Genomic DNA, 136,887 nt, shown 5'->3' on the forward strand with positions numbered 1-136,887 from the left:
TTGATAGAAATAAATGTCTCTTTCATTATTTAAGGTGTAATCCACTGAGTTGCTGTGTAGCTTATTTATTACTATGCTAAATTTGTATATTTGTTCATTTTTGCTAAGTTTTCTTAATATCAAAAATAATTCATTTTTTAGCAATTAATATCTCAGCATCTCCAATACATTAAAAGGAAATGCCATTTAATATGGAGTAGCAAAATAATCTCATCTTTCTTCTCTTTGCATCAATGTTTAATACTCTGATATAGTTTAGAATAATCAAAGGCAGAGGATACAAAAGCATGATATGCCTCAGATGAGATCTAACTGTTGATTTTTAATGTATATCTAATAGTTGCTGAGAAAATAAAAATACACATTATTCAATACACTGGATAATAAGCATATTACATAAATACAAAATAGTTGATATTTCCATTTGCCTTTCTAAAATTTTTTCCACTTTCTGGAGAATTTGAAAAACTAAGAGAGGCCTGATAATGACACTGAAGGCTTAGATGGTAGAGCAACCCGACTGCAAATATAGTACTGTATGCTCCATATTACACTACTCTGACTTTGAGAGTTGTATTGGAAGCCTGAGACTATGGTGGTATAAATAACAGAAAGAAATATTAGTGCGATAAAACTTCGATTATGCAAAGCCATATTTGTTAAGGGGCTAGATGAAGGAATAATGGAATACTTAAAGCCCAACCTAAGGCAAACTTACTCTGTTTCACTTAGCATATACCATTGAGGAAACTAAACTCCTACAGAATTCTGTTCCAAAGGCACTGTAGAGTAGTTCCTTCATTGCTAATTTCACAGATATTTTGGGCCTGAGAGTGGGAAAGCTACTGATGGTTGTTGCTGCCGGGGTGGGGTGGGGTGCGGGGGGTGGTAGACATGAGTGGGTAAGTAATATTTGTAAAGATAAAAGACAGCATTTTCAAACCAACAGACTCAGGATTTGCTACTAAATAGAAATTGGGGGGCACCTGGGTGGCTCAGTTGGTTAAGCGTCCAACTCTTGATTTTGGCTCTGGTCATGATCTCATGGTCATGGGATTGAGCCCGGCATTGGGCTCTGTGCTGGGCATTGAGCCTGCTTAAGATTCTCTCTCTCCCTCTGCCCCTCCCCACTCCCTAAGTAAATAAGTAAATAGAAATTGGATCCAGAGTTGGTGTACAGACTAAGTGAGACGTAGATGCTGAATTTTTAGTTGCTAAAGTAAAATTCTTTGCATTTTTCCAAGTTGAGTTGAGATTCACGGATATAAATAATTATTCACCAGTGTGTTCTTGGACTTGAGAATGCTACCGAAAGTCCAGTAGAGCATTCCTGAGGCAATCAAAGCCCATAAAGATGGCGGGACTTGGATATAAACAGTGGTATTCGGGGCACCTGGGTGGCTCAGTCGTTAAGCGTCTGCTTTTGGCTCAGGTCATGATCCCAGGGTCCTGGGATCGAGCCCTGCATCAGGCTCCCTGCTCCACGGGAAGCCTGCTTCTCCCTCTCCCACTCCCCCTGCTTGTGTTCCCTCTCTCGCTGTCTCTCTCTCTCTAATAAATAAAATCTTAAAAAAACAACAACAACAGTAGTATTCATAAGTATACCTTGAATCCCAATTTCCATGTTAATTTAACAATAACAATATTGGATGATCACTACTATTGGCCAGATCCAGGTCTGCACTGGTCTTCACCAGAAAAGTTGTTGGTTGTCAGTTATTTTCTCAGGTTTCTTTCCCCCTAACATATTCTTTGCCCTCCCTACATCTGTAGATTTCTTCATTATTTGTTTTCTGTATTGTTTTTAGTACTTAAAAAACAGGCACATTTTCTTTTTAAAAAGAAATTTCAGGGTGAGGGGATAAGTGAAACAGATGAAGGGAATTAAGAAGTACAAACTTCCAGTTATAAAATAAATAAGTCATGGGGATGTAAAGTACAGCATAGGGAACATATAGTCAGTAATACTATAATAACTTTGTATGGTGACAGATGGTAAGTACACTTATCGTGGTGACTATTTTGTAATGTGTATAAATGTTGAGTCACTATGTTGTATCCCTGAAACTAATATAATATCATATGTCAAATATACTTCAATTAAAAAATAAAGTAACTTTAAAAAGAGAGAAAGAGGCAAACCAAGAAAGAGACTCTTAACTATAGAGAACAAAATGATGGTTACCAGAGGGGAAGCATGGGTGAAATAGGTGATGGAGAATAAGGACAGCATTTGTCCTGATGAGCACTGGGTGGTATATGGAGGTGTTGAATCACTATATTGTACACCTGAAACTAATATAACACTGTATGTTAACTATACTGGAATTAAAATAAAATGAAATTTAAAAAAACAAATAAAATGAAATTTTAATTATGCTCTTAGTACAAATGCAATTATCTACAAGACTACCAAAACCTGATACAAGTTGTAGCCTATTTTAATAATGGGAGAGAAGATGTCTGAGATTCTTGGGAAAAATCATACACAATATATAAAAACATATAAAACATATACATATATATGTATGTATGTATATGTATTTGTAGGAGAGAGAGAGAGTCCAATATATACTCAAGGCAGGCTAGAACCCATGACAATGCGTGGGCAAGATTTTTTTCAAGGGAACAGTTTGTACTAATAGACTATGATGATTCTCATGAAACAAAAAATGCCAAGATTCTTACGCAAGTGTCTCTTTCCAAACCATTAGTTGCATATTTGTTCTGGGGAAAGCAAATAGCATCTTCATTTCCCCTGCTCAAGTCACCTTTATTTTGAAATCCCACTTGCTGGAGCTTTGTGAAATACATATCTTGATAGATTATGGAAAAACTTAGTTGTTTGTATCCTTAATAGAGTCAAAAGCAAATTGTTTGAGTGTTACCACAGGCCCACACTTTCCAACTTAAGATAAGTGCCAGAACATTCCCTGTGAAATGAATTTAAAATTTTTGGATTATTATAATAGTAATATAAACATAATCATGAAAAGAGAAAAATAATATCAAAATACAAATAGGCATTTATTTTCTAAATGTTAAGAAAAGGAATCTGTGATTGCCCAGTGTTTTTTTACCCAATTACAGAAAATAAATGAGAGCTTAAAAAAAGTGTTATGCCATTATTATATTTAATAAATCATCCATTCCAGTTTTCTGGAAATACAGGGGTTAGAGGAACAGGTTAAATGACACCACAAGGAAACAGAAAAATTCAGAATGTATAACATCCTACAAGACAACAGGTCTGGATACTTTAAAGAATTCAATATCATAAAAGGGGACTGTTCTAGACTAAATAGATTCAACACTTAATACAATCATGAAACTTGGTTAAAAAACAAATTTTTAAGACATTATAACAAGTGGTTAAAAAGTGCATTTGTAAAAGGAACTCAGGAGTGCATATGAATTCTTACCAAAATTTAAGAAAATTGAGGAATAATAATGGAAAAATAATGAGATTTAATAGGGACTGGATTTTGGATAATATTATGGAATCATTGTTAATTTTGTTAAGTGTGCTAGTAGGATCATGATTATATAGGACAATGTCCTTATACTTAGGAGATGCCTGCTGAAATATTTAGAGGTGAAGTGTTCTTATGTCTTCAAGTCACTTTCAAATGGGTCAGCAAAAAAAGGGGGTATTTGTATGTAGAATTAAAAAATAGAACAAATATTGTAAAAAATAAGCTTTAATTTTGGGTGGAGGGTAGAATTATGTTTGTATAATTCTTTTAACTTTTCTATATATTTGAAATATTTCTCAATACAAATATTTAATTTTTTTTTCAGAGTAAGAGAGCATGAAAGTAGGGGAGAGGGGCAAAGGGAATGGGAGAGAGAGAGAAACTTAAGCAGGCTCCACATCCAGCATGGAGCCTGATATGTGTTTCAGTCTCACAACCCTGAGATCATGACCTGAACCTAAATCAAGAGTCAGACACTTAACCAACTGAGCCACCCAGGTGCCCCCAAATATTAATTAATAGACTTAATTTTTTAGAGCAGTTCTAGGTTTTATAGAAAATTGAGCAGATAGATTTCCCATATACCCACTTTCTCTCATAGTGTTCCCTAGTATTAACATCTTGCATTAATGTGGTACATTTATTATAATTAGTGAACCAATATTGATCCATTATTAACTAGAGTCTGTAGTTTATATTAGGGTTCATTCTTTGTGTTGTTTTATGGTTTTGACAAGCGCATTGTGTCATGTATCCACCATTACAGTATCATAAAGAAGAGTTTCAATACCCCCAGATCTCCTGTGTTTTACCTCTTAATTCACCTCCTCCTTCCCTCTGGCAACTACTAATCTTCTTAATGTATCTTAATCACTTTTGCCTTTTCCAGAATGTCATGTACTTGGAAGTAATAGAGTGTGTGCCTTTTCAGACTGGTCTCTTTCACTAAGCAATATGCATTTAAATTTCCTCCATGTCTTTTTTGGGTTGATAACTCACTTCTTTTTATCAAGTATGTAATTTATTTTTAAAAATATTTTATTTATTTATTTGACAGAGAGAGAGCATGCACAAGCAGGAGGAACAGCAGGGAGAGGGAGAAGCAGGCTCCCTGGCTGAGCAGGGAGCCCGTTCCTGGACTTGATCCTAGGACCCTGGGATCATGATCTGAGCCAAAGGCAGATGCTTAACCGACTGAGCCACCCAGGAGCCCCTTATCAAATATTTTAAATACAAAAAGATACTTTAAACACCTAACAACAAATTGCAACATGTATATCTTGTTCGGCACCCGATTTAACAAATTATCTCTAAAAAGACATTTAAAAGAGATAATTGGAGAAAATTCAATACTTACTGAGTATTTGATATTATAAAATTATTAGCGTTGCTAGATGTGATAACTTATTTGAGGTTGTTTAAAAAATGCTCTTATCTGTTAGAAAAGAAAATAAAAACATTGATAACATTCATATGAAGAAATTTTCCAGCTACTTTTGGAGATTTTCATGTGGCCCAAATATGTCAAATTTCAGGGAAATGTGAAGTGAGAGTGGTGCAGGAGAGATATATGAGTAAGAACAATATTTCATAATTCATGAGAATGTTATTTGAATACCGTGCTTTCCCTGAGTTTGTATAGTTTTTGGTTTCTCTTGAGTGTGAGGATGGTAACCTAACCACCCCCCAGACGCACACATGCCCATCCTCTAAATAAAAACTGGGAACTGCCTACTCAAAGCCTTCTTTCATCCTGGGACTGAAGTTACCTTCCAGTTTCTGAAGTTGATGTTTTCCAATTTAAAAAGAACCCCTTTGATCTGTGAGAAAACTGGAATGGAAATTTGTCAATGCTTGCCATGGTCATTATGGATGCAATGAAAAAGTCTTTGGAAATGCAGATAAGACGTTGAGACACTACATGAAAATGTTCCATTTAGATTGTCTCTGTCTGAAAGAAAGGAGTAGGGTGTTAATGTTTTAGATAAAATAAACACTCGGAAAGGACGCGGGGTGGCGCTGCAGCATTAAAAGTAGAACGAAGAAAGCTACCAGCCGACGCTCCTTAAGCCAGATGCTCTGCTAAAGAAACAAGCAGGAAGGGGAGGGTTTCTAAGGTGTTTGCCCCAGGAAATCGGGGCCCTAGGCGTCTCCACTTATCCCAGTACCTTCGAGATACTAGGTGAAGAGTCCGCCACAACGCGAGCCGAAACTGGGTTACGTTTGCTGGTAGACCGGAAGGCGATGGAGGCTGGAGAGGGAAAAGAACGCTTTCTGAAACAAAGGCAAGTCTTGATATTCTTTGTTTTGCTGGGCATAGCTCAGGCTGCTTCCGAGCCTAGGCGCTACTCAGTGGCTGAGGAAATGGAGAGTGGCTCCTTTGTGGCCAATTTGTTAAAAGACCTGGGGCTGGAGGTAAATGAGCTAGCTGCACGGGGGGCTCGCGTCATTTCCAAAGGGAAAAAAACTCGTTTGCATTTTGATAGACAGACAGGGGACTTGTTGTTAAATGAGAAACTGGATCGGGAGGAGCTGTGCGGCCTTGCCGAGCCATGCGTGCTACCTTTCCAGGTGTTATTGGAAAATCCCCTGCAGTTTTTTCAGGCTGAGCTACGGATTAGAGATATAAATGATCATTCCCCGGTGTTCCTAGACAAAGAAATAATTTTGAAAATTTCAGAAAGTCTCACTCCCGGAGCTACTTTCCTAATAGAACGTGCCCAGGACTTAGATGTAGGAAGCAACAGTCTCCAAAGTTACACAGTCAGCCCCAATTCCTATTTCCATCTTAAATTACAAGACAGTCCCGACGGCGTATTACCACAGCTGGTGCTGGACAAAGCACTGGATCGAGAGCAACAGGCTGAGATCAGGTTAACTCTCACAGCGCTGGATGGCGGGACTCCACCCAGGACTGGCACTGCTCTGGTTCACATTGAAGTCTTAGACATCAATGATAACGCCCCCGAGTTTGCAAAGCGGTTTTATGAGGTGCAAGTTCCGGAAAACAGCCCCATTGGATTTCTGGTTGCCATAGTCTCTGCTAGCGATTTGGACATTGGAACCTATGGAGAAGTATCGTATGTATTTTCCCAAGCCTCTGAAGAGATTCGCAAAACTTTTCAAATAAATGCAAAGTCAGGAGAACTCTTTTTAACAAAGAAACTGGATTTTGAATCCACTCAGACTTACACATTAAATATTCAGGCGACAGACGGTGGAGGCCTTTCTGGAAGTTGCGTGGTGTTTGTCCAAGTGATGGATTTGAATGACAACCCTCCGGAACTGACTATGTCAACATTTATCGATCACATCCCAGAAAACTTGCAGGAGACCATAATTGCTGTATTCAGGGTTTCAGATCCTGACTCGGGAGACAACGGAAGAACGGTTTGTTCCATTCAAGATGATCTTCCTTTCTTCCTTAAACCTTCCGTCGAGAATTTTTACACCCTCGTGACAAACACAGCTCTGGACCGAGAGACAAGAGCCGAGTACAACATCACCATCACCGCCACCGACCTGGGGACCCCCAGGCTGAAAACCCAGCACAACATAACGGTGACGGTCTCCGACGTCAACGACAACGCCCCGGCCTTCAGCCAAGCCGCCTACACCCTGCGGGTGCGCGAGAACAACAGCCCCGCCCTGCACATCGGCAGCGTGAGCGCCACGGACAGAGACTCGGGCGCCAACGCGCAGGTCACCTACTCGCTGCTGCCGCCCCAGGACCCGCAGCTGCCGCTGGCCTCGCTGGTGTCCATCAACGCGGACAACGGGCAGCTGTTCGCGCTCAGGTCCCTGGATTTCGAGGCGCTGCGGGCGTTCGAGTTCCGCGTGGGCGCGGCCGACCGCGGCTCGCCGGCGCTCAGCAGCCAGGCGCTGGTGCGCGTGCTGGTGGTGGACGACAACGACAACTCGCCCTTCGTGCTGTACCCGCTGCAGAACGGCTCCGCGCCCTGCACCGAGCTGGTGCCCAGGGCGGCCGAGGCGGGCTACCTGGTGACCAAGGTGGTGGCGGTGGACGGCGACTCGGGCCAGAACGCCTGGCTGTCGTACCAGCTGCTCAAGGCCACGGAGCCCGGGCTGTTCGGCGTGTGGGCGCACAGCGGCGAGGTGCGCACGGCCAGGCTGCTGAGCGAGCGCGACGCCGTCAAGCACAGGCTGGTGGTGCTGGTCAAGGACAATGGCGAGCCGCCGCTGTCGGCCAGCGTCACGCTGCACGTGCTGCTGGTGGACGGCTTCTCGCAGCCCTACCTGCCGCTCCCGGACGCGGCGGCGGCCGAGGCCCGCGCCGACCCGCTCACCGTCTACCTGGTGGTCGCCTTGGCGTCGGTGTCGTCGCTCTTCCTGTTCTCGGTGCTGGTGTTCGTGGCGGTGCGGCTGTGCAGGAGGAGCCGGGCGGCGTCGGGGGGCGGCTGCTCGGTGCCCGAGGGCCCCTTTCCGGGCCACCTGGTGGACGTCAGCGGCGCGGGGACCCTGTCCCACAGCTACCAGTACGAGGTGTGTCTGACGGAAGGATCTGGGACCAATGAGTTCAAGTTCCTCAAGCCAATTCTCCCGAGTTTCCTTGGTCTGGGTGAAGAGAGGATTAGTGAAGCAAACCCCAGTTTCAGGGATAACTTTGAATTCAGTTAAGAATTAATAAGTGTCTACTGAGCCTAGTCTCAGTTAATTTGTGGAAAGTCCTTTTTTACTGCCTTGCTTATTGGGGTTCTTTTTATTTGATAAGTAGCTATCCTATTCTAATTTAGTGCATGTTACTGGTGTTTCTAAATGTGTTCATTTGTGGCATAAGGAATGCAAATTTCCTTTGTTTTCTTTTTGTTGATTAGTCTCACTGTAACTTAATTCAACTTACAGTGTGAAAGTAAATTTTGTATTTTCAGAAGTCTTTAATTTTTAAGTTAGAGCACCTTTTTCCAAACTCACCTTCCACGGTTCGTAGGTAATTTTGCAGAACTTAAAATTTAAAACATTTTTAAAAGTTTTACGCTACATAAGCTTATTCTTTTTCCAACCCAGAATATTTATGTTTGTATATTCTCTTAGACTAGTATAACTTTTATTCTGTTAACTCATATTGACTAAAACCATTAATATATGCATATTCATTAATAACAAAGCAACCTCTCACATTTTTCTAAATATGTACTTCCTTAAAGTGTCCATAATGAAGATTATGATTCCTTAGAAATTGTGACAACCTTGACTGCTGGATTCTACAAACCATTCACATCAAAAGTGCTCAGTCAACCACTAATATTCTCAAATGTAGTTAAATAAATAGCATGTGTCCAGTTGTTTTCAAAGCCATGTAATTCTTCATGCTTTCTATTAAAATTTTTTTTCTTTAAACCTCTGCTCATTTCGGGCACCTGGGTGGCTCAGTTGGTTAAGCAACTGCCTTCAGCTCAGGTCATGATCCTGGAGTCCCTGGATCGAGTCCCGCATCGGGCTCCCTGCTCAGCGGGGAGTCTGCTTCTCCCTCCGACCTTCCCCCCTCTCATGCTCTCTCTATCTCATTCTCTCTCTCAAGTAAATAAATAAAATCTTTCAAAAAAATCCTATAAACCTCTGCTCATTTCAAAAGTTACCCATTTTGGAAATTACAAGCCATCTATTAACTTTGAGCACATCCTTAAACTCCAGAAGATATGAGGAAATAAATCTAAGTCTTTGTCCTTGACCAAATTTTAGAAACTTCAAATGTAGTTTGGCATTGCATTTTTCAAAAAATTTGGAGCATTGGGGCACCTGGGTGGCTCAGTCGTTAAGCGTCTGCCTTCCACTCAGGTCATGATCCCAGGCTCCTGGGATCGAGCCCCACATCGGCTCCCTGCTCAGCGGGAAGGCTGCTTCTCCCTCTCCCACTCCCCCTGCTTGTGTTCCTGCTGTTGCTATCTCTCTCTGTCAAATAAATAAATAAAATCTTAAAAAAATTTTTTTGGAGCATTTATGATTCCATTTTGGAAATAAGCCTATGGGGAAAAGATTTATCTTATTGTGGCCATATTTTTTTTTTTGCACTACTTCTATTTTTCCCTTTTCAGTTTCCTAGGCTTTCATAACTTTTTTTCTTTTTAGGTTCTGGAATGTGTTTCCCAATAGCTCCCCATTTATTGTATGATTAGCACAGTAATTGGAGGATTATAGGTTAATAAAAGTTTTGGCTAAATTATTGAAAGAAAGAAGTGTCTTTATTTCACCCTGTGATATTTTGATATTTAAAGACACTAAAATACTCATAGAACAAAATTTTGCTGGAATTAAATGCTCTCTAATGTAAAGGAATTACATATATAATTTTTGGTTATTAATTCAACTGATCACTATTATTGAAAGATTATGCAGTTATCAGTCCCTGGTGTTTCTTTCCTTCAATATATTTTTCCTTTCTCTCTTCCTGATTAATTTGAGTCTCCTGTGTTCTAGCTTAAGGAATATATATGGGGAAATTGTGTTTTTTATAATTTAAATTTCCTTGTATAATTCCCTAAATGATTCATCCAACTTTATTTCTTGCAGTTCAATTTCAGATCCATACATTAACACACATTTTTAGTTCTTATTGTTCTTCAGCCTATATTTAAGTTCTTCTGTCATTTTATGTTTATTTGCATGAGCTTTACTATTAAAATTATAATATGAATTTTAAAGGTGTCCTTTTGAGATTCACAGTGTAGAGCAGTGCTAATACTTAGTAGGATCTTGGATAAGTCACATCATTTCTTTTCCCCCAAAATGCTAATAACAGCTATTTCTCTAGCTTGAAATTATGATCAAATGAGACAATATAAAGATATAGAAGTATAATTGCTGTTATTTTTAGTTTACTAATATTAAAAGTAATCCTAATAGATGATCCTTCATGTTACATTCCTGGTAATTGTGAAGATGCTAGATTGAACACTTGATAGTTGAATTGTTTCATTTCTCTGCCTAAAATCTTGCAATATCTTCCTTTTATTCTCAGAATAAAATCCAAGCATCTGTTATTTGCCCACAGTTTATCTCTCCATCCTTCTCTTCCCACTTACTCTTGAGACACGAAGTTTTGGGTACACTGTCCTTTTATTATCTAGAATAGCTGTACTTTACTGTTGCAGGCCTTTACTTATCAGTTTCTCATATGTATTCTTCCCATTTTACAGTCTTAGTCTGTAAGACTTAGCCTGTAAGACAAACATCTTATCCTTCATCATCCAGATTAAGTGGCACAACTTTGATGAAACTTTTTCACCCGCCACCCATTGAGTCAGGTCCTCCTATAGCATACTTTCAGTGTACTCAGTACATTTCCTATATAGCACTTTTCACAGTTTGTTTGAACATATATTTAAAGTCTGTTCATCCCATTAGATGGAAAACTGTATGATATATAGACACCATTTGTCTTGTTACCACTATATACCTAACTTCTACAAACTCAACAAATACGTGTTTCCACAGATAAAATAGTTATACAGATGAAACAGTTAATACAGTTTATATAGATGAAACCAGTAATTCTAAAATTACTATGAAATAAGGAGTAATCTCTGTGTTCCTTGAATGACTGTGAAGATTTGAAAAGAATTGGGCATTTGTGGCGTCTGAATATCCCCCCTGACATGACCTATTATAATTTTTCATCACCTTGTATGAGGTCACCTTCTCATAGCATTTTTTCCTGATTATAAAAGCAATTCATGCACATTTTGCAAAATCTGGAAAATAAGAGATAAAATGCAAGTAGGCTATGAAGCATATCATCATTTAGAGCAAAATCCTTTAAAGTTTATGTGTAATAATTGCAGATGGGCAGGAAGAGTAGCTCTACCAGTGAAATCCTATAAATCAGCAAAAACATGTAAATGAGGACTCTTACCAAAGACAGTGGTTGTTTTTTTAAGAGCACATTTCATTTCCTTACGTTGTGTTTGTTTAACTCATTTAACACAAGAACCTCCAGTAGCGTCAAATGGGTTTGATAAGGGGAATAAGCGATTAAAAAATCAAAACACCCACCCGGCCCCAACCTTCCCTAAGATTTTTAAGCTACCAGCGAACGCATGGTGGCGCTGTTGACTAAGAAGGCGAATTAAACCACCGGCATTGTGCGCACTCTAAGGCACAGATCCAGTTCGGTAAACTAGGGATTGTGAGCCTGGGCAGATTTTTTTTAGGCAAACAAATCTGAGCCCTGGGAAAGATTATTCGCTAGACCTTCCTCAAAGGTTGGAAGGCAAAAGACTGCGTTTGCTACCACTGCTGGAAGCTTAGTTTGGCAATATTTCCGGGAGGAACGTGGCCGAAAGCACAATGGAGGCCAGAGGGGAGAGCTTTCTTAGACAAAGGCAAGTCCTATTTCTCTTTGTTTTTCTGGGTGGGTCTCTGGCTGGGTCTGAGTCAAGACGCTACTCTGTGGTTGAGGAAACAGAGAGGGGCTATTTAATAGCCAACCTAGCAAAGGATCTAGGGCTAGGGGTAGGGGAACTGGCTGTGAGGGGAGCCCAAGTTGTGTCTAAAGGGAACAAACAGCATTTTCAGCTCAACCATCAGACCGGCGATTTGCTCCTGCATGAGAAATTGGACCGGGAAGAGCTATGCGGCCCCACAGAGCCTTGTATACTGCATTTTCAGATATTACTGCAAACCCCTTTGCAGTTTATTACAAATGAGCTTCAGGTCATAGATGTAAACGACCATTCTCCGGTATTCTTTGAAAATGAAATACAGCTGAAACTCTTAGAAAACACGCCACCAGGAACCATAATTCCTTTGGAAAATGCTGAGGACTCGGATGTGGGAAGAAACAGTCTCCAAAACTACACGATCGCCCCTAATTCCCATTTCCACGTTCTCACACGCAGTCGTAGGGACGGAAGAAAGTACCCACAACTAGTGCTGGACAAAGCACTGGACCGTGAGGAGCAGCCAGAGCTCATTTTGACCCTGACCGCGCTGGATGGCGGCTCTCCGCCCCGGTCGGGGATCGCCCAGATCCACATCCTGGTCTTAGACATAAACGACAACGCCCCAGAATTTACACAGTCACTCTATGAGGTTCAAATTTTAGAGAACAGCCCCATTAACTCTGTTATTGTCACGGTCTCAGCTTCTGACTTAGATACAGGAAATTTTGGGACAGTATCATATGCATTTTTTCACGCTTCTGAAGAAATTCGCAAAACTTTTCAGCTAAATCCAATTACTGGTGATATCCTGCTAGTCAAATACTTGAATTATGAAGTTATGAATACTTATGAAGTGGACATAGAAGCCAAGGATGGCGGAGGCCTTTCAGGAGAAACCACAGTGATAGTTCAGGTGGTTGATGTGAACGACAACCCACCAGAACTGACCTTGTCTTCAATTACCAGCCCTATCCCTGAGAACTCACCGGAGACTGTGGTGGCTGTTTTCAGTGTTTCTGATCTAGACTCTGGAGACAATGGGAGAATTATGTGTTCCATCGAGAGCAATCTCCCCTTCATCCTCAAACCATCAATAGAGAATTTTTACACCCTCGTGACAAACACAGCTCTGGACCGAGAGACAAGAGCCGAGTACAACATCACCATCACCGCCACCGACCTGGGGACCCCCAGGCTGAAAACCCAGCACAACATAACGGTGACGGTCTCCGACGTCAACGACAACGCCCCGGCCTTCAGCCAAGCCGCCTACACCCTGCGGGTGCGCGAGAACAACAGCCCCGCCCTGCACATCGGCAGCGTGAGCGCCACGGACAGAGACTCGGGCGCCAACGCGCAGGTCACCTACTCGCTGCTGCCGCCCCAGGACCCGCAGCTGCCGCTGGCCTCGCTGGTGTCCATCAACGCGGACAACGGGCAGCTGTTCGCGCTCAGGTCCCTGGATTTCGAGGCGCTGCGGGCGTTCGAGTTCCGCGTGGGCGCGGGCGACCGCGGCTCGCCGGCGCTCAGCAGCCAGGCGCTGGTGCGCGTGCTCGTGGTGGACGACAACGACAACTCGCCCTTCGTGCTGTACCCGCTGCAGAACGGCTCCGCGCCCTGCACCGAGCTGGTGCCCAGGGCGGCCGAGGCGGGCTACCTGGTGACCAAGGTGGTGGCGGTGGACGGCGACTCGGGCCAGAACGCCTGGCTGTCGTACCAGCTGCTCAAGGCCACGGAGCCCGGGCTGTTCGGCGTGTGGGCGCACAGCGGCGAGGTGCGCACGGCCAGGCTGCTGAGCGAGCGCGACGCCGTCAAGCACAGGCTGGTGGTGCTGGTCAAGGACAATGGCGAGCCGCCGCTGTCGGCCAGCGTCACGCTGCACGTGCTGCTGGTGGACGGCTTCTCGCAGCCCTACCTGCCGCTCCCGGACGCGGCGGCGGCCGAGGCCCGCGCCGACCCGCTCACCGTCTACCTGGTGGTCGCCTTGGCGTCGGTGTCGTCGCTCTTCCTGTTCTCGGTGCTGGTGTTCGTGGCGGTGCGGCTGTGCAGGAGGAGCCGGGCGGCGTCGGGGGGCGGCTGCTCGGTGCCCGAGGGCCCCTTTCCGGGCCACCTGGTGGACGTCAGCGGCGCGGGGACCCTGTCCCACAGCTACCAGTACGAGGTGTGTCTGACGGAAGGATCTGGGACCAATGAGTTCAAGTTCCTCAAGCCAGTTTTTCCCAATGGCCTGGTTCAAGACACTGAGACTAAAGCAAAGCTCCAATTTTAAGGATAGTTTAGGTTTCATTTACAGAATAGTGAAAAAATAGGTGTTTGGCTATGGTTGTTTTCTTTTGAAATCAAGAATCTTTAGTTGATATAACATTTTGTTTATATATTGATTTTACTTTGTGTTGTTAATCCTTGCATATTCTTTTTTCATCTACTTCCTTTCTTACTAATGCAGTCTTAATGCCTCTCTTTCTTTTTCTAATAGGTGAGCAAAAATACATTCATTTTGTTTTAATGATGATTTCTAACCGGTTTACTTTAAGGAGCTCATCTCAAATTCTATATCCAGAGCAATGTAGATAGAGTTCCACGCCAGTAATCTTGTAATTTACCCTGTATAATACAGTCAGATATTGTTCTTTACAATATATTTAAAGCAGCTTTGTAGTTAATGAGGTTTGTGGATAGATAAAAATGTGCTTTCTTTAAGATGTACCTTCTTTAAGGTACAACATGTTTTTAAGGACATAGTAGTCAGAAGAAGTAATACATTTAATTCACTTTCTGTTTTGATATTTGCAGTTAATATTTCAATATTATATGCATTTACATTGACAAAAATGCACACAAAATATAGGCTATAAGGCAAATTACTCCGGATTTGCCTAGAGTATTGATTACTGAAGAATCAGTCATGATGACTGAAGAATAAAAATTAAGCCTAGAGCATTTTGAACAACAGATTGTGCCTTTCCATTTTGCATGAAAACTGTTTAGCGAGGCATCTGATGTGATGATAATTCAGTTTGTAAATTCTGAGATACAAATGTTATCAACCCAAGAGTCATTTTTAAAATATTTTATTTATTTATTTATTTGAGAGGGAGAGAGTGGGGAGAGGGGCAGAAGGAGAGAGAGAGAGAATCTCAAGCAGACTCTGCACTTAGCTGGGAGCAGGAGGCAGGGCTCCATCTCAGGACCCTGAGATCATAACCTGAGCGGAAACCAAGAGTCCTGTGCTCAACCAGCTAAGCTACCCAGGGGTCCCAACCTAAGCATCATTTTTAAAGGTTTTCAAGGAAGCATATACATATATGATCTCTGAATGCATTATAGTAAAAGTGGTGTCCCATCCAATCTTTTAAAATTAATATCTAGGGCTGCCTAGGTGGCCCAGTCAGTTAAGCCACTGACTGTTGGTTTCGGCTCAGGTCCTGATCTCAGAGTCATGAGATCAAGCCCTGCCTCCATGCTGGGACTGGAGTCTGCTTGAATTCTCTCTTCCTCTCCCTCTGCCCCTCCCTGCCCCCATTCTCTCTCTAAAATAAATAAATAAATAAATAAATCTTTTGAGAAGAACCATTTAAATTAATACCCACTTGGCATTTAGATGGTGATATATGAGGGAAATACATATGTATTTTGTGCTTCCTGTCTTGGTTCCCTCCTCTTGATTTCAATCTGACATGGCTCAGGATTATATATGGTCCTTCTGGGATAAACACTGTCCATCCACATCAGTATTCTACCCCCTATAATGTAATTAAAAGATATCCAAGAATAGGTAGTCCTAAGAAGAGGGGGGAGTATCATTGTGAAAGTCTAAATTAGCTACACCTATGGATAAAATCTGGAAGCAACCAAAACATCATATTTTATGGCTATTTTGGGTGAAACAGAAAAACTTACATTTAAGTGACAAATTGTTTAGTTCCTAATTAGAGAAGTTGATTAGGAAAAAATCAGTTTTCTCCTCAGAGATATTTTCTCATCCAGATGGTTAGAACCTTCCAAGAACTGAAAACTGGTGACTAGAAGAAAATAAAGTTTCTCAATGATTTTGAAAGTTCCCGAAAGAGAAAACGAATTTAAGATTGATTTGCCTTGAATCTTACATTAAAGTGTAGTTATAAATGCTGTCATTTTATATAACTGAGAATCAAATGCATGAATCCTTAATAATTGGGGGAAAGAGAATATTTCCTTTCACTGATGAAGCACTTTATAGAGATGTTTGAATCTGGCTCTTTTCGTCAGATTTTTTCTCTTCCTTTCATACAGTAGCTGAATTTTCATTAAGAGAAGAAAAAGGCAAAGAACTGTGATCACAATTTCTCTTTATTTACCCAAGCTCAGTCCTGGGCAGTGTCAGAGCTAGGAAAATATTCTGTGTAAGATATAGAAGGCAGTTCTCTCTCTCTCTCTCTCTCTCTCTTTTTGGCCAATATGGTATATGATCTAGGACTAAAGTTGGAGGGGCTATATGCTGAGCATTCATTTAGACCCAGAAGATAAAAGAACAGATACTATTAATAACTTAGTTGGTAGAGCCATTGGATTCACATATTGTTGAGAAAGTGAACAGAATTTAGTAAAGCCAGAAAAGATCCTCTGAACTAAATTTGAAGATCAGAAATAATTACACCTTAGTCTTGTTTCAAAGTTGCTTTTATTTCTGGGCTATTGGAAACCTTTTACTCTTTTATTTGAAGACAGTGTTCAAAAACCTCTTTATCTGGATATTAAGTACAGGACAAAGAGGGCACCAAATGTATAGTACTATCTACTGTGGCCACTTTTTGGAATTCCCATACTGAAAGTCTGGTACAAGGTGAAAGGGATGATTTCCTATGTTAATGATAATTCTTAGTAGTCTTCTATGAGGACTAAATAAGTTCATTATTGGGAATTATTTCCAAATTGATCTCTAATATCCTAATTTTCAAAAAGTAAGAGAAATTAAATGGCCCCTCCCCCCAAATACACTAAATAACCTGACTAGACTCTAAGGAACTTGTCGGTAGAGTCTGTTTCTGTTTTATTCAGAGTTGCATCTCCAGCACATAGCACAATGCCTCACACATAGTAGATGCTTAAATAACATTTGTTGCATGAGTAATTTTTTAAAAGATATTTGGGAAGTCAGTGAATTTTTCAAGGACTTGTTTACTTGGAACTTATCTGTACACTGAAATTCAAAAGAACTAGCTACATTCAGAAAGGGCCAGGGCTTTAGAATTCTGATCTCCATACAGCCAATATATTTTATTTACTGGTCTTCCTTCATTTGTTGAGATTTTTGGAAACTCAGAATTGTAAAATAATATATGAATCTCTCTTTGGGTTCCAGTTGTGCATGCTCACATCTTTGATTTCAGGGATAAAGAAGAAATGAGGGGCGCCTGGGTGGCTCAGATGGTTAAGCGTCTGCCTTCAGCTCAGGTCATGATCCCAGGGTCCTGAGATCGAGTCCCGCATCGGGCTCCCTGCTCCTTGGGAGCCTGCTTCTCCCTCTGCCTCTCTCTCTCTCTCTCTCTCTCTCTCATGAATAAATAAATAAAATCTTAAAAAAAAAGAAGTGAAATACAAGTAATTTATAAAAGCAGTGTCAACTTTCCAGACCTTCTGTTCATGAAATTATCTTCCTGAAATTGGTATTTGAAGTCCCTTTTAAAAGAAAACTTTTAAAGAAAGGCCCAGAACTAGAATTCTACTGAATGTTTAAAAAATTAACACCAGTCCTTCACAAATCCAATTATAAAAAGAGGAGCAAGGACCATTTCCCAATTCATTCTATGGGACCCATATTATTGTGATGCTAAAACCAGACAAAGATAATACAAGAAAACTATATACCATATTCTTTATGAATATAGATACAAAAATTCTCAACAAAATATTAACAAACTAACTCCAGCAACATATAAAAAGGATTATATACCATGACCAAGTAGAATTCATCCCATAAATTAAAGGTTGGTTTAACATATGAAAACCAATCACTGCAATACACCATACCATCTCAGTTTACACAGAAAAAGCACTTTACAAAATCCAATTCCTTTTCATGATAAGAACACTCAATAAGCTAGGAAGAATAGGGAATATCCTCAACCTGATAAAAACCCACAGCTAACTTCATGTTGAATGGTGAAAGACTTTCTCCCTAAGATGAGGAATGAACAAGGATGTCTCCTCTCACTGCTTTATTTAATATTGTACTGGAAATGTAGCCAGGGCAATTAGGCGAGAAAAAGAAAATAATTGAGATTGGAAACGAAGAAGTTAAAGTATATTTGTGGATGACATCATCTTGCATAAAGAAAATCCTAAGGAGGTGTGCCTGGGTGGCTCAGTTGGTTGAACATCCAACTCTTGATTTCAGCTCAGGTTGCCATCTCAGGGCCCTGGGATAGAGCCCCACATAGGGCTCCTGGCTCAGTGGAGAGTCTGCTTCCTCTCTCTCTCCCTCTGCCCCTCTCCCACTCCCTACCCCTGCTTATGCACATTCTAAGTAAATAAATAAATAGATAATCTTAAAAAATCAATTGTATTTCTATACATTAGCATTGGAAAATCCAAAACTGAAATGAAAACAATTCCATTTATGATAGCATCAAAAAGAATAAAATGCTTACGAACAAGTTTAACAAAATAAGTGCAAGTCTTTACACCGAGCACAACAAAACATCATTGAAAGAAATTAAAGAAAACCTAAGTAAATGGAAAATGTTCATGGATTGGAAGACTCAATATTGTTAAGATGGTGATACCTCCCAAATTCGTCTACAGAGTCAATGCAATCCTTATCAGAATCCCAGCAGGCTTTTTTTTTTTTTTTGCAGAAATTGGCAAATTGACCTTAAAATTCATATGGAAATGCAAGGGACCCAGGAGAGCAAAAACAACCCTGAAAAAGAACAACAGAGTTGGAGGACTCATACTTTCTAGTTCAAAGATGTATTATAAGTTAGACATTAGATTTTGAACATTTTGATACATTAAACATACAAATACTATCTTTTTATTATGTACTACAAGGAATTATTAGAAATTATCTCAGATTCCATCATAAATTTCTCAAAAATTCTCATTATTTAGATATTTCCTTTCAAAATTTACATTTCAATAAATGCGATTTTATTCGCTTATTTATTTGAGACAGTGAGCACGTGACTGTGAGTGGGGAGGGGCAGAGGGATAGAGGGAGAGGAGAGAGAGAGTCTTAAGCAGGCTGCACACTCAGCATAGAGCCCAGTGCTGGGCTCAATCTCAGGACCCTGAGATCATGACCTGAGCCAAAATCAAGAGTTGGATGCTTACCAACTGAGCCACCCAGGTGTCCCAATAAATGTGATTTTTAAAACTATCTTAAAGGTTTAGTTTGGAATTTTAACTGATATTAAATTTTAGTTTGCTTTCACCAGTGAGCAGTATCATTTGCTTTATAGTTATTTCACTCAAATGGCCAGCCCGATGTATCTAATTTATCTATCTAGTCGATCTCAAAAATTTGTAAGAATTTCTAACAAAATTCATAAACCATCAATATTGACCAATTATTAATGTTAGCTTAATATTTTGAGATAATACTATTGAAGTTTGATTTAAGGAACTAAAAATACTAGTTAAAATCTAATTCCTATTTCACCAATTAATCTTTCTCTCAACAACTAATGTTTAATTTCCCTCTACTCTCCCCCTTCACATTAAGAACAAAACAGCCCTCAAGTCATCATGAAGTTTAAAAAAAGATTCTCTCACTTTTTTCTAAACAAGTGAGAGTATTCAAAACTTCAGGGTATGGATTTTGCATTTTGAACTTTTGGCCTACTTGTATTCAAATTCCTTTAAAATGATTTTTATCTTTCCTTCAAGGAAATTTAAAGTTCTTGCCTATACTATACCAAGGAGGAACCAAAACTATTCTCTCTCTCTCTCTGTATAATCAACATGGAAAAAATACTTTAAAAGTCATGTTTCAGGTCTGGTGAAAATTGTGTAAATTGTTGTAGTATGAATCCTTCTGGATGGATAATGCAACTTTCCTGACTGGAATAGAATGGTTTTTCAGGAGGTCACCCTTGATGTCATTAACTCCTCCTCCATGCAGGTAAAACATAATAGATTTTCTTTCTAAGTTTAGCAATTTTGGGGGGGAATAATCCATGATGTAAGACCGCCCTCTTAAGTCGTCTTTCTTGGTTTTAACTTTACACCCTAATAACATTTCAAAAGATCCATACATAGATATCTTTTTCTCCAATAATCAAGGCTACAAGGAATTCATAATATGTGTCACTTATTTTTTTTTTACCTAATTAATGATCTCAACAAAGCACCACTGATTTCCCTTCCAATTTCTAAGTTTTGTAAGCACCTCTTTTTCCTGGTGTCTATCTCTAAAGGAAGACAGACCGTTTTAAAGACTCTTATATTAAGTGCAGACTTGAATGCAAATATTTCACCTATGATATCTCTGTAACCAAGTCAAGGCTGAAGTTTGGATCTGAATTATCTAAAGAGTTGTTCACTGCTCCAATTCCACTTATGTGGATAGGAGAATAGATTCTGGAGCCACACTAACAGTTTGAATCCTAGCTTTGCCATTTCATATGGTGTGTGATTATGGGCAGGTTATTTAAACTCTCTATACCTCAATTTCTTCATCTATAAAATGTGGCTAATAAGAGTGTCCACCTCGTAGGATTGCTGGGGGATAAAATGAACTAATATGTGTAAATGCTTAGAATAATATCTAGCATATAGTTGCACATATGTGTTAATATTATCTAAATTTCACTTGCTTTGGATTGACAAAAGGAACGGAAAAGAGCTGATTTGCAACACTATTTTAATGTCAACATATAGCAATAAGTGAACAAAATATAGTTTGGTTTGAGTTTTGTTCTGAACACTTTAACTTGAATCTAACTAGAGCTTGGTTATTATAAGCAGTTTGCTCTTTGTTTTGCCCAGGGTATTTGTTTTCCATTTATATATAAAATAATATTTTTGCTTTTTGCTCTTTTCAGTGTTTCATCATTTTTTATTTCACTTAATGATCATATATATTGTATTCTCCTCTGATTTGCTTTAAATGTGAAAGAATTCTAAAGTGTATTAATGTTATTATTACCATTGCTATGTCTCTTATAGGAATTAATTACTAGAACTAGAATCAAAGTAAATTTAATTGAATAGTACTTAGCATGTATTATACTCTCTGAGAATTCTATGTTTATTTTTAGGCATGTTCATGGCTGAATATATGATCTGGCAATAATCTTCTTATATAAAGAGAAACATGATCATTAGAATGGATTAATTTATTTATTCATTTGACATTTTTGAATGACTACCATAATCCAAGCTCCTTTCAAGAATATTTTTTCTAATACTTTCTGTCACTCAGAATTTAAATATTAACATGCTTTTAAAATAATTCATTCAACATGAATTATAATTTATTAAGTCAGTTAAGTAAATAAATAAAATGCCAAGATATTTAAGAAGGGAAAATCCTGTATGTGCCAAAATAAGTGGTACTCCACTCAATATACTAATTGTAACCAATAAACTGCTTAACTGTATCTCAGTTAACTTACTATATCAGGGCAATCACAATAGCTGCACACTGTGCTGGAGTTCATTTTATAAATAAGTCTCTCCTCTTTATGATATATGAATAGACAAGGCCTGAGGCACCCTTTGCTCACAGATTAAAATGCTTTAAATCAGGGCTTCTTATTTGGCCAAAATCAGCTGGTTGAAGAATATTGTATCTGGGATATAAAGGATGAATATAGTACGAAGTAAACTTATTATAAAATAGAGATATCTATCTAAGTAAGTTTAAGCTTAAAGCCTTTACCTTAACAAAATTTAATGATTTTTACTCACTTGATTTTGTCTTTATATTATTCTGATAATAGTCAAGTAATCAAGTCCTATCACCCTCTGAGCTTCAGTTTCCTTATCTGTAAAACCCCTTTCATTTCTTATCCAGGTCTGAGGATCTCACTCTAGTACTGTTTGATTTCCTTTTAAAATTAATGTGAGTTCACACTGTAAAAGGACTTATAACAAAGCAAAATGCCTCTTCATTTATACTACTTTTTGTACAGCAGTGTAGGGACACAGAAACTTCCCTTTGAAAAATAGTCTCCCTGAGACCACGTGACACCAAACACCTTAACAAACTTTTGCATAATCATAAATTCCTCACATACTTGGAAATAAACAAATATTAACTATTATGAATTATAATTTTATAAGAGTTTATCTCCCCTGGTTAGATTACGTAAAGGGGAAATGGAGTTCTTTGAAGTTCCAATGATTAGAGTGTGGGGAGACCAGGGTATCCTCTCGCATTGTGCTCACAATTACTCTAGCTCATGCAATATAATGTGTAACCTTATAAATAATGCAATTTAATGGAATAAAAAAGTTTGTGAAAGTTCTAAACACTTTAAAAAATAGCTTACATTTTGGACACTACCAAAATATGCTTTGACTTGAGAATATTAATTTCTCAATCGAGACGCAGGGTGGCGCTGCAGGCTAAGATTGTGAATAAAGAGCCCTAAAAAGCTCGCGCACTCCTTTGTTGCAAAAAGGAATCAAAAATACACGCGAGGAGCTTTGCCAGCCGTGCTGGGTTACCAGCGAGTTTGGACTGAGCTATACTAAACGAATTTAAGATTAAAGGCAACTTTGTGAGGACTCTAACAAACAAGAAATCAGAATTTTGTATCTCTGTGAGTGCTAGAAGGGATTGGATGTAAGCACCGGGTCTCCAACATGGAGACGCTAGAGAGAATTCAACCAAACAGGCAAGTGATGGTCTTTATTTTGATGGTGTTCTTTTCTCAGGCTCTTGCTGAGCCTATTCGTTATTCTGTGATGGAAGAAACAGAGAGTGGCTTCTTTATAGCCCATCTGACCAAGGATCTGGGCCTGGAAATTGGGGAACTGGCCGCCCGGTCGGCCCGGGTGGTGTCTGACGATGACAAACAGCGCTTGCAGCTGGATCGTCAGACTGGAGATTTGCTTTTGAGGGAGAAACTAGACCGGGAAGAGCTATGTGGCCCTATTGAACCGTGTGTACTGCATTTCCAAGTGTTCCTAGAAACGCCGGTTCAATTTTTTGAAGGAGAATTATCAATTCAGGACGTAAATGACCACTCCCCAGTATTCCCGACTGGGGAAATGCTCTTGAAAATACCGGAAAACAGCCAGCCAGGGACTCTGTTTCCGTTGAAATTAGCTCAGGATTTGGATGTGGGCAGCAACGGTCTTCAAAAATACACTATCAGCCCCAATTCTCATTTTCATGTTCTAACTCGAAATCATAGTGAAGGCAAGAAATACCCAGATTTGGTGCAGGACAAACCGCTGGATCGAGAAGAGCAGCCTGAGTTCAGCTTAACCCTCACGGCACTGGATGGTGGGTCTCCACCTAAGTCTGGCACCATCACAGTGCGAATCCTGATCATGGACGTCAATGACAATGCTCCAGAGTTTGTGCACACCCCATATGAAGTGCAGGTCTTGGAAAACAACCCCCTAGACTCCCCAGTACTTAGTGTCTCAGCTAGAGATGTAGATGCTGGAAACTTCGGGAGTGTTTCCTATGGCTTGTTCCAAGCATCAGATGAAATTAAACAAACTTTCTCAATAAATGAAGTCACAGGAGAAATCCGACTGACAAAGAAACTGGATTTTGAACAAATTAAATCTTACCACGTGGAAATTGAGGCTATAGACGGAGGAGGCCTTTCTGGAAAAGGCACTGTATTCATAGATGTGGTGGATGTGAACGACAACGCCCCTGAACTTACCATATCTTCACTCATCAGCTCCGTCCCAGAAAATGCTCCTGAGACTGTAGTCTCTATCTTCAGAATTCGAGATCGAGACTCTGGAGACAATGGAAAGATGATTTGCTCTATACCAGATAATCTGCCCTTCCTTCTGAAACCGACTTTCAAGAACTTTTACACCCTAGTTACGGAGAGACCACTGGACAGAGAGAGCCAGGCCGAGTACAACATCACCATCACCGTCACCGACCTGGGGACCCCCAGGCTGAAAACCCAGCACAACATAACGGTGACGGTCTCCGACGTCAACGACAACGCCCCGGCCTTCAGCCAAGCCGCCTACACCCTGCGGGTGCGCGAGAACAACAGCCCCGCCCTGCACATCGGCAGCGTGAGCGCCACCGACAGAGACTCGGGCGCCAACGCGCAGGTCACCTACTCGCTGCTGCCGCCCCAGGACCCGCAGCTGCCGCTGGCCTCGCTGGTGTCCATCAACGCGGACAACGGGCAGCTGTTCGCGCTCAGGTCCCTGGATTTCGAGGCGCTGCGGGCGTTCGAGTTCCGCGTGGGCGCGGCCGACCGCGGCTCGCCGGCGCTCAGCAGCCAGGCGCTGGTGCGCGTGCTCGTGGTGGACGACAACGACAACTCGCCCTTCGTGCTGTACCCGCTGCAGAACGGCTCCGCGCCCTGCACCGAGCTGGTGCCCAGGGCGGCCGAGGCGGGCTACCTGGTGACCAAGGTGGTGGCGGTGGACGGCGACTCGGGCCAGAACGCCTGGCTGTCGTACCAGCTGCTCAAGGCCACGGAGCCCGGGCTGTTCGGCGTGTGGGCGCACAGCGGCGAGGTGCGCACGGCCAGGCTGCTGAGCGAGCGCGACGCCGTCAAGCACAGGCTGGTGGTGCTGGTCAAGGACAATGGCGAGCCGCCGCTGTCGGCCAGCGTCACGCTGCACGTGCTGCTGGTGGACGGCTTCTCGCAGCCCTACCTGCCGCTCCCGGACGCGGCGGCGGCCGAGGCCCGCGCCGACCCGCTCACCGTCTACCTGGTGGTCGCCTTGGCGTCGGTGTCGTCGCTCTTCCTGTTCTCGGTGCTGGTGTTCGTGGCGGTGCGGCTGTGCAGGAGGAGCCGGGCGGCGTCGGGGGGCGGCTGCTCGGTGCCCGAGGGCCCCTTTCCGGGCCACCTGGTGGACGTCAGCGGCGCGGGGACCCTGTCCCACAGCTACCAGTATGACGTGTGTCTGACGGGAGTTCCTAGGACTGGTGAGTTCAAATTCCTCAAGCCGGTATTTCCCAGCCTCTTGATTGAGGACACTGAGAGAGAAATTCAAGAAAACCCCAACTGCAGGAATAGCTTTGTATTCAGTTGAAGAGTGTATTTGGTCAAGTAAGCCTCTCCTTAATTTTGGCAAACCGAACTCCCATTGCAATTCCTTTCTTTTAAGAAATTTTGTTGTCTATATATGTATATCTCTATTCCAAACTTATGCATGTCCCTGATTGGGCTAAATTTCCCTCCTTCTATTAATATTCACTGGACTTAGCATTTTCAGTTACACTGGTTATGGAGTATGTATATTCTCTATATTTGACCTTCTCTTGGTGATTAATCTTTCCATAACCATAAATTACTCAAGTAGTTTAAGACATTTTTATTTAAATCAACTCCTTACTGTCTTAAAGCTTTTGTGTAATTGTGCATTTCTATATGTTTGTGGTGTTTGTTTCTACCATTAGCTTTACCTTTGGGGTGTTTGAAATTCCTTTAGCTACCTAGGCCTTTTTGACTATTCTCCAGGCTATCCCCCTGAAAAGCCATCAGCATATAACTTAACCTACTTGTTTCTCTGAAATTGTACATAAACATGCACTTTGATTAAAATATTAAGACACTAAAATTGTGACTTCCTATTGTGAACACCATACTTGCTAGAATTTAAAAAATGTACATGATTGCTACTTATCTAGCATACTGTATGTGTTCCATAATTATTAATATTAAATTTAAAAAATTATTCTCATTTATAAGTAATAATGAAAATTTCTATAATTTGGCACACTCACTAACCAAAACTAAGTCACTGCTTGGTAAAATCCTTTAAGACAATTTCAGAACCTTAAATAAACCTTAAATCCTTTCAAAGAATTCAAGATATGAAGGATATCATATCTTCCTTGTCCTTCCTTTTGCCCTATAAATAGAAGTTCAAGTGTAATTTAATGTATATGTTTCTTTTGGTTTTCTTGCAGCTTCTCCCCACCTTTCAAAAGAGTCAGAGAATTTCTTCTGAGTTTCAATTATTCTATTCAGGCCTATTCAAGGTTATTGGTGATAGGAGATTTTCACTTTAAATTACTTTGCAGACGTGAACATCCTTTATCAACAAGATGTTTTATTTTTGATGTCCAAGTTATCTTCTGTTCAATGTAGCTCTGAGGTATTTTATGTAAATTTACTTTATCAATTATGCTAAACTTTCATTTATAAGAAATGAGCATTATTTTGTCATTTTGGACAATAGAATAGAAATAGGAATTAAATAAGAAATCTGAAGTATAATTGTTTTATGTTGTGTTCAATAAGCAAAGTAAGCTGATCATGTGGTTTCCAACTAAATACATATGGATATAAGTGTAAAACCTCTTAGTTGAACTTTTGGCACAATGTGAGCAATTGAAGAGCTTGCTTTATAATCTAAATATTTATTTTTAAATCTCAAGGGTCATCCTACTGGAATTTAATTGTTTGTACTTACCCCTGAATTACTTTTTTTTGTGCTAAGGATATAATAATGACATAAATAAGGAAAATTACTGGTTAAGTTATTCTTGAAACATAACTTTTAGCCTTCGTCCAGCCTAAAAATTGAAATGAGAAAGTAATAAAAATGAGAACAAAATTAAACACTTAATATATACTATATATATATATACTTAAATAAACCTTAAATCCTTTCAAAGGATTCAAGATATGAAAGACATCATATCTTCCTTGTCCTTCCTTTTGCCCTATAAATAGAAGTTCAAGTGTAATTTAATGTACATGTTTCTTTTGGTTTTATATATTTATAGACATAAATAGTATATATATAGACAAAAATATGGTAGTCAACTTTAATGACTACTCCATTTCCTAGCTATTTAAATGAATAACTTTTATATATGATGATGAGAAATCTTATTGAAGTTTTCACCAGTATATTTCAACATTATGAAAATCCAAGTCCCCCTTTTTTTATGTCAGAAAAGTTGTTTGTATAATTGCCCAAATGAGACTGGCCAAATAAACACCCAAACCCACCTTTATGAATTTCTGTGTAAATTTGTGAATTACTTTGTGTATTATTTTATTGATTACTGTGTGTAATTCATAAAGCACAGGTCATTCCTTACACCAGGCTTTGGTGTAGAATGGATCAATATTTTGAAATTCAATAAGTAGAATTTAATAGTAAGTGTGATCCAAAAAACTTCCACAAAATGCATACTTTATGAAAAATCGGCCAGTTCTATTGTTGCAAAACAAAAATAAAGAATGGAGGCCAAATATTTTGATAATAACGCTCATTTCAATCCTATGTTTTCTCACATGCTTCTTTTAGAAGTACATCTTCCCAGTTTTAGTGAAAAATAATTGAAATACATCACTGTGTAAATTTAAGGTGTACAGCATTATGCTTTGAATTACATATATTGTGAAATAACTTCCACACACAGTAGGTTTAGCTAACATCCATCTTTTATATACATCTTTTACAATTCCTTTATTATTTTAGGCACAGCATATAGTGAGTTGAACATATGCTGTTTGGGGGGCAGAACTTTTACTAAAGGCACTGTAAGGCCCACATCACTTCAAAACCCACCTCTTCCTTTACTACTGAAAGTTGCAAAATACAGATTTTAAGCAGGCTGAGGTTAAAACTTATGTAGTTGTTTGGTGGAAGTCTGCTTCCAGGTAGAATGGATGGATTACCTAATAGCAGAAACAACCATAAAAACTTGTTAAAATTCAGAAATTATCTGTTTGAAGCAACAGACAGCGGATGATATAATAAGAACTCAAAGGGATGGGGTGCCTGGGTGGCTCAGTCGTTAAGCATCTGCCTTCAGCTGGGGTCATGGTCCCAGGGTCCTGGGATAGAGCCCTGCATCGGGTTCCCTGCTCCAAAGGAGGCCTGCTTCTCCCTCTCCCACTCCCCCTGCTTGTGTTCCTTTTCTCGCTGTGTCTCTCTGTCAAATAAATAAATAAAATCTTAAAAAAAGAAAAAGAACTCAAATGGCTAAGATTTCTTGGAGTTGTGAACTGACTTTTACAGTCAGTTTGCCCTGAGGAACTCTGCTAAGTCTTAGAACAGACAAAAGGCTCCTGCTGCAGGCTAGAGCAACTTCAGTAGCCTTTGGCAGACTGGAAGATTCAAGCCCATGGCCAATTTTTCCCCTCAAGATACTTGTCAAACTCAGGGACATTCCAGGGAAGAAGACTAAAAGCCTAAGTAAAAAAAAAATCTCTGAACAGCAGAGTCAGTTTTGATAGTCTTGATACATAAAAATTAGGGTTTAGAACCTGTCATGGGAAGGGACTGTGGAAAATAAACTAAGTTCTCAACTGATCATTCTGGAGCATTAGGTGCTTATCAGGACTGCAAAGCACCTTGACTAAGCACAGTGCCTGTTTGGATTAATGAAATTTGATGAGACATGTCTCTATCAAGTTAACAGAGGAAAAGGTGAACTCTTTTTGGAAAAAAATAATATCATCTGGATCCTGGAGAGCTTTTTACATAAATATTCCATATTCAATAAAAAAACTACTAGTCACACATACAAAAAAAAAAAAAACTGGTTAACATGAATAAAACCTAGAGAAAAAAAACCAGACAATACAAATGACCCAAAGAAGAAACAAATACTAAAATTTACTGACAGTGATGTTAAAATAAGTGTGACTAATAGGTTACAAATAAAGAATAGAGAAAAGAAATAAAAGAGAATTTCACTAGAGAATTGAAATTTAAAATGGAAATTCATTATAGAACTGAAAAAAATAAAATCTGGAATTAAAAACGATTTAGGTCGTTTATGACTTAGTAGACATAAAGGAATACAGGATTAGTGAATGCAAGACAAACCAATATAAAATATCCAAATAGAAGCATAGGAGAAAATAATGAAAAATACAGAAAAGAACATTAGTGACATGTGGGATATAACGAAAAACTCTAACATACATATGACTGTAATCCTAAAAGGAGAGGAGATACTAGGAATAGAGAATAAGCAATGTTTGAAGAGAGAATGACCAAGAATTTTCCAAAATTTGTGAAAATCCTTCACCACTCAAGATGCTTGGGGAAACCAAATCAAGAGAAATAAAATACAAAGTACACCTAGACATATCATAGGAAAGATGCTGAAGACCAGAGTCAAAGAGAAACCTTAAAAGCAACTACCAAAAAATGACACATTACTCTTAAAGGAGCAACAATAAAATGGAGAGCTGACTTTTCCACAGAAATCATGAAACCAAAGGGCCAAGAAATGATGCCTTTAAGGTCATGGGGAAAAAAACAGACTAGCAATCTTATATTACCAGAAAATATATATTTCAAAAATACAGTTTTCAAACAAAAACCAAGAGAATTAATCACAGTCACATCTGCACTAAAAGAAATCCTTTTAGTGGAATTCACTGGGCAGAGGGAAAACAGTCCTAAAGGAATCAGACTTGCAGGAAGAAATGAACAGCAACAGGAAGGGTAAATATAAATTAATATTGACTATAGAAGGCAAAAATAGTAGTTTCTTAAAAGATTTAAAATATATATAAAGTTTAAATTCATGACAATAATAATGTAAAAGGAAGATGGTATAGATACAGTTAATGAGTTTTAAGCATTATCATGGAAATAGTAAAATTAAAAAAATTGTTATACTCTTGTAGATCAAAGATGCATGCTTTAATCTGTAGAATAATTACTACAAGATTAACTAAAACACTAATTGAAGGAAAATGAAAAATAACATATATCTGAATAATCCAAAAAAGAATGATACTTTAGAGACAAATAAAAAAAGATGGTAAATATTAATGAAGAATTATCAAATATTACATTGTGATTAGGTTAAATGATCCCATTAAACAACCAAAAATTTTCAGGCTAAGTATAAGAAAAGTTCAACTATTGTATATGCCATCATAAATATGTGTTTTTGTGTGAGATACACAAAAAGGTTGAAAGTTAAAAAAATAGGAAAAGATATAATACAGACACTAACCAAAATAAACCTAGTGTAGCTGTATTCATGTAAGACAAAGGAGACTTTGAGGAAAGATGCATTACATGTATAGAGATAAAAGAGATGTTTCATAATGATAAAGAAGTAAATCCACCAGTATTATATCAGTTCTGAGCCTGAATATATGCTCATAAGAATTACAAAATATATAAAGTTAAACTGAGAGAATAGAAATGAAAAATAGACAAATCCACCGTCGTAGCGGACTTAATACAACTCTCTTGATTCCTGAGAGAATAAGAAGACATATACACACAAACACTAAGAATATTAAAAATCTGAGCAACACAATAATCATTGGAATAAACTGACATACACAGCACACTGGAGAATACATGATATTTAACATGCATATGAAATATATAAAAATTATCCATATTCTGGTCAAAAACAAACCTCAAAAATTTTTAAAAAAATTGAAATGACTCAGAGTATGCTTTTTGACATTGGAATTAAGACAATTAATTCTGGCTCAGTCAGTTAAGTGTCTGACTCTTGATCTCAGCTCAGGTCTTCATCTCACAGTTGTGAGTTCAAGCCCCATGTTGGGCTCCATGCTGGATGTGGAGCCTACTTAAAATGAAATGAGATGAGGGGCACCTGGGTGGCTCAGTCGTTAAGCATCTGCCTTTGGCCCAGGTCATGATCTGAGTCCTGGGATCGAGCCTCCTGCTGGAGGCCTGCTTCTCCCTCTCCCACTCCCCCTGCTTGTGTTCCCTCTCTCACTGTCTCTCTCTCTGTGTCAAAAAATCAAATAAAATCTTTTAAAAAAGAAATGAAATGAAATTTAAAATAAAAATATAACAAGAAATCCCCAAATGCTTCAAAAGTAAATAATATAAGCCATGGGTCAAAGAAGATGTAATAGCAGAAATTTCCATATATTTTGAACTGGATAAAAATTAGGATTTGCTACATCCAAACAGGACCTAGAAGGAAATTTTAAAACTTTAAATGCACATGTTAGAAAAGAAAGATTAAAAATCACTAATCCAAGATTTCCTCTGAAGAAGCTAGAAAAAGAACAAATCAAATAAAGAAGGAAGAAAACATATAAACATAAATAGATGACAAATAAAACAGGAAATCAATAAAACTGAAAGTTAGCTCTTTGTAATGATTGATACAATTAAAAATTCTTATGGGGCACCTGGGTGGCTCCGTTGGTTAAGGGTTGGACTCTTTTTTTTTTAATTTTATTATGTTAATCACCATACATTACATCATTAGTTTTTGATGTCATGTTCCATGATTCATTGTTTGCGTATAACACCCAGTGCTCCATTCAATACGTGCCCTCTTTAATACCCGTCACCAGGCTAACCCATCCCCCCACCCCCTCCCCTCTAGAACCCTCATTTTGTTTCTCAGAGTCCATAGTCTCTCATGGTTCGTCACCCCCTCCTATTCCCCCCCTTCATTTTTCCCTTCCTGCTATCTTCTTTTTTTTTTTTAACATTAAATGTATTATTTGTTTCAGAGGTACAGGTCTGTTATTCATCAGTCTTACACAATTCACAGAGCTCACCATAGCACATACCCTCCCCAATGTCTATCACCCAGCCACCCCATCCCTCCCACCCCTCACCACTCCAGCAACCCTCAGTTTGTTTCCTGAGATTAAGAATTCCTCATGTCAGTGAGGTCATATGACACGTCTTTCTCTGATTGACTTATTTCGCTTAGAATAATACCCTCTAGTTCCATCCACGTCGTTGCAAACGGCAAGATTTTGTTTTTATGGTGGCTGCATAATATATATATGTATACACACACACACACACACACACACACACACACACACACATCACATCTTCTTTATCCATTCATCTGTTGATGGACATCTTGGCTCTTACCATAGTTTGGCTATTGTGGACATTGCTGCTATAAACATTGGGGTGCACGTGCCCCTTCGGATTACTACATTTGTATCTTTGGGGTAAATACCCAGTAGTGCAATTGCTGGGCCGTAGGGTAGCTCTATTTTCAACTTTTTGAGGAACCTCCATACTGTTTTTCAGAGTGGCTGCACCAGCTTGCATTCCCACCAACAATGTAGGAGAGTTCCCCTTTTTCCGTATCCCCGCCAACATCTATCCTTTCCTGACTTGTTAATTTTAGCCATTCTGACTGGTGTGAGGTGGTATCTCATTGAGGTTTTGATTTGGATTTCCCTGATGCAGAGCGATGTGGAGCACTTTTTCATGTGTCTGTTGGCCATTTGGATGTCTTTGTTGGAAAAATGTCTGTTCATGTCTTCTGCCCATTTCTTGATTGGATTATTTGTTCTTTGGGTGTTGAGTTTGCTAAGTTCTTTATAGATTTTGGATACTAGAAGAGTTGGACTTTTGGTTTTGGCTCAGGTCATGATCTTGGGGTCGTTGTGCTCAGCCGCTAGTCTGCTTCAGATTCTTTCTATTTCTCCCTCCCTCTCTGCCCCTCCCCCGAAAAATAAATAAATAAATAAAATCTTAAAAAAAACTCTAGATAAGACTAATCAAAAAGGAAAAAAAACCACCAACTACCAATATCAGGAATGAAAAATGAACATCACTACCAATCCCATAGATATTAAAAAATAAGGGATATTATGAGTCACTTTATGCCCAATAAATTTGACACTTTATGTAAAATGGAAAACATCTTTGAAAAACACAATATACTAAAACTGAAACAAGAAGAAATATAACATCTGATTAGGCATATCTATTAAGTAAATTAAACTTGTTACTAAAGAAACCTGGCCGCTCCAATTCACACTAGTGAATTCTTCCACAATACTTATGGAAGAACTAATACCAGTTTTTGCAGCCTTTTTCAGAGAATAGAAAAATAGGAAATGTTTCTCAAATCATTTGGGTGCTAGTGTAACTTCAATGGGTTATGACATCCAAACCTGAATAAGACATTATAAGAGAGGAAAAACAGAGGCCAATCTTATTTATAAATATAGATGGGAAAATTCTAAACAAAAGATCAGGAAATAAAATTCAGAAATATATAAAAAGGAAATAATAAATTATGAGAAAAATGTTATTTTAAGGATGCAAATTCAATTTAATATTTGAAAATTAATATTAGTCACAGGAACAGATGAAGAAAAATAGGATTATCTCAATAAATACAGAAAAAGTCATTTGATACAATTCAGCACACATTCATGGTAAAGTATTTAGCAAACTGAAAATAGAAGGGAACATTCAGACTGTATTTTAAAACCTACAGGAAAAATTATCTTTAATGGTAAATTATTGACATTTCCCTTAATTATCAAGAACGAGACAAGGATGCCTGCCTTTACTATTTCACTTAAGTATTATACTATAGGTCCTAACCAGTGGAATAAGGCAAAGAAAAAATAAAAGTCACAATGATTGAAAGGGGAGAAATAAGAATGTCTTTTTTTTAAAAAAAATGACATGATTGTATATATAAAAAGTCATAAAGAATCTATTGATGATTAGGATTAATAAATTAGGTTAGCTATTCCACTGGATATATGGTAGTATACAAATAGAAATTGTATTTCTGATAAAAACAAAAATCATAAAATTTAAGATTTTGAGTATTATTTACAATAGTTTAAAAAATATCAAATATCTAGAAACAAATCTAACAACATGTGTAAGACTTATGTACTGAAAAACTATAAAATATTGAGAAAAGTTAAAGTTCTAAAATAGAGGGATATATAATTTTCAATATTTGGAGGACTCAATGTTGGGAATATGTCAGTTCTCCCCAAGCACTCTATAGTTGGAATAAAATCCTAAACAAAATTTCAGCAGATTTCTTTGTGAAAATCGACAAGTCAAATCTGAAGTTTATATAGAAATAGAAAGGGACAATAAGAACCAAAACCATCTTGAAGAAAAAGAATAAAAGTGGAGGACTTTCTGTGCTTACGCCCCTGGCCGTGGCAGCTGGCGCGCTCTCAACGTGCAGAACGACGCCGGCGAGTTCGTGGACCTGCATGTACCGCGGAAATGCTCCGCCAGCAACCGCATCATCGGCGCCAAGGACCACGCGTCCATCCAGATGAACGAGGCCGAGGTTGAGAAGATGACAGGCAGTTTCAATGGACAGTTTAAAACCTACGCTGTGGGGCCATTCGCAGGACAGGTGAGCCAGATGACTCCATCCTCAAACTGGCCAACTCCAACATCGTTTCAAAGAACTTCTGAATGGAGAGGATCACGGATGTGGGGTATTTGTAAAGTGGAGGACTTACCTATCAGATAGTCAAGCCTATTAAAAAGATATAGTTATTAAGACAATACGGTATTGCAGGATAAATGAAGAGAAAAATGGAAAGAAGAGTCTTGAACAGACCAATGGTCACCTGATTTATAATAAATTGACACTTCAGAAACAATAGGGAATGGATCTTTTTTTCAATAGATAGTGCATTTGGATTTATGAAAAAATAATGTAACCCTAACCTCATTCATATGAAAAAAATCAAATTCAGGAAGATCATTGCTCTAAATATGAAAAGTAAAGCAACTGATTTAAAAATATATACAAGAATATTTTCATGATCTTGGGATATATGCAAAGATTTCCTAACCATAAATGAAAAGTATTGATAAATTAGACTAATGGTAAGAAGTTTTGTTCATCAAAGATAGCACAAGAGAGTGGAAATGCAAGCCATAGAGTGGGAGAAGATATTTGCAATACATACTTCTGAAAAAGTATACTCAGAATATATAAGGAACTTCTAATGATTGATAAGGAAAAAGGCAAATGTCCTTAAGAGACAAAAGACAAGCACTTCACAAGAATGTACCCTAATGGCCATTCATCATGTGAAAAAAGTGCTCAATTTAATCAGGGAGATGCTAATTAAAGTTACAATATGTTATCACTACACATTGATCAGAGTGGTTAAAATTAAAAGACAGTATCAAATGTTGACAAGGACATGGAGCAACTGGAACTGTCGTTTTTTGCTGGTTTCAGTAAAACCACATTTGTAAACTTTCTGCAATATCTGTTAAGGCTAAATATATGTGTTCATCTTTGCACACAGAAGTCTGACTTCTAGGAATATATTCAACATAAATGCTCACAGACACCAAAAGATATGTACAAGAATGTTGGTAGCAGTGCTATTCAAAATATCACCAAACTGGAACACCCCAATGTGCATCAACCGGGGAATAGATAAATAGTAGCACAGTCATACAATAGAATAATATAAAGCACTGAGAATAAAATAAATTAGGACAATATATAACAGATGGATTTTAAAAACATAATGTTGAGTAAAAGAAGCCAAACATAAAAGAGAAATACTACATAAGTCCATTTGCATAAAAGTTCAAAAAAAAGAAAAGAAAAAATCTATGATAATAGATGTCAGAAGTATGCTTACCTTTAGGGGAGAGAGTAATGACCAAACAAAAACAGAAGGGAGCTTCTAGGGTTTTGGTAACATTTTAGTTTTAGTTTAGTTTCTACTTATAGGACTGTGTTCACTTCCTGTAAAATGTATTGAGTTGTACACTTATCACTTGTACACCTTCTGATATGTTATATTTCAAAATAAAAATAACTTTTGTAAAATTGCAAACTTTTGTAAACATCGGTTAACACTTATTTCTTGAATGTAATCAAATAAGAAACCCAACAAGAGGTTTCTTCTCAAAATGTATTTTATGAAGAACACTAATATATCATTTAGTTTGTTCTGAAAAGTATTACTGCACTGAAAGTTAACAAATGTTTCTTTAGAATTTCCAATACCTAAGAACTGGAGATACGATCCGGCGCACTTCTGTGACTTAAAAGGACTTTGATAGTGTATACAAGTTATAATTTGGAATGAAATGGCAAATACTACATGCCATAGTAAGTAAGGACACCTGGTGGCGCTGCAGGCTAGAGTATGAATGAAAGGCTCTATGGCTATCCTGGACGCCATTGAGCTGGAATCAGAACAATGAGTGCTTCCTAAAAGAAGGAAGCATTTTAGTAAGATCTAGGGGCAGTTATCTTCAGAGAGGACATCATTCTAGGGCGAGTCAGTCAGAAATATCTAAATCGAGGTTATTTAACCAAATCATCTGGGTTGATTGTATACAGAGTTAAAGAAACTGCACCTTCTTGAATTGGGTCTGAACAATGGAGACTGCGCTAGCAAAAACGCCACAGAAAAGGCAAGTTATCTTTCTTGCTATATTGTTGCTTTTGTGGGAGGCTGGCTCTGACGCAATTAGGTATTCCATGCCGGAAGAAACAGAAAGTGGCTCCTTTGTGGCCAACCTGGCTAAAGACCTGGGGCTCAGTGTGGGGGAGTTAGCTACTCGGGGCGCGCGAATCCATTACAAAGGAAACAAACAGGTCTTGCAGCTGGATATAGAAACCGGGAATTTGCTGCTATATGGAAAACTAGACCGGGAGGTGCTTTGCGGGGCTACAGATCCCTGTATATTATATTTCCAGTTATTACTGGAAAACCCGGTGCAGTTTTTTCAGGCTGATCTGCAACTTACGGATATAAATGACCATTCCCCACAGTTCCTAGAAAAGGAAATGCTCCTAAAAATCCCAGAGAATGTTCAGCCAGGGACCGTATTTCCTTTGAAAATAGCTCAGGACTTGGACATAGGTATCAACACTGTGCAGAACTACACAATCAGCCCCAACTCCCATTTTCACGTTGTCACTCGTAATCGCGGAGATGGCAGAAAATACCCAGAGCTCATGCTGGACAAAGCGCTGGATCGGGAGGAGCAGTCTGAGCTCAGTTTAACCCTCACGGCGCTGGATGGTGGGACTCCGCCCAGGTCCGGGACCACTGCAGTCCACATTGAAGTCGTGGACATCAATGATAATGCTCCTCAGTTTTTACAGTCGCTCTATGAGGTACCGGTTCCAGAGAACAGCCCCCTAAACTCCTTAGTTGTTGTTGTCTCTGCCCAAGATTTAGATGCAGGAACAAATGGGAATATAGTCTACACTCTATTCCAAGGCAATGAAGTTACTCAACCATTTGTAATAGATGAAATTACAGGAGAAATTCGTCTGAAAAAGGCATTGGATTTCGAGGCAACTCGATACTATAATGTGGAAATTGCAGGCACAGACGGCGGGGGCCTTTCAGGAAAATGCACTGTAGCTATAGAGGTTGTGGATGTGAATGACAACGCCCCTGAACTTACCATGTCGACGCTCACAAGCTCTACCCCAGAAAACTCACCAGAGACTGTAGTGGCTGTTTTCAGTGTTTCTGATCCAGACTCCGGGGACAACGGTAGGATGGTTTGCTCCATCCAGAAGGATCTCCCCTTTCTCCTGAAACCCACATTCAAGAACTTTTACACCCTAGTTACGGAGAGACCACTGGACAGAGAGAGCCAGGCCGAGTACAACATCACCATCACCGTCACCGACCTGGGGACCCCCAGGCTGAAAACCCAGCACAACATAACGGTGACGGTCTCCGACGTCAACGACAACGCCCCGGCCTTCAGCCAAGCCGCCTACACCCTGCGGGTGCGCGAGAACAACAGCCCCGCCCTGCACATCGGCAGCGTGAGCGCCACCGACAGAGACTCGGGCGCCAACGCGCAGGTCACCTACTCGCTGCTGCCGCCCCAGGACCCGCAGCTGCCGCTGGCCTCGCTGGTGTCCATCAACGCGGACAACGGGCAGCTGTTCGCGCTCAGGTCCCTGGATTTCGAGGCGCTGCGGGCGTTCGAGTTCCGCGTGGGCGCGGCCGACCGCGGCTCGCCGGCGCTCAGCAGCCAGGCGCTGGTGCGCGTGCTCGTGGTGGACGACAACGACAACTCGCCCTTCGTGCTGTACCCGCTGCAGAACGGCTCCGCGCCCTGCACCGAGCTGGTGCCCAGGGCGGCCGAGGCGGGCTACCTGGTGACCAAGGTGGTGGCGGTGGACGGCGACTCGGGCCAGAACGCCTGGCTGTCGTACCAGCTGCTCAAGGCCACGGAGCCCGGGCTGTTCGGCGTGTGGGCGCACAGCGGCGAGGTGCGCACGGCCAGGCTGCTGAGCGAGCGCGACGCCGTCAAGCACAGGCTGGTGGTGCTGGTCAAGGACAATGGCGAGCCGCCGCTGTCGGCCAGCGTCACGCTGCACGTGCTGCTGGTGGACGGCTTCTCGCAGCCCTACCTGCCGCTCCCGGACGCGGCGGCGGCCGAGGCCCGCGCCGACCCGCTCACCGTCTACCTGGTGGTCGCCTTGGCGTCGGTGTCGTCGCTCTTCCTGTTCTCGGTGCTGGTGTTCGTGGCGGTGCGGCTGTGCAGGAGGAGCCGGGCGGCGTCGGGGGGCGGCTGCTCGGTGCCCGAGGGCCCCTTTCCGGGCCACCTGGTGGACGTCAGCGGCGCGGGGACCCTGTCCCACAGCTACCAGTACGAGGTGCGTCTGACAGAAGGCCCCGGGTCAAATGAGTTCAAGTTCTTGAAGCCTATTATCCCCAAATTTCCGCCCCATGGAGCTGTCGAAGAAATTGAGGAAAACGCCACCTTCCGGAATAGCTTTGGATTCAATTAGGGATCTGATCACAATGCCATGTGTTTTGCCATTTATCTCTAATTTCCCCAAATACCGAGTTTGAGAACGTCATGGAGAAAAACCCCACCTTCAGGTATGATTTCCCTTTTGTAGTAAATTAATCCTTTGAACTTTATCTTGTCCAGTTTTGAAAAACTGAATTCTATGTCATTGCATCTATTTATACAGTGCCACCCCAAATCTAAGCATGCTCTTGATTTTTCTGAGATGTTTGCTCCTGATGGTATTTGTCAGGGTGAGCTATTTTAATGAAATCAAATATTGTTTTTCTCTGTATTCTATTCATTGTTTCATCATACTCTCAGTGTTTTTGATGCTAAATAGCAAAACAAAATGTTTTTACATAATTTTGTTTTCAAAGGAATACATGCACATGATAACAAATGTAATGTGTGAGAAAACCTGACAAAAAGCAACAATAATCTGGGCACCTGGGTAGCCCCAATGGTTAAGACTGGGCTCTTGGTTTTGGCTCAGGTCTTGATTTCAGGGTCAGGATCTGCCTGTGTGGGGCTCTGGCTCAGAGCGGAGTCAGCTTGAAATTCTCTCTTTCTCTCTTCCTCTGCCCCTTCCCACCCTCCCCCGCCCCCGCTCTCTCTCAAATAAGTAAATTGTTTTTTTTTTAAAAAGCAACAATCTTCTAGCTCTGATCTACACTGGGAAACATTTTGTTAAACAAACATTTTTTATTGAATTATACATACAGAAAAGGGAACAAATCCTGACATCAGCTCAATGTGTTTTAAGAAAGTGAACATACTTGGTACCGGTATCTTGATGAAGAAATGAAACATTGCTAGCATTTCAGGTGCCACACAAATTACCCCTTAAAGTCACTAGCAGCCCAAGTATAACAAATATCCTGACTGCCAATACTATGTTTTAGTTTTTGCCTGTTTTGAATTTGTATCAGTGGAATAGTAGAGTATGAACTATTTTGTGTCTGGCTTCTTTCACTGAACATTATGTTTCTGAAATTTGTCCATGATATTGCTTTTAATTTTAGTTTTTTTATTATCATTGCTGTGTAGTATTCCATTGTATGAATCTTTCACAATTTATTGCCCATCCTATTTGGGTTGGTACAAGGTTTGACTGTTGGAATAATACTGCTTTGAACATTCTCATACATGTCCTTTGGCAAACATTTATATGCCTTTCTTTGGTGTATACCTAGGAGTGAAATTGCTGCTCATTTACAAAGTACATGGTCACTTTTAGTAGATACTTCCAAATAGTTTTCCAAACTGGTTGTACCAATTTACACTGCTGTCAGTACAGTCTGGATGTACCAGTTCCTCCACATTTTTGCCAAAACTTGGTATTTGTTTTTCATTTTATCCATTGGAAAGTACTTTTAAATCTTTTATTTCTAGTTCTTTTTGTATTCATTTATTCATTACTAAAGAATGTGTTTGTAACTTTTTCATAAACTTAAAACAATTTCCTCAATTTCCTGCTGTTGTTTAGTACCTAGCACACTTAAAACTCTCATTCATCCTTAACATATGGCTGTGTCACTGTTTTCCAGTACTTCCCTGCACAAACTGAAATCTTTTATTTATTATTCCACTAGCAACATTTATTGTTCCACTAACAACAGTTCCTTTGCATTTACTTCTATGACAGAATAGAATACAGTTCTTATTTTTTTCCTCTTACCTCTTTCTCCCTTACACTTTCAGACCTCTATCAAATTAACTTTTACTTTTGTCAATGTTGATGACATTTTTTACTCTACAACCATAGCTAAGAATTCCCCCTTTTGTCTGTAGATCTGTTTTCTGAAAATCAATATTAAAAATTCACCATTAATGACATATAAATTATGAATGCCCTGCAGCCAAAGATCACCAGGAACACACTGTATCAGAACAAAGTTGGGTTTATTGACTTGTTGTAAGGAGGGAGACTGCACATCCTGGGAAAGCATGGGTTACCTTAGTAATAGCGCCTTAAAAAGGAGCATAGGTTTTGGGCTTGTGTTCAGTGATTTTGCATAGAGTTCAAGGAAGTAGCCATGGATTAGATGCTTTCAGTGAATGGCAGTAATTCTATTATAGGACTCTTACTGAATTTTATTTAGGAGATGAGAAGAACAAAATGAGGTTAAAGCTGTAACTGGTTTTTTTTTATTATTTTTGTTTTGTTTTAAAGATTTTATTTATTTATTTGACAGAGAGAAACACTCAGAGAGAGAGGGAACACAAGCAAGGGGAGTGGATGAGGGCAGGGAGCCCAATGCAGGGCTCAATCCCAGGACCCTGGGATCATGACCCGAGCCTAAGGCAGATGCTTAACGACAGCCACCCAGGTGCCCCTGTAACTGTTTTTTTAAAACCTGCATTCACTCATAATAAGCTAGGACAGAGGGCTTGGTCATTTTTTTTTTTTTTTTGGTTTTTACATGTTCTTGTTTTTGTCTCTGCTCAAGCATGATCATGATGTCATATTATTGTGGTTTTGTTCCATTTTATCACAATGATCTTTAATGATGTTCTGTGAAGTTGTTTATATTCAACAGGAGAAGATCATGGCCCATTTGTGGGTGCTAAGCCAGTTCCTATTTATAAGAGGCTGATTTTCTCTTTCTCAAAATATTCATTGCACTATAAAATCCCTAGAAGAAAGCACAGGAGAAAAGCTTCATGACACTGAATTTGGCAATGATTTCTTGGGCATGACACCAAAAGCAATGAAGGCAAAAATAGACAAATGACACTACATCAAACTTAAAAACTTTTATGCATCAAAGAACACAGTCAACAGTGAAAAGGCCACCTATCAAATGGGAGAAAATATCTGCAAATCTTTTATCTGATAAGGGGTTAATGTCCATAATATTTAAGAACTCCTACAACCCAACAGAAACAACAAAATATCAAGTAACCTCATTAAAAAATGAACAAAGTAATTGAATAGACATTTCTCCAAAGATGATGTGCAGATGACCAACAAAAATATGAAAAAATGCTCAACATCACTAATCATCAGAGAAATGGAGATCCAAACCACAATGAGGTATTACCTTACACACACATGAGGATGACTGCTATCAAAAACCAGAAAATAGCAAGTGTTTGTAAGGATGTAGAGAAACTGGTACCTTTGTGCACTGTTGGTGAGATTGTAAAATCATGCAACTGCTATAAAAACAGTATGGAGGCTCCTCAAAAAATTTAAAAGAGAACTTGTATATGATCCAGCAGTCTCATTCCTGGGTGTATATCTACAGGAATTGAAAGCAAGATCTCAAAAAGGTCTTTGTGCACCCATATTCATAGCAGCAGTATTCACAACTGGCAAGAGATGGATGCAACCCGAATACCCACATGTGGATGAATGAATAAACAAAATGTGGTGTGTGTGTAAAGAATGGGAATATTATTCAGCCTTAAAAAAGGAAGGCAAGCCTATCACATGCTACAGCATGGATGAACTTTGAACACATTATTCTAAGTAAAATAAGATAGTCACAAAAAGGCAAATACTGTATGATTCCACTTAAATCATGTATCTAAAGTTGTTAAATTCATACAAACAGAAAGTAGAATGGTGATTACCAGGGATGGGGGGAGGAGGAGAAGGGGAGTTTTGTTTAAAGGGTATGGAGTTTCAAATTTGCAAAATGAAAATGTTCTGAAGATCGGTTTCACAACAATGTGAATATACTTAACACTGCTGAACTGTACACTGAAAAATTGTTATGATGGTAAATTTTGTTATATTTTTAACTACAATAAAATATGTTGTTCATTGCAGAACCATATTGCTTAGTGGTAAAGACTGCGTTTTCTGCTCCTTTGATCTATTCTTGTGTTTCCTGTGCCATTGAAAATAGAGTGTTCCTAGAATCAAAATCAAATATTCACCGTTTTAGACTCCATCAGTTGGCTTTACCATATCTTCAAATATCTTTAAATCAATAATTTAGGTTCCCAAGGGGGCAGAGCAAGATGGCGGAGGAGTAGGAGACCTGGATTTCATCTGGTCTCAGGAATTCAGCTGAATAGGGATCAAACCATTCTGAACACCTACGAACTCAACAGGAGATCAAAGAGAAGAATAGCAACAACTCTCTGAACAGAAAAGCGACCAATTTCTGGAAGGTAGGACGTGCGGAGAAGTGAATCCGAGGCGATATTCGGGAAGATAGACGGCAGGGGAGGGGGACTCCCTCGGCCACTTCTGGCAAGTGATAGAGCCACGGAGCACAAAGTCGGAACTTTTAGAAGTCGGCTCCGCTGAGGGATGTCGCTCCAGTGGCTAAGCGGGGGGTGGGACCCTCACGGGACAGTGTGGTCTCAGGACCCTCAGGGTCACAGAAAGACCGGGGGTGCCTGAGTGCGGCAGAGCTCCCAGGTATCGGAGCGGGGAAGCCGGCTGCAGAGACGGAGCCGAGGCGCGGGCTCTCAGCTCGGTGTTGCCATAAACTATGATCCGCGGCCCAGTCGGGCCACTGCTCCTCCAGCAGGGACCCAACAAGCGGCAGATCTGGGGAGACTCCCCTTCCTCCCTGGAGAGGAACGGCACGGGAGCACACCGCAGGGATCTCCTGGGTTTGGAGACTCCACAGGGGGTCGGGTGCCAGAGATAGAAATGCTCGATACAGGCCGGGTGAGCACAGAGTGCGGCCGGAGACCAGGGAGACGGGAGTGACTGCTTTTCTCTGGGGGCGCACTGAGGAGCGGGGCCCCGAGTTCTCAGCTCCTCTGGGTGGAGATTGGGAGGCCACCATTTTCACCCTGGTCCTCCAAAGCTGTACCGAGAGCTTGCAGGGAACAAAAGCTCCTGAGAGCAAACCCGAGCAGCTTGCTTAGGCCGGACCAATAAGGGCGGGGCAATTCCACCTCCGGCAAAGACATTTGGGAACCACTGCAACAGGCCCCTCCCCCAGAAGATCAGCACGAACAGCCAGCAAGCCAAGAACAAGTTTACCAATCAAGGAGAATGGGAGAACTCCAGCGCTAGGGGAACACTGCACATAGAATTCATGGCTTTTTTTTTTTACCATGATTCATTAGTTTTTCAAAGTTAATTTTTTAACTGTTTTTTTTTTAATTTTTCTTTTTCCCTTTTTCAACCAACATCTTATTGATCCTTTTTTAAAAAAACATTTTTTATTTTTCATTTTTAGAGTCATATTTTATCCCTTCATAGTAGTTACCCTTATTTTTGGCATATATATATAAGTTGTTCTCTTTTTAAAATTTTGAGATACAGTTTCTTCTAACAGATCAAAATATACCTTAAATAACTGGTGTATGGATTTGTTCTAGTCTCCTGCCTGATCACATTCTCTCCCTTTTTTTTCTTTTTTTTTTAAATCTTCTTTCTTTTTTCAAACAACCTCTTATCTTATCAATTCCTTTAATACAATCTTTTATAATTTTCATCTTTACAGTCATCTTCCATTCCTTCATTGTATCAACCCTTATTTTGTACATATATAAGTCTTTCTTCCTTTAAAATTTTAGGAGGCACTTTTGTCTAACAGACCAAAATACACCCAAAATCTAGTGTGTGGCACTGATCTATGCACTAGCCTGATCATATTTGATATATTCTGGGTTTTTTTGTATTGTTCTGTTTTTGATTTTATCTTTTGCTTTTTGTTATTTTTTCCCCCTTTCTTTTTTCTTTCTTTCCCTTTCTTTTCCCCTGGTTTCAGGTCTTTTCTGATTTGTATAGAGTATATTTGCTGGGGATGTTGTTAACCTGTTAGCATTTTGTTCTCTCATTCATCTATTCTCCTCTGGACAAAATGACAAGACGAAAAAAATCACCTCAGCAAAAAGAACAAGAGGTAGTACCGTCAGCCAGGGACCTACTCAATACGGACATTAGTACAATGTCGGACCTAGAGTTCAGAATCATGACTTTAAAGATAGTAGCTGGGCTTGAAAAAAGCGTGGAAGGTATTAGAGAAACCCTTTCTGGAGAAATAAAAGAACTAAAATCTAACCAAGTCAAAATCAAAAAGGCTATTAATGAGGTGCAATCAAAAATGGGGTCACTAACTGCTAGGGTAAATGAGGCCGAAGAGAGAATCAGCGATATAGAAGACCAAATGATGGAAAATAAAGAGGCTGAGAAAAAGAGAGAGAAACAACTACAGGATCACGAGGGCAGAATTTGGGAGATAAGCGATATGGTAAGATGAAACAATATTAGAATAATTGGGATCCCAGAAAAAGAAGAAAGAGAGAGAGGGGCAGAAGGTATATGGAGCAAATAATAGAGAACTTCCCTAATGTGAGAAAGGAAACAAGCATCAAAATCGAGGAGGCACAGAGAACCCCTCTCAAAATCAATAAAAATAGGTCAACACCCCGACATCTAATAGTAAAACTTACGAGTCTCAGAGAAAAAGAGAAAATCCTGAAAGCAGCTCGGGAGAAGAGATATGTAACCTACAATGGTAGAAATATTAGATTGGCAACAGACCTATCCACAGAGACCTGGCAGGCCAGAAAGGACTGGCATGATATCTTCAGAGCACTAAACGAGAAAAATATGCAGCCAAGAATACTATATCCAGCTAGGCTGTCATTGAAAATAGAAGGAGAGATAAAAAGCTTCCAGGACAAACAAAAACTAAAGGAATTTGCAAACACGAAACCAGCCCTCCGAGAAATATTGAAAGGGGTCCTCTAAGCAAAGAGAGAGCCTAAAAGCAGCAGAGATCAGAAAGGAACACAGACAATATACAGTAACAGTCACCCTACAGGCAATACAATGGCACTAAATTCATACCTTTCAATAGTTACCCTGAATGTAAATGGGCTAAATGCCCCAATCAAAAGACACAGGCTATCACTGGATTAAAAAACAAGACCCATCAATATGCTGTCTACAAGAGACTCATTTTAGACCCAAAGACACCCCCAGATTGAAAGTGAGGGGGTGGAAAACCATTTACCATGCTAATGGACACCAAAAGAAAGCTGGGGTGGCAATCCTTATATCAGACAAATTAGATTTTAAAACAAACACTGTAATAAGAGATGAAGAAGGACACTATATCCTACTTAAAGGGTCTATCCAACAAGAAGATCTAACAATTGTAAATATCTATGCCCCTAACATGGGAGCAGCCAATTATATAAGGCAATTAATAACAAAAGCAAAGGAACACATTGACAACAATACAATAATAGTGGGGGACTTTAACACCCCCCTGACTGAGATGGACAGATCATCTAAGCAAAAGATCAACAAGGAAATAAAGACTTTAAATGACACACTGGACCAAATGGACTTCACAGACATATTCAGAACATTCCATCCCAAAGCAACGGAATACACATTCTTCTCTAGTGCCCATGGAACATTCTCCAGAATTGATCACATCGTAGGTCACAAATCAGGTCTCAACCGGTACCAAAAGATTGGGATTATTCCCTGCATATTTTCAGACCACAATGCTTTGAAACTAGAACTCAGTCACAAGAGGAAAGTTGGAAAGAACTCAAATACATGGGGGCTAACGAGCATCCTACTAAAGAATGAATGGGTCAACCAGGAAATTAAAGAGGAATTTAAAAAATTCATGGAAACCAATGAAAATGAAAACACAACGGTTCAAAATCTTTGGGATACAGCAAAAGCAGTCCTGAGAGGAAAGTATATAGCAATACAAGCCTTTCTCAAGAAACAAGAAAGGTCTCAAATACACAACCTAACCCTACACCCAAAGGAGCTGGAGAAAGAACAGCAAATAAAGCCTAAACCCAGCAGGAGAAGAGAAATAATAAAGATCAGAGCAGAAATCAATGAAATAGAAACCAAAAGAACAGGAGAACAGTTCAACGAAACCAGGAGCTTGTTCTTTGAAAGAATTAACAAGATTGATAAACCCCTGGCCAGACTGATCAAAAAGAAAAGAGAAATGACCCAAATCAACAAAATCATGAATGAAAGGGGAGAGATCACAACCAACACCAAAGAAATACAAACAATTATAAGAACATATTATGAGCAACTCTATGCCAGCAAATTAGATAACCTGGAAGAAATGGGTGCATTCCTAGAGATGTATCAACTACCAAAATTGAACCAGGAAGAAATAGAAATCCTGAACAGACCTATAACCACTAAGGAAATTGAAGCAGTTTTCAAAAATCTCCCAACAAACAAAAATCCAGGGCCAGATGGCTTCCCAGGGGAATTCTATCAGACATTTAAAGAAGAATTAATACCTATTCTCCTGAAACTGTTCCAAAAAATAGAAATGGAAGGAAAACTTCCAAACTCATTTTATGAGGCCACCATTACCTTGATCCCAAAACCAGACAAAGACCCCATCAAAAAGGAGAATTACAGACCAATATCCTTGATGAACATGGATGCAAAAATTCTCACCAAAATACTAGCCAATAGGATCCAACAGTACATTAAAAGGGTTATTCACCATGACCAAGTGGGATTTATCCCTGGGCTGCAAGGTTGGTTCAACATCCACAAATCAATCAACATGATACAATACATTAACAAAAGAAAGAACAAGAATCATACGATCCTCTCAATAGTTGCAGAAAAAGCATTTGACAAAGTACAGCATCCTTTCTTGATCAAAACTCTTCAGAGTATAGGGATAGAGGGTACACACCTTAATATCATAAAAGCCATCTATGAAAAACCTACAGCGAGTATCATTCTCAATGGGGAAAAGCTGAGAGCTTTTCCCCTAAGGTCAGGAATGCGGCAGGGATGTCCACTCTCACCACTGCTATTCAACATAGTATTAGAAGTCCTAGCCACAGCAATCAGACAACAAAACGAAATCAAAGGCATCCAAATCGGCAAAGAGGAAGTCAAACTCTCACTCTTTGCAGATGATATGATACTGTATGTGGAAAACCCAAAAGACTCCACCCCAAAACTGCTAGAACTCATACAGGAATTCAGTAAAGTAGCAGGATATAAAATCAATGCACAGAAATCAGTGGCGTTCCTATACATCAACAACAAGACAGAAGAGAGACAAATCAAGGAGTCGATCCCATTTACAATTGCACCCAAAACCATAAGACACCTAGGAATAAACTTAACCAAAGAGTCAAAGGATCTGTACTCAGAAAACGATAAAATACTCATGAAAGAAATTGAAGAAGACACAAAGAAATGGAAAAACGTTCCATGCTCATGGATTGGAAGAACAAACATTGTGAAGGTGTCAATGCTACCTAGAGCAATCTACACATTCAATGCAATCCCCATCAAAATCCCATCCACGTTTTTCAAAGAAATGGAACAAATAATCCTAAAATTTGTATGGAACCAGAAGAGACCCCGAATAGCCAGAGGAATCTTGAAAAAGAAAAGCAAAGCTGGTGGCAACACAATTCCGGACTTCCAGCTCTATTACAAAGCTGTCATCATCAAGACAATATGGTACTGGCACAAAAACAGACACATAGGTCAATGGAACAGAATAGAGAGCCCAGAAATGGACCCTCAACTCTATGGTCAACTGATCTTTGACAAAGCAGGAAAGAATGTCCAATGGAATAAAGACAGTCTCTTCAACAAATGGTGTTGGGAAAATTGGACAGCCACATGCAGAAGAATGAAACTGGACCATTTCCTTACACCACACACAAAAATAGACTCCAAATGGTTGAAAGACCTAAATGTGAGACAGGAGTCCATCAAAATCCTAAAGGAGAACACAGGTAGCAACCTCTTCGACCTCAGCCACAGCAACTTCTTCCTAGAAACATCGCCAAAGGCAAGGGAAGCCAGGGCAAAAATGAACTCTTGGGATTTCATCAAGATAAAAAGCTTTTGCACAGCAAAAGAAACAGTCAACAAAACCAAAAGACAACCGACAGAATGGGAGAAAATATTTGCAAATGACATATCAGATAAAGGGCTAGTATCCAAAATCTATAAAGAACTTATCAAACTCAACACCTAAAGAACAAATAATCCAATCAAGAAATGGGCAGAATACATGAACAGACATTTTTCCAAAGAAGACATCCAAATGGCCAACAGACACATGAAAAAGTCTCCACATCGCTCGGCATCAGGGAAATCCAAATCAAAACCTGAATGAGATACCACCTCACACCAGTCAGATGGCTAAAATTAACAAGTCAGGAAACGACAGATGTTGGCAGGGATGCGGAGAAAGGGAAATCCTCCTATACTGTTGGTGGGAATGCAAGCTGGTGCAACCACTCTGGAAAACAGTATGGAGGTTCCTCAAACAGTTGAAAATAGAGGTACCATACGATCCAGCAATTGCACTACTGTGTATTTACCCCACAGATACAAATGTAGGGATCCGAAGGGGTCCGTGCACCCCAATGTTTATAGCAGCAATGTCCACAATAGCCAAACTGTGGAAAGAGCCAAGATGTCCATCGACAGATGAATGGATAAAGAAGAGGTGGTATATATACACAATGGAATATTATGCAGCCATCAAAAGGAATGAGATCTTGCCATTTGCAACGACATGGGTGGAACTGGAGGGTGTTATGTTGAGTGAAATAAGTCAATCAGAGAAAGACATGTATCATATGACCTCACTGATATGAGGAATTCTTAATCTCAGGAAACAAACTGAGTGTTGCTGGAGTGGTGGGGGGTGGGAGGGATGGGGTGGCTGGGTGATAGACATTGGGGAGGGTATGTGCTATGGTGAGCACTGTGAATTGTGCAAGACTGTTGAATCACAGATCTGTACTTCTGAAACAAATAATGCAACATATGTTAAGAAAAAAGAAAAAGAAGAAGATAGCAGGAGGGGAAGAATGAACGGGAGTAAGTCGGAGGGGGAGACAAACCATGAGAGACCATGGACTCTGAAAAACAAACTGAGGGTTCTAGAGGGGAGGAGGGTGGGGAGATGGGTTAGCCTGGTGATAGGTATTAAAGAGGGCACATTCTGCGTGGAGAACTGGGTGTTATGCACAAAGAATGAATCATGGAACACTACATCAAAAACTAACGATGTAATGTATTGTGATTAACATAACAATAAAAAATTAAAAAAAATAATTCAGGTTCCCATATTTCTTGCCCAAAGCCCTCTATCTCTCTGCTTCTTTCTGGACTAAATGATCTCTAAATGTGAACAAAACTATCATCTTGTCTTCATACCTCTCCTATTTAAGTCCATTGGTAGATTACTTATCTCCTTTTTAAAAAAAAAAAAAATTCCCTCTCTTTGCTACAGTATATCCTCAAGTGGATTCCTGAGAGGGTATTCGAAAAATGAACTCTTGTCTCTGCATGTCTGAAAATGCATTTAGTTTCCTTACACTTCATTGATATGTTATATATGTCATTTAATGTCATATATTTTTACAATTCATGCTTTTTCATATCTGGGATTATTTCTTCTCTACTATTTTTCCTTAATAACTGTATTCCTAATTTTGTTTTTTTCTCTGAGACTTGTGTTTGTCAGATATTGAACATTCTCAATTATTCCTCTATGTTTCTCATATTTCTCTTGTATTTTACATCTTTGGTTTTTCTTCTCCATCCTTTTTTAAAGTAAGTCCCTCACCTTATTTTGAGTATTTCTATTTCTTCTCCTAGGAGAAGTGTTGATATTTGTTGCTACAGGAAGCAGGGAGATCCTGGCAACTTCACAACAGAGGAGCAACATGCTGAAAACATAGGGGAAAAGCCTCATGACATCATATTTGTTAATCCACACCAAAAGACATCATAGTCAAATTTCTGAAAACTAAAGGCAAGAAAAATATCTTGAAAGCAGTGAAAGAGAAATGACACATTATTCATAGAGCAATAACAATTTGAATGACAGTAGACTTCTCACCAAAAACCACAGAAGTCAGAAGAAGGACACATAGTTTTCAAGTGCTGAGAGAAAAGAAATGTTAACCCAGAATCCTATATCCAGTGAAAATATCCTTCAGGAAGAGAATTTGTTGCCAGTACACCTACCCTAAAAGAATGGCTGATGAAAGGTCTCCAAACGGAAAGGAATCAATTAAAAAGAAAGGAATTTTGGGACTCTGAGCATGCGACTCTTGATCTCAGGGTTGTAAGTTCGAGCTCCATGTTGGACGTGGAGGCTACTTAAAAAAAAAAAAAAAAAGGAATCTTGGGACATCAGTAAAGAAGAAAAACACAGTAAACAAAAACATGGGTAAATGTTATAGACTTTCCTTCTCTTGAGTTTCATAAATTATGTTTGATGGTTGAATCCCCAATTATATCTGATTATGTCTGATATAATTCTAAGTATATAGAGAGGAAATTTTTAAGACAATTATAAATGGGGATGTAAAGGGATATAAAGGGAGGTAAGTTTTCCACCCTGCTCTTGAACTGGTAAAATGACAATACCAGTAAACTATGATAAGTTATGTATGGAGCAACCACTGTAAAAGCTATACAGTGTGATACACTAAAAAACACTACAGATAAATCTAATTGGAATTCTAAAAAATGTTCTAATAACCCACAGGAAAGCAGGAAAAAGAAAACAGAAACAAAAAACCCTCCAGGGAACAAATAGAAAACAAAAAAATGTTAGGCTTATGCTCTAATATCAGTTATTACATTACATGTAAATGGTCTAAACACACCAATTAAAGCAAAGAGATTGATATAATGGGTTAAAAAATGTCCAACTGTATGCTGTCTACAAGACCCTTCACTTCAAATATAATGATATAGGCAGATTGAATGTAAAAAGATGGGAAATATATTATGCAAATGTTAATAAAAATATATCAGGAGCGACCATACTAATGTCAGATAAAGTAGACATCAAAGGGAAGAAAATGACAAGAAAGTGGGGAAGAAAGTGACAGATTACTTCAGGACATTATATAACAATAAAAGAAGACAAAGCATTCCTATGTATTCCATACATATTTAGTATGTATACACCAAGTTAACAAAGTTGCACATTATGTGAAGCAAAAACGGACAGAAGTGAAAGGAAAAATAGATCTACAATCAAAGTTGGATACTTCAACACCCTCTCTTAACAAGTGATAGAACAACTAGACAGAAAATCAGCAAGAACTCAGACCTAAACAACATCATCAACCAACAGAATCTAATCCATATTTATGAAATTCCTAGCCAAAAACAGTAGAATACACATTTTTTCCAAATGCTTTCAGAAAATATACAAGATAAACTACATAAACAAGGCCATAACACAAACTTCAACTGATTTAAAAGGACTGAAATCATACAATGTGGGTTCTCCAATCACAATGGAATCAAACTAAAAAATCAATAACATAAAAACAACACTTCAAACACTTGAAAACTAAACAACACACTTCTCATTAATCCCTGCATCAAAGACAAAGTCTCAAGGGATATAAAAAAATATATCAAGCTTAATTGAAAATGAAAAGACAACAAATTAAAATTTGTAAGACACAGCTAAAGCAGTGCAGAGAGGGATATCTATAACATTAAAAGCATACATTAGAGAAGAGGAAAAGTCTCAAATCAATGATCTAATCTCCCACCTCAAGAATCTAGGAAAAGAACAGTAAAATAAACCCAAAGCAAGCGGGAGAAGCAGGAGGAAGGAAATAATAAAAATAATAGAAGAAACCAATGAAATCCAAAATAAAAATAATAGAGAAAATCAGTGAAATAAAAAGCTGGTTCTTTGTGGTTGTTTTTTTAGTGGGGGAGGGGCAGAGAGAGAGAGAGGGAGAGAAAAAGAATCTTAAGCAGGCTCCATGCCCAGCGCAGAGCCATGGGGCTCGATGATCTCACACCCCTGAGATCATGAGCTGAGATGAAATCAAGAGTTGGAAGCTTAACTGCCTGAGCCACCCAGGAGCCCCTCAAATCCTTTATATTTTCAAACTCTTCTGCATCATTTCTCCCATCAATTCAGAGGGTTAAGTGATTGCTTACATATTTCCATCTTTGCCCTGAAGTATTGTTTTTCCTTGGATATAGCTAAATTAAATAAGATTTTTTAAGAGATTCATAACAAAATTAAAGAAGATTTGGAAGACTAACCTTAAAGGTTATATTTGTCTTTCATTTTTCATAAACTTGAAGAATTTTTATTTTTTTTAATTTTATTTGAATTAAATTAATTAACATATAGTGTATTATTAGTTTCAGAGGTTGGGTTCAGTGACTCATCAATTGCATATAACACCCAGTGCTCATTACATCATGTGCCCTCCTTAATGCCCATCACCCAGTTACACCATTCCCCCCACCCTCCTCCCTAACTGCAACCCTCACTTTGTTTTCTATAGTTAAGTCTTGTATGGTTTGTCTCCCTCTCTGATTTTGCCTTATATTATTTCCCCCCTCCCTTCCCTTATGATCCTCTGTTTTATTTCTTAAGTTCCACATATGATTGAAATCATATGAAAATTTACTTTCTCTGATTTGACTTATTTCACTTAGCATAATACCCTCTAGTTCCATTCACGCCATTGCAAATGGTAAGATTTCATTTTTTGATGGCTGAGTAATATTCCATTATATATATATTCTACATCTTCTTTATCCATTCATCTATCTATTGGACATCTGGGCTCTTTCCATAGTTTGGCTATTGTGGACATTGCTGCTATAAACATTGGGGCGCAGGTGCCCCTTCGGATCACTATGTTTATATCCTTTGGATAAATATCTAGTAGTGCAATTGCTGGGTTGTAGGGTAGCTCTGTTTTCAACTTTTTGAGGAACCTCCATATCGTTTTCCAGAGTGGCTGTACCAGCTTGCATTCCCACCAACAGTGTAAGAGTGTTCCCCTTTCTTCACATCCTTGCCAACATCTGTCATTTCCTGACTTGTTAATTTTAGCCATTCTGACTGGTGTGATGTATCTCATTGAGGTTTTGATCTGTATTTCCCTGATGCTGAGGGATGTTGAGCATTTTTTCATGTGTCTGGTGGACATTTGTATGTCTTCTTTGAAGAAATGTCTGTTCATGTCTTCTGCCCATTTCTTTTTTTTTTTTTTTTGTGAGATTTTATTTACTTATTTGACAGAGAGAGTGAGAGAGCACAAGCACCGGGGGGCAGTAGAAGGAGAGGGAGAAGCAGGTTTCCCGCTGAGCAAGGAGCCCGATGCGGGGCTCAATCCCAGGACCCTGGGATCATGACCTGAGCCGAAGGCAGCTGCTTAACCTTCCCTACCTACCCTACCCAGGCGCCCCTCTTCTGCCCATTTATTGACTGGATTATTTATTTTTGGTGTGTTGAGTTTGATAAATTCCTTATCGATCTTGGATACTAACCCTTTATCTGAAAAGATTTTGCAAATATCCTCTCCCATTCTGTTGGTTGTCTTTTGGTTTTGTTGACTGTTTCCTTTGCTGTGCAAAAGCTTTTTATCTTGAAGTCCCAATAGTTCATTTTTTGCTTTTGTTTCCCTTACCTTTGGAGACATGTCTAGCAAGAAGTTGCAGCCAAGGCCAAAGAGGTTCTCCTGTGTTCTTCTCTAGGATTTTGATGGATTCTCACATTTAGAAACTTGAAGAATTTTTAAAATTTATAATGGAATGAAAGGAAAACAAACATTTGTAGCATAAAAATGGAAACCAGATTGATCAGCTATGCAATAATTATAAGCTTACTAAATAAAATTAAGTTTAATATACTTTACAATATTTCATCAAAGTATTATTTCAGCTCACTGGTAATAATCAGTTAAATTAATCTTAACGATCTGTCACTTCACATAAGCGTACATGAGCATAATGACATAGGGCTTGGTGGTTTTTTACATTGGTTTACCTTTCCATGTTGTGTCCAGAGGAGACCAAGTTTTTGCCACCTAATTATTAAAAGTAAGCTGGAAAATATGATTAAGAAGATTCCCAAGGAATGATGGAAATATTCTGTATCTGGAAAGAGGTGTGGGTTACATGGATGGATCCTTTATATAGTTAAGATTGGTGCATTTCAATTTGTGTAAACATTACCTTAAGAAAAGACCTATACAAAAACATTGAGTGGGAAGTGGAGGGTGGAGGGGAAGGTATAGATGAAATGAGACAAGATCTTGTGAAGCTGGATGACGTGTAAATGGAAGTTATGCTGTTTGCTTTGTATGCGTTGAACTTTTTCCACAAATGTTAGTGAGTTATTAGTTGTGAGACAAGTTTATAAATTCAGTTCAGTTCTACTCTAGCAAAGGAAAGCGAAAGAGAATAAAACAGAGAAGCACTCTCCTGAAAGAATCTAAAGTAATCAATTTCCATAAAAAGGCAGTGTCTTCACATACCAACTGATAGCCTTGGATGATACATTAAGATACTATCTTCTTCCTCTCTGTCATAACAAACAACATTCTCAAAGACATTTCAATGTCTCAATTGAGTATCACAGATACTGTACTGCTAGTAAAATTTGCTTTAAAGTGAAAAAGAATTCAGTAAGCTATATGTGAAGATGTCTGGTGGCCCTGCAGGCAAAGAGAGAGCACAAAGGACCGCGGAGATGCCAGGGATGCCATCAGGCTGGAATTAGAATGCCCATCGAAGAAAGGAAGCACTTAGGATTGAGTTGGAAATAACTTTGTTTCAAAGAAGAAATTAAGACCATCTAATATATTTGTGATTGCTGGTTTTACTTCATCAGTTTATCTTGTTATTCATACTCTCAAGGAAGTCTATTCTCAGTAACATTTATCAAGTGAACCATGGAGGCTGGTCACAGTGATTTTATTTTTTATCCTTCTGGGTAGGTAGAGATGCTTTTTAATTACAAAATTATTTCATCTGTTCAGAGTTTAGACTTTATTTAGCTTTATTTATTTTACCTAGAGTTGAAACATCTTGAAAAATATCCTCAGGGCGCCTGGGTGGCTCAGTCGTTAAGCGTTTGCCTTCGGCTCATGTCATGATCCCAGGGTCCTGGGATCGAGCCCCACATCGGGCTCCCTGCTCCGCGAGAAGCCTGCTTCTCCCTCTCCCACACCCCCTGCTTGTGTTCCTGCTCTCTCTGTGTCTCTCTCTGTCAAATAAACAAATAAAATATTTTTTTAAAAAGAAAAATATCCTCATTTTTAATCTTCCATCATTTTGGCTCTTACCTGAAGTGAACTTTGGTTGAGCTCAATTGATTTCACCTCTCAAGAAATATGAAATCAATCTGAAATTATGTTTGGCACATTTTGTGTTCTTATATGCGCACTGACCCATTTCATATATTTTGAGGATATTTAAAGACATATTTCCCTATTTATCTGAGTAGAAACTGGTGAGATAGAAATGGATATAGCCATGATGAACCATCATTGAATTCTGTGGAATCCACTCAAATGTAATTCACTACCTTACTTGGTGTTTATTTATAATAGCAACTAGCGTCATCCTTGTTGTAGAGGATGATAGAGGTGATTCTTGAATGTTTGTATTCTGCATTGCATTATGTCTTTACAACATGGTAATATATTTGGGCCTTGATTAATTAATTAATATAGGAGGGAAATTTGATTTAAAAGTTATAATAAAATGAACGAACCTAATAAAATCATGACCAATTCCACCCATACAAAATGAAGTAAAATCCTAAAATGCCTACTTATGACAGACTGATTGTTGCTAGTTCCTCATTTAAAGATTTATTTATTTATTTGAGAAGGAGAGTGCAGCAGGGAGGGGCAGTGGGAGAGGGAAAGAATCTTAAGCAGACTCACAGGGAGCTCAGGAGCTCAGAGCCATCTAGGGGCTCTATTTCACAACTCTGAAATCATGACATGAGCTGAAACCAAGAATCTGAGGCTTAGCTGACTGCACCACCAAGGTGCCCCGCTAGTTACTCTTTTAAATAATTTAATTAATCAGATACTCTATCATAAGTATGTGTTGGCCTCAATTTTCCTTCTAATAGCCTAATTGTTCCCCTTACTGTGCAGGTGTAACCACAAAATAAGTTAAGTCTGTTGTTCATGCCATTTTATGAGCCATATAACTTAGAGAAATAATTGTTTATTTTATAATTGGTGTTGCTAACCAACTTTTACATTTTGTATAGTTTATTGACTTGTTTGTTGGGACAATTAAATAGTGTACTTTTTGGATTCACAAATCACACTACTCATCAGAGATAAATTTCACTGCCAAAGAATAAAAATTGATTATAGGAAGTTTACATTACCTGAGGGTGTGATTCTTAAACATTAGTATGCATGAGAATCACTTAGAGAGATTGAAGTGCAGATTTTCAGCCCTTAGCACCACCAGAGAATTTCATTCAAGGTCTGGAGGGAAACCCAGGAGTCAACCTTGAAAAAAACAACTCAGACTCCTAAGTAATTATTTATGCATATGGTTCACACACTACAATTTGAAAAACACTGACTCCACCTGAAAGTCTTTATAAGGCTCAGATTTTGGAAATGGTATTGCCTGTATGCACCTCCTGAAGTTAATAATTTGAACGCCTGGTGGCAGTGCAGGCTAAGAGAGTGAATAAGAGCTCTGCAGATTCGGTGGACTCCCATTTTATTCAGAAGCCCCTCAAAATACGAACACATTTACAGCCGAAGCTAAGATAGTAGTACTCAGGAAGGCACTCGTCACCAGACAAGTTACAAGACGAATTCGAAATTCAACAGTAAAGACATTTCGGAGGGTCGGTAGTGGACGTGATGATGGGGACTGGAAAAAGATTTTTTCCTCTGGGATCAGACATAATGGAGATGGCGAGAACAAAAGTACATCGCAAGAAAAGGCAAGTGGCAATTCTCATTATATGGGTGCTTTTGTGGGAAGCCGGTTCAGAATCGATTCAATATTCTGTACTGGAGGAGTCAGAAACTGGCACGTTTGTGGCCAATTTGACAAAGGACCTGGGACTCAGGAGAGGAGAACTGGCTGCGCGGGGTGCCCAGGTTGTTTTCAAGGGGAACAGACAGCATTTGCAGCTTGACCCAAAGACCTATGATTTACTGCTAAATGAGAAACTGGACCGGGAAGAGCTGTGCGGCTCCACTGAGCCATGCGTGCTACCTTTTCAAGTGTTACTGGAAAATCCCTTGCAGTTTTTTCAGGCTGCTTTACGAGTCAGAGATATAAATGACCACGCCCCAGAGTTCCCAGCCAGAGAAATGCTACTAAAAATATCAGAAATTACTACACCAGGAAAGCTATTTCCTTTGAAAATGGCACAGGATTTAGATGCTGGTAACAACAGTCTTCAGAGCTACATAATCAGCTCCAATCCTCATTTTCACGTTCTCACTCGCAATCGCAGCGATGGCAGGAAGTTCCCGGAGCTGGTGCTGGACAAAGCCTTGGACCGCGAGGAGCAGCGGGAGCTAAGGCTTACCCTCACAGCGGTGGATGGTGGGTCTCCGCCCAGGTCTGGGACCACGGAGATTCAGATCCTGGTCTTGGACATCAATGACAATGCTCCCGAATTTGCTCAGGAACTCTATGAGGCACAAATTCCTGAAAACAATTCCCTGGGCTCCCTGATTATCACCGTCTCAGCGACAGATTTAGATGCAGGATCCTTTGGGGAGGTATCTTATGCCCTATTTCAGGGAGATGACATTAACCAACCCTTCGAAATAAACGTAATTACAGGAGAAATTCGACTGAGAAAGACTTTGGATTTTGAGGAATTTCAATCATATCACGTGGATATTGAGGCTACAGATGGCGGGGGACTATCAGGAAAATGCTCTTTAATCATCAAGGTTCTGGACGTAAATGACAACACTCCTCAACTGACCATGTCCTCACTCATCAGTCCCTTCCCTGAAAACCTGCCAGAGGTCATAGTAGCAATTTTCAGTGTGTCAGATGCAGATTCTGGACAAAATCAACAGGTTATTTGTTCTATAGATGAAAATCTCCCCTTTCTTCTAAGACCATCAGTCGAGAATTTCTACACCTTGGTAACCGAAGGAGCGCTGGATAGAGAGATCCAGGCCGAGTACAACATCACCATCACCGTCACCGACCTGGGGACCCCAAGGCTGAAAACCCAGCACAACATAACGGTGACGGTCTCCGACGTCAACGACAACGCCCCGGCCTTCAGCCAAGCCGCCTACACCCTGCGGGTGCGCGAGAACAACAGCCCCGCCCTGCACATCGGCAGCGTGAGCGCCACCGACAGAGACTCGGGCGCCAACGCGCAGGTCACCTACTCGCTGCTGCCGCCCCAGGACCCGCAGCTGCCGCTGGCCTCGCTGGTGTCCATCAACGCGGACAACGGGCAGCTGTTCGCGCTCAGGTCCCTGGATTTCGAGGCGCTGCGGGCGTTCGAGTTCCGCGTGGGCGCGGCCGACCGCGGCTCGCCGGCGCTCAGCAGCCAGGCGCTGGTGCGCGTGCTGGTGGTGGACGACAACGACAACTCGCCCTTCGTGCTGTACCCGCTGCAGAACGGCTCCGCGCCCTGCACCGAGCTGGTGCCCAGGGCGGCCGAGGCGGGCTACCTGGTGACCAAGGTGGTGGCGGTGGACGGCGACTCGGGCCAGAACGCCTGGCTGTCGTACCAGCTGCTCAAGGCCACGGAGCCCGGGCTGTTCGGCGTGTGGGCGCACAGCGGCGAGGTGCGCACGGCCAGGCTGCTGAGCGAGCGCGACGCCGTCAAGCACAGGCTGGTGGTGCTGGTCAAGGACAATGGCGAGCCGCCGCTGTCGGCCAGCGTCACGCTGCACGTGCTGCTGGTGGACGGCTTCTCGCAGCCCTACCTGCCGCTCCCGGACGCGGCGGCGGCCGAGGCCCGCGCCGACCCGCTCACCGTCTACCTGGTGGTCGCCTTGGCGTCGGTGTCGTCGCTCTTCCTGTTCTCGGTGCTGGTGTTCGTGGCGGTGCGGCTGTGCAGGAGGAGCCGGGCGGCGTCGGGGGGCGGCTGCTCGGTGCCCGAGGGCCCCTTTCCGGGCCACCTGGTGGACGTCAGCGGCGCGGGGACCCTGTCCCATAGCTACCAGTACGAGGTGTGTCTGAGGCGAGGATCTGGGACCAGCGAGTTCAAGTTCCTCAAGCCCATTATTCCCAACTTCCCTCCTCAGGGCACTGGAAAGGAAATGGAGGAAAACCCCACGGTTCGTGATAGTTTCCTATTCAGTTAAGTATTGGATTATCCTATTAAGTCCTACTTAGTTTGAAAATCTTTTAACTTAGTTAAATGTTATTGATAGTTTGTTTTTTAATTATTTTACTACACTTCCTTAGGTTGAAAAAAATCAGATATGGGTATATACGGTGTTTTCCCTATATTATGCTTAGTAGATTGTATTACTCTCAACTATATTTGACAATCTGAATAAAAAGTAAAATTTTACTTGCATAATTTAAAATTCTTGAAATTCAATCATCTATTCGTCTTAGAAAAATTGTAATACAAAGCCCTTAAGTAAGATTGTATATCTAACTATTGGTGATAACTGTCATCACCATTACCATGTAGGGAAATTTTTAAAGTGTGAGTGTTTGGGGGTGCCTGGCTGGCTCAGTTGGTAGAGAATGTAACTCTTGATCTTGGTGGTGAGTTCCAGCCCCATACTGGGCATAGAGCCTACTTTAAAAACATAAAATGTGAGTGTTTGATATTATTAATCTGCCAGTGTAAGTCTCATTTTGGGGTAATGGCTATAATGTGAATAATTAAAGATATACACTAAAGATGGCTAAATGCTAAGACAGCCATTCATATTTATGTGTATTTCAATATACCATAATAGTCAAAACATTTTTCTATGCATATAAACTTTGCACAAAAGTGTCAATAAATTAAACCCCAGTTTGTGAGCTTCATGTAAGCTTATGATAGTATTTTTTAATAATATCAAGTCAATTATAAATGCATAATAAATATTTGATGAATATTATTAACATTCCAACAGTGAATTTCAAAGGTTAATTTTCAAGGAATATAGAAAAATGTTAATATTCTCTCTACAATGCAGTACCTTTGTCAATAAGTGAAATTAAATATCATTCTTTTACTTTCTTTCTAAACAGAAACCACCCTCCACACACCCTAAACTCTATTACAGAATATAAAATGTTGAGAGTACATTTTATCTCCTTGTCTTTGTCTATCAATTTGAAAGTTCAAATGTATACTTTTAAAGTTTTTACTTATTTATTTGATACGGAGAGAGCACAAGCAGGGAGAGCAGCAGGCAGAGGGAGAGGGAGAAGAAACCAGAGAGAGAGGGAGAAGCAGGCTATAGGTTCGATCCCAGGACCCTGGGATTAGGACCTGAGCTGAAGGCAGACGCTTAACCGACTGAGCCACTCAGGTGCTCCTTAAAATGTATTATTTAATAAAACCCAAAGTATATTTTTCAAACTCTTCCTCCTAGTTTCTCAAGCTTCTACATGTGTGATACCTGCCAAGAACTAAGTAATTAATGGCAGGTTATTAGGTAATGTCATAAATAAAGTTTTGTGTAAGTATCATTAATCTTTATTAATCATAAAATCATTTACTTTCACAGTTTAGGTCATATTTGTCTTGTGTTGGTTTTATTTGTAGTATCTTAAGAAAAATTTCTCTTTTCAACTCTCCATCAAAGTCAGGTAATTTATACTAAACTGATAGCTGAGTGAATATTTTATTCTTATCCTTAATTAAAATGGAACTAGGCTTAACTAAATTATATTTGGCTGAGGTTTGTGTCCAAATAAGTGAACTGTCATAGATGATTACCAGTTGGAACAATGACTGTAGGGAACACTTACTGTTTTGTATTCTTAGATACTTATCCCTCCTCCTTGGAAAAGCATTCTTCTCTGGGGGTAACTACTTTTCCTGCTAGTGTCACTGCAGCCACTTGACTTTAGTTGGTGCCATGGTGTTTTTCAATATACCCATTTCCATAGTCCCAGGGGATGTACACTGGGATGGGCCACTGTCCACTGTTGACAGATCAAAACCCTTCCCAAAAAAGTATATCTTTGATTCCATTGAATTTTTTTGCCTTCTACATGTTTGTAGAAAAGACATTGTCTGAATTCTGAACTTACATTGATTTCTAACAAAACAAATGGCCATTTCCTCTTAGTCTTACTGGGCATTGCACAAAGTGAATTTACCAAGGAAAAAATTGCCCAGAGACTGACAAGAAATCACATTTTAAAATTTTTTCAGGGGGCGCCTGGGTGGCTCAGTCGTTGAGCGTCTGCCTTCTGCTCGCGTCATGATCCCAGAGTCCTGGGATCGAGCCCCGCATCAGGCTCCCTGCTTCTCCCTCTCCCACTGCCCCCGCTTGTGTTCCCTCTCTCGCTGTGTCTCTCTGTGTCAAATAAATAAAACCTTGGGGTGCCTGGGTGGCTCAGTTGGTTAAGCCACTGCCTTCAGCTCAGGTCGTGATCCTGGAGTGCCAGGATCGAGTCCCGTGTCGGACTCCCTGTTCGGCAGGGAGTCAGCTTCTCCCTCTGACCCTCCCCCCTCTCATGCTCTCTCTCTCTCTCAAATAAATAAATAAAATCTTAAAAATTTTTTTCCAGGAGTTACAGGCACATGCAATTTGGGAGTAGAAAGTGGATTTTAAAATTCATAACTTCTTCTAACACAATACAGCAATTTTTTTGTAATTGAATGTAAGCACCCAAGAGCAAGAGTTTTGTGTTTAATTTACCATTTTATCTCCAGAAGCTAGAAAACTGCCTGCATAGAGAAATACTGGTTAAATGAATAAATGAATTTGTCTTGAGCAGTTTTGTATACTGAACTTGTACCTTTAAAGAAGATGAATATAAACATAGATATGTAAGTATTACTTTTGCTCTCACAAATATTGTTAGCACCTGAAGAATACTGCACAATGGGGTGGAGGGGAGTTTATAACCCAAAAGGCTTTCTTTTTGTTTTAACTGTTGCATGATGCTTTGAAATGAAAACAAAAAAACCTACCAAAAAACCCACAAAAACTGAAGTTGTAAGGCAGGACGCTTGGTGGCGCTGCAGGTTAAGAAAGTGGAAAAACTCTGCACCCTCTGTAACAGCTGAGCAGTTTCCGGCTACTTGAAAAGGAAACGTTTTACACTCTTGGGGGATAGTAGGTTTCAGAGAGGCCGCTATCCCCATGTCAGTCAATGTTAGGAACTAACTCAAGATTATTGAATCAAGATAGTAGAGTTGGCTGCACAGCAATTACTTTGTGATTAAATACTGCATCTTTTGGACGCCAAAGAACGATGGAGACAACGCTACCCAAAGCGCAGCAGAAAAGGCAAGTGACCGCCATTATTATCCTAATAATGTTAATACGGTGGGAAGTGGGCAGTACGACCATTAAGTATTCGGTTCTAGAAGAGAGGGAAAGCGGCTCCTTTGTGGCCAACCTCGCGAAAGATCTGGGGCTTGGCTTGGGGGAGCTGGCCGCGCGGGGTGCTCGAATTCTTTCCAAAGGGAATCAACAGTATTTGCAGCTCGAGCAGAAGAGTGGGAATTTGCTCCTAAAAGAAAAATTGGACCGGGAAGAGTTGTGCGGTGACACAGATCCATGTATACTGCATTTCCAGGTCTTATTAAAAAGCCCAGTGCAGTTTATTAAAGGTGAACTACAGCTACGAGACATAAATGACCATGCCCCAAAATTCTTGGAAAATGAAATCCTCCTGAAAATCTCAGAAAGCAGCCGTCCAGGGACTGCATTTCCTTTGAAAATAGCTCAAGATTTAGACGTGGGCAGTAATACAGTTCAGAACTACACTATTGGCAACAACTCCCATTTCCACCTTTTCACTCGAAATCACAGCGATGGCAGGAGATACCCTGAGCTGGTGCTGGACAAAGCGCTGGACCGGGAGGAGGAGTCAGAGCTCAGGTTAACGCTCATGGCCATGGATGGTGGGTCACCGCCTAGGACTGGGACTTCTCAGGTTCTCATTGTAGTCTTGGACATAAATGATAATGCTCCTGAATTTGCTCAGCTCCTCTATGAGGTGCAAATCCCAGAGAACAGCCCTATAGGGTCCCTTGTCATCACTGTGACTGCTAGAGATTTAGATGCTGGGACCCTTGGAGAGCTCTCCTACTCATTTTTCCAATCCTCAAATCAAGTGATTCAGGCCTTTGAAATAAACTCAGTCACAGGGGAAATTCGATTAAAAAAAATGTTGGATTTTGAGGAAATTCAATCTTATCGTATGGAAATTGAGGCTTCAGATGGCGGGGGACTATCAGGAAAATGCTCTATAGCCATAGAAGTGATGGATGTAAACGACAACACGCCCGAACTGACTATGTCAGTATTCACCAGTGATATCCCAGAAAATACCCCTGATACCGTGGTCGCTATTTTTGGAATTTCAGATCCAGACTCCGGGGAAAATGGCAAAATGATGTGTTCCATCCAAGACCATCTCCCCTTCCTTTTGAAACTTACTGTAGAAAATTTCTACACCTTAGTAACTGAAGGAGCGCTGGACAGAGAGAGCCAGGCCGAGTACAACATCACCATCACCGTCACCGACCTGGGGACCCCCAGGCTGAAAACCCAGCACAACATAACGGTGACGGTCTCCGACGTCAACGACAACGCCCCGGCCTTCAGCCAAGCCGCCTACACCCTGCGGGTGCGCGAGAACAACAGCCCCGCCCTGCACATCGGCAGCGTGAGCGCCACGGACAGAGACTCGGGCGCCAACGCGCAGGTCACCTACTCGCTGCTGCCGCCCCAGGACCCGCAGCTGCCGCTGGCCTCGCTGGTGTCCATCAACGCGGACAACGGGCAGCTGTTCGCGCTCAGGTCCCTGGATTTCGAGGCGCTGCGGGCGTTCGAGTTCCGCGTGGGCGCGGCCGACCGCGGCTCGCCGGCGCTCAGCAGCCAGGCGCTGGTGCGCGTGCTGGTGGTGGACGACAACGACAACTCGCCCTTCGTGCTGTACCCGCTGCAGAACGGCTCCGCGCCCTGCACCGAGCTGGTGCCCAGGGCGGCCGAGGCGGGCTACCTGGTGACCAAGGTGGTGGCGGTGGACGGCGACTCGGGCCAGAACGCCTGGCTGTCGTACCAGCTGCTCAAGGCCACGGAGCCCGGGCTGTTCGGCGTGTGGGCGCACAGCGGCGAGGTGCGCACGGCCAGGCTGCTGAGCGAGCGCGACGCCGTCAAGCACAGGCTGGTGGTGCTGGTCAAGGACAATGGCGAGCCGCCGCTGTCGGCCAGCGTCACGCTGCACGTGCTGCTGGTGGACGGCTTCTCGCAGCCCTACCTGCCGCTCCCGGACGCGGCGGCGGCCGAGGCCCGCGCCGACCCGCTCACCGTCTACCTGGTGGTCGCCTTGGCGTCGGTGTCGTCGCTCTTCCTGTTCTCGGTGCTGGTGTTCGTGGCGGTGCGGCTGTGCAGGAGGAGCCGGGCGGCGTCGGGGGGCGGCTGCTCGGTGCCCGAGGGCCCCTTTCCGGGCCACCTGGTGGACGTCAGCGGCGCGGGGACCCTGTCCCACAGCTACCAGTACGAGGTGTGTCTGAGGGGAGACTCGGGGACCAATGAATTCAAATTCCTCAAGCCAATTCTCCCCAGTTTCGTGGGTGAGGGGGCTGGTAGGGGCACCGAGGAAAACTCTCACTTTAAAAGAAATCATTTTGGGTTCAGTTAGGCATATCACCTTAAAAGGAGATAAATGATAATTATAACCAATGTCTTATTAGTTCGCAACCCGGTCGTTCACATAAAGAGCTACATATTCATACATTAAAAATTATTGTCATATTTATAGTTATTTCAACTTGTTGATGTATTTTACATTCTGAATCTCTGGGTGTTTGTTGTTTTTGCTGTTGTTGTTTTTAGCCAGGTCACATTTTGCATGTTCATACAATAGTGGAGAAATATTGTTTTTCAGTTTTGGGGGGTTCAGATTTTTGGAGGTCGTAAATGTTTTCAGATTCCTGATGTTTGAGCTTGTTCACTGATACCTACTTATGACTAAGAGAATTGTGTTTTCTGATTATCAGCATATTATGTTGTAAATGATGGCTTTCAATTTTAAAAATACTTTTCATTCATACAAAATTTTTTGTTACCTTGGAAATGGTTGGGTTTCTGTAGTGTTGTTTTAAAAACACTATTGGGGGCGCCTGGGTGGCTCAGTCGTTAAGCATCTGCGTTCGATTCAGGTCATGATCTCAGGGTCCTAGGATCGAGCCCTGCATGGGGCTCCTGCTCCGCAGGAAGCCTGCTTCTCCCTCTCCCAGTCCCCTTGCTTGTGTTCCCTCTCTCTCTGTGTCTCTCTCTGTCAAATAAATAAATAAAATCTTTAAAAAAGATAAAAATAAAAACACTATTGTCTTTCCTCAAAGGAACTAGTATTTTATCTGGATGTTTTCTAAGTTGAGTATTTTCTTTCAAAATTGATATTGAACAAGACTATCTGATACTATTTTAAATAATTCAATCCCTGTTAAATAGAAAAAATGTTAGTAGACTGATGATTACTTATAATAAATGGTTTGGGTGTGTAAATAATGATTCTCATTCTTTTAAAATAATATATAGTCACATGATTCAAACATTCAATATGAACAAAAAACAAAGGAATTTTTTTCATTTTCAAATTTTTATTAAATTCTAGTTAGTTAACATACAGTATAATATTGGTTTCAGGAGAAGAATAATAGCCACAGAAGATTTAACCAATAAAACATAAATCTATTTCTCTGAAAAATTCAAGGGTATTTATTTTTAGTTAAATTGGTGGATTGGATATGTACCTTTAATTTAACTTCCTCTAAATGTGCATTAACATAAAAATGAAGAGCTATTTTCAAAAACATAAACTTAAAAGAATGGAAAGAATAAGGTAGAAGACAACAGAGAAAAATCTTAGTAGCTAGAAAGTAGATGAATGACTTAGTAGACTGACAAACCAACTACCAATCCTGAAGTGGGAAAAGCTGAGAACCAATCCTATTTAGACAGCAGGATTTTCAGAAGCATCGGAGCTGTCAGCCCTAGGTACTCTGGAAATGATAATAGGGTGCCAAATATGGAGGATCATATTAAAATTGCCTGAAAAATGGTTAAATCTGTAGCAGATCACTTTTCCCCATTGCAGTCAGTGAGCAACCTATTTCTCTGATCCTGGAATTTTGATTTCTCATGACAGCAAAAAGGGGAGTCATTATATTAGAAGTTCCACTGGCAAAAAATTGAGGGCAGGGTAATATGGGTGGTGGAAATAAGTGACCATCTAAACATTGAGTGCTGACTGATTGTTAAAACACTATGATAATCACTGGGACCAATCACTGATGTTTCAGTTCTCTCAGACACATGGCAGAATTAACTTTCTTCCTTCTTTCCTTCTTTCTTCCTTCCTTCCTTCCTTTGAGAAAGCATGGGCGCACCAAGGTTGGGGGAGGAGCAGAAAGAGAATCTTAAGCAGGCACCATGCTCAGTGTGGAGTCTGACTCAGGGCTCAATTTCATGATCCTGAGATCATGACCTGAGCTGAAATCAAGAGTTGGATGGTTAACTAACTAAGCCATGCAGGCGCCCCTGGCAGAATATCAATATTTCCTCTTTAAATTATGTATGACCATGTAATTTCCTTTAGCCAATAAAATGTGAGAAGAAATGAATAACTTCTGTGCTAAAGCTTTCAAAGACTGTACATGGTTTAACACATTTACTTTCTCCAACATAGTGATCCTGAAAGCATAGGTGGAGATGGAGTCTCCAGAAACCTGGATCCTTGACTGACCACTGTAAGGGCTCCATGCTGAACTGTATAGGATATGTAGTATAAGAAAGGAATCAACCTTAATTGTCTTAGGCCATTGAGATTTGGGGTTGTTTGATACTGAAGCATTATCTAACATATCCTGAGTGATGTAGATCTCCACCTCTCTTCTCCCATCAATCCTTTACCTTTTCAATCTATGCCTTTTCCTTTTCGGTAGAAGATTTTATAGAGTTGAGTAATCTGACCAGTCCAAGTAGAAAGACCTAATCAGACTAACACTGGGGTTTCCCCAACTACAAGTGCTCTCAGTTCACCTTAGAGTACATATTAAAATGGACAAACCCTGCCAACATGCTCAGACCTATCACTTAGCTCCTTAGTCTACCAAATTAAATTAAGAACAGACACCTGAAGAAAGTTTCTAAAAAGAAAAACAGAAACAAAAACCAAGCAAAGAGGAAAGAAGGTAAACTGGAGAAAAAGTTTGCAGAGAAGAAAACCTGAAAAAAAACCCAACTATAATTAGGGGTGCCTGGGTGGCTCAGTCATTAAGCATCTGCCTTCAGCTCAGGTCATGATCCCGGGGTCCTGGGATTGAGCCCCGCCTCGGGCTCCCTGCTCGGCGGGCAGCCTGCTTCTCCCTCTCCCACTCCCCCTACTTGTGTTCCCTCTCTGGCTGTGTTTCTCTCTGTCAAATAAATAAATAAAATCTTTTAAAAAACCAACTATAATTAATATCATCAGATGAGAAAAGAAGTTATTACATCTGAGAAATAAGTACAGAGGGCTCTCTTGAAAACATCCTTTTAACAAAGAGGGCTCTTATAAAATATTAACATAATGAAATGAAAATCTCAAGAAGAGCTTGAAGGTAGAGTTAAGAAAATATTACAGGAAATATTGCAAAAGGTATTTTAAGATGACAAACAGAAAAAAAATAAGGAAATTAGAGATTGTAAAGAGGCCCAACATCTGATTTGTAGTAACTGAAAGAGAAACAAAAGAATTATCCATGAATTAATTCAAGAAAATTTCTAAGAGCTGAGGGAAATTAATTTCCTAGTAGAAAGGGCTTACTAATTGTCAATGGATAAAGATAAACTCAAACCATGACACGTCAGTGTTTAATTTGAAAATGCTTGGTGCAATGACAAAATACTACAAGAAGTAAAAATATAGGTCACATACAGGAAGATATAAAATAAGATTCGCCTTAGAGTTCTTAACAAATACATTGGTTTGGGAACTCACTGACAAAATATTTTAAAATTCTGAAGAAAAACATTCTGTGTGGAGCACTGGGTGTTATGCACAAACAATGAATCATGGAACGCTACATCAAAAACTAATGATGTAATGTATGTGATTAACATAACAATAAAATTTTTAAAAAATTCTGAAGAAAAAATATTTTCAACCTAGAACTCTATAATCAAATTTTCAATCAAGTTCAAGGGTAGACTAAAGATATTTTAATATACTCAAGGTCACAACAAAATTTAACTCTCATACACTCTTCTCTGGAAACTACTAGAAGATATCTATCAAAATGCTAGAGTAGTCCAAGAGAGAGGAAATCAGAAGAAACAGAAAAGAGAATACTGAAAAAAGAAGTGAAATGAATCTCTAGATGATGTTCAGGGATGATCCCACGATGACAACCGTGTCTCAAGGGAAAACTAGTCCAATTTGGAGCTGTATAACTCAAGAGACAGGCATTTTGGAGGATATCATCAGCAAGTCTCCTGACATCTCTTCAATCAAACGAAACTATTATAGGATGTGATCTATTAAAATCATAGAGTAAACCAAAAAGGAGGAAGAAATAAAACCCTCAAAATAGGAAATCCAACCAGAATAAAAGGCAAAGAGAATTCCAAGCACAACAGCAAAGAAATGTTCCAGGATGATAGCAATGCAGCACATTTTGGGAACAACCACCCAATTTAAAGAAAATTGCTATCTCAGGAGATATGGGCATGGTCATGTGGAAAATCCTACTGGGAAGCAATTGGAGGTATAGGAAGAACAAGTGATAAATATAAAGAAAATCAAATAGGGGCACCTGGGTGACTCAGTCAGTTAAGCGTCTGACTTTGGCTCAGGTCATGATCTCAGCATCCTGGGATCAAGCCCAGCTTCCCACTCAGCACTCAGCGGAGAGTCTGCTTCTTCCTTTCCCTCTCCCTCTTGCTCTCCCCCTGCTTGTGCTCTCTCTCTCTCAAATAAATAAAATCTTAAAAAAAGAAAATCAAGTAAATGAAAAAGCAAGGCAATTATTAACTTCAAGAAAAAAAGTGAGAAAGAAAATATAATTTGTACGCAATAATATTCCCAATGATACTGCAACTAAAGGAAGGCATGAACCGACCTTGAAAGTGTACAAGAGCTAAAACCTAATCCAACATAAGGAGTCAACTGATAATGTCTAAAATTAATCAAAATACAGCAGAATACAGAATAAAGCAGAAGAGATAACAGAGATTAAAGTGGCTGGCTATTGGGAAGGGAGCTAGGAAAGTAAGGAAAGGGCAGAAAGCAATTGTATTTTATTCTAAGCCACTTAGTAATATTTGATTTTGAACCAAGTTCATATACCTTTTTGGAAAAAATGCATATTAAAATATCAGCAAAATATAGACCTTGCAAATCTCCCCAAGAATAAAAAGGAGACAAGACATTAAACATTACTAACAAATAGGGATATACCTAAAGATAAAAAAATAGAATTTTGCAAACCTAGAGAAAATGAATGGCTTATAAAATTAAATACAAATTACTTTAAAAGTAAACAAAACCTGGACAGATCGAAAACCAAAAGTAAAATGGGAAAGAGAGTCATAGATATACCACCAGAAAAGCCACCAAACCGAACTCATTTAAAAACCGGAGAAAGTTTTCTTAAGATTTACTCCTGGTGGGAAGCCAGAGTTTAATTCCATGTTCCCAGATTAAGGAAAACCACAAATTTATTTTTCTGCAAATTCAGACTATCACAGGGAAAAGCAATGTAAACTACTAACATTACCGTGACCATTTGAGGAAAAAGATATAATAAAACCGCAAAGACACTTGGGGGTAAAAAAAATCACTCCTGTTGCAGTTCCTCTAATCCGCCATCTTTTTGTTCTATTCTTGAAAAAGGGAATAACATCCACGAAACGCAAGGTGGCGCTGCTGGCTAAAAAGAGGGGGAAATAACCGCACAAAGGATGTTAAGAATTTCCAGTGTTGAGAGGAAAGCTGGCCAGACAAGAAAAGTAGAGGGAAGGAAACCATGGTGATGGAATTGGGGAAAAGTGGGACTCCTCCCCACGAGCACTGCTATTATCCAGCTCATTTCTAAGGATTCGGTTTCTGCCATTTCTGAGAGCTGCTTGAGGCCGAGTGAACGTGGTTTTGAAAGATTGCTAAAACAAATAATGGAGGCCAGAGTGGTGCGCGCAGTGCAGAAAAGGCAAGTGTTATTTCTTTGTGTGTTTCTGGGAGTGTCTTGGGCTGGCGCAGAACCGCTTCGGTATTTTGTGGCAGAGGAAACGGAGAGAGGGACCTTTCTGGCCAACCTAGCAATTGATCTGGAGTTGGGGGCGGGGGAACTGTCAGCTCGGGGATCTAGAATCATTTCAGATGAGAACATAGGATTTTTACTCTTCAATCCGCTTACTGGTGATTTGCTTCTAAATGAGAAATTAGACCGAGAGGAACTGTGCGGACCCACAGAGCCGTGTGTGCTGCCTTTCCAGTTGTTACTTGAAAAGCCTTTTCAGATTTTCCGTGCTGAACTATGGGTCAGAGACATCAATGATCATTCTCCAGTATTTCTAGATCGAGAGATTACATTGAACATATTAGAAAGTACCACTCCAGGGGCAACATTTCTCCTAGAAAGTGCACAGGATTCAGATGTTGGAATCAACAACCTGAGAAACTACACCATCAGCTCTAATGTCTATTTCCATATTAATATCCGTGATAGTGGGGAGGGGAATGTTTATCCCGAATTGGTACTGGATAGAGTGCTGGATCGTGAAGAGGTTCCTGAGCTCAGGTTAACCCTCACCGCCTTGGATGGCGGCTCTCCGCCCAGATCGGGAACCACCCTCATACACATCCTGGTTTTGGACATAAATGACAACGTCCCTGAATTTGTAGAGTCCCTTTACAAGGTGCAGGTGCCTGAGAACAGCCCTGTTGGCTCGCTGGTTGTCGCTGTGTCAGCTAGAGATCTAGATACAGGAAGTAATGGAGAAATAGTCTATGCATTTTTTTATGCTACTGAAAGAATTCTCAAAACGTTTCAAATCAATTCAACATCTGGCAATCTTCATCTTAAAGCTGAATTGAACTACGAGGCAATACAAACTTATACATTAACTATTCAGGCCAAAGATGGTGGAGGGCTTTCTGGAAAATGTACTGTGGTGGTCCATGTAACAGATGTAAATGATAATCCACCGGAACTGCTCATGTCATCACTTACTAGTCCAATTGCAGAAAACTCACCAGAGACAGTAGTAGGTGTCTTTAGGATTAGAGACAGAGATTCAGGGAACAATGCAAAGATGGTGTGTTCCGTCCAAGACCATCTCCCCTTCGTCCTGAAGCCATCGGTAGAGAATTTCTACACCCTGGTAACAAAGAGACCCCTAGACAGAGAGAGCCAGGCCGAGTACAACATCACCATCACCGTCACCGACCTGGGGACCCCCAGGCTGAAAACCCAGCACAACATAACGGTGACGGTCTCCGACGTCAACGACAACGCCCCGGCCTTCAGCCAAGCCGCCTACACCCTGCGGGTGCGCGAGAACAACAGCCCCGCCCTGCACATCGGCAGCGTGAGCGCCACCGACAGAGACTCGGGCGCCAACGCGCAGGTCACCTACTCGCTGCTGCCGCCCCAGGACCCGCAGCTGCCGCTGGCCTCGCTGGTGTCCATCAACGCGGACAACGGGCAGCTGTTCGCGCTCAGGTCCCTGGATTTCGAGGCGCTGCGGGCGTTCGAGTTCCGCGTGGGCGCGGCCGACCGCGGCTCGCCGGCGCTCAGCAGCCAGGCGCTGGTGCGCGTGCTCGTGGTGGACGACAACGACAACTCGCCCTTCGTGCTGTACCCGCTGCAGAACGGCTCCGCGCCCTGCACCGAGCTGGTGCCCAGGGCGGCCGAGGCGGGCTACCTGGTGACCAAGGTGGTGGCGGTGGACGGCGACTCGGGCCAGAACGCCTGGCTGTCGTACCAGCTGCTCAAGGCCACGGAGCCCGGGCTGTTCGGCGTGTGGGCGCACAGCGGCGAGGTGCGCACGGCCAGGCTGCTGAGCGAGCGCGACGCCGTCAAGCACAGGCTGGTGGTGCTGGTCAAGGACAATGGCGAGCCGCCGCTGTCGGCCAGCGTCACGCTGCACGTGCTGCTGGTGGACGGCTTCTCGCAGCCCTACCTGCCGCTCCCGGACGCGGCGGCGGCCGAGGCCCGCGCCGACCCGCTCACCGTCTACCTGGTGGTCGCCTTGGCGTCGGTGTCGTCGCTCTTCCTGTTCTCGGTGCTGGTGTTCGTGGCGGTGCGGCTGTGCAGGAGGAGCCGGGCGGCGTCGGGGGGCGGCTGCTCGGTGCCCGAGGGCCCCTTTCCGGGCCACCTGGTGGACGTCAGCGGCGCGGGGACCCTGTCCCACAGCTACCAGTACGAGGTGTGTCTGAGGGGAGACTCGGGGACCAATGAATTCAAGTTCCTCAAGCCCATTATCCCTAATCTGAAGTTTCAGATCACAGGGAGGGAAGTGGAAGAATATCCCTCCTGTCAGAATGATTTGGGTTTCTGATAAAGGATGAAAAATAAACGCTCATATTGTAAAAGTATATTTTTATTATGAAATTCATCCTGAGTTACTTGTAGAAAATTGCTTTCATAGTATTTCAAATATTGTTAAAGTCCTAGAACAAATTTCTTCAGAGAAATGGATCCAGCTTTAGCTCTAGGAAACTTCCACAAAGCATGGAATGTATATGTCTTGTGGTTTATCTCAAACAATTGTACATTGTTTGCAATCTATTACATGAAAATCTTGTTTGAGATGTTTTAAGTTTGTTTTGTCTTTAAAGTTTATTGCTACTCTTATTTTTTGAGTTGGAGTGTTGTACTATAACTACACTTAGTTTTAGAACTGTTGGTTGTAGAGTATCTTTTAAAGCTTTTTAAAAAGCACTTACTATGCATCATACATTATGTTAACACTTTTAATCTTAGAAGTACACCTATGAGGTATCTTTAGAAATGAGCAAATCAACATCTATGGAGAGGTTCAGTGAATTCACTAGGGTCATCAACTAATAAATGGTAGAGGTGAGCATCTCTCCTAGATCTGTCTGACTCTGAGAACTTGCTATGATGCTATAGTGTTTTCTGTCATTAAATATCACCTGGCAAGTTTCTCCCTGATTAAGGAGAAGAAGTCTTCTCATGTTAATATTCCTGTTCAGTCTTTTTACATTTGGAAATAATAATGTATGTAGTGGTCTCTGGTTATATGTTCTCATTTACCAATAATCCAGCTTTTCTGGATCAATTATTCAACTATTATTATTAAAGCTATGATCTGACCAAAGCTTAAGTAAAAAAATATTGGAAGTGCTTTCTCCTTGTTATCTGAACACAAAACCTTTATTTCACAGAAAAGTTAATGGCCCTGAATAGAAATAATACATAATTTTGATTGTTTCATTAGTTTATTTTTTGCTCACATTGCAGTAATACTTCTCGAGTGGTCCCTACCTACTTTTAAAACACATTTCCTTCCTTAATTTTAAAGTTTTTTTAAAAAATAACTTTCCTATTCAATATGTTGCAGTTGCTGAATCAGGATAGTATAAGAAAAGAATGGTTTAAATATATCATATTAAAGAAACAAATTATCATCCAATTGCTTAGAGATTCTGAAGAGTTGAGAAGCTTTGTTTGTCATAATAATCTGTCATTGCTTTTTCTTTAACAATTATCCAGATAATTCTTACACAACTATTCTAAATGTATTGTAAGTGAAGTACCGGTAACTCTTAAAATAGTGCTATTAACTGTGAATTACTAATGGGATATAGCCTAAGGGCAAAAGAAAAAAACCTCACAGCAGTAAAATCTTAAGTTGTTTTCATAATGTCAGGATAAAATTATCCAATTTTTCCAACAAATCAATGAAAGGGGAAAAGGGAGGAGGGAATTTTACACAATGAAAGAAATTAAGACACATACCAAGGAAATATAATGCTTGGTGGATCTTGTTTGGGTCTTGATTCAAACAACCATAACAACTTTGAAAGAACTGGAGAAATTTGAACCTAGATGGATATTAAATAATGTTAACCTAATTTCTTAGGTATGGGAATAGCATTGTAGTTGGGTTTTTTTTAAGTCATTAAAAGTTGGAGATGCATAATGAAGTATTTATGGGTGAAAACTTAGTTTGAGATAGGAAAATGATGGGCAGATAAAGTGGGCAAATATGGAAAAATATTGATAATTGTTGAAGCTAGTTATGAGTACCTGGAGATTCATCATACTATTCTTCTTTATAGGGTTTGGATTTCTCATAATAAGTTTTTTAACAAATGACACTGTAAGAAGAGGAGTTAACAAAATTAGGACATCCTTCTGAGATACAGAATCACCACTGCAGTTACAGATGATATCTCTATTAGATAAACTCTCCAGCCTTTCCTTGTTTCATCATTTGACACGATAAGTTCTATCTGAATAATCCTGCTCATGCATCCTACCACATGAATCTTGGGTGTTTTTCTAGTCATGGCAATGGACGCATGTAACCTGCTACCTGAGGGCATCAAATTACATGCCCAGTGTGTGTGTGTGTGTGTGTGTGTGTGTGTGTGTGTGTGTGTGTGTGTGCAGGTTAATATCTTTCTGCCTCAGTTCCTCATCTGTAAGATGGGGAAACTCACTGTAGCCCTATGTGGTAGATATCTCCACCTTACAGATAAGGAAACTGAGACAAGTTTAAATAATTTGTCCAAGGTTCATAGCTACTAATTATTCCAATAGTTCATGGCAACAAAAGTATATAACTCTGAAAGTTTTCTATATGACTCCACCTGTATATTTTAAAGAATTTCTGCATATATTTTCTTCTTAGCTAGGTTGTTACATAAATATTTTCTTTTTGCTGAAAGTAGAAAAGCAGAAAGTCCCTACTAGTGTTTTTTCTCTTGTCTGGCCCTCAGACAATTGTCTACACCATAAAGTCTAGGGATAGTAAAGGTAAGGCTCCATATAGTTTATACAGGCAAGAGTTAGGAATACTGCATCCATTTGCATCCCAGAAAATGTAAGATCCTATGACGACGCCTGGTGGCGCTGCAGGATAAGAAGGTACAAACCAGCCCTGCAACTGCGACTCCATAAACAGGCAAAACTAAGCGGCAGAAACTGGAAGCCCACGGGAAGCTTGGATGCCACGGGAGGGAGGACTGGAAGGGCTGGGTCCTCTAATAGGACCACTTACTGGAATATTTCTGAGGTATCTTGGGAAAGAGCCACAAGTCTTGGATTCTGAAGTCTTTACAGTTCAGCAGAACCACCCTCCAGGGAGGCTTTACCAGACAAGAACAATGGAGACCAGCGGGAAGCTCATTTGCAGACAAAGGCAAGTCCTTTTATTCATTCTCCTCTTGGGTTTATCTCAGGCAGGCTTGGACCCTAGGCGCTATTCTGTGGTGGAGGAAACTGAGGGTCATGCATTTGTAACCAATTTAGTAAAGGACCTGGGTCTGGGTCAGAGGGAACTCTCCAAGCGGGGAGCTAGGGTCATTTCCAAAGGGAACAAACTACATTTGCAGCTTGATCGGGAAACTGGAGATCTGTTGCTAAATGAAAAACTGGACCGGGAGGAATTGTGCGGTCACACGGACCCCTGTGTGCTGCATTTCCAGGTGTTGCTAGAAAATCCCTTAAAGTTTTTTCAAGCTGAGTTACAGGTAATAGACATAAATGACCATTCCCCAGTATTCATAGACAGAGATATGTTGTTAAAAATATCAGAGAGCAGTCCACCTGGAACTACATTTCCACTGAAGAACGCTCAGGATATGGACGTGGGCCGAAATAATATTGAGAACTATGTAATTAGCCCCAATTCCTACTTTGGGGTCCTTACCCGCAAACGCAGCGATGGCAGTAAATATCCTGAATTGGTGCTGGACAAAGCCCTAGATCGGGAGCAGGAACCTGAGCTCAGGTTAACCCTTACAGCTCAGGATGGCGGCTCTCCACCCAGGTCTGGCATTGCTCAGATCTACATCGAAGTCGTGGACATCAACGATAACGCCCCCGAATTTGAGCAGCCTCTATATAGGGTACAGATTCCTGAGGACAGTCCCATTGGCTTCCTGATTGTCACAGTCTCTGCTACCGATGTAGACACAGGAATCAACGGAGAGATTTCCTATTCACTTTTCCAGGCTTCTGAAGAGATTTGCAAAACCTTTGAGATCCACCACAAGACAGGAAAAATTCGACTGAAAAAACAACTTGATTTCGAAAGAATACAGTTCTATGAGGTCAATATTGAGGCCAGAGATGCTGGCAGCCTTTCCGGAAAATGCACCGTTCTGACTCAAGTCATGGATGTGAACGACAATGCCCCGGAAGTCACCGTGTCTGCATTTACTAGACATATACCTGAGAACTCGCCTGAGGCTGTGGTTGCAGTTCTCAGTGTTTCAGACCTTGATTCAGAAGAAAACGGGAAAATAAATTGCTCCATTCAAGATGATCTACCCTTTCTTCTGAAATCTTCCTTGGAAAATTTTTACACCCTAGTAACAGAGAGACCACTGGATAGAGAGAGCCAGGCCGAGTACAACATCACCATCACCGTCACCGACCTGGGGACCCCCAGGCTGAAAACCCAGCACAACATAACGGTGACGGTCTCCGACGTCAACGACAACGCCCCGGCCTTCAGCCAAGCCGCCTACACCCTGCGGGTGCGCGAGAACAACAGCCCCGCCCTGCACATCGGCAGCGTGAGCGCCACGGACAGAGACTCGGGCGCCAACGCGCAGGTCACCTACTCGCTGCTGCCGCCCCAGGACCCGCAGCTGCCGCTGGCCTCGCTGGTGTCCATCAACGCGGACAACGGGCAGCTGTTCGCGCTCAGGTCCCTGGATTTCGAGGCGCTGCGGGCGTTCGAGTTCCGCGTGGGCGCGGCCGACCGCGGCTCGCCGGCGCTCAGCAGCCAGGCGCTGGTGCGCGTGCTCGTGGTGGACGACAACGACAACTCGCCCTTCGTGCTGTACCCGCTGCAGAACGGCTCCGCGCCCTGCACCGAGCTGGTGCCCAGGGCGGCCGAGGCGGGCTACCTGGTGACCAAGGTGGTGGCGGTGGACGGCGACTCGGGCCAGAACGCCTGGCTGTCGTACCAGCTGCTCAAGGCCACGGAGCCCGGGCTGTTCGGCGTGTGGGCGCACAGCGGCGAGGTGCGCACGGCCAGGCTGCTGAGCGAGCGCGACGCCGTCAAGCACAGGCTGGTGGTGCTGGTCAAGGACAATGGCGAGCCGCCGCTGTCGGCCAGCGTCACGCTGCACGTGCTGCTGGTGGACGGCTTCTCGCAGCCCTACCTGCCGCTCCCGGACGCGGCGGCGGCCGAGGCCCGCGCCGACCCGCTCACCGTCTACCTGGTGGTCGCCTTGGCGTCGGTGTCGTCGCTCTTCCTGTTCTCGGTGCTGGTGTTCGTGGCGGTGCGGCTGTGCAGGAGGAGCCGGGCGGCGTCGGGGGGCGGCTGCTCGGTGCCCGAGGGCCCCTTTCCGGGCCACCTGGTGGACGTCAGCGGCGCGGGGACCCTGTCCCACAGCTACCAGTACGAGGTGTGTCTGAGGGGAGACTCGGGGACCAATGAATTCAAGTTCCTCAAGCCCATTATCCCTAATCCTCAGCTTCAGAGCACAGGGAGGGAAGTGGAAAAAAATTCCTCCTTCCGAAATAGTTTGGGGATATAATTATTGCTAGGAACCTGTTTAATAAACACATTAACTTCTAGTTTTTTTTTTTATTAACTAAATCGTTTATGCCCATCACCACCAATAAGGTGTTGTTTAATTTTCTCTATTTGGTTCATCTTCAATTTCCAATTTTATGCCTATCTTCACAAATTTCTTTTCCCTCATATTTTAGCCCAATGAAGTATTTTTCAGTGGAATCCCAATAAGTGAAATAGGCTCTACCTTCAAAGATGGTATTATTAACATTTTCCCACTTTATAAATGTCTTTATTGACTTTGTACTTATGTTTTTTAGTTCATAGAACTTGTTCAGTTAATAAAATAATCTGCCTGTGATCTATGCATTTATTATTTGATATTCTCTTTTCCTTTTAAAACTGGTTTTTTTTTGTTTAACAACCTCAGTTTTTATTATAGCATTTTTAAACACCTATATTACTTTTTTAAAAAGTTCCATTTTCCCTGTATTGGTACCTGCATATTTAAAATTCTTCTGTTGTGTGATATGACACATAAATCTCTATTAAGTCTTATCTATATAAGAAGAACCACCTCTGTAAGATAGTGTGTGTATATGTGTTTAAGTTTGGAGACAAAGAAAGCAAAGTTTAGGTGTTCTATAGCATTGTGTAGAAACATTTAATATATTTGTTATTTTAAATTCTGTATGAAAAATACCAGAGATCCCTGTTAAGTTTTTATGGCTAACAACAGAGTCCCATTCAGTAATAGGGAAAAAAAATAGTAGAAGTCATCAGAGGTTTGTATGGTGTGGCTTTTATGTCAGCAATTTCAGTTTTTGGCATTCTCTATCCCTTTCCCTGTACAATATCCCTCAATTTAATCTGTATTCCTAGCTTATGGGAAAAATAGATCTTCTTTCTAGATATTAGGCCTTTGAATAAAAATTTCTTTGAGGCAGATGTTATCATGCTGTTCTTACTTTCAGTAGTGTTCGGATAGGCATTAGGGTGGTCTGTTCTTCTCCTCCCTTTTACTTGACACAGAGTAATTAGATCCCACTAGATGTTAATTAAGAGGGACCTTAAAATAAAGATCAGTCCCTTCATTAATTCTGTAAGTAATTTTAAAGCTAATATTAAAAAACAAAGTCATATGAAAGAAAGGAAACAGCAATTGTTAAGAATGAGTGAGTGAAAGAATAGTTTTCAAATGGTGAGGATTTAAGGCACTGAAAATTGTTTCATATCCTACTAAGTAGGGTTTGTTTATCCATGCTTTAATACAACAAGCATTGAGTGTCTGATTTGCAAACCTAAGATGACTAAGACATGGTTTCTTTCCTTACATAGTGACAGGTTGGCCTGAAGAAGGGACAAATTGGTATGAAACAGGAAGCAATAATATTTACAGGGCAATTATACAAGTTTTTATGGGAGCACAGGAGGGACAGCCTTAATCCTTCTTTCTGATTCTATTTAGGCAATGTAATTAGATGTTGAAAAAAATTGTTGAAGAATGTGTGAAACAAGTTTCTTTTGTCAGTTTTGGTCAATATTTTTGGAACAGTAAAATCTGTTGTTTTATGCCCTATGTTTTTAGAAAAGTAAAATCTGTTATTTCAGTGGTCCCAGATGTCACCACTATTTTCCCTTTGGCTCATGACATTGCATGGGAGTAGTGTCAGGAGTGAAGGACCTACTACAGAACTAAAGGTTGCATGATGAGGTGGACAGTTAACTGCTAGAAACATTTCTAAGTATTGAATTTTTAACTTTTCCTATGAAGCAGTGAAAAATCTCAACAATGTGAACAGTACTCTATCTTAACATTGCTTTCTACAAAACAAACAAAAAGAAAAGAAAAACAAAATATTTAAATGAGTCACTAAAGAAAAAAATTCCAAATATACACACACACATTAGGTATAGCCATTTGAGTCTGTTGGAGGCCACGCGGTGGCGCTGCAGGCTAAAGAGACAAAACAAAACAAAACAAAACAAAACCAACCCAACCCCACCCACCCTGGACTGGGAATGCTGCGGAAGTCGTTAACAGAAAAGGAAGATCAGGGCAGATGAGCTGGGAGAAAACCTGTAGTGGTTCAAGATTGGGAAAAGGAAAAACCCAGACCCCTGCTATACATGGCGTAGGTCTGGGGGTTGCTACTGCTGGTTCTTTATGCTGGGAGCAGTGATTGTGACCAACATTGACAAAAGACGTCTGAAGAAACAATGGAGGCTGGAGCGTTGTGCTGGCCAAGACAAAGGCAAGTCCTATTTGTCTTTCTTTGTGGGGGAGTATCCTTGGCAGGTTCTGGGTTTGGACGATATTCGGTAACAGAGGAAACAGAGAGAGGATCATTTGTGGTCAATCTGGCAAAGGATCTGGGGCTAGGGGACCAGGAGTTCATTGCAAGGGGAGCCCGGGTGGTCTCTGATGACAACAAACAACACCTGCTCCTGGATTCTCAGACTGGAGATTTGCTCACGAATGAAAAACTGGACCGGGAGAAGCTGTGTGGCCTCACAGAGCCCTGTATGCTATATTTCCAAATTTTAATGGATAACCCCTTTCAGATTTACCGAGCTGAGCTGAGGGTCAGGGACATAAATGATCATTCACCAATGTTTCGGGACCAAGAGACAGTCTTAAAAATATTAGAAAATACAGCTGAAGGGACAGCATTTCGACTAGAAAGAGCACAGGATGCAGATGGAGGACTTAACGGTATCCACAGCTACACCATCAACCCAAACTCTTTTTTCCATATTAAAATTAGTGACAGTGATGAAGGCATGATATATCCAGAGCTAGTGTTGGATAAGGCACTGGATCGGGAGAAGCAGCATGAGCTCAGTTTAACACTCACGGCACTGGATGGTGGTTCTCCACCCAGGTCTGGGACCACCACAATACGAATTGTGATCCTGGACATCAATGATAATGCCCCCCAGTTTTCTCAGACAATCTATGAGACCCAGGCCCCAGAGAACAGCCCAGTAGGGTCCCTTATTGCAAAAGTCTCTGCGGGAGATGTAGATTCTGGAGTCAATGCAGACATATCCTATTCACTTTTTGATGCTTCTGAAGATATACGAACAACCTTTCAAGTCAATCCTTTTTCTGGGAACATTGTTCTCACAGCGTTGCTTGACTATGAGCTAGTAAAGTCTTACAAAATAAATATACAGGCAATGGATGGAGGGGGCCTTACTGCAACATGTACGGTTTTGGTGGAGGTATTAGATATCAATGACAATCCCCCTGAACTGATCATATCGTCACTTTCCGACTACGTTGCTGAGAATTCTCCTGAGATCGTACTGGCTGTTTTTAGAATTAAAGATAGAGATTCTGGAGAAAACGGAAAGATGCTTTGCTACATTCGAGATAATCTGCCATTCCTTCTAAAACCCTCTCTGGAAAATTTTTACATCCTAATGACAGAAGGAGGGCTGGATAGAGAGAGCCAGGCCGAGTACAACATCACCATCACCGTCACCGACCTGGGGACCCCCAGGCTGAAAACCCAGCACAACATAACGGTGACGGTCTCCGACGTCAACGACAACGCCCCGGCCTTCAGCCAAGCCGCCTACACCCTGCGGGTGCGCGAGAACAACAGCCCCGCCCTGCACATCGGCAGCGTGAGCGCCACCGACAGAGACTCGGGCGCCAACGCGCAGGTCACCTACTCGCTGCTGCCGCCCCAGGACCCGCAGCTGCCGCTGGCCTCGCTGGTGTCCATCAACGCGGACAACGGGCAGCTGTTCGCGCTCAGGTCCCTGGATTTCGAGGCGCTGCGGGCGTTCGAGTTCCGCGTGGGCGCGGCCGACCGCGGCTCGCCGGCGCTCAGCAGCCAGGCGCTGGTGCGCGTGCTCGTGGTGGACGACAACGACAACTCGCCCTTCGTGCTGTACCCGCTGCAGAACGGCTCCGCGCCCTGCACCGAGCTGGTGCCCAGGGCGGCCGAGGCGGGCTACCTGGTGACCAAGGTGGTGGCGGTGGACGGTGACTCGGGCCAGAACGCCTGGCTGTCGTACCAGCTGCTCAAGGCCACGGAGCCCGGGCTGTTCGGCGTGTGGGCGCACAGCGGCGAGGTGCGCACGGCCAGGCTGCTGAGCGAGCGCGACGCCGTCAAGCACAGGCTGGTGGTGCTGGTCAAGGACAATGGCGAGCCGCCGCTGTCGGCCAGCGTCACGCTGCACGTGCTGCTGGTGGACGGCTTCTCGCAGCCCTACCTGCCGCTCCCGGACGCGGCGGCGGCCGAGGCCCGCGCCGACCCGCTCACCGTCTACCTGGTGGTCGCCTTGGCGTCGGTGTCGTCGCTCTTCCTGTTCTCGGTGCTGGTGTTCGTGGCGGTGCGGCTGTGCAGGAGGAGCCGGGCGGCGTCGGGGGGCGGCTGCTCGGTGCCCGAGGGCCCCTTTCCGGGCCACCTGGTGGACGTCAGCGGCGCGGGGACCCTGTCCCACAGCTACCAGTACGAGGTGTGTCTGACGGGAGGATCTGGGACCAATGAATTCAAGTTCCTCAAGCCCATTATCCCCAATATCCAGGCACAGAGCTCTGGAAGGAATAATGAGGAAAAGCCCACCTTTCGAAATAGCTATGGATTTAATTTTCAGTAAGAATTCTTTTTTTAAGTGTTGTACTCTAATATCCATATTAGTTTAGTTTTAAAACTCCTAGTTATTTTGCAGTTTCAAGCCTAATTTTAAGTGCTATATAACTGTTTTACAATGTTATTTCATCCTTTTTGCATTAATCAATAGGTAGCTTTAATTAGCACCCTTTTCTAAATAATAGTTTTAAGGTTTAACCATTTCAAAATGTGCAAGCATTTAGTTATTATTTCTTAAGTATATTTCATACACTAATCTCTTGATCCTAATCACCTTGTACTTCCTTCACGTAAGAAGACATACCCGCACTTTTGACCTTATCTAACATTCTATTTAATCATATATTTAAAAACCATGTCATATAGCATTTAAAAATAAATATTTTTCTATTACACTGCTCATGACACAATGAGATCATCTTGTGAGTGATATTGGACTCACAAGATACCTTGTAGTCATATTATGATTTCATTTCCCTTAAATACACTACTCTTACCTTTTTCTAGTGTTCACTTTTGCTGACATGTAAAAATAAGTCATGTCTTACAATTCCAAGAAAATGTAATAGTCTGCATGAAAATGAAAATAAAAACATTTTGAAAATTTTTGTGAGAATATTGGTGGACTGTTGGAAAGATAATCACTTTTCATTTCATTTTGTAAATTTATTTTAGTTGTTAGGAAAATTTAAAATCAAGATGAACTAAAAGTCATGAAGAAAAACAATAAATTCTTCAATCTCCAGGCCCCTCCTACAGAGTAGTTTCTCTAGAATTGCTCTCAATATTTCTAAGTAGTATGTTTATACCACTGTATCATAACATTCAGTTTATACTTTAATCACTTCTTATGATAAAAAAGGATTTAACTTCTCTACTTTCCAACTAACACATATCCAAACATTTCATGTGCCCTCTCTCTTATTCTCCCAATAGAGGTGTCACTTTTTTAAGTTAAACTAGTAGTTTTTGTCTGTATTACCAAGATTACTTCAAAATACACATTAGTTTAATATGATTACATTTCCTTTCTTGAAAAACTTCATTCTGAGGGTTGACCATTGTTTTCACTTGCATCATTTTCTTTTTACTATTATTGATTTTTCATACTCTCATTTGAATAACGTTTCTCTTAAATATTAAAAAATGTCAGATACGTATCAATTTATTTCAAATCTTCACCCAGATCCTTTTGTATCTCTGATTCATTAACACTGGTTGTTCCTTTTTTTAAGTTTTTATTTAAATTCCAGTTAGTTAACATACAGTGTAATATTAATTTCAGGTGTACAATTTAGTGATTCAGCACTTCCATACAATACCTGGTGCTCATCACAACAAGTGCACTCCTTAATCCCCATCACCTATTTCATGCATCCCCCCACTTACCTCCCCTCTGGTAACCATCAGTGTGTTCTCTATAGTTTAGAGTTCATGGGGGCACCTGGGTGGCTCAGTCCTTTAAGTATCTGACTCTCGGTTTTGGCTCAGGTCATCGTCTCAGGGTCATGATCTCAGGGTCCTGGGATCCTGCCTTGATTCGGGCTCCCTGGTCAGAGTCTACTTGGGATTCCTTCTCTCCCTTTCCCTCTGCACCCCACCCCTCGAGCTTTCTCTATAAAATAAATAAATCTTTTTTAAAAAGAGTTTGTTTCTTGGTTTTCCTCTCTCTTTTTTTCCCCCAGGATCCTTTGTTTTGTTTCTTAAATTCCACATATGAGTGAGATCATATAGTATTTGTCTTTCTCTGACTGACTTATTTTGTTTAACATAATACTGTCTGGCTCCAACCATGTGGTTGCAAATGACAAAATTTCATTCTTTTTTATGGCTGAGTAATATTCCAGTGTGTGTGTGTGTGTGTGTGTGTGTGTGTGTGTGTGTGTGTGTGTGTGTGTGTGTGTATACCACATCTTACTTTATCCATTCATCAGTTGATGGACATTTGGGTTCTTTCCATAATTTGGCTATGGTTGATAATGCTGTTATAAATACTAGGGTGCATGTATCCCTTCAAATTAGTATTTTTGTATTCTTTGGGTAAATACCTAGTAGTGCAATTGATAGATCATAAGGTAGTTCTATTTTTAACTTTTGGGGGGAACTTCCATACTGTTTTCCAGAAGGGCTGCACCAGCTTGCGTTCCCACCAACAATGTAAGTGGGTTCTCCTTTCCCCAAATCCTTGCCAACACGTTATTTCTTGTGTTGTTGATTTTAGCCATTCTGACAGGTGTGAAGTGATATCTCATTGTAGTTTTGGTTTGTATTTCCCTGATGATGAGTGATGTTGAGCATCTTTTCATGTATCTATTGGCCATCTGTATGTCTTCTATTGAAAAATGTCAATTTATGTTTTCTGCCCATTTTTAAACTGGATTATTTATTTTTGGGTGTTGAGTTGTGTAAGTTTTTAAATATATTTTGGATACCAAGTATTTATTCATGAGAGAGAGAGCAAGCCAGTGAGGGCACGATGGGGGGGATGGCAAGGGTCAGAGGGAGAGGGAGAAGCAGACTCCCTGCTGAGCAGGGGGCCCAACAAAAGACAGATGCAGATGCGGGGGCTGACCTGAGTGGAAGGTAGACCCTTAACCAACTGAGCCACCAAGGCGCCCCTTGGATACTAAGTCTTTATCAGATATGTCATCACAAATATCTTCTCCCATCCCATAAGTTTGCCATAAGGTTGCCTTTTAGCTTCCTTGATTGTTTCCAACACTGGTTGTTCTATAGGCTGTCACCTTGGGACTTTTTCCTTTAATACTTTAATACTTTCTTGTGTTGGTTTACAAGATCCAATCTATTCTTTTTTGTTAGTTTACTCCCTTATTTAACTGATACACAGCTCTCAATAGTTTCATAAAGATGATTCAGAGGAGGTAAAAGTTTTTGAAAACTTGCTTGGTAAAGGTCTCTTGTTTTTCTTTTCATCTGATTGATAGTTTTGGCTGTAAAATTCTAGCTTGAAAGCAGTGTTCTTGCATATAGAGTTGCTGTTCAGTAGACTGATTACCTTCTGAGAATTTTCCAGCGACTTCCTGCTGAGCCCAGAGCCCAAGTTGGGCTCAGTCTCATAAACTTTGAGATCATGACCTGAGCCAAAACCAAGAGTCAGAAGCTTAGCTGACTGAGCCACGCAGGTGCCCCTTCCTTCTGATTCTTAGCTCTTTTAATGTCACTCCCATTTTTTCATTCTGGAAGTGTGAAAATATCCGAGTATCAGTTATTAATCTATTTATTTATTTATTTATCTATCTGGTCTTAAGGGTGTACCCTATTAACATTTAAACTCTCATTTTCAGTTCTGAGAAATTTTCTTGTTACGTTTTGACCATAATTTCTCCCTTGAATTTTCTACACTCTCACTTTAACCAGAATTTCATTAGTTAAATATTGGATCTCTTGGATTGATACTCTGAACACTATTTTTTTTCCTTTCTTATATTCTCGGTCTCTTGCTCTACTTTTTGGACAATTTATTTTATCATCCAGCCTTTATATTTAAGTTGTTTTTTTGGCTGACAATATTTATTTTTAAGAGCCCTTTTTGGTTCTCTAAGTGTTTTCCATATTATCTTGTTATAGATTTGTAAATATATTAGCTTCCCTCATCTATAATTAATTTATTATTTTAAAATACCTTATACAGGGCGCCTGGGTGGCTCAGTTGGTTAAGCGACTGCCTTCAGCTCAGGTCATGATCCTGGAGTCCCGGGATTGAGTCCCGCATCGGGCTCCCTGCTCGGCAGGGAGTCTGCTTCTCCCTCTGACCCTCTTCCCTCTCGTGCTCTCTATCTCTCATTCTCTCTCTCTCAAATAAATAAATAAAATCTTTAAAAAAATAAAATAAAATACCTTATACAAAAAAGCATTATGCAGTAAAAATTACTGTTACATCCATTGTTAAAATGAGAGTGAGTTACATAGAAGTTAAGAACTTATCCAGGTTATATAGCTAGTAGGGGGCACTTAAGCCCTAATCTATTTTCAATCTTACAGTAAGAATACATACTTCATGCAGTTACTGTTGAGTAAATGTATATGTGTTACTTAGTACAATGGGTATCACATAATAATTCTCAATAAGTATTAGCTCTTATTAGATTTTACCATTCTGGGGATATTAATCAGACATTTTTAAAGACTTTTTTCTGTTTTCTCTCTATTATATATGTCTCTTCCTGTTCCTTTTTGTTTTGTTTTTTGGTGATGGCAGTTTGACCTTCCTAGTCATGTTGTAGGAATTTCTTCAAATGTCCTGTGGTCCTGGGTTATCTTCTCATATTTAAAAATGATGAGATACCATCCTGTCTGCTTTTTTTTTTGTGAAAACATGAGGCCTGTTGATGGTAGGACTTCATTCTAATGTAACCATGCTAGGATAGGGCTATTGATTTGGGAGACCCCTCCAAAATATCAGTGTGTAAGTCTTTATCTGAGCTTTCCATATTTTCCAGGTTAGAATTCTATAGTAGCTTCTGTGTGATGGAAAGTTAGAGAGAAGGTCAGGTATATACCTTGTGTCCTACAACCAGAGAGTATTGCATGGTAAGGGTAATATGGAAATCTCATCATTCAGGATGCAAAATTTTGCTTAACCTCCATCTTTTTAGTTTTATACCTCAACATGCACTCAGCTCTGCCTAAGGCCTCCAAAACTAGGGATAGTCCCATTTAATTTCTCCAAAGAACTAACTTCCCATTCTCTGCCTCTGAGATACTTTCCTATCTATGTAGAATGATGAGAGGATCAGAGTATCCAACTCTCCATTTACATACTGTCACCTAATAACTTATTTTTTAGTCCTTAACTGACACTTGGCTCTTCTAAATCTTGTACCTAAATGGGATATTGTAGAAAAACCCACTAGTTTTGTGTGAATATCTCCAATGCAGGAACTTTAGTTTAGATGTTTCTTGGAACTGCTAACTCAATTGCTCTTTTTTCTAATTTCTGTCATCAATATTATGGGTGTTCACTTGTGCATTCTGAGTCTTTATGAATTCATACCACTTTAGGTTTTTCTGTCATTTTAGTATTTTAAAAGGAAGGAGGATAACTGAGTGTAGTCAACCTACCTACTTTTCAGTTTCTACCCTTTTGTAGTAATCAATTTTTCAATAATGTGTCTTACATTTTAAAAAATGTAATTTGAACTTACCATTTTTAAATGTAAAATTTTTAGAAACCTCCTTGATCCATTCTTGAGAGCATTATTGAGAGCTTCTAGGATCTATTTCAAACAATTTCTCTCAACCTTGCACTTTGGCTAGGACTCAAACCACCCAAAGCTTAAAAGGTGGTCCCAGTTTTAAAACAAAGCAAAGTCCAAAGATCGGTCTTCAGATTCTGAGACTAAAATCTCCACCTATAATGATATGCCTCTATACCTTTTGAAATGATTGCTTCAAAAGCAGGTTTATGATCTTAATTGTCTAATCAGAGTAAAACTAAGTTTTTGCTCTATGATTGGGAAAGAGAATTTCTCTCTTTTGGGGTTGAAAGAGAAAACAGGTGACCATAGTTGTAGCTGAATAAATCTTGTGAGCCTGAGGGAAGGTGGTTTTAGGAGTAAGCCTGCTTTAAATGAAAGTAACATGTTTGTGTTTGTGTACGTATTAAATACTTTGTATAAATTATGAGAAATTAGAACTAAATTATGACTTTACCTAATGTGTTCCACCCCAGTATTTTACTTCATTTTCTCCCAGTTCACAGCTGACTGTTGTGAAGGAAATCTACAGAGATGACTTCTCGCTCTGTAACAACTATCTATTTGTGTTTCATCTCATGATCTACCCAATTCATATCTTCTGAGAGGAATCCCAAAGTGACTCGTGTATACTTTCCCTTTCCATTACAACCGAAAGAAGGCCAAGTAGTGATGCAATCTTGTTTCAGGTTTTCAATTTTCTCAGAAAGATTGGGAACTCCTGGGAGCCAGGAATCAGATCTTGTATTTAAAAGAATACTAACAGCATCAGGAACTTTAAAGAGTATAAAACATTTTTTATGGAAGATAGAATATATTTGTAATCACTTAAACAAAATTAGTAAAACAACATTTGTTTCTGAAGGACATTGATATTAATGGAATTTAGGTAGCTTTCACCTAACTGAAAATCTCTAGAGACGCATGGTGGCGCTGCAGGATAACATCGCGGGGGTGAAAAAAAACTACATTGGATGATGTTCAGGACACTGTTACCCAGTGCGCACAGAGCGGTGGGAAGACAGAAAGAACACGCCTTCAAGGGGCGAACTACAAGCTACTCAATAGGGTTAAAATCCATAGGCCTCCGAAGATTTGGTGGACATTATCAGAGGCACGTTTCCCAGAACTGCGAAGAGAAGCTGAAGCGATTCTGCAGGAAGCTTTCCCTAAAGGAACTATGGAGAACGGAAGGGCAGACACTGTGCAGATAAGGCAAGTCCTGCTTCTTTTTGTTTTGCTAGGAATGTCTCAGGCGGGTTCCGAGTCTGGGCACTTTTCGGTGGCAGAGGAAATGCAGAGTGGGAGCTTTGTAGGCAATTTGGCAAAAGACCTGGGACTAGAAGTGGGTGAGCTGGTCTCAAGGGGGGCTCAGGTGGTCTCTAATGATAACAAAAGGCGTTTGCAGCTGGACATAAACAACGGAGATTTGCTCTTAAGCGAATCACTAGACAGGGAGGAGCTCTGTGGCTCCACGGAGCCCTGTGTGTTGCATTTCCAGGTATTAATGAAAAACCCTTTGCAGTTTTTACGGATTGAGCTCCAGGTCAGGGATATAAATGACCACTCCCCTGTCTTCTTAGAAAAAGAAATGCTCTTAGAAATCCCAGAGAATAGTCCTGTTGGTGCTGTGTTCTTACTAGAAAGCGCGAAGGATTTAGATGTAGGAATCAACGCTCTAAAGAACTACACAATAAGCCCCAACTCTTATTTCCACATTAAAATGAGAGTCAATCCAGACAATAGGAAATATCCGGAGTTGGTTCTGGACAAGGCACTGGATTATGAAGAGCAGTCCGAGCTCAGTTTCATCCTCACTGCTCTGGATGGCGGGTCTCCGGCCAGGTCCGGGACTGCCTCGGTTCGGGTGGTGGTTGTGGACGTTAATGACAATTCCCCTGAGTTTGAGCAGCCATTTTATGAGGTGAAGATTCCAGAGAATAGCATATTGGGCTTAATCATTGTCACCGTTTCCGCTTGGGATTTAGACTCAGGAAAAAATGGAGAAGTATCATATTCTTTTTCCCATGCCTCAGAAGATATTCGCAAGACATTTGAAATTAATCAAAAGTCCGGAGAAATCAGTTTAACGGCATCCATGGATTTTGAAACAATTGAATCATACTCAATAATCATTCAAGCCACAGATGGGGGAGGCCTCTTTGGAAAATCAACAGTCAGAATTCAGGTGATGGATGTGAATGACAATGCTCCTGAAATTGCCGTGTCATCAATTACCAGTCCAATACCAGAAAATTTGCCTGAGACGGTGGTTATGGTTTTTAGCATACGAGACAGAGACTCTGGGGACAATGGGAGGATGATTTGTTCTATCCCAGAAAACCTCCCTTTCATAGTAAAATCTTCTGTTGAGAATTACTACACATTGGAAACGGAGAGAATGCTGGATAGAGAGAGCCAGGCCGAGTACAACATCACCATCACCGTCACCGACCTGGGGACCCCCAGGCTGAAAACCCAGCACAACATAACGGTGACGGTCTCCGACGTCAACGACAACGCCCCGGCCTTCAGCCAAGCCGCCTACACCCTGCGGGTGCGCGAGAACAACAGCCCCGCCCTGCACATCGGCAGCGTGAGCGCCACCGACAGAGACTCGGGCGCCAACGCGCAGGTCACCTACTCGCTGCTGCCGCCCCAGGACCCGCAGCTGCCGCTGGCCTCGCTGGTGTCCATCAACGCGGACAACGGGCAGCTGTTCGCGCTCAGGTCCCTGGATTTCGAGGCGCTGCGGGCGTTCGAGTTCCGCGTGGGCGCGGCCGACCGCGGCTCGCCGGCGCTCAGCAGCCAGGCGCTGGTGCGCGTGCTGGTGGTGGACGACAACGACAACTCGCCCTTCGTGCTGTACCCGCTGCAGAACGGCTCCGCGCCCTGCACCGAGCTGGTGCCCAGGGCGGCCGAGGCGGGCTACCTGGTGACCAAGGTGGTGGCGGTGGACGGCGACTCGGGCCAGAACGCCTGGCTGTCGTACCAGCTGCTCAAGGCCACGGAGCCCGGGCTGTTCGGCGTGTGGGCGCACAGCGGCGAGGTGCGCACGGCCAGGCTGCTGAGCGAGCGCGACGCCGTCAAGCACAGGCTGGTGGTGCTGGTCAAGGACAATGGCGAGCCGCCGCTGTCGGCCAGCGTCACGCTGCACGTGCTGCTGGTGGACGGCTTCTCGCAGCCCTACCTGCCGCTCCCGGACGCGGCGGCGGCCGAGGCCCGCGCCGACCCGCTCACCGTCTACCTGGTGGTCGCCTTGGCGTCGGTGTCGTCGCTCTTCCTGTTCTCGGTGCTGGTGTTCGTGGCGGTGCGGCTGTGCAGGAGGAGCCGGGCGGCGTCGGGGGGCGGCTGCTCGGTGCCCGAGGGCCCCTTTCCGGGCCACCTGGTGGACGTCAGCGGCGCGGGGACCCTGTCCCACAGCTACCAGTACGAGGTGTGTCTGAGGGGAGACTCGGGGACCGGTGAGTTCAAGTTCTTGAAGCCCATTATCCCCAACCTCCCACCGCAGTGCCCTGGGAAAGAATCGGAAGAAAATCCTACCTTCCACAATAGCTTTGGGTTCAATATGTAGAGACCACAATTAAGTTTCATATTCTATATGTGCCACTTTTTCATGCCACTTCCACATCAATGTTATTTTCCCCAATTTGTGTGTATTTTAAATTGTATTCGTTGTACTTTTGTATTTTCACAAATTCTACCCATCTTTACTTTTAAGTGAATGTTATCTTTATTTGTGCTGGTAATTAGATGGTACTTTAGTCTGTATCCAGGTCTTAATGGGTGGTTTGCCTCCTTAAGTAACAACACCAAATCACTTTTGTCCATGGCCCTCTCTCCAGTTGAACTTTCAACCACATTATGCTTTTGGCAAAATAAAGCAGACCACTTTCAAAGTATTTCAAGTGTTCAAGTATTTCTTCATTTCTCTTTTTTCTTATCATTTTTCTCGTTGGGTAGTAACAGTTGCTATTCAGAAATGTCATTTTTCCTCCTTTAAATTCACTGCATTTTTTATTAACACTTTAAAATGTTTATTGCTGTTGAAAAAACACCTGAAAAATCATGTCCTATAATAGAACTGTAAGTGTAATCACCTTGTTAGAAAAGGCCAGAAGGCAATTTTGTTAACATCCCTTCTTTATTCATCCTGGAGAGTGATTGTGAAGGCACATCAATATTGTGGCTACCCAGAAAGTTTTGGAATATGAAGTTACAATTTTTCAGGTTTCTTGCTGATATTACAAAGCTGTAATGCAATCCACTTGAATCCATCTGAATAGTTATTTGTATAGGATAAAGGGGACTTGTATGCTAATGTTTATAACTTTTACCTTCTGTGTATATATATGTATATACACTTACATATACACACATATAATACATATACATGTATATATATAAATACATATATATAGTGCCCAGTGGGCACTGATAGAAATAGTAGGCACTAATTTCTAAACTTAAGGGGTGCCTGGGTGGTTCAGTCGATTAAGCCAACTCTTGATTATGGCTCAGGTCATGATCCCAGGGTTGTGAGATTGAACCCTCTGTTGGGCTCCACACTGAGCGTGGAGCCTGCTTAGGATTCTCTCTCTACTTCTCCTTCTGCTCCCCGCCCCACGTGTACTCTCGCCTCTCTCTTAAAAAAAAAAAAAAAAACCTTTGAGAAATGACAGCCGACAGAAAAATTATGTTGCATACATTGTATAATACATGAACATAACAGAAATGTTTTATAAACAATTCTTAGCTTTTTGGGGATGAAATCTAAAATTGCCCATATTATTCCATTCTCCTTAATTCTCAAGTGTGGTTATGATTCACTAAATTGATTTCATGACCCTACTAATGGGTAGCAATCCAAAGTATGAAAACCACTTTTCTCAGAGATAAATGTGGATATATGTAGGGCATTGAGAAGTATCAAAAGATAATCCTTTAAGGTTCTAACTTTTTAAAAAAAATTTCAAACCATTGTAAGAGGAAGTTTTGTCATGTAGCACGGGCACCAACCAACTATTCTTGACTTTAGTGATCTGGCTACATTACAGAAGAAAAAGCCTTCATGATTGGGGCAAGAAGTTTTCCAGTGAATCTCATCAATAAGCCCAAAGTCTATGTGTTGTGGAAGGAAACTGTAGAGAAACAAAATGAGTGAGGGTATAGAGGAAAGGAAGTATGTGTGTGTGAGAGTAAGCACATGAAAGATGAAATGGGGGTGCCTGGGTGGCTCAGATGGTTAAGCATCTGCCTTCTGCTCAGATCATGATCCTGGGGCCCTGGGATTGAGCCCCACATCGGGCTCCTGGCTTAGCGGGGAGTCTGCTTCTCCCTCTCCCTCTCCCCCTATCCCCTTGTTCATGCTCTCTCTCTCTGTATCTCTCTGTCTCAAATGAATTAATAAAATCCTTACAAAAAAAAAAAAAAGATGAAATGGGTGAGGGTAAGGAGCATGATGGCTCTTTTGCCTATAGTACCACAGACTAGAATCACTGCCAGAAAGTACCTTTTCAATAATTTTAAAAACATTATCTTAACACTGTAGCAAGGGTAGGTATTAGTTAGTTAATAATGTCAGGAAGTAGAATTTCTTGCTGTAGCATATCCCAAATAATCTAATGTCTGCACTTTCTGAAAGCTGAGATTTCACTACCAGTTCTTCTGAACTGCATGGAGTGATTATTCTTTGAATTCAAGAAAAATGGAGGGAACAGAAGTTTGTCCATGCAGGCTAATTAAATTCTAATTTTCTATCTTTAGAAGTGGAACTAAGAGCAAGTTCGTTCCCCCCCAAATGAAAAGCTGCTTTACAGAGAGAACGAAAATTCATATGAAATCCATAAATCAAAGTAAAGTATTAAGATTACCTCCTGCCTTTACTGCAGTTAGTAGGGAAAAGATGTATGATCACTAGCTTAAAAAGATAAAAAGCATTATAGCACCTTAGCATACCAGACAAGATGCATAGACTACTGAAGGTGAAAAATAAAAATGGCCACTTGATGCACACTAGAATAGCCATAATCAAAAAGACAATAATAACTGTTGGAATGTATGCAGAGAAACTGCTGCAGGTTGGAAGGAATGTGAAGTGGTGCATTTGTTTGAAAACAGTTTGGCAGTTCCTCAAAATGTCAAACATATAGTTACTTTATGATGCAGAAATTCAACTCCTATGTATCTATTCAAAAGAAATAAAAGCACAATTCACAGGGAATTGTGTAAGACTGTTCAGTCACAGACCTGTACCTCTGAAACAAATAATACATTATATGTTAAAAAAGAAAGAAGATAGTAGGAAGGGAAAAATGAAGGTGGGGGAAATCGGAGGGGGAGATGAACCATGAGAGACTATGGGCTCTGAGAAACAAACTGAGGGTTCTAGAGGGGAGGGGGTGGGGGGATGGGTTAGCCTGGTGATGGGTATTAAAGAGGGCACGTACTGAAGGGAGCACTGGGTGTTATATGCAAACAATGAATCCTGGAACACTACATCAAAAACTAATGATGATGTAATGTATGGTGATTAACATAACATAATAAAAAAAAAGCATATGTTGACACATGCACAAAAACTGTATACATGCAGTTTAGTAGCATTATTCATAATATTACCAAAAGTGGAGACACCCCAAATGTCCATCAACTGATGAATGGATAAAATATGGTGTCTCCATACAATGGGATTGTTATTCAACACCAAAGTGGAATGAAGTACTGATACAGACTACAACATGGACAAACCTCAAAATCATTAGGCTATGTGAAAGAAGCCAGTTGCAAAATATCTTACATTGTATAATCCCATCTATAGGAAATGTTCTGGACAGGCAAATCTATAGGGATAGAAAGCAAATTAGTAGTTGCCTACAGCTGTAGGAAGGGTAGGGGATGGAGAGTGGCTAACGAGTAAGAGGCTTCTTTTTGGCATGATGTTCTGAAATTAGACTGTGGTGATAATTGCACAAATCTGGACATATACTAAAATCCATTGCATTGTACACTTTATTTTTTAAAGATTTTATTTATTTATTTTAGAGAGCACAAGTTGGGGGGAGGGACAGAGGGAGAGGGAGAGAATCTCAAGCAGATTCTGCACTGAGCACGGAGTCCTATGTGGAGCTTGATCTCATGACCCTCGAGATCATGACTTGAAACTGTTCTTGTAAAGGTGACTGAAGTTTTCTGTAAAAGTTGGGTAAGGTTATATTGCTGAACAAAGCAGTATAACTACCCAGTGGCTTGTAAAAGTGTGTATCTCCTTCAATAGTTCAAAAGTGTGTATCTCCTTCTAACAGTAAATGACTGGGTAGAGGAGCCAACTTTGCTCCTTACAATCCTTCCAGAACCAAATTTTGTTGCAAGTAACCGCTCCTACATTCCCTACTGCAATGTCATAATCTGCATGACTGTAGCCTCATCACTGCCACATCTAGGTTCTAGTTGGCTGGGAGGGAGGAAACCCATCCAGATGTCTTCTATTCTAGACCTAGGAATGGCAAACAAAAATTCTGCTCACAATATTAGTGAGAACTTAATTCAATTCAATACCTAACTACAAGGGAGACTGGGATAGGCAATCATTGAGTAGTCATGTGCCTGCATACAATGCTATTACTCTAAAGGGAAGAGATTTTGGCAGGTATCTATTAGAACCCTCCACAGTGACCATCCTCTTAATCCAGTCAACCATTTTAACGTCCGTTTTGGGGGGGGTGGTTTCTGAAGCATTTACTACCATTGATCTTCCTCATCTCCTTGAAATGCTATTTGCTTTTAGTTTCATTATTCTGAACCCAGGGCCTTCTTTGTCTTTTTAAAGATACTTTATTTCCTCTTTCCTCTAATGAAGGTGTTTTTTTCAGAGTTCTATGCTGAGCCTCTTCAATTGTTACCTGACATACTTTTGCTTGGTTATCTTAGAGTTCTCACGGTTTCGGGGCGCCTGGGTGGCTCAGTCGTTAAGCATCTGCCTTCGGCTCAGGTCATGATCCCGGGGTCCTGGGATCGAGCCCCGTATCAGGCTCCCTGCTCCACGGGAAGCCTGCTTCTCCCTCTTCCACTCCCCCTGCTTGTGTTCCCTCTCTCTCTCTCTCTCTTTCAAATAAATAAATAAAATCTTAAAAAAAAAGTTCTCATGGTTTCAATTACCATATATATACTGGTGAAACTCAAAGTCCATATATACCCCAGTTTATATGCTATGCTTCAGTTATATATGTACATACATACTACTCTACACGGGCACATGCATGTGAGAACACACATACATATAGCCCAGAGGCACTTAACTCAATATCAGCATATCCAAAATTGACTTCATCTTTTTTCACTTCAATCTTTTTTGTTCCTCAGTGTTCCTTGTCTCAGAAAATGACATGACTACCCATCCAGTTGTCCAATCCAGAGGTGTGTTGATCATCCTCATGTCTTTCTTCTTGTTCTCCCCATGCAACCCATCAGTCACCACATCCTAAATCTCTTCCTAATCATCCCTCTTCTCTCCAGCCACACCAGCATTACCCTTAACTGGGCTACCATTATCTCCTAAATGGTGTCTCTGATTCCAGTCATTCCTCCTGAAATAGATTCTCTATACTTCTTCTAAACTGATCTTTAAAAAATGCAGATGAAATCATGTTAATCAAATGTTTAAAATCCTACATCATATTTTAGTTACCCATAAAATAAAAATTTAAATTTGTGATACAACCTGTATAATCATTTATGTCCTCACCCTTTTTTCCCAGTCTCATTTTTAAATTCTTCCCTTCTATGGTTTAAAGTTCAAGGCATATTTACTTCTCTCTGTTCTTCAAAATGTCTGCCTGAAACACTCCTCCTCCTGTCAGATCACAACTTACAGCTTATTACCTTAGGAAAGCTTTTGCTGATGTTCAAAAATCTAACCTAGATTTTATTTATTTTTTGATAGATACTTAATTAGCACTTACTAAGAACTTTGTAAATATTAGTTCATTAGATTCCTGTGATAATAATCCTATAATCCTACCATTTTCACCCCTATTTTACAGGTAAGGAAACAGGCTACATAATTGTAATGTAGTATCTCCAAGACTGAAGATAGTGAGTAGTAGAACTAGGAATCTAAATGTAAATATTTTGGTTCCAGAATCCATGTTCATGCGCTATGCTGCCTCCTAGGTACAAGATGGCTCTTCTAGATATTTCTGTATTACTCTTTACTTATGCATACGTTGTGAAATATTTCAATTACTTGTCTGCCAAATTTTTAGCCAGTGAACTCCATAAAGGCAAGGATTAAATCTATCTTATTTATTCCATATTCTTACATGGGTGTTTTAAAAATATGTAAGTGAAAAAAGTAATGACATTACTAACTATAATTGACTGAATTCAAAAGTATTTACAAGAGTGGAGGAGAGCATATATTTGAAATTCTCAAGAAATGGCCTAGGGGCACCAGGGTGGCTCAGTTGGTTAAGCATCTGCCTTTGGCTCAGGTCATGATGTCAGGGTCCTGAGATCCAGCCCCTCCTTGGCTCCTTACTCAGTGGCGAGTCTGCTTCTCCCTCTGGCTCTGCGATCTCTCTCTCAAATAAATAAATAAACATCTTTTTAAAAAAGTTACTTAGGGCGCCTGGGTGGCTCAGTTGGTTAAGAGACTGCCTTCGGCTCGGGTCATGATCCTGGAGTCCCGGGATCGAGTCCCGCGTCGGGCTCCCTGCTCGGCGGGGAGTCTGCTTCTCCCTCTGACCCTCTTCCCTCTCATGCTCTCTCTCTCTCAAATAAATAAATAAAATCTTTTTTAAAAAGTTACTTAAAAAAGAAATGGTCTAAATAAAATATTATTTCTTCAGTTCAGGACATATTTCTTCAATTCAGAACATCTGCCCCCCCCCAAACCTCTTCAGTTCAGGACATCTTACTAGAGTCTTGTCAGCATTCAAAACAGCACAAATTACATGCCCTGTATAGATCTTGTTTGGATCCTGATTCAAACAAACCAACAGTAAAAAACATTTTAGAGAAAAATGAGGAAAACCAAATACAGACTGGGTATAAGTATATCAAGCAATTACTGCTAACTTTGTTGATTGTAATAGTGGTATCATTATATTTTAAAGTCTTTCTCTATTAGAGATACTTGGTGAAGTATTTAGAGGTAAAGATATATGATGTCCGGGATTTGCTTTAAAATACTTCAGCTGTATTCATGAATTATTTGTTCAAAGAGAAAAAAAGTTTTTTTACTGAAAAAAAGTCGTAGAAACACATGGTGGCGCTGTAGGATAAGATGAAATTAGCGCATGGACAACACTGTGGGCTTCGTCATTGAGGGGAACAGAGACCAATCCAAGCCACTGAAAAGAGAAATAGTAAAGGAGCTTCATCTACTAAAGCTGCTGGAGGGCTATATACCCTCCAGGGGGGTTCTTATTTTTTAAAAATTGAGCTTCAGTTTCCAAAATTAGGGCTGAAAATTTTTTCTGCAAAAGAGGCTGCTGGAAGGAACCATGGAGATCAAAGGGGAGCTAGCTCTGCGGAAAAGGCAAGTCCTGATTTTCTTTGTTTTGCTGGGATTATCTCAGGCAGGTCCTGAATCTGTGCGATATTTTGTGGCAGAGGAAACAGAAGTTGGTTCTTTTGTGGCCAATCTTGCAAGGGATCTAGGGCTTGGGGTGGAGGAGCTATCATCACGGGAGGCCCGGGTAGTGTCGGATGATAACAAAAAGCACTTACAACTTGATTTACTGACGGGGGATTTGCTCCTAAATGAGAAACTGGACCGAGAAGAGCTCTGTGGCTCCACCGAGCCCTGTGTGCTGCATTTTCAGATGGTATTAGAAAACCCTTTACAGTTTTTTCGGGCTGAACTGCATGTCAAAGACATAAATGATCATTCCCCTATGTTTCTAGACAAGCAAATACTTATTAAAATATCAGAAAGTACCAGTATTGGAGCCACATTCCTAATGGAGAGTGCCCAAGATTTGGATGTAGGAACCAACAGTCTCCAAAACTACACAATTAGCCTCAATTCTCATTTCTACATTAAAATCCGAGACAACGGTGATGGAAAGTTGTACCCAGAACTGGTCCTGGACAGAGCATTAGATCATGAGGAGGAGTCTGAGCTCACATTAACACTCACAGCACTGGATGGTGGATCTCCACCCAGGTCTGGGACGACTTTGGTTCTCATCAAGGTCTTGGACATCAATGACAATGCCCCTCAGTTTGCTCAGAGGCTCTATGAAGTGCATGTTCTGGAGGACACACCTGTTGGGGCCTGGATTATCACCATTTTTGCTAATGATTTGGATGCAGGAAATTATGGGAAAATATCATACACATTTTTGCATGCATCAGAAGATATTCGTAAAACATTTGAAATCAATCCAGTATCGGGGGAAGTTCATTTGAGATCATGCCTGGATTTTGAAGTAATACAGTTCTACACTATAAATATTCAGGCAACAGATGGTGGGGGTCTTTCCGAAGAATGTACTCTGCTGGTTAAAGTAATAGATATAAATGATAATCCACCAGAAGTCACCATCTCATCATTTACAAAGTCAATTCCAGAGAACGCCTCAGAGACTCTGGTTGCTCTTTTTAGTGTCCGAGACCAAGACGCTGGGGATAATGGGAGGATGGTTTGCTCTATTCAGGATGAGCTCCCCTTTTTCCTGAAACCAACCTTCAAGAACTTTTTCACTCTAGTTTCGGAAAAAGCATTGGACAGAGAGGCAAGAGCCGAGTACAACATCACCATCACCGTCACCGACCTGGGGACCCCCAGGCTGAAAACCCAGCACAACATAACGGTGACGGTCTCCGACGTCAACGACAACGCCCCGGCCTTCAGCCAAGCCGCCTACACCCTGCGGGTGCGCGAGAACAACAGCCCCGCCCTGCACATCGGCAGCGTGAGCGCCACGGACAGAGACTCGGGCGCCAACGCGCAGGTCACCTACTCGCTGCTGCCGCCCCAGGACCCGCAGCTGCCGCTGGCCTCGCTGGTGTCCATCAACGCGGACAACGGGCAGCTGTTCGCGCTCAGGTCCCTGGATTTCGAGGCGCTGCGGGCGTTCGAGTTCCGCGTGGGCGCGGCCGACCGCGGCTCGCCGGCGCTCAGCAGCCAGGCGCTGGTGCGCGTGCTGGTGGTGGACGACAACGACAACTCGCCCTTCGTGCTGTACCCGCTGCAGAACGGCTCCGCGCCCTGCACCGAGCTGGTGCCCAGGGCGGCCGAGGCGGGCTACCTGGTGACCAAGGTGGTGGCGGTGGACGGCGACTCGGGCCAGAACGCCTGGCTGTCGTACCAGCTGCTCAAGGCCACGGAGCCCGGGCTGTTCGGCGTGTGGGCGCACAGCGGCGAGGTGCGCACGGCCAGGCTGCTGAGCGAGCGCGACGCCGTCAAGCACAGGCTGGTGGTGCTGGTCAAGGACAATGGCGAGCCGCCGCTGTCGGCCAGCGTCACGCTGCACGTGCTGCTGGTGGACGGCTTCTCGCAGCCCTACCTGCCGCTCCCGGACGCGGCGGCGGCCGAGGCCCGCGCCGACCCGCTCACCGTCTACCTGGTGGTCGCCTTGGCGTCGGTGTCGTCGCTCTTCCTGTTCTCGGTGCTGGTGTTCGTGGCGGTGCGGCTGTGCAGGAGGAGCCGGGCGGCGTCGGGGGGCGGCTGCTCGGTGCCCGAGGGCCCCTTTCCGGGCCACCTGGTGGACGTCAGCGGCGCGGGGACCCTGTCCCACAGCTACCAGTACGAGGTGTGTCTGACAGAAGGCCTCGGGTCAAATGAGTTCAAGTTCTTGAAGCCCATTATCCCCAGCCTTCCAGTCCCTGACACTGGTAGAAATATAGGAGTAAATGAGAACTTTAGGAATAGTTTTGGATTCAACATTCAATAAAATAATTTATTTTAAACTTTGAGTCTTTTGTTATTCTTGACAACGTGTAGATACTTTTTTGCCAATCTGTAATGGATATTAGGTTGTACTATAGTTGCATGCATTATCATTTCTCGCTCTCCTCACAAATCTTTATTAGCGGCCATAATGAAGTGGAAATGTAAACTGTGTGTTGTCTTTTTTTTTTTAATTGTTTGGTCAAAAATGTTATATTAACGGAGCTGTTGCTCATTTTTTGTTGTGATAATGGCATTGTTATGCAAGACAATGTTACTAATTATTTGGAGATACAACTGAAGTGTTAAGAGCGAATGCCACAATATATGGAACTTACTTCTGGGTATTTTATCAAAGCAGAAAGCAAAAATAAAAAATGCTGTTGGATCTGGGTGGAAGTATATTGGATTTTTGTTGTACTACTAATGTCGCATATTTTCATCATAAAGTGTAAAAAAGGTACCTCTCCATATTTAGTACTAGGAAAACTAATTTACTTGCTTTTTGTCTTAGTGTTTTTCAAAAATTCACTGTGACAAAATGAAAGTGATCATATTGAAAATTATTGATTTCTTAAGTAATTTTCCTTTGTTGTTCTTATGCTTTGTGGGGAAGGAACTTTATAATGCTGTGGGCCTTGATATGGCTGTTTTGTTTTCTTCAATACCATGTTTACTAGTTTAAATTTCTATTATTTTATATTGTTCATGACTTAACTAGAATGTAGTTCATGGTGTCATTCTGAGTAAAATAACTATCAGAAGAGTACCTATAAAAACTTCTTTTTTTTGTTACATAAATTAACCCATTTATTATAGGCTGGTAATGGTTCAAGTGGTGAAGCTTCTACTGGTCTTTCAACTCCTTCAGTCTTCTGATAGCCGACTTTACTGTGACAGCAGAAGTGGTGTTGTAGTTCCAAGCGCCACCAGCGACGGTTTTCATGCAGGAGCCACAATGCCAGATCCCCACAGCTCGTCTTTTCATCTTTGTTTTGCCAGAGAAGGAGCAAGTGTACTTGGCGTGCTGGCTTATTTCAATCTTCTTCACCATTTTCCTGAGGGAGGCACCATAACGGGTCCCGTATTTACCCACAATTCCGACCTTCTTGGTGCGTTTAGCCATGTCGCCGCAAACTAGGTCTGAGCCCAGAGAGCCCTATAAAAACTTCTTAAGTTGAAATGAAAAATCAAAATGTTAAAGAAATGAATTAGGTTCACTTTTCCATTGATTTGTAATCTTTAATACTTTGTGGCCTCTCTCTGATATCCAAAAGAAAGAATGGTTCTGTATTTATGGTTTATAGATATCTTATGGTGTTACAGATTATGTCTCTAATATTTAAGTAGACAGTTTAATGGAAGATTATAGGTAGAGATTTTCATAGCTATAATGTAGTGCGGCTATGTAGCTAGTGTGTCTTACATTTTTGTAATTTTCTCATAAAATTAGATATAGGCTAGATGATGTAATAAAATAGAATTTGACATTGAGAAATGGGTGCAACAAATTCCAATTTCCCTAGGAATCTTTTTTTTCTTCATGAAATTTTTACTGGTTTTATTTTGTGTTGCAGTAGATATTTACTGGCTGTGAGAATTTCATATAAATAGATATTTAAACAATAAAATCTTGAAAAAGAATGTTTGGCCCCTGTTAATCCCTCAGACTCATAAGAAGCAAATCTTATGCTTCTTATGCACTAATAAGAATAGATAAGAATAGGGGCACCTGGGTGGCTTAGTCGGTTAAGTGTCTGCCTTCGGCTCAGGTCGTGATCCTGGAGTGCCAGGATCACGTCCCACATTGGGCTCCCTGCTCAGCGGGGAGTCTGCTTCTCCCTCTGACCCTCCCCACTCTCATGCTCTCTCTCTCTCTCTTATCCTCTCTCTCTCTCTCAAATAAATAAATAAAAATCTTAAAAAAAAAAAAGAATAGACAAGAACAGGGGCACCTGGGTGGCTCAGTTGGTTTGGCATAATACTCTTGATTTCAGCTCAGGTCATAATCTCAGGGTCCAGGGATCAAGCCCCATGTCAGGCTCTGCGCTCAGCAGGGAATCTGCTTGAAGATTCTCTCCCTCTCCCCTTTCTCCCTCGGCCCCTCCCCACTCTCTCTCTTTCTCTCTTCTCTAAAATAAATAAACATTTTAAAAAAGAATAGATAGGGGCGCCTGGGTGGCTCAGTTGGTTAAGTGACTGCTTTGGGCTCAGGTCACGATCCTGGAGTCCCTGGATTGAGTCCTACATGGAGTCCCTCATTGGGCTCCCTGCTCAGTGGGGAGTGTGTTTCTCCCTCTGACTCTCCCCCTCTTGTGCTCTCTCTCATTCTCACTCTCTCAAATAAATAAATAAAATCTTTTTAAAAAAGAAAAGAATAGAGAAAAGCAGAATATCCTATTTGAATAATTTATTTTTTTAAAGATTTTATTTATTTATTTGAGAGAGAGAATGAGATAGAGAGACAGCATGAGAGGGGAGAGGGTCAGAGGGAGAAGCAGACTCCCTGCCGAGCAGGGAGCCCGATGCGGGACCCGATGCGGGACCCGATCCTGGGACTCCAGGATCATGACCTGAGCCGAAGACAGTCGCTTAACCAACTGAGCCACCCAGGTGCCCTCCTATTTGAATAATTTAGGAAGAGACTTGTAGACTACCATATAGAACAGAATCCAGGGTCAGATCCTCTTATATAAGAGAATGTGGTTGTGATAGAGGAGGTGTCAAAATCACTGGGTTTAGGGGCTAGACATATCACTTAGCAAATGTTATTGGGAAAATTGGCTCACTATAGAAAGAAAAATCCTCATCTCATGCCATATAAAAATAAACTTTCTATGGATTTAAGAGGTGAAGTTAAAGTATTTTAATTGAGAAAATGTAATAAACCCTGGAAAAATATATTTATAACCTTACTATCAGTTTGAATTCCTTAAAGCTTTAAAAGTACAAACAATAAAGATGAAAACTGACAAATATTACTACCTCAGAACCAAAAGATAACATAGGTAAGCCAGAAGGCAGGGAGAAGCTACTTGGAGCAGTTCAACTGAGAAGGATTATTATTCAGATTATTCAAGTAACTGTTGCAGATTAGCAAAAATCAAAAAGTCAGAGAGCCAGTAAGGTTTTTTTTTTTAAAGGATAGAAGGGAAAGGAAATTCAAAAAAGGGAAAATGAAGTCTGAAAAGAACATGAAATGATGCTTGACCTCATTAGTTGGTGAAAAACATACTAAAATAAGACCTACTTTATACCCATAGCATTAGTAAAGATGAGAATTTTGCATAATATCAAGTGGAACAATAGGAAATCACATGTACAGACCACTTTGAGAGATTTTTAATTGTATTTAGTGAAATTTAGAGTGAACATACCCTGTGATCCAGCAATTCTACTTTGGGGTATATAAGCCAGAAAATTCTTTTTTTTTTAATTGAAGTATAGTTGACACACAATGTTATATTAGTTTCAAGTGTATAAGCCAAATAATTTCTTTCACAGCTTCACAAATGATATGCATAAGAATGTTCATCTTGGGGAGAGCAAAGAATAGGAGTCAACCCTACATATCCATCAGTAAAGCAACTGATAACTGAAATGTGGAAAATGTTTCTGAAGACGTATTATGCAGTATTATCAAAAGGAGTGAACTAGGTGTATATAAAACCACATGGATAAATCCCAAATGTTTTAAAAGAAAGAAAGATACTAAGATTTATAGTACAGTGCTGTATATGTCCATATAATACATAATATCTTATATTTGTACAAATATATAAATAAACATATTGGGAGGAGAGAAGAAGGAACAGATGTGGGAAAGAAGTTGTGTTTATATAGGAGAATAAAGAATGCAGAGAGAAGTAGGAGCTATACCAATGTCAATGACAGAAATTTTCTCTTTGAAGAGATTGTTTAAGTTGATTGCAGCATTATAGGGTTGATTTAGCATTGATCAGTTGAAGTTGGTACAAAATGCATATTATTTCTCTATCTTCTTGAGATCAATTGCCCATACTCTAGAAAGCTAAGAGTTTACTTGTAATTTTGAGACAAGTCTCATTGAGACTTATTTGTAGTAAGAATGGTACAGATTGTGTAGACCCATGCTTCCATTGAAAACAATTAGCTAATAAGACACTAATATATTATCAGGTCACAATTAATGTCTAAGGGTAATCCAGAGAGATAAATGAGCTTAAAATCTACTTTTTCACTAGAATATTTGGAATCCTAGGAAGTGTAAACCTCTATTTAGATGGTTTATATAATAAGGGAGGAAATAAAAGCATAACAAAGTAAAGTTCATAGAAGACCCTTGCATTAATAAATATGGATCCCTAAGAACTACTCCTTTAAGGTGAAAGTAAACAGGAAATGGATGAACCCTTGTGTGGAATTTCAGCCCTGAATTTGATTTTTTAGCACTGAACAAATGGTTGTTGACAAAAGTAGTGCTTCCAGATTCTGATGGAACCGAATGCAGACCTTCTATAAAAGAAAGTTCATCCTAAGGCTAAAAATATTCATATAAATAAGTTTTATATTCTTAACCTGACCACAAAGATAACTGAATACACAAGGAAACATGACACCATGAGTGAGAGCCAACAGAAAAAAAATCAGAATACAGAAATATACTTCAAACATTTTAATTAGCAGACATAATCTAATAATATGCTAAACACTTTAATTGAAATAAAAGTTATGCTTAGAGATGTAAAGAGAATAAGAAATGTGATAGATTATTAAAGAACCAAATAGGGGTGCCTGGGTGGCTCAGTCAGTTGGGCGTCTGCCTTCGGCTCAGGTCATGATCCCAGGGTCCTGGGTTTAAGCCCTTCATCAAGCTCCCTGATCAGCTGAGAGCTTGCTTCTCCTCCCCACTCGCCACCTGCCGCTCCCCTGCTTGTGCTCTCTCTGTCAAATAAATGAATAAAATCTTGAAAAAAAAAAGAACGAAATAGAACTCCTAGAACTAAAAAATATAACCAAAATTTAAATTCAATTAAAATTGAATAAAAGGTTTAATGAGAAAGTAGATATAACTGAATAAATAATTTGTGAAGTGAAAGGTCAGAATATATCTAGCATACAGCTGAGAGAGTTTGGAAGATGAAAAAATATGGAGGAGATGGTTAGAAACATAGGACAGAGTAAAAACTTTAAGACAGGATCAGAAGCAATATTTGAAAAATACTGTAGGGTCACTTGGCTGGCTCAGTCATTGGAGCATGGGACTCTTAATCTCAGGGTCATGAGTTCAAACCCCACATTGGGCGTGGAGCCTACTTAAAAAAATTCATATATATATATATGAGATTTTTCCAGAATTGATTAAAATGTCAACACACAGATTCAAGAGACTCAAATAAACCTGACAGGATAAGTAAAAGATAAACATGCCTGGAAACATCATTGTGTAGTTTTAAAAAGCCAAAAACAAAGAGAATTTTTTAAATGAAAAGGTATAGGGAAAAGACATATAATCTTTAAACACATGGCAGTTAGACAGACAGCTATGTTCCATGTTGACAATTTCTCAACAGTAGCACTGGAAATTAAAAGCAAGATATCTTCAATAAGCTGAAAGAAATGAGAAAATCTTCCTGCCTTAAGAGTCATCAAATAAGAGAATCAAATGAGAGATCAGTGTGGCTTTAAATTAAACAAGATCATAGGAGAGAAGTGGTGTAAAGACATTTGATTTCTCAAATATAACTTCTTACAGTTTTACTCTGTCTATCCTTTGCCACAATTCTGGGTCTAGGAGTTTGACCTGTCTCTGTTTCTAGCCTTCTTCTCCTCTGGTGACATTCACTTATACTCTAGTCTTAGTCACCTAAGACCATGGACACTTTCTGGAGATGGTAGTATCAGAGATACATCATCTCCGAAATCACAAAATCAAGCATACTCCTCTTAATTTACAACTTACCTTCTTTCTTGAAGGGCTTCAACCACCATTTATACTGATAAATCCTAAATTTGTCTCTGTAGCTCAAACCTCTTTTCTCAATTTCATTTATGTAGTGGAAGATCATTTATATAACTATTTATATGGGGTGCTCTATGGACAATTCAAATACAACACGTTTTAAATTTAAATGGTCCCTTCCTTAAAACTAAACATCCTCTCCAGCTCTATACTTCTTCCTCTCTTCTCCTTTTCCTGTTTCCTCTATTAGTTAATAGCACCAACACTCACTTAGTTCCCTAAGCCTGAAGAAAGGTACATTTTTTTCACTTCTTCTTATCCCACTCCCTCCATTTCTAGTCTGTGACCACATCCTGTATCTTTATCATTTTAACATAAGATTATTACTGCATTTCTAGTTGAGGTCAATGTCATCTCCTTTTCTATTTAAAAGCCTTTAATAATCTTGCATTTCCATTGATGTAGAGTTCCAAATGCCTTGGAAGGGCTTACAAAATTATTTGCTTATCTCTCCAATCTCATTTCTTATTTCTTTCCTCTTGTTCTATGGCTTAGCCATATTGATCCTATTTCAGTTCTTCCAAAAACACTTCTCTCATCTCAGATTTGCACAATCATATTTTGGGATTATCCGGAAATTTTATCCAACACCCATTTTTTGTTCCAGAAAAGTATTTTCTGTACTTCAAAATTCTGGTTAGATGGCCCTTATCTATGCTCTTAGAATAGCATGAACTTTTGCTATCATGGTATTCATTATGTTCCATTTTTTTAAGTTTTAATTTATTTTTATTTTTAGTGGGGAGGGGCAGAGGAAGAGGGAAGGAGAGAATCTTAAGCAAGCTCCATGCTCAGCAGGGTCTCACGACTCTGAGATCATGTCCTGAGCTGAAATAAAGAGTTGGATGCTTAACTGACTGAGGCTCCCAGGCATCCCTCATTATGTTCTATTTTTAAATGTGTAATCACTTTCTGCCTCCATCTCTCAGGACAGAAACTGCTTACCACTCTATCCCTAACACTTACTACCATTCCTAGCACAAGTATATGGTCAATAAATATTTGCTAGACAAAGTAATGAATGGATGAATAAAATATTTATGATTATGCCCCTGGAAGGCCTGGGTCTGCAAAATAGACCTTTTCTACAACTAAACTGGGATCTAGTTTGTTCAATTTTTAAAAAAGATTTTATTTATTTGTTTGACAGAGAGAGACACAGCAAGAGAGGGAATGCAAGCAGGGGGAGTGGGAGAGGGAGAAGCAGGCTGCCCGCTGAGCAGGGAGCCCGATGCAGGGCTCAATCCCAGGACCCTGGGATCATGACCTGAGCCGAAGGCAGATGCTTAATGACTGAGCCACCCAGGTGCCCCGGAGAAAGTGTAATTTAAATTAATCAACAAATACACAAAATAATATTTTGTCTCAAACTTATTTGACTGTTTAAAAACCTGAGAAGCTGCAGAGTCGCTTGGTGGCGCTGCAGGATAAGATGGGGACTTTATGGTACTATCCAATGCTCTGGTCTCCATTAATCAGTGGAATTGAGAGCACAGGAGAAGCAGGAAGGAGAAAAGAGGGTTTCAAGAGAAAGCTAGGGAGCCAACAACACCCTCGTGACAGGATTACAAGTCTATAGATCCCCAGTGGTCCAGGCTGATAGATGAAAGGAGCAATTTAGGAGCTCTTTGCGACTGAGTTGAAACATTTCTGCAGAAACACCTTTGGCTAAGGAGCCATGGAGCCAGGAGAGAGGCGCCCTCAGCGGATAAGGCAAGTGCTGCTTTTCTTTGTTTTCCTGGGAGGGTCTTTGGTGTGTTCAGAGCCCTGGCGCTATTCTGTGGCAGAGGAAATGGAGATCGGCTCCGTTATAGCCAATGTGGTGAAAAACATAGGTTTGGGTGTGGAAGACTTGGTTGCACGGGGGGCGAGAGTCATCTTTGACGACTATAAACCATATTTACTGTTGGATCAGCAGACTGGCAACTTGCTCTTAAATGAGCAACTCGACCGGGAGGCACTTTGCCATCTCACAGAGCCATGTATATTGTATTTCCAGGTATTATTTGAAAATCCTTTACAATTTTTTCGGGCTGAACTTTGGCTTAAAGACATAAATGATCATATTCCTGCCTTCCTAGACAAACACATACTTCTGAAAATCTCAGAAAGTACTGCTCCAGGAACCTCATTCCAAATGGACAGTGCTCAGGACTTGGATGTAGGAAAGAATGGTGTCCAAAACTATACATTAAGTCCCAATCCTTATTTCCACCTTAAATTACAAGCCAGTGATGATGGCAGAAAATACCCAGAGCTGTTACTGGACCAATTTTTGGATCGAGAAAAGGAGCCCGAGTTTAGATTAACGCTAACAGCCTTGGATGGCGGGTCTCCGCCCAGGTCTGGAACTACACTGGTTCGTGTTTTGGTTTTAGATATCAATGACAATGCTCCAGAGTTTGAGAGTCCTGTCTATGAGGTTCAGGTACCAGAAAACAGTCCTGTGGACTCCTTGGTCGTCAGGGTGTCTGCTACAGATTTGGATGCAGGAATATATGGAGAACTATCTTACTCATTTTCCCACGTCTCCACAGACATACGGAAAACATTTGAAATCCATCCAATTTCTGGTGAAATCCATTTAAAAGAGCTTCTGGATTTCGAGTTAATTCAGTCATATACAATAAATATTCAGGCCGTTGATGGAGGTGGCCTTTCTGGTAAATCAGCAATTTTAGTTCAGGTTGTGGATGTGAATGACAACGCACCAGAAATAGTCATGACATCTCTTACCAGCCCCATACCTGAAAATTCGTCACCTGAAATGGTGGTCGCTATTTTTAGCGTACGAGACCAAGATGCTGGGGACAACGGGAAGATGGTGTGCTCCATTCAGGATGACCTCCCCTTTCTCTTGAAGCCTACCTTCAAGAATTTCTACACCCTGGTAACAGAGATACCACTGGACAGAGAGAGCCAGGCCGAGTACAACATCACCATCACCGTCACCGACCTGGGGACCCCCAGGCTGAAAACCCAGCACAACATAACGGTGACGGTCTCCGACGTCAACGACAACGCCCCGGCCTTCAGCCAAGCCGCCTACACCCTGCGGGTGCGCGAGAACAACAGCCCCGCCCTGCACATCGGCAGCGTGAGCGCCACCGACAGAGACTCGGGCGCCAACGCGCAGGTCACCTACTCGCTGCTGCCGCCCCAGGACCCGCAGCTGCCGCTGGCCTCGCTGGTGTCCATCAACGCGGACAACGGGCAGCTGTTCGCGCTCAGGTCCCTGGATTTCGAGGCGCTGCGGGCGTTCGAGTTCCGCGTGGGCGCGGCCGACCGCGGCTCGCCGGCGCTCAGCAGCCAGGCGCTGGTGCGCGTGCTGGTGGTGGACGACAACGACAACTCGCCCTTCGTGCTGTACCCGCTGCAGAACGGCTCCGCGCCCTGCACCGAGCTGGTGCCCAGGGCGGCCGAGGCGGGCTACCTGGTGACCAAGGTGGTGGCGGTGGACGGCGACTCGGGCCAGAACGCCTGGCTGTCGTACCAGCTGCTCAAGGCCACGGAGCCCGGGCTGTTCGGCGTGTGGGCGCACAGCGGCGAGGTGCGCACGGCCAGGCTGCTGAGCGAGCGCGACGCCGTCAAGCACAGGCTGGTGGTGCTGGTCAAGGACAATGGCGAGCCGCCGCTGTCGGCCAGCGTCACGCTGCACGTGCTGCTGGTGGACGGCTTCTCGCAGCCCTACCTGCCGCTCCCGGACGCGGCGGCGGCCGAGGCCCGCGCCGACCCGCTCACCGTCTACCTGGTGGTCGCCTTGGCGTCGGTGTCGTCGCTCTTCCTGTTCTCGGTGCTGGTGTTCGTGGCGGTGCGGCTGTGCAGGAGGAGCCGGGCGGCGTCGGGGGGCGGCTGCTCGGTGCCCGAGGGCCCCTTTCCGGGCCACCTGGTGGACGTCAGCGGCGCGGGGACCCTGTCCCACAGCTACCAGTACGAGGTGTGTCTGACGGAAGGATCTGGGACCAGAGAGTTCAAGTTCCTTAAACCGGCGATCCCCAACCTCCCTCCCCCGGAACATAAAACGGAGGAAAGCCACACTTTTAAGAATGGCTTTGAGTTCATTTAGGGATTTGATTATTGTGCAGAACTTTTATAGTGAGCGCTATTTCTTTGTAAAATGTATTCATTGTAATGTAAAATTCTTTGTTTTGGGTAACTTCATTTTACTTAAGAATTTTCACAGAAATTTTAATGATTTGTTTTCTGCTCTTTTTTATACTAACTGTGGAAAAAACTAAGGGAGCTAGGATTTGCTTGGTCTTTCTTCCAAAACGCAACCTCAAATAATTTATTCAAATATACAGCATTTTCCCTTCAAGCTTAACGGCACACTAGGCTCAGCCACATTCTTTGGGTGTTCTGAGCTCTAGATCCTCTCACTGAAACAGTTTTTATATGTTCGATAGAGGAAAATGCATGGTATAAATAAAAACCATGCATGGTTTCTAAGATGTTGTCTTATTTAGATTTCTTTTTTAAAAAGCATAATCAGTCTTGCCATTCTACTTTTCTGCCAAATACTTCAGAGTAATTTTTCTGCACTTAGGTAGTTTTCTTTGTAAACATTTTGAGAATGGTGTGTATTGCTGGTAGATGTTGTATTAAAATAAATTCTAATCTTGTTTGGATTAATATATATATCCAGCCCACACTTTTGTCTGAGAACTTCCTGAGACTTCCCAAGGGAAGCAATCACTGCTGAGATGTTTATTATACCTTTCTTTACCTCTCTCAGTCATTTTTTATTGGTCTTGTTATAGACTCCTGATTAAAGTAGGAATAGTCACATTCTCCAAGTCCCTAAGTTTGTAATTATGATGTAGTTCATCTATTTTTTTTCTTGATTGCTCGTAACTAGGAAATAAATATTAAGTATGGGCTGAGGTAGCCATGTTTACACTTGTGTAGGTTGGCAGCACAGAATGGCATGTAGAGAGGGAGGAAAGAAAGGAGAAATGGAAGGAAAATGGGAAGGAATAAGGGAGTGGTAGAAGCAGAAGCCTAAGAAACAAAAGAGACTAAGAGTCACTTGGTTGTAGACCTGTCAGTTCCTGATTCCAGGGTTCCTAAGTCCCCATTGTCTAATTGTCCTTGAGCCCTACAGTAAAACTCCAGTTTCCTAATAATAAAACTCCTTTATTTAACCTATCCTGGGGAGAGTGCACTTCTTGAAACCAAAAGAGTCAGAAAAGATACATGCAATCTTGAGTACTCAATTAGACTATTTACCATAAAACCTAGGTCTGTTATTGCAGGCTTTTAATATTAACATAATCAATAAATGGAATAAAAAATGTACAAGCTTAGAGATAACTAATGTATACTAGAAAATTTTGTTATAAAACTTAATTTTGTAAACAATTTATGAGCTCTTTCAACTGAAAGATACTACAAAAGATTTTATGGAATATTTTGTTAACAGGTTTCCCTCCATTTATTTTGTTCTCCAGGATTAGTTTTAAAAAGTAACACTGAAATTGTTATTGTTTGGATGTCTATACATCATACCTTCCTTTTCATCTCTTTCTTTTAAAAATAACTGAGTTCAATGCTAGCAGAATTATTTTATCATCTAATGTAAAATCTTCAGGATCTAGAAATAATCCAATTTATAGATTATATGGGTTAATTCATGATTTCATTAATAGCAATTTGATTGACACATACTCTATTACTAGAACACTCGGGAAAAAAAATTCAAGCTTCCTGCCAAGTATATGGGCATAAAACTTTCTCCTTAGAAAAGAAAATAAAGACAAAATTTATCTGAGAGATACAGATGGGAATGAAAAACTAGTTTTGATCCATTCACTTACCAACATAGGTACCAGCTTCTATCTATTAATATTTTAAAAACTGCATGGACACTAAGGGCACATTTTCTTGGACATTTGATTCCATAATAGAGTCTGGTCCATGACCAAGACCTTTCTAAAAGGAAATTATCTATTAGATTTTAACTGTCAACAGCATGTTCCCATATTTTGAGTTTACATAATCAATTTGTTTTACTATGTAGAGGAAAACATTCTAAAATAGAATATTGATTTGAGTGATTCGTACCTTTAATAGAGTTAAACTAATATGCAACACAATTTTTATACTTGGTCCATGCTATTTTCCCAGTTAGCTAGGTATTAGTGTGCCAGAATACGTGATAGTGCCTATTATTTAAACGTTATTAAAATTTTGGCTTAAGTTTGATGCAGCTGGAGAGACCCAGGCCCCCTACTACAGATATTTTTCCCATTGATAGACGTAAAAGAACTTCAGTTTCATGCTAGGATGCCAGGATCTCAAGCTATCCATAAGGGATACGTGAGTTGCTTGCTAAAAATGAGTTGCAATCTTCCTTACTTGATATAAGTTTTACATGCTCTTTCAGATGAATCCAACTTATTTTCTTCTGCACTTTATTACTTTAACGTCAGCCCTTTATTTTTATGATCTTGACTATCCTACTTTTCAAGATCTCAGTGAATCTCTGCTTCAACATGTGAGTATCTTGGTTTTAGGAATAAATATAGATGTCTTTATAAATTGTTTTGGACAATAGAACAAGTCAATACAACATGCTCACAGAGGTACAGAGATATTCTCCTTAGACAGTATTTACAAATAAGTCATCCACAACCCCTTAAGCTTTCTATTGAGTTTGCATAATAAACTAGTTCTAGCTGGTCTATCACTTAAGTTTATACTCCTGAAACATGTGAATGAGTCTTTTCATCTACTGTGCTGGCAGTGAGTTGAGTTTAATTATGTATATTCTTTGTTTAGGAATAGACTGATAGCTACACATCATTTTCTAGTCAATTTCCCTGGAGAGCAGAGATTATACAATATAGTAGACATTATATTGTAAACTCCATTAGTTCAGAGAAGGTATTTGTATTCCCAGCACTTAGTACAGTGTCTGACATATAACATGAAATTGATAAGCATTTGTTGAATAAACAAATACAGTTGGCTTTGTTTTTGCATCCTTTCCCAACGTGTCTGGCACCATTTCCACATTCATAATCTCATAGGAAAACAGAAGTTATCATTTTATTTATAAACCATCCCATATATAATCTGTGGTTTGTTTTTGTGTGTAAATCAAAGTTAAGTCTGATGGGTTTTGGAGCAATTTCAGCAAACTAGGTTTAAGTACAACACATGGTGGCGCTGTAAGCTAAGGCTGCGAAAAACAGACCTGCGGATGGTTACTGTTCGGGCAGTCATACACACATGTAAGAGAAGATAATTCCTTACGGTAATTACCTTGCGGCAGGGATTGACTCCCGGAGGGGACTGCCTAAAGACCAAACAGGCACTCAGATTCTAAAGACTTTTGGCGTTGGAGAAATGGAGGCTGAAAAGGAACGCTTTCCTAGACTAAGGCAAGTTCTTCTCTTTGTTTTGCTGGCTCACACTTGGGCGGAGCAGGAAGATTACCGTATTGCTGAAGAAACAGAGAGTGGTTCTTTTGTGGCCAATCTAGCAAAGGACATAGGGCTAGCGGTAAAAGAGCTCTCTGGGCGGAGGGCTCGGATCATTTTTACAAATGACAAAAAATATTTTCAGCTGAACCTTCAGACTGGAGATTTGCGAGTAAATGAGAAACTGGATCGGGAGGAACTGTGTGGCCCCACTGAGCCTTGTGTACTTCAATTCCAGGTGTTACTGGAAGAACCTTTAGAGGTATATAGGTATAAGCTTTTGGTCACTGACATAAATGACAATTCCCCTGTGTTCCCAGAAGCAGAAATGATTTTGAAAATCATGGAAAATACTCTTCCAGGGACTGTGTTTCCCCTGAAAAATGCACAAGATTTGGATGTAGGTATCAATAATATTCAAACCTACACCATTTATCCCAACTCCCATTTCCACGTTCTTACGCGCAATAGCGGTGAAGGCAGGAAATACCCGGAACTGGTTCTGGACAAAGCCCTAGATCGAGAGGAGCAGCCTGAGCTTAGGTTAACTCTCCTGGCAGTAGATGGTGGAGTTCCTCCCAAAACTGGGACAGCCTTGGTCCTCATTGATATCTTGGACATCAATGACAATGCCCCTGAGTTTGTGCAGCCACTCTATCGTGTGCAGATCCTGGAAAACAGTCCTCTGGGATCTCTTATTGTCACTGTTTCAGCTAGAGATTTAGACACAGGAACAAACGGCCAAGTATTCTATTCATTTTTTTACGGTGATGAAGAGATTAGTAGGACATTTGCACTTAATGAACTCACAGGAGAAATTAAAATAATTAGGGAACTAGATTTTGAAAAAATTATATCATATGAGCTGGATATTAAGGCCTCTGACGGGGCAGGTCTTTCTGGAAAATGTACTGTCATAATAGAGGTGGTGGATATAAATGACAACACCCCCGTACTGACGGTGGCTTCACTTATAAGCGCCATCCCAGAAAATTCCCCTGAGACCACAATAGCTCTTTTCAGTATTCAAGACCGAGACTCTGGGGACAATGGGGAGGTGGTTTGTTCCATCCAGGACGATGTTCCATTCACTCTGAAACCTTCCGTTGAGAATTTCTACAAGCTAGTAACAGAAGGAAAACTAGACAGAGAGAGCCAGGCCGAGTACAACATCACCATCACCGTCACCGACCTGGGGACCCCCAGGCTGAAAACCCAGCACAACATAACGGTGACGGTCTCCGACGTCAACGACAACGCCCCGGCCTTCAGCCAAGCCGCCTACACCCTGCGGGTGCGCGAGAACAACAGCCCCGCCCTGCACATCGGCAGCGTGAGCGCCACGGACAGAGACTCGGGCGCCAACGCGCAGGTCACCTACTCGCTGCTGCCGCCCCAGGACCCGCAGCTGCCGCTGGCCTCGCTGGTGTCCATCAACGCGGACAACGGGCAGCTGTTCGCGCTCAGGTCCCTGGATTTCGAGGCGCTGCGGGCGTTCGAGTTCCGCGTGGGCGCGGCCGACCGCGGCTCGCCGGCGCTCAGCAGCCAGGCGCTGGTGCGCGTGCTCGTGGTGGACGACAACGACAACTCGCCCTTCGTGCTGTACCCGCTGCAGAACGGCTCCGCGCCCTGCACCGAGCTGGTGCCCAGGGCGGCCGAGGCGGGCTACCTGGTGACCAAGGTGGTGGCGGTGGACGGCGACTCGGGCCAGAACGCCTGGCTGTCGTACCAGCTGCTCAAGGCCACGGAGCCCGGGCTGTTCGGCGTGTGGGCGCACAGCGGCGAGGTGCGCACGGCCAGGCTGCTGAGCGAGCGCGACGCCGTCAAGCACAGGCTGGTGGTGCTGGTCAAGGACAATGGCGAGCCGCCGCTGTCGGCCAGCGTCACGCTGCACGTGCTGCTGGTGGACGGCTTCTCGCAGCCCTACCTGCAGCTTCCGGACGCGGCGGCGGCCGAGGCCCGCGCCGACCCGCTCACCGTCTACCTGGTGGTCGCCTTGGCGTCGGTGTCGTCGCTCTTCCTGTTCTCGGTGCTGGTGTTCGTGGCGGTGCGGCTGTGCAGGAGGAGCCGGGCGGCGTCGGGGGGCGGCTGCTCCGTGCCCGAGGGCCCCTTTCCGGGCCACCTGGTGGACGTCAGCGGCGCGGGGACCCTGTCCCACAGCTACCAGTACGAGGTGTGTCTGAGGAGAAGCTGGGACCAGGGAATTTAAGTTTTTGGTCTGTTGTCCCTACCCAACAGAGGTCTGTGGATGGTGTGGAGGAAAAGTCAAATTTTGTAAATAGTTTTGGATTCAATTAGGAACTTGGGTGAAGGAATTTGGGTTCTTTCTAAATATGATAGGTCTCCATTACTGTTTTTGGTCCATATAGAATTTCTTGGATGATTTGCTGATTCCATATTCCTATTAAGGAGATTAGAAATATTCTTTGAGTATATACTCATATTTACTCTCTTTTTATCATTTCTATTTTGATGGAGACAAAGAATTTTCAACTTCATTGCATTACTTAAAAGTCATGAACATGTGTTGAATTTATCAACTTTTCATTATCAAGCACGGTTGGTTTGAAGATGACTCCAGCCCCATCCTCTATTTGATTGTTATATGGAAACTCTAAATTTTTGATGTTGTGGTTACTTAGAAAGCATCATGATATTAATACAATGAAGTATTAGTATAGCTTCTTTTTAATCTGATATTAAGCCTACCTGTTTTAAATCTTTAAATGGTGAAATGTCTGCAAAAAATGCATGTTTTTGTTTCACAGTAGTATTAAATAGAAAGGCTACAATTTCTCCCATACTTAAGGGCTTTTCCTCTATATCAACCTTCAGTATATCATATATATGAGTATTATCAAAAGATTATTAGGTTATTTCAAGACATTTAAATGCTAGATCCCTTGTGGTGTCTGTCTAGCCCATCCCATTATTTCCAGGAAACTTCTCTCTTCAGTAGAAGTATATGGTTGCAGCCATGTTTATTTTATTTGATCGATTTCCCTCTGTGTCTTCAATCAGACAAGGTGGTATTACTAATCCAAGCTGAGTAAATCTCTTTTGTTTAAAAAATGGCTTTAGAAATCAGATCTAAAATAGTTTGTTAGGAACTTAACAAGAAAGTGATATCATGTTGGCTAAATACATGGAAACAAAAACAAAGTCAATGCATTTAGAGACAAGAAGAAAGGAGATGCCTAAAAAGTAACATTATGGATTTTCCAGTACCTCCCAAGTTGGCTTTCTCCCTTGGCTTTTTGGAAACATGTATGTGTGCTTTTTAAGAAATCTCCCTTTAATTATGATAGCTAAGTGGATTTTTCCCTTGTCAAAAGCATATTTAAATTCTTGCATGGATTGAACTTTACTCTTCATTGGAGATCTTTAAATTGGGGTTTTTATATTAATATAATAATATTTGGGATCAAAAGTCTGTGGAATATTAGTACTCTGTAAGGGACAAGCACAAGCTTTGGTTCAAATATATGATTTTGAGAAGAACTGATGGCTATTTTAAAATTTTACAGCTTTTTGAGTGTCTTATGGAAATTCTCTGAAAATTCTCCCATGTAAGAAAGTTTTGAATATTATTACTGTCATAATAGCATTAGTGTGAAATAACATTGACAATGTAAAATGTGTTCTAAAAGAGATGTATACCTTATTTGTAGGATCTTTATAGCCTGGTAGTTATGTTTTGTTTTTTTAGAATCTATTCCATTACATAAGGGACGCCAGAGTATTTTGCCATTTAATGAAAAACATTTAGATCATTCTGAAATATTGCAAATTATTTTTCTAAAGAGCATAGAAAATGGCTACCTGGGAACATGATGTTTTGTTTATCCAGCTCATATAATGTACCAGGATCCCAGCAAAAAAGGGGACTTCTACATTAGGAGGAGACTCCATCTATCAGAATTTTAAAATTAATTGTGATTTATTGATCTGTTAAGCAAATATTGGTTGAGCATCTACCATGTGTCAGGGACTGTTCCAGATATTGGGAGATGTGGACATGAACAAAACAAAGATCTCAAGCACAAGAAAGACACAGAAAAGAAAAAATTAAATATGTATATATATGCTATATCAGATAAATGCTAAGGAGGAAAGGCAGGGTAAGAGATATAGGAAGTCCCCTCATATGCATTTTCCCATAGTTTCAAAGTTTTATAAAATCATAATTCTCTGACCTTATGTCAAAATGATATCATAATTACATAAACTAATTAACTGGTAGCTTTTTCTTCGATGTGATTCAACCAAAGGGAAATACCGTTCTGTCACATACACTGCCTAGAATTTGAAAGAAAATCTAGAGGAATTCATCCTATTTGCTGAGAGAATTTTAAGAAATCACATAGGTATATACTGTTATTTTCACAACATGATTTATCACTATTGTCTTCTTTCACTTCTCAACTTTCCTAGCACCTCACCCAGACTACAGGTTGTAAAAAGTAGGGATCATGTTTGGGTTGTTCACTGATCTATCAGAACTTAGCACATAGATATCAATAACACTTCTTTGAGTGAAGGAATGAATAATTATAATTACATGATTTTCTGATTACATCGCCTCCTTCAAACCATTTCCAAACTCCTTATAGCCCGCTGGATTATCAGAGAATACAATGGTGGCGATTCTTTTGGAAGACAACGCATGGTGGCGCTGCAGGCTAAGGCTTAAATTAAAAAAAAAAAAAAAAAAAAGCCCAGGAACTGCTGCGAACTCTACTTCCGATCTATACCTGAAGACAAAAGCCTGTACGCAGAGTTCAGGACCAGTACATCATGCTACTCACCAACATTTCCGGACAGGTAACCAATTGAGAGATCCATCACTGTCCCTAAGGTAGAGCTGGGCCCTGTTTCTGGAAAGGAGTTTGTGGAACTAAAGATGGAGGCCGGAGGGGAGTGTTTTCCCAAACAAAGGCAAGTCCTGATTTTCTTTCTCGTATTGGGGGTGGCTCTGGCAGGCTGGGAATCTCGTCGCTATTCCGTAATGGAGGAAACCGAGAGTGGCTTGTTTGTGGCCAACCTGGCCAAGGACCTGGGGCTGGGAGTCAGGGAGCTAGCAGCACGGGGAGCCCGAGTGGTCTCTGAGGATAACGAACCCCGCTTGCTGCTTGATCTGCAGACCGGGGAGTTGATATTAAACGAGAAACTGGATCGGGAGGAGATGTGTGGCCCCAGAGATCCATGTGTAATGCATTTCCAAGTGTTATTGAAAAAACCATTGGGAGTATTTCGAGCTGAGCTACTGGTGAGAGATATAAATGATCATTCTCCAGAGTTTCCTGAAGGAGAAATGACTCTGAAAATCTCAGAGAATAGCCCCCCCGGGACCGTGTTTCCTCTGAAAAAAGCCCAGGACTTGGATGTGGGCAACAACAACATCCAGAATTACAGTATCAGTCCCAACTCTCATTTCCATGTTTCTACCCGCATCCGGGGGGATGGTAGGAAATACCCAGAACTGGTACTTGATAAAGAGCTGGATCGAGAGAAGCAGACGGAGCTCAGATTAACCCTCACAGCGCTGGATGGAGGCTCTCCACCCCGGTCTGGCACCACCCAGGTGCGCATCTTGGTCTTGGACGTCAATGACAATGCCCCTGAGTTTGCAAAGACACTCTACCAGGTGAAGGTTCCAGAGAACAGCCCTGTGGGCATGCTAATTATCAAGGTCTCCGCTAGAGATTTAGACACTGGGACAAATGGGGAGATATCCTACTCCTATTTTTATATTTCTCAGGAAATAAGCACAACTTTTGAGCTAAACAACCTTTCAGGAGAAGTTCGACTAGTTAAAAAACTAGATTTTGAAACAAGATCTTCATATGAGCTGGAAATAGATGCGGCTGATGGTGGGGGGCTTTCTGGAAGATGCTCTGTCTCCATTGAGGTGGTGGATGTTAATGATAACTTCCCAGAAATAACTATTTCATCACTCACCAGTCCCATTCCTGAAAATTCCCCTGAGACAGAAGTGGCTCTGTTTAGAATTAGAGACCGAGACTCGGGGGACAACGGAAGGATGACTTGCTCCATCCAGGATGATCTCCCCTTCCTCCTGAAACCATCAGAAGAGAATTTCTATACCCTGGTAACAAATGGGGCGCTGGACAGAGAGACAAGAGCCGAGTACAACATCACCATCACCGTCACCGACCTGGGGACCCCCAGGCTGAAAACCCAGCACAACATAACGGTGACGGTCTCCGACGTCAACGACAACGCCCCGGCCTTCAGCCAAGCCGCCTACACCCTGCGGGTGCGCGAGAACAACAGCCCCGCCCTGCACATCGGCAGCGTGAGCGCCACGGACAGAGACTCGGGCGCCAACGCGCAGGTCACCTACTCGCTGCTGCCGCCCCAGGACCCGCAGCTGCCGCTGGCCTCGCTGGTGTCCATCAACGCGGACAACGGGCAGCTGTTCGCGCTCAGGTCCCTGGATTTCGAGGCGCTGCGGGCGTTCGAGTTCCGCGTGGGCGCGGCCGACCGCGGCTCGCCGGCGCTCAGCAGCCAGGCGCTGGTGCGCGTGCTGGTGGTGGACGACAACGACAACTCGCCCTTCGTGCTGTACCCGCTGCAGAACGGCTCCGCGCCCTGCACCGAGCTGGTGCCCAGGGCGGCCGAGGCGGGCTACCTGGTGACCAAGGTGGTGGCGGTGGACGGCGACTCGGGCCAGAACGCCTGGCTGTCGTACCAGCTGCTCAAGGCCACGGAGCCCGGGCTGTTCGGCGTGTGGGCGCACAGCGGCGAGGTGCGCACGGCCAGGCTGCTGAGCGAGCGCGACGCCGTCAAGCACAGGCTGGTGGTGCTGGTCAAGGACAATGGCGAGCCGCCGCTGTCGGCCAGCGTCACGCTGCACGTGCTGCTGGTGGACGGCTTCTCGCAGCCCTACCTGCCGCTCCCGGACGCGGCGGCGGCCGAGGCCCGCGCCGACCCGCTCACCGTCTACCTGGTGGTCGCCTTGGCGTCGGTGTCGTCGCTCTTCCTGTTCTCGGTGCTGGTGTTCGTGGCGGTGCGGCTGTGCAGGAGGAGCCGGGCGGCGTCGGGGGGCGGCTGCTCGGTGCCCGAGGGCCCCTTTCCGGGCCACCTGGTGGACGTCAGCGGCGCGGGGACCCTGTCCCACAGCTACCAGTACGAGGTGTGTCTGACGGAAGGATCTGGGACCAATGAGTTCAAATTCTTGAAGCCTATCTTCCCCAGTATTCTGAGCCAGGACCGTAGGAACAAGTCAGAGGGAAATCCAACCTTCCGGAATAGTTTAGGTATCTGAAACTTTCCTGTTCACTTTTCCATTAGTTTTGTCTCCCTCGCCTTTCTGTTTTTTTTAATCGAGTAGTAATTTTAATTGTACTTTCCCCCCTCGTTTTTCCATAGTAAATTTACTGTTTGTTTTGTTGGCCTGAGTATTCTATGATTATTTTTCCAATTATTGTAGTATTGATAGAAATTCTATTTCAGAAAATTAATGTTTCTGGTTAAAAGTTTTGTACTCGTTCCTAAAGGATAATATGAAAATTAACCCCTCAGAATAAACAATCCTAATTTTCAAATTATTTTACTAACTATATGACACTACTTAAGAATGTTTGATTCTTTGGGTGCCTGGGTGGGTCAGCTGGTTAAGCCTCTGACTTTTGATCTCAGCTCAGGCCTTGATCTCAGGGTCATGAGTTCAAGCCCCATGTGTGGCTCCATGCTGGGTGTGGAGCCTACTTAAAAAAAAAAAAAAGGAAGAATGTCTGATTCCTTTTTACATACTTCATTTTTAAATTACTGGAAGCCTTTTAGGTTTTATTAGTAACACACCGATGACTTTTGCATAACTCCTTATGTGTTTGGGGTGAAATCAATTTGTATTTACCCATGTCCAGTTTTTCCAAGCTCTTTTTGGTTTTTTGTTTTACAAATAGACAGCAATAAGTATGTTTTCATGCTATTTATTTCAAAAAGTCACACTTGTAAGCATTAGATTTTCATTCTGAAATACATATGTAACATCATGAAAAGATATCTTTATCATGCATTCTTTCTCAGAAATTCATGTTGAAAAAAACATATGGGTTCTTACATGTAACTTATGATCCTGATAAGTGTCCTAGACAGATTTTACTGATACCCAGATTGTATTTAAGGTGTTCCTGTATACTCTAACAGCTCTGATTGCAGCGTAATTCTTAAGTGACTTCCAGGTTCTAGGCCTAGAGGAGCTTTTTATGGTACAACATGCCAGTTATCTACTTGCCTTTGGATGATGACGTTGTACTTGTTGTTAAGGGATTTGAAAGAAAATACATTGCATAATTAATATTAGTTAACCAAGGAAAACTTATTAAAGGATATGTTGATGAGGGTGTTGAATGATTTGAAGAAATAATCAGCTCTGTTGTCAGGACTCCTCTATCTCCAGGAAGCCTCTTAATTTTGCAGATGCTATAGAATGGTGTGGTTGGCAGAATAATGGCCCCCTAATGACATCTACATCCTAACTTCTGGAACCTGTAAAATGTTAAGCTATATTGTAAAGAGGAATTAAGCTTCAGATGGAATTAAGGTTGCTAATTAGTTAACCTGAAATTAGAGAGAATATCCCAGATGCTCTGTGTGGGCCTGATTCATCAGCTGAAAGGCCTTAAGATCAGATCCAAGTTTTCCCTGAGATGAAAAAGAAATTCTGCCTGTGGGCAGGGGCTTCAGCTTGTGCCCCAGAGTCTCAGCCAGCCCTTTAATTGCCTGTCCTACAGATAGTGGACTTGCCTAGCCAGCTCCCACAATTGAGTGAGTCACTTCCTTGCAACAAATCTCTCATTATATATCTCCTGCTGGTTGTGTTTTCCCGGTTGAACCTCAAATGATACAGGTTTTGGTACATGGAAGTGGAGTACGGCTGTAAAAAATAACAAAAATCATAGAAGTTGTTTTGGAACTGGAAGATAGGTAGAGGCTGGAAGAATTTTGAAAAGCATGATGGAAAAAGCCTAGATTGCTTTGAATAGTGGAAATATGCATATTAACAACTCTGCTGTCAAAGTCTCAGAAGGAATTAAGGAGCATGATGGAGAAAACATATGTTGCCATATAAAATACCTAAGTCAGGGTACCTGGGTGGCTCAGTAGGTTAAGTGTCTGACTCTTGATTTTGGCTCAGGTCACAACCTCAGGGTTGTGAGATCAAGCCCCACATCCGGCTCCATGCTGAGCTTGGAACCTGCTTAAGACTCTCTCTCTCCCTCTCCCCCCACCCCTTACTCTCCAGTGCTGGCACTCTCTCTCTTTTTCCAGAACAAAAACAGAAACAAAAACAAAAACCTAAATCATTGTAAAGAGAATGCTGGTAGAATTGTGGATGTTAAAGTCATTGATGGTGAGGGATCAGACAGAAATCAGGTGCAGCCCGGTTTCTTCTTGCTGCTTATAATGTGAGAGGAATGAGAGAGATGGAGGGAAGAACTGTTAAGCTCTTAAATGGGACTAGAACTTGGTAATGTGGCAAATTCTTTGACTATTCAGATTGCACACAGGGCTCAAATTAGGAAGGTATGTTCTATATCGAAAGCCAAGGGGTCATAAGACAACCTTTTGCTAGTGCCTTGAAAGGATTAAAAGATAAGAGCATTCAGTCACACAGCAGGTTCTTTAAAGGGGTTAGGCATGTGATTCATGGAAATCCCAGCCATCCCAGCAGAAGTCAGGAACAGACGAGATTACCCGGGAAAGAACTGTGAAGCCACCTATTGTCGAGGAGAGAGAATCCCTGTGACATACACAGGGACTCAAAAAGTTCTTGAGAATGTTATACCAGCAGAAGTATTAGCAGCTTGGATTGAAGGGACACAGAGAATGATATAAAAGAAACCTATTGCACTGCACAATTCTATAAGCAAGAAATGATTGAAAAATTACTTAGCCAAAAACACATGCTACTCTTTCATGAAAAGGAAGGATGGCTCATAAGACAGAGCCTGGAGCCCAGAGAGTGGAAGTCCAAATCCAGGCCTAGAAAGGAAGTAGAGTTTTCCTGGATGGATTTCTACATTTCTTGGGGAATATGACTATTTCTACTTTCCATTTTCTGTTTTTGAACTAGAATGGCTAATGACTGTAATCCTCTGCCTGTCCCATCATAATACAATTTGGAGAGCAGATAATTTGTTTAGTTTCACAGGTCCACAGATGGAGAGGAATTATGCCCAGGATGGGTGGTACCTAGAGTCTCACCCATACCTAATTTAGATGATGTAGATGGTGAAGTTTTGAGTTTTTGAGTTGATGAAATTTAGGTGAAATTATGGACTGAGTTGATACTGTAATGAGATGAGATCTTTGGGGACCTTGAGTATATATATATATATATATATATGTATATATATGTATTTTTTTTTTAGGTGGGATGGATGTAAATCTTTGGGGGTCAGAGAATAATGGCCCCACAAAGTATCAGTGTCTTAATCTCTGGAACTGTGTCATTTGTTATATGGCAAAGAGGAATTGGAGTTGCTGATAGAAAAAAGGTTGACAATCAGATTGACCTTAAAATAAAGAGATTACCCTAGATTATCCTGGTGAGTCCAATGTAATCACAAGAGCCCTTAATAAGAGGTGGTAGAAGCAGAAGGGTCAGTGTCAGAGTGATGTTTTACAAAAGATTCCACCAGCCTTTACTGACTTTGAAGATAGAAGGGAGCCTCCAGGGAAGGAATGCAGGCATTCCTAGAAGCTAGAAAGGCAAAAATAAATTCTCAATTAGGGCCTCCAGAAAGGAATGCAGCCCCACCTTAAACGTAGCCCAGTGAGACCCATTTTAGACTTCTAACCTCTAGAGCTATGAGATAATAAACTTGTGTCTTTAAGCCACAAAGTTTCTGGTAATTTATTACAGCAGTGATTGGAAACAAATACAAATGGCTTCTAAAAAAACCATTTCTAAACCCATTTTTCTTTGCCTTTCCCTACTCTAGACCAAAATATTCACGTTTCCATAATCTCTTGCAGGTGAGAGTATTCTAGTACTCAGCTATTGCTAGTGATTTACAAAAAGTGCAATGGGGGCATTGTGCTTTAAGGGAAATTTTTTCTTTCCTTTTTTTTTTTAGCTTTTTCTTTTTCCTTTTAAAATTCAAATGTAGTTGATACACAATGTTAAATTAGTTTCAGGTGTACAACATAGTGATTTAACAACTCTGTACATTATGCTTTACTCATCACAAGTGTAGTTACCATCTGTCACCTTACAACACTATTACAGTACCATATTCCACTATATTCCCTATGCTGTACCTTTCATCCCCATGAATTACACATTCCATAACTGGAAGCCTGTAGCTCCCACTCCCCACTCTTCTTCACCCCTTCTGCTCATTCCCCCATCCCTTCCCTCTGGCAAACACCAGTTTGTTCCCTGTATTTGAGTCTCTTCTTGTTTCTGTTTTTTTTGTTGTTGTTGTTTATTCAGGGTTGGAGTTTTTTTAGAGTCTACATGTAAGTGAAATCATATGGTATTTGTCTCTGTCTGACTTATTTCACTCAGCTTAATACCTCTAGGTCCATCCATGTTGTTGCAAATGGTGAAATCTCATTCTTTTTTATGGTTGAATAATATTCCATTGTATATTTATACCATTGTATATTTATACCACATCTTCTTTATCCATTCAACTATTGATGGACTGTTAGGCTGCTTCCATACCTTGGCAAATGTAAATAATGCTGCAGTAAATATAGAGGTGCATGTATCTTTTCAAATTAGTGTTTTTGTTTTCTTTGGGTAAATAAACAATGTGTAATTACTGGATTGTATGGTATTTCCTTTTCTAAGATTTTATTTATTTATTCAAGAGAGGGTGTGTGCACAGTTGAGGGGAGGGGCAGAGGAAGAGAGAGAAGCCGACTCCCCACTGAGTGCAGAGCCCCACGCAGGGCTTGATCCCAGGCCCCTTACATCATGACCTGGAGCTGAAGTCAGACACTTAACAGACTGAGCCACTCAGGTGCCCCTGTATGGTATTTCTATTTTTAATTTTTTGAGGAAACACCATACTGTTTTCCACAGTGGTTGCACCAAGTTACATTCCTACCAATAGTGCAGGAGAGTTCCCTTTTCTCCACATCCTTGCCAACACTTGCTATTTCTTGTCTTTTTGATACCAACCATTCTGAGAGGTATAAGGTGATATCTCATTGTGGTTTTGGTTTGCCTTTCCCTGATGATTGGTGATGTCAAGCATCTTTTCATGTGTGTATTGGACATCTGTATGTCTTCTTTGAAAAAATGTTGAGGTCCTCTGCCCATTTTTTAATTGGATTATTTGTTTTTTGGTGTAGAGTTGTATGTTGTTTTTTTGAGAGAGAGAAAGAAGAAGAAAGAAAGAGAGAAAGAAAGAAAAAGAGAGAAAAAGAAAGAAAGAAAGAAAAAGACATAAAGAAAGAAAAAGAGAGAGGATGCAAGCACAGGTGCAAGAGCCTGACCCAGGGCTCCATCTCACAACCCTGAGATCATGACCCAAGCTGAAACCAAGAGTCAGAAGCTTAACCAACTGAGCCACCCAAGTGCCCTGAGTTGTATAAATTCTTTACGTATTTTAAATATTAACCCCTTATTGGATATGTCGTTCACAAATATCTTCTCCCATTTAGTAGGTTGCCTTTTTTGTTGTCGATGATGGTTTCCTTTGCTGTGCAAAAGCTTTTAATTTGGGTATAATTAAGGCAAGTATTTTTCAAAGGGCTAATCTGAGGTGACATGTTCCTGGGGTCTTTTGCCCATTTTCCTTTTTTTTTTTTTTTTAAAGATTTGTTTATTTATTTGAGAGAGAGAGAATGAGAGAGATAGAGAGCACAAGAGGGCAGAGGGTCAGAGGGAGAAGCAGACTCCCTGCCGAGCAGGGAGCCTGATGTGGGACTCGATCCCGGGACTCCAGGATCATGACCTGAGCCGAAGGCAGCCGCCCAACCAACTGAGCCACCCAGGCGCCCTTGCCCATTTTCCTTTATCATAACCAGCATGGGTATTGGGGAGTAAGTCTTGAGTTGAAGCAGCCAGCTTGCAACCATGAGATGAATACTCTGATCTACTGTGGCTTACTTTATATTTTTATTCAGTCATTTTTTTCAGGCTAATACAAACATACACAAATAACTGAATTTTCAAAGGAATATTCCTGGCTAGTAGCAACCCAAAAGTTGAGTTGTGAAGAATAGAATGAGAAGGTGAACTGATAAGCTACTCTTTAAACCTGCAGGAGTGGTATGCTGACAAAATGACTATAATGTTTATGAAGTAATCCAGAACTGATTTCCTTGTCAGGCAGGGAAGTAGCAGTGCCAAAAATTTTACTTATTAAAATAAATTGCCAAAATATGTGTCCTGAAAATCTTCATAAGCATATCATCAATCTTCATGTTTTGGTAAAATATGCCTGGTGGAAGGATCAGAAATTCCTAACAATCTTCTCAATATACACAGATGTGTGTTTTGTAACAAGCTCAGAGACCCCCATGTGTCAGTATCCATTATTCCTTTCCCATATTACTTCATACATCTTTATTGGTAAAGAGTGGAACTTGAAGCCATCCCCAAAGGATGAATTCCTATGTCTTTCTTGGATTGACCTGGCATGCCTTGAAAAGAACATTACTTCCAATTGATCAGCATAGTCATGTAAAAGCAATACAAATCTTGCATGATGCATGAATGGTAATGCCTCGAGCAATTTTAGAACTCCACAGCTGTACCCAGAGTGTTTGTGTATCTGTGTGTGTTTGTATATGTGTGCATTTGTGTGTGGAAGGGAGTGGCTTTAGTAGATGGTGGAGATATGCTGCATGCACAGATATATACCAGAATAACATTGCTTTTCCACATTATAAAGATATTTTTCCTTTAATGCATAAATATATGCAATAAATCTGACATTAATAACATTCTAGAAGCGATCATATTTGCAAACTAAAGGGATTTTCTTTTTGTAAATTTAATAATGCCAGCATTATTGGATCTAGATGTTTGATAACCTTCTTGTGCTTGAAGGAGCATCCCAGGAAAGGGAACTATACTGTAGTTACAGTCATTTTTTTCCCCCAGTGAGATCAGGAAACAATAAAGTTGACATCAGGATGTGACATGGCTGGGATTAGGGTGAAGCCAAGTTGTGCAAGTGTACGGTTAGAGCCTTTCTTTATTTAACATTTGGATATTTTGTTCATAATGTATTGTTTTCATGAAGTTTGATTTTTTTAGAATATTGCATTAAACATATCTATCTTTAATTCTAAGTTTTGGGGAGACCCATTAATTTTGCTTCTGAGACAGTTGCCTTACCTTAGTCCTGGTCCTATTGGTTGTTTCCAATTTGCAAGTTCAAGTGGCCATTGCAGCACTAGTGATTCTGTCACAACTGGAATCTGAGCACCGAAATCTGAATCGAGTCCTCCTCCATTTTGAATATGGGATAGCAGCAGCAACAGTAGAAGAATCCAAAGGTATCCCATGAGATCCGATGAACTGGAGTCCTGCAGACTGGGAAGAGAAGGGCACCTTTATGGCTATGATTAACCCCGGCGAATTGTTTTTCTTCCAGGTGGCATGCAGCTGTGTGAAAAATATGATATCTATTAGGCAGATTAAATTTGCTAATAATGTTGAGAATTTTGCATTTATGTTCATGAGGGATATTGATCTATATATATTTTCATGTTATACTCTTATCAGGTTTAGTTTCAGGATTATACTGGTCTCATAACATGATTTGGCAATTGTTTCCTCCTTTCTATTATGAAAGAGTTTGTGTAAGATAGTTATTATTTCTTCTTTATGTATTTGGTAGAATTTACGACAGAAGACACCTGTGGCTAACATTTTCTTTGTGGAAAAAATTTGAATTGCATAATAAATTGCTTAAATAGATATCCTACAATTCCAGTTTTCTGTTTCTTCTTGTGTCAGTTGGTAACATGTTTTTAAAACAATTTGTCCATTTTATCTAAGGTGTTAAATGTATTGACATGAAGTTATTGATAATATTCCTTTATCATCTTTCCAATATATTTAAGATCTGTAGTAATGCCTCTCTTTCATTCTGGTTATTGGTAAAATACATTTTCTCTCCTTTTGTTTTTATCAGTATTGCTTTATCAGTATCAATTTTATTAATCTTTTTTTTAAAAAACAATCTTTTTGTCATTTTCCTATTTCTGTTTTCTGTTTCATTAATTTCCACTCTTACATTTTTCTTTCTTTTTCTATACCTATTTCAGGTTTAGTTTTCTCTTTTTCTATTTTCTCTGAAGGTTTGGATCATTGACACTAGACTTTTTTTTTTGTATGGATTAAAATACCTAAATATTTAAATTAAAGCTATACATTTCTTTCTATACATTACTCAAGCTGCATTTCATGAATTTTGATACAAGGTGGTTTTTTACCTTCAGTTTGAATTTACTTATAATTTTTTTAAATTTTATTTTATTATGTTAGTCACTTTACAAGTACATCATTAGTTTTTGATGTAGTGATCCATGATTCATTGTTTGTGTGTAACACCCAGTGCTCCATGCAATACATGCCCTCCTTAACACCCATCACCGGGCTAACCCATCCCTCCACCCCCCTCCCCTCTAAAACCCTCAGTTTGTTTCTCAGAGTCCATAGTCTCTCATGGTTCGTCTCCCCCTCCGATTTCCCCCCCTTCATTTTTCCCTTCCTTCTCCTAATGTCCTCCATGCTGTTCCTTATGTTCCACAAATAAGTGAAACCATATGATAATTGACCTTCTCTGCTTGACTTATTTCATAATCCCCTCCAGTCCCATCCATGTTGATGTAAAAGTTGGGTATTCATCCTTTCTGATGGCTGAGTAATATTCCATTGTATATATGGACCACGTCTTCTTCATCCATTCGTCTGTTGAAGGCATCTCGGCTCTTTCCACAGTTTGGCTATTGCGGACATTGCCGCTATGAACATTGGGGTGCATATGGCCCTTCTTTTCACTGCATTTGTGTCTTTGGGGTAAATATCCAGTAATGCAATTGCTGGGTCATAGGGTAGCTCTATTTTTAATTTTTTGAGGACCCTCCACACTGTTTTCCAAAGTGGCTGTACCAACTTGCATTCCCACCAACAGTGTAAAAGTGTTCCCCTTTCTCCACAACCTTTCCAACATTTGTTGTTTCTTGCCTTGTCAATTTTTGCCATTCTGACTGGTGTAAGGTGGTATCTCAGTGTGGTTTTGATTTGAATTTCCCTGATGGCTAATGATGATGAACATTTTTTCATGTGTCTGTTAGCCATTTGTATGTCTTCTTTTGAGAAGTGTCTGTTCATGTCTTCTGCCTGTTTATCGACTTGGGGGTTGTTTTTTGCCCTGTTGATTTCTTATTTGATCTATTGGTTAACTGGAACTATGTTGCTTCATTTCCAAATATCTAGAGATAACATTTTTCATATTCAAAATAACTCTGTTTTGGTCTAAGAACATACTCTGTATGATGTCAGTCCTTTAAAATTTATTGGGTTTTGTTGTTAGCCAACACATGGGTTATCTTGATGAGTTTCTCATGTGTACTTGAAATGAATGTGTGTGTAGTATTCTATAAATATCAATTAAAACAAGTTGGTTGATAATTTTGTTTAAATTTTCATTATTCTTACTATTTTTTTCCTACTTGTTCTATCAGTTACTGAGATAAAATGTTAAATTCTTAAATTATGATTGTGAATTGGTCTATTTCTCCCTTCAGGTGTAGCACTTTTTAAAATTTCATGTATTTTGAAGCTCTGTTATTAGATGTGCACATAGGTAAGATTATTTTATCTTCTTGATGAATTGACAATAATTATTATGAAGCATCTCTTTTAGTCTCTAGTAATACTGTTAATCTGATAATAACATCACCCCATATTTCTTATGCTTAGGGTTCATTTGATATCTTTTTTCCTCCTTTTACTTTCTCATCCTATCTTTATATTTTAAAGACATCTTATGTAAACTACGGAGAGTTGGATTTTGTTTTTTATCCATTCTGGTCATTTCTGCCTATTAATTGGAGAGTTTGTTCCATTTATATTTAATAAAATTATTTATAGGATTGTGTCTATGAAAATTTTTAAAAAGATTTTATTTTTTAAGTAATCTCTACATCCAATGTGGGGCTCAAACTCACAGCCCCTAAATCAAGAGTCACATGCTCCACCAACTAAGCCAGCCAGGGACCCCTATTGTAATTTTTTGGTACCATCTATTTTCATTCCTTTGTCTCTTGTTTACTGGATTTGGGTTTTGTTTGTTTGTTTTTACTATTATGTGTGGTCTTTTTTGTATTGCATTTTATACACTAAATTGACTTTTTACCTATAACATTTTTGGAGTATTTCATCAAGGATAAGAATACACAGCCTTTATTAATACAGTCTACCTTAAATTAGTATTATGTCACTTCACCAACAATGTGGAAAAACTTTCTATTATGTAATCCTCATCTTTTTCTGTCATGACACAGAAGATCTGCACAAGACATAGGAGAGGTATTTAAGAATTCATATGGTGAAGAACCTCTATGAATAGAATCAAATTGGAAAATATTTGAAAAATACCTTATATGTGATGTATAAAAGATATTCCATACTAGAGAGAAATATAATGAGGATAATCAATGTGAGAAAACTTCAGCCAGATTTCAAATTTAAATGTGCACAAAAGAACTCATACTGAAGAGAAATGCTATGAATTCAGTAGATGTGAGAAAATAGTAATTAATCATTCATCTGTTAAAACACACATGGGATCACACACTGACACAAACCCTATCAATCTAAGGACAGTAGAGAGCCCTTCAGCTGTTCTTTGTATTGTAGGACTCGCATGAAAATTCACTTTGGAAAATAATATGCAAACTATGGGAAAGCCATTATTCATTCTTCATCCATTGCTGTACATGTAAAACTCATGGTGGAGATAAGCCTTATTTCATATAATGTGAAAAATGTGAAAAAAAAACTTTCCATTTTTTTCATCTCTTAGAAAAATGTGGAAAATCTCACTGAAGAGAAATACTACGAACCTAAGAAATGTGGAAAAATCTTCAATTGTCCCTCATCCTTTAGGCATGTGTGAGAACTCATATTGAAAATACCTCCTTTTGACTGTAGAAGGGTATGAGAAAGTCTTTATTTCTTCTACATCCTTTACTGTACATGTAAGATTCACATTGAGGTGAAGCCTTTCAAATATAAGAAATATAGGAAAACCTTCACTTATTCCTGAAAGCTTACTCTACAAGTGAGAAAACATATCAAAAAGGATCTCTATACATATAAATGTGGGAAAGGCTACAGTTTCCCCTCTCCCTTTAATAACCACAAGCACTGGAGAGAGGCCTTATAATTGTAACCAATGTGACAAATCCTTTCATTTTTCATATTTTACTGTACATGTGATCATGCATATTGGAAGAGAAACACTGTGGGTGTATGAAATGCATAACTTCTGCCTTCTCATCTCATAGGTAATGAGAACTCATACTAGAGAGAAGTCATATTAATATCTGGAGTGTAGGAATGTCTTAACTTGTATCTAATTCCTTCAAAGGCTTGTGAAAATTCGCATTGGAGAGAAAGCATACAAGTGTAAGAAATGTGGGAAAATGTATTTCCTAACACTTCAGTGTTTATTTGATAACATACACACTGAAGAGGAACCATATAAATTTAAAGAATGTGGAAAAGCTTTCACATCTTTCTCAATCTTTTGTGAGGTAGTGAGAACTCATACTGTGATATAGACCTGTGAAGAATGTGGAAAATCCTTTAGTTTACCTTCATGCCTCAAAGACATGGGAAAAGTCACATTGGAGAGAAACCCAATGAATGTAATCAATGTGGGAAAGCCTTCAGGTGCATCTAATATTTTATTATGCATAAGGAAATTCACACTGGAGGAGAAATCTTTAAAATGTTGTAAATATGGAATTGGTTTATCAGTGTCTCATCTTGGAAGTGACTCCTAGCTCATAATTTCTACTTTGTATTTTCTAATATAAGCCTTTATGATATAACCGTTGCTCCCAATGTCCTTGTAGCTCTATCATACAACTTCTGATATGTTCTTATCATTATGGTTCATTAATATGTATTGTATCATTTCTGTTGTGAAGTCTCCTTAGACTTAAGTAAAGTGTTTTTAGTACATAAGTGTATTTGAAATTAATTTTGTTACTGTTTCTAATTAATTCCCATTCCCATATGTAATGCATGTGGTCACTGTGATAATGACTCTGGTACTTGTTGGGATAAGTTATTGATCTTTACTGTTGAGAGCTCTGCAGCATTTTGGTAGCTAATGTAGTGTACAACCAGTTGTTTTGGTCAATAAGTAGTTGATGTAAGTAAAAAATGTGCAAAAAGGATGGTTTCATTAGACTTGGTAATTTCATCTTTTGTGCTTTGATCCTCCAAGTTGGACACAATACTTCAAGTTGAAGAGAGAGCCCTTGCAACCATGAGCGTGAAAGCTAGGTGTAATGATGATTGTGCTGGATTGTGTTAAATGAGACTTAGAACCACATTTTCCAGACTCTTCTCTGCTATATGGTTGGACAAGAGGAACTTGCATGAGATTTGGAATGCAAAATGAAGAAGAAGACATTAATCTCAAAAGGATGTGGAAGTAGCAGATTGACAGATCTAAAACTATTCAGGAGTTCCAAACTTCAAGCTTGACTTTCTAACTATTGGCTTTGTTGAACATCAGCCCTGAGCCAATCACTAAGCACATAACTTCAGTTCCCTCAGAGGTGGCAGCTTCCACAAACATCACCATGAGCTCACCCTTCATAGTCCTACTTTGGTGGCTAGATGTGCACAGCTGTTTGAATTTCCTACACAGTCAAACCTGCCAATTCTCACTGCTGTTTCAGGATATCATGATTAGAGACTATTTCCAATCCTCTGACTCCTTTTTCTGTGAAAAGTGTAATTTCTGTAGTGAGCACATAGTTCAAAAACAATATAAACAAATGAGTAACTTTGTTCCCCTTTTGCATTGTTAAGTGGCTACTCTATCCCTGTACTGCCTGTTTCTGAACTCTTGAGAAATAAACACCTTGCTAATTTGTGGGTCATGTGAGAATTTTATGTCACTCAAAACTGAATAAAATCCTAAATGATAAACATAGTATGTGTTAAGTTAAAAACAATCAATCAATGTAATTCATCATATTAACAACATAAAGGAGAACATTTATGTGATCACCTCAAAGCATAGGAAGTCTTTGAAAAATTCAGAATGCACTTGGTGAAAATTTTCAACACTCTAGAGGATGGGAACATCCTCACTGTGGTAAAGAATATGTATAAAAATCCTACTACTAACATACTTAATGGCGAAATATTGAATGCTTCCCCATAATACTAGAGACAATGCCAGAAAGTTATTACTGTTCTGTTCAACATTATAAAGAAGGGTCTAGTCAATGTAAAAATGCAGGACAAATATATAAAAGACACAGATACTTAAAATATTTTTCTTTATTTACAGATGACATAATTGCATATGTTGAAAATCCTAAAGAACCTACCTGGTACTAATGAGTAGATTTAGCAGGGTTGAGGATATAAGTTTGTTTTGTAAAAATCAGCTATATTTCCATGTAACTGCAACAAATAGGGGAAAAAAGTTTAAAAACTACCATTTGCAATAGCATCAAAAAATAAATAGGAATAGATTTAACCAAAGATGTGCAAGACTTCTATACTGAAAATTATAAAACATTGCAAAGAGAAGTTGAGAAGATTTAAATAAATGAAGAACTATGCCATGTTCACGGATAGGAAGACTCAGAATTATTAAGATGTCCATTACTACCAAATTGATCTCTATAGAGATGCAATCCCAATCAAAATCCAACCAGATTTTTTTTTTGTAGAAATTGGTGAGTGACAAGTAAACATACATATTTGCAAGACATCTTGTATAGCTGCAGTAATCAAGATGGTGAAGTATTGGCAAGAGGATCAATAAACTAAAGATCGAATTGACTGTAAGGACATGGAAATGCACCACCCAGATTCCCCTCCAATAAAGGACTTGTTTCTGGGAGTGCCAGGAGAGCTATCAGTGGCAATCCTTCAGCTGTCACACCCATCCCAGGGTAAGCCATGTCCAATGACTGATCAAGGTGGAAATATAAAGACCTGGCTGTTTCAGTCTAACACAGCACAACTCTAAAGGGCCATTTTAACTCCAGAGCTCCCCACTTCCCTGTCTATTGAATCCTGCCTCCATCACTTCATTTCCACAGGTATTAATCCTAAATAACTCCTTAGCAAACACCCTACACTTTAAGTCTATCTCAGTGTCTGCTTCCTAGAGATCCCAACTTAGTAACACAGCTCCTGTCTTGCTATTGGACCATCACAGAGACTGAACCCCTGACTATGGAATACTAAGTGAACATGTGATCTGAGATGCCTATAACTGAATAGATATTAGCTGATTCATCAAACCATAACATTGGTTTCATGTGTAGCAGTTCTCCATCTTCAAGTGGAAGTAATAATACAAGATCATACATGACAAGGTCTAGAGAATATAAATACGTTTCATGAGTGGATGGTTTAGACTGGCAGGGCTCCTACTGTTCCTGCATTTACCACCTCTCTTTCAACCTACATCTATGGCCTCAGTGGGAGTGCCCTGTGATCAAACTACTGAAGATGGGAAATTTGAGCCTAACCTAGAAATATTTCCACACAGAAATCTGGCACAAGTCAGAAGAAGACTCCTAGAGAATTGCATCCTGCAGGACTGGCCTAGAAAGGCAGGGAACTCCTCCTGATGGGAGAGAATTTCAAAGGGTACACCTGATTGTTCACTTTTCCTGGAAAGAAGGATGGCCAGAGGTATAGTTTTGCATTTATATTAGTTTTCTAGGGCTGCCATGCCCAAAGTATCACAAACTGGGTGGCTTAAATAATGGAAATTTATCATCTCACAGTTTTGGAACCTAGAGGTCTGAAATCAAGTTGTTAGCAGAGTTGGTTCCTTGTGAAGGCTGGGGGGAAGAATCTGTTCCAGGTCTCTTTCCTGGGCTTGCAGGTGGCATTCATCTCCCTGTGTCTCTTCACATAGTCTCCACTCCCTGTGTGCCTGTGTCCAAATTTCCCCTTTTTATGAGGACATCAGCCATATTGGATTAGGGCCCATCCTAATGACCTCAATTTAACTTGATTACCTTTGTATTCTGAGATACCGGGGGTTAGGATGCCAGTACCTCTTTTTTAGGGAAGACACAACTCAACTCATAACAGCATTTATTCATGAGCAGTAGCTAATGATTTGACCTATATGTTATGGAATAGAAAGGAATAAGATTAGAAGGTTGATAACAAGAAAGTCTGGGTATCATCTCTTGCTCTGAGCTTCTTTCAAGGTGTTAATGTAATACTGTATTTCCCTCATTACATAACCCACTTATTCTTTCCTTTAGCCATAGCCTACAATTATTTGTTCTCTCCATTTAATTTCAAATTTTTCCATACTTGGAAGGCACATTAAGTTTGGCCACTGTGCTGGTCTAGCTCACAGGCAACAATGCTAGTCTGGCAAGTGCACCCCACTCAGTCTACTCCTGTTC

At 41.0% G+C, this 136,887-nt stretch overlaps 14 protein-coding genes and 2 pseudogenes across 14 annotated transcripts; 15 read left to right on the top strand and 1 right to left on the bottom strand.

Annotated features, from left to right (window-relative positions):
* Window positions 1–5,720: 5,720 nt before the first annotated feature.
* Window positions 5,721–8,114, top strand: LOC114202614 (protocadherin beta-2). Its single transcript, XM_028095906.2, has one exon. The coding sequence runs from the start codon at window positions 5,721–5,723 to the stop codon at window positions 8,112–8,114; it is 2,394 nt and encodes a 797-aa protein (XP_027951707.2).
* Window positions 8,115–11,780: 3,666 nt separating this feature from the next.
* Window positions 11,781–14,184, top strand: LOC114204133 (protocadherin beta-3-like). The gene is given in 2 exon segments (XM_028097327.2): window positions 11,781–14,116; window positions 14,118–14,184. Coding segments are annotated over 2 exon segments (2,403 nt in total).
* An 8,485-nt stretch (window positions 14,185–22,669) lies between these two features.
* On the top strand, window positions 22,670–25,057 carry LOC114203757 (protocadherin beta-4). The gene has a single exon (XM_028097071.2). It carries the CDS (start codon window positions 22,670–22,672, stop codon window positions 25,055–25,057), a length of 2,388 nt encoding a protein of 795 aa, XP_027952872.2.
* Window positions 25,058–25,251: 194 nt separating this feature from the next.
* LOC114203756 (small ribosomal subunit protein eS21 pseudogene) lies at window positions 25,252–34,171 on the top strand (annotated as a pseudogene).
* Window positions 34,172–36,116: 1,945 nt separating this feature from the next.
* Window positions 36,117–38,504, top strand: PCDHB5 (protocadherin beta 5). Its single transcript, XM_028097072.2, has one exon. It carries the CDS (start codon window positions 36,117–36,119, stop codon window positions 38,502–38,504), a length of 2,388 nt encoding a protein of 795 aa, XP_027952873.2.
* Window positions 38,505–57,163: 18,659 nt separating this feature from the next.
* Window positions 57,164–59,554, top strand: PCDHB6 (protocadherin beta 6). Its single transcript, XM_028095910.2, has one exon. It carries the CDS (start codon window positions 57,164–57,166, stop codon window positions 59,552–59,554), a length of 2,391 nt encoding a protein of 796 aa, XP_027951711.1.
* A 3,076-nt stretch (window positions 59,555–62,630) lies between these two features.
* On the top strand, window positions 62,631–65,030 carry LOC114202615 (protocadherin beta-17-like). The gene has a single exon (XM_028095907.2). The coding sequence runs from the start codon at window positions 62,631–62,633 to the stop codon at window positions 65,028–65,030; it is 2,400 nt and encodes a 799-aa protein (XP_027951708.2).
* Window positions 65,031–70,540: 5,510 nt separating this feature from the next.
* PCDHB7 (protocadherin beta 7) lies at window positions 70,541–72,928 on the top strand. The gene has a single exon (XM_028097283.2). It carries the CDS (start codon window positions 70,541–70,543, stop codon window positions 72,926–72,928), a length of 2,388 nt encoding a protein of 795 aa, XP_027953084.2.
* Window positions 72,929–75,725: 2,797 nt separating this feature from the next.
* Window positions 75,726–78,113, top strand: LOC148164326 (protocadherin beta-8-like). The gene has a single exon (XM_088023622.1). It carries the CDS (start codon window positions 75,726–75,728, stop codon window positions 78,111–78,113), a length of 2,388 nt encoding a protein of 795 aa, XP_087879748.1.
* A 2,198-nt stretch (window positions 78,114–80,311) lies between these two features.
* LOC114204197 (protocadherin beta-10-like) lies at window positions 80,312–82,708 on the top strand. Its single transcript, XM_028097364.2, has one exon. The coding sequence runs from the start codon at window positions 80,312–80,314 to the stop codon at window positions 82,706–82,708; it is 2,397 nt and encodes a 798-aa protein (XP_027953165.2).
* Window positions 82,709–89,097: 6,389 nt separating this feature from the next.
* Window positions 89,098–91,491, top strand: LOC148164327 (protocadherin beta-11). Its single transcript, XM_088023623.1, has one exon. The coding sequence runs from the start codon at window positions 89,098–89,100 to the stop codon at window positions 91,489–91,491; it is 2,394 nt and encodes a 797-aa protein (XP_087879749.1).
* A 6,931-nt stretch (window positions 91,492–98,422) lies between these two features.
* Window positions 98,423–100,819, top strand: LOC114203983 (protocadherin beta-14). Its single transcript, XM_028097228.2, has one exon. It carries the CDS (start codon window positions 98,423–98,425, stop codon window positions 100,817–100,819), a length of 2,397 nt encoding a protein of 798 aa, XP_027953029.2.
* Window positions 100,820–101,658: 839 nt separating this feature from the next.
* Window positions 101,659–101,953, bottom strand: LOC114203938 (large ribosomal subunit protein eL43 pseudogene; annotated as a pseudogene).
* Window positions 101,954–108,494: 6,541 nt separating this feature from the next.
* On the top strand, window positions 108,495–110,882 carry LOC114203937 (protocadherin beta-18-like). The gene has a single exon (XM_028097198.2). It carries the CDS (start codon window positions 108,495–108,497, stop codon window positions 110,880–110,882), a length of 2,388 nt encoding a protein of 795 aa, XP_027952999.2.
* Window positions 110,883–114,166: 3,284 nt separating this feature from the next.
* LOC114204155 (protocadherin beta-15-like) lies at window positions 114,167–116,538 on the top strand. Its single transcript, XM_028097341.2, is given in 3 exon segments — window positions 114,167–116,421; window positions 116,423–116,455; window positions 116,457–116,538. Coding segments are annotated over 3 exon segments (2,370 nt in total).
* Window positions 116,539–119,025: 2,487 nt separating this feature from the next.
* Window positions 119,026–121,567, top strand: LOC114204176 (protocadherin beta-15-like). The gene has a single exon (XM_028097346.2). It carries the CDS (start codon window positions 119,144–119,146, stop codon window positions 121,529–121,531), a length of 2,388 nt encoding a protein of 795 aa, XP_027953147.2. The 5' UTR covers window positions 119,026–119,143; the 3' UTR covers window positions 121,532–121,567.
* Window positions 121,568–136,887: the final 15,320 nt, after the last annotated feature.

The sequence above is a fragment of the Eumetopias jubatus genome, unplaced genomic scaffold, assembly GCF_037043125.1.
Source record: "Eumetopias jubatus isolate StellerSeaLion01/CBP00866 unplaced genomic scaffold, mEumJub1_p1.0 scaffold_5, whole genome shotgun sequence".
Classification (NCBI taxonomy): domain Eukaryota; kingdom Metazoa; phylum Chordata; class Mammalia; order Carnivora; family Otariidae; genus Eumetopias; species Eumetopias jubatus.

What these genes read in the sequence shown, in the direction of transcription:
- PCDHB6 (XM_028095910.2), top strand. Translation starts at nt 57,164, where the DNA reads ATGGAGATGGCGAGAACAAAAGTACATCGCAAGAAAAGGCAAGTGGCA.
- LOC114202614 (XM_028095906.2), top strand. Translation starts at nt 5,721, where the DNA reads ATGGAGGCTGGAGAGGGAAAAGAACGCTTTCTGAAACAAAGGCAAGTC.
- LOC148164327 (XM_088023623.1), top strand. Translation starts at nt 89,098, where the DNA reads ATGGAGAACGGAAGGGCAGACACTGTGCAGATAAGGCAAGTCCTGCTT.
- LOC114204197 (XM_028097364.2), top strand. Translation starts at nt 80,312, where the DNA reads ATGGAGGCTGGAGCGTTGTGCTGGCCAAGACAAAGGCAAGTCCTATTT.
- LOC114203757 (XM_028097071.2), top strand. Translation starts at nt 22,670, where the DNA reads ATGGAGACGCTAGAGAGAATTCAACCAAACAGGCAAGTGATGGTCTTT.
- LOC148164326 (XM_088023622.1), top strand. Translation starts at nt 75,726, where the DNA reads ATGGAGACCAGCGGGAAGCTCATTTGCAGACAAAGGCAAGTCCTTTTA.
- LOC114203983 (XM_028097228.2), top strand. Translation starts at nt 98,423, where the DNA reads ATGGAGATCAAAGGGGAGCTAGCTCTGCGGAAAAGGCAAGTCCTGATT.
- LOC114203937 (XM_028097198.2), top strand. Translation starts at nt 108,495, where the DNA reads ATGGAGCCAGGAGAGAGGCGCCCTCAGCGGATAAGGCAAGTGCTGCTT.
- LOC114202615 (XM_028095907.2), top strand. Translation starts at nt 62,631, where the DNA reads ATGGAGACAACGCTACCCAAAGCGCAGCAGAAAAGGCAAGTGACCGCC.
- PCDHB5 (XM_028097072.2), top strand. Translation starts at nt 36,117, where the DNA reads ATGGAGACTGCGCTAGCAAAAACGCCACAGAAAAGGCAAGTTATCTTT.
- PCDHB7 (XM_028097283.2), top strand. Translation starts at nt 70,541, where the DNA reads ATGGAGGCCAGAGTGGTGCGCGCAGTGCAGAAAAGGCAAGTGTTATTT.
- LOC114204176 (XM_028097346.2), top strand. Translation starts at nt 119,144, where the DNA reads ATGGAGGCCGGAGGGGAGTGTTTTCCCAAACAAAGGCAAGTCCTGATT.